The sequence below is a fragment of the Taudactylus pleione genome, unplaced genomic scaffold (genome assembly GCF_031769625.1).
Source record: "Taudactylus pleione unplaced genomic scaffold, aTauple2 ptg000457l, whole genome shotgun sequence".
In the NCBI taxonomy this organism is placed as follows: domain Eukaryota; kingdom Metazoa; phylum Chordata; class Amphibia; order Anura; family Myobatrachidae; genus Taudactylus; species Taudactylus pleione.
The window spans coordinates 3,491,360-3,612,442 of NW_028284859.1; the positions used below are offsets into that span (position 1 = coordinate 3,491,360).

General features: G+C 46.2%; 1 protein-coding gene across 5 annotated transcripts; it reads right to left on the reverse strand.

Moving 5' to 3' along the window:
- Nucleotides 1–20,840: 20,840 nt before the first annotated feature.
- TEX12 (testis expressed 12) lies at nucleotides 20,841–77,269 on the reverse strand. 5 transcript variants are annotated; one of them, XM_088448536.1, is made up of 6 exons: nucleotides 77,097–77,269; nucleotides 72,533–72,630; nucleotides 59,035–59,100; nucleotides 56,354–56,453; nucleotides 56,224–56,275; nucleotides 20,841–21,164 (listed from the first exon to the last, which is right to left on the reverse strand). In XM_088448536.1, the coding sequence occupies exons 2-6, from the start codon at nucleotides 72,587–72,589 to the stop codon at nucleotides 21,020–21,022; spliced, it is 420 nt and encodes a 139-aa protein (XP_088304662.1). In that variant the 5' UTR covers nucleotides 72,590–72,630; nucleotides 77,097–77,269; the 3' UTR covers nucleotides 20,841–21,019. The 5 variants fall into 5 exon arrangements, with proteins under 5 accessions (XP_088304662.1, XP_088304660.1, XP_088304661.1 ...); XM_088448534.1 differs by having other exon boundaries at nucleotides 77,030–77,099; XM_088448535.1 differs by lacking the exon at nucleotides 77,097–77,269 and adding an exon at nucleotides 76,963–77,024.
- Nucleotides 77,270–121,083: the final 43,814 nt, after the last annotated feature.

Sequence of the window (121,083 nt, forward strand, 5' to 3'; positions counted from 1 at the left end):
GCGCAGTGTCCCGCGGGTGGACAAACATGCGGTGACCCGGTCACCGCCGGAGAATAGATGCCGGGCGCATGCGCCTGGCATCTATTCTCCCTTTCTGCAGCTCTTGGGGGCTGCCCGGCATGTCCGTAAGCGCCGGGCACGCCCCCAAGAATGACGAAAAGGGGATGCGTCTTATAGACATGCCCCCTTTTCATGACCACGCCCTTTTCGGGCGCACGCACAAGGTTTCCCTCTCTAGCTCCAGCGCCCTGCCTGCCGCCGGAGCTAGAGTGAACACTAAAATCCTACACGATAGGTCGAAATCTTACTGCTCAGTTCAGTTGATCTGCGATGCCGATATACAACCATGCCGGGGACGCGCATCGCCATCGTAATCATACTGGAATACACCACTTTTTATACATGATTGGTCGTTACGAATGTTCAAAAATTGCCAAATCATGTAAATATCACACCGTATATGGGCACTTTAAGAATGTTTTCATAAATAGAAGTGTTACTAGTTTCTATTTATCAATTTACAAAATGCAAAGTGAATGAACAGAAGAGACATCTAAATCAAATCAATATTTGGTGTGACCACCCTTTGCCTTCAAAACAGCATCAATATTTTCAGGACTGGTACACAAAGTCAGGAATTTTGTAGGATTATAGTCAGGTGTATGATTAACCAATCATACCAAACAGGTGATAATTATCATCATTTTCATATGTAGGTTGAAACACAGTCATAAACTGAAACAGAAACAGCTGTGTAGGAGGCTTAAAACTGGATGAGGAACAGCCAAACTTTTTGTCTTTATGTTAGGCTGCATATGGCATAGCGAACGCAAACATTAGCATATCTGCGCAGTGAGACTGCATGCGTAATCACTATTGTGATCGCAGTTACGATCTGTACTGAATCAGGCCCTTAGTGCATCAGATGAAAGATATATCATGCTTACTTCCCTTCTAAATCGGAAGATGTCCAGCAGTAACATCAGCTCAGAAATGGCAGGAACCAGGGAGACCCAGGTACACCCATCTACTGTTAGGCACCACTAAGGGAGAAATCTGGCCAGAAATGGTCTTCACTGAAGAATTGCGGCCAAAAAGCCATACCTTTGACATGGAAACAAGGTCAAACGACTCAACTATGCACAAAAACATAGAAATTGGGGTGCAGAAAAATGGCAGCAGGTGCTCTTGACTGATGAGTCTAAATTTTAAATATTTGGCTGTAACAGGCAGTTTGTTCGCTGAGGGGCTGGAGAGTGGTACAGTGAGTGTCTGCAGGCAACAGTGAAGCATGGTGGAGGTTCCTTGCAAGTTTGGCTTGAAATTTATCCTGCAGCAGGACAACGACCCCAAACATACAGCCAATTTAATTAAGAACTATCTTCAGTGTAAAGAAGAACAAGGTGTCCTGAAAGTGATGATATGGCCCCCACAGAGCCCTGATCTCAAGATCATCAAGTCTGTCTGGAATTACATGAAGAGACAAGGATTTGAGCAAACCCACATCCACAGAAGATCTTGTGGTTAGTTCTCCAAGATGTTTGAAACAACCTCCCTGCTGAGTTCCTACAAAAACTGTGTACAAGTGTACCTAGAAGAATTTATGCTGTTTTGAAGGCAAAGGGTGGCCACAGCAAATATTGATTTGATTTAGATTTCTCTTCAGCCGTCGGTATTGCAACCGCCGGCATTGTGTGCACCGGGATTGCATACCCAACCCTCAATAAATGGGTGAATGAACAGCTTTGGGTTCACCCAAAAGAGGCGCTACCAGCACTAAGGTAATAGGGTGGGCTGGAGAACTATAACAGGGAAACTTACACAATGTGATAACGTCAGCAAGCCCTAGCCAGTCCAGCATGTGGCTGAATTCCCTGTGGGAACCAGGCCATTACAAAAAATCAGTAGTGCAAATGTGTGCAATTTACATTGTGCAAAGTGCTAACATTTGATCAGGCCAATACTATGCTATCCTAATAGGTAAGAACGTCTAGTCTTTCAGGAAAATCTAAGGGGTTAATTCAATTCCAAGTAATGTGAGCTATGTGCTGTTGGAATGCTTGTAAAGGCAGCACATCACACCCGCAACACCGCTCCTGTTCCCTCGCACCCTTGTAGGGTGCACAAAAAGATGAGCGATGCTGCTCTGCTGCAATTTTGGGGCGATGTGCGTAGCTGAACATCGCAACTGCACAGGGCTTAGATTTAAATCTGCACATAAGAGTATATAAATTAAAAGTACCCCACCCATTAAAAATTTCCAAACCGTGACTTCACTGAACAGTGGCAATATAGTTTAATTTAATTCATATAGACAGGAAGAGCTTCTAATTAGTGACATGAGTAACAAACTGGTATTTCTTCACGTGTCATGAAAAATACACCCTACAGCAAAAAATATATATGAAGATGTGAAAGAAACTCATTTGTTTATTTATATCAATAATAATAGACAGGAAATATTCGAAATAAGTACAGGAAGAAAATGTCAAAGTAATGGTTATAATGTGCTAATCATTACTTAGAGGCAAGAAATGGGAGGGAAGGCACCAAGCCTATTTACTAAGCCTTGGAGAGAGATAAAGTACCAACCAATAAGCTCTGTCATTATTTTTTTAAATTGTATGTTTATTAAAGATCCACACAGAACACAGCATCAAACAACAAAAATAAGTGCAAAACCACAGAATATGAAAGTAAAGGCGAACAGTAAAAGCATACATTGATATAAGTGAAACTGTGGGATCCAATTTGGGGGTAAACAGATAAAGAATTAGAAAATAGAATAGAGGGGAAAAATAGGGGAAAAGGGACAGTGTGGCTAGACCCGTCAAAGAAAAAGAGGGGTGGGTGGGCAAGAGAGAAAGAAGAGGGAAAAAAAGTGAATGAGGTACGAGCATTGAAGAAAGACAGGCAGGGGCCCAAGACCTTGTCAATGGGCTTAAAAGAGTGTTTAAGAATACTCATCATAAATTCCATGCGCTGGACTATCCAGACCCTATTAATGATTGATTGAAGGGTAGGGGGGGATGACTGCTTCCAGTCAGCTGCCAGGTGGCCACTGAGAGAATATCCCTGATTAATTTATTTTGATAAGTGGCAGTCGGGGCCAAGGTTAAAAGAAAAAATTTAGGATCTGGAGGGATCGAGAGTTGAAGAATCGAAGAAATCAACATCCTAATATCCGTCCAGGAACCAGTAAGCTTTGGACAGCCCCACCAGATGTGGAAAAAAGTTCTCTCCAACATGCAGCCATTCCAGCATCTATCGGATGCATTGGGGAGCATCTTTTTCAACCGGGAGGGGACCAAGTACCATCAATAGAGGATTTTGTATATGTTCTCTTTTATCCTCACGCAGATTGAGCTAGAGGCAGCCCTCTCTATAATCTCAGCCCAGTCATCAGGGTCAAGGGACTCGTCCAGGTCCCGTTCCCAGGCCAGTTCATGCGGGCCATGCCTCTATGGAGAAATGTTTATATGCCTTTATATCTACAATCTATTGTAAGTGTGTTGATGTATTAAATCTTTGTTTTTAAAGGATTACTGCACTATCTTCTGTTATTTTGTGTATTCCCCAAATTGAGTTTTTACAAGAGAGGGAAGAAATTTATATTTACAGATCTATATAAAGAGAAAGATAACAGCGGAAATTATCTGCACATCATACACAATCAAGTAGGAACTTCTCTATCCTCTGAGATACTTTTATGGTGATTATTTTGTTTGCCTATGTGTTTAAGCACTGAGGTGTTTTTTTTACTGGTTTAAAAATGTGGTGTTTTAGAAAATGTGGTAATCAGTGAGTGCCCATTATTTGTGAAACACCTTCTTTGTATCACTGTTATAGTACCTACAGTATTGTCTCAAATGAATTAGCAGGTACCTCATACAGGCTACAAATGGTGCCAAGATCAGCAAATTCGCAATCCATCATTATTACAAAAACAAATTAGTGCGACCCTTGAAAAATACTCTACTAAACTGATACTGTATCTAACAAACCAACCTGTACAAATTCCCATTTAGCACTAAGCTCACATATAATGTGTCACTGAGACAGCAGCATCATTTAAAGCTTCAATAATTTACGTTACCTGGAATGTAGTATAACGCAGATAAAACATAATCCATGGAAGATTCTGAGAATGTATTATTTGCAGAGGGAAGTTATGATGGTTGTTGGATAAAACATAAAGGGATGCAGTGCACCGAGAGGTGATTCAATTGTACATCATCATCAGCAGGATCCTCTATCTGTTGTTGCCTTGAGGCTGGCAAGCCCTGTGTTCTGAATAAGCTGCAGTCCACTTCAGAATAAAAGCCTAGTGCAGTAACACGTGACCTCATTATCCTGTGTATTAAATGACAGGTCCTTCTGTATTAAAGTTTAAATAGTGGCTATCCAAATTACTGACAGGTTAATTTACTTCTGATTAAACTGGACCCTAGTTTGCATATTTATTTGTTTGTTAGAGAATGTAGACTGTAAGGTGGGTACACACCTGGCCGACCCTGCCGACTTATCTAATGAGTGGTAAGCTAAACACACTTACCAAACCTTCGGCCGACGTGTCATCACTGACATCACAACTGCGTCCCTGCAGCAAGTATATGGGCGGACAGCAGGTCGCCCGTACACGCAGCCAGACATGTCAAATTATCTGCAAGATTTATCTGCATCAGCTGTGCAGCAGGACAGATGCGATATGTCTGTGAACTACATCATTCACAGACATATAGTCTGTACACACCAGCTGATGCACTACAGATATATTACATGTTCAAAGGAACGGGCGATATATCTGTCAGTGTGTTACCAGCTAAAGCTTCAATGCATCAGAGGCTGATGTGAATTACATTCCTGGTACTTCACTGCATAAATGATAATAAATATTGCTATTGTACAGGACATAAATCAAGAGGAATAAAAACGATCAGGGGGATCCTCCTTGGAGTTGCAGTTAGTGGTGGGAGCTCACTTCCAGAACCAGATGCAATGGACCTGCTGATAAATCATACTCTAAGGACATCAGATAAATGTTCAAATTGTGTTTATCTCTCTCTCTCTCACACTGGAATAGGTGGTATTGAAGGCCGGGCTGGAACCAGAGGTGCTGGAAACCAGACTGGAACCGAAGGTGCTGGAGATTGAATTGGGACCAGTGATACTGGAGGCTTGACATGAACCGGTGTTGCTGGAGAATGGACTGAAACTGGTGTTGCTGGAGACCGGTATAGGACCGGTGATACAGGAGACTGGTGACGTTGGAATGTCGAATGCACAGTAGAGTCAGAGTACTGGGAACTATCCTGCTGAGCCACAAGATGCTGGTCAAGAACGACTTTGCACTGGCCACCAGCCAGCCCTCCAAGAAGCACTTTTATAGAGGATGCGGACTGCTGTTTGGGAGGCTGCTCTGAAGTTAACACTTGATTGGTGGTGCAGGGGTCACATGACCTCAATGAAGATGGCGACGCCAAGGAGACATAGATGGCAAGAACTGCATGGAGAAGGACGCCGAAACAGTCTGCAGCTTCACAGTGCAGTTGCCGGTGATCAGTGCTGGAATGACGTGCAGCAGCCGGGCGACAGCGGACTCCATGATACCCCCGCAGAAATCGTGAGAGGCACATGAGAGGTAAGTGTCAGACAGGAAGACGTGACAGGTACTGTTTAAAATACAAGCATAGACTGCAGAACAATAACTGTTTTGTACAAGAAATGCAAATAGGTACATGCTGGTATTAAGTAAGAATGGGGTCATTCCAGGTGATTCACATTACATTTCATGTTAATTTTTAGAAGTTTATATGCACCATACACAAAAATGAAGCTGAAATTCAACATTTAAAAAAATATAACAATAATATATGGGGTAGGTAGTTATAATTAACTTAGAACCAGAAAAAAATTACACTCTTAGTAGTTAAATGTTATTATTATTATCCTTTATTTATATGACGCCACAAGTGTTCCACAGTGCCTTAAAAAGTACATAAACAAATAATTTCACTAATGACTTACAGTACAATACAATATAGGACAATATACATTACTACGTTAGTGACCATAACACCTAGATATGCAACAGAGCGTAAGAAACCAAGTGTTAGGTGCTCTAGTGGGGGCCAAGAAGTAGATGAAAGTAAGGAGAAGCACAAGAGGGTAGAGATACCTACTCATAAGAGCTTACATTCTAAAGGGGAGGGGAAGACAAACAGGTGTGACACAGATGGGGAGGAAGGAGCATGTTGCAGCAAGTTAGGATGGAAGCTGGAAGGCTTTGATGAAGTAGTGGATCTTGAGAGCTCGTTTGAAGGATTATAAAGAGGTGGAGAGTCAGATGGGGAGAGAGAGAGAGTCCCAAAGGTGGGGAGCAGCACGGGCAAAATCTTGGTGGTCGGAGAAAGTAATCAGTTGGCAAGAGAGGCGGCGTGCATTTGTTGAACGAAGTGGGTGGACAGAAGAGTGAAGGGAGATGAGGTCAGAGATGTAAATGGGAGAGGAATGGGTAAGGGCTTTGTAAGCAAGTGTGAGAACCTTGAATTGGGTTCTAAAAGGGAAGGGCTTGTAGGAGAGGAAAGGCAGATGTAGAGCATTTGGAGAGGAAGAGATGGGAGTTGGGGAGGACAGATAGGAGGAGGTTACAGTAGTCCAATCTGGAGATGACCAGGGAGTGTATGAGTGTTTTAGTAGCATCCTGGATGAGAAAGGGTCTAACCTTGAAATAATTTTGAGATGGAAATGACAAGACTGTGAGAGGCTCTTTACATGTGGTTTGAAGAAGGGAGGAGCTCAGGATGACTCCAAGACAGCGCACTTTATGGTTACAGGAGTTAGTTGTGCCATCAATTGTTAAAGAAACAGTGGGAACTGAAGTTATGTTGGAGGGTGGGGAAAATTATTAGCTTAGTCTTAGACATATTAAGTTTAAGAAATCGCTGGGACATCCAGGAAGAGATAGCAGAGAGACAGTTGGAGATACGAGATTGAGAGAGGGGGAGAGGTCAGGGGAGGAAAGCTAGATCTGAGTAGCATAGAGATGATAATGGAGGTCAAAAGAGCTGATGACTTCACTTAGAGAGGATATATAGAGAGAGAATAGTAGAGGTCCAAGAACAGAACCTTGGGGAGCACCTACTGTAAGAGGCTGTGGTGGGGAAGAGGCATTATGAGATGAGACAGAGAAGGACCGGTCAGAGAGGTAGGAGAACAGCCAGGAGAGGGCAATGTCACATAGACCAAGGGAGTGAGGGATTTGCAACAGGAGAGGGTGGTCCACAGTGTCAGAGGCAGCAGAGAGGTCAAGGAGAATGAGCAGAGTACTGGCCCTTGGATTTAGCAGCAAGGAGGTCATTGCTGACTGTTGTGATGGCAGTTTCAGTGGAGTGAAGAGAACGGACGCCAGACTGAAAAGGGTCAAGGAGGGTGTGAGAGGATAGAAAGATAGTAAGTCGGTTGTAGACAATATGCTTTAGGTGCTTGGAGGCAAAAGGGAGGAGAGAGATGGGACGTTAGTTGGAAATCTGTTAGGATCAAGGGTAGGTTTTTTAAGACTGAGGGAGACAAGGGCATGTTTGAATGCAGAAGGGACAGTGCCAGATGAGAGGGAGATTGAGGTGGTGGGCAAGAAGGGGAACAGGCACAAAGAGAGAGGTAGAAGAGGAGACGTGAAGGGATAGAGTCAAGGGAGGAGGTGGAAGGGGGAGGACCGGATGAGGGCCATGAATTCCTCTCTAGATAAAGGGGAGAAGGATGTCAGAGTCTGTAAAATGGATGGGGATTGGTGATCCAGGAAAGGAGGTGTAGAGCTGGGGGACTAGTGGGATATGATGTCCTGACATATGGAATCAATTTTAGTTGTAAAGTAGGTAGCAAAGTCAAGGGCAGTCAGTGAGGAGGGGAGGAGGTGGACAGAGGAGGGGGTTGAAGGTGGTGAAGAGACGCTGGGGATTTCAGGACTGGGAGGAGATGAGGTTCTTGAAATAGGACTGTTTAGAGAGGGAAAGGGCAGCATAAATTTGAAGTCAACAAAATCTGCCTTAGAGCATGATCTTTTCCACTGTCGCTTGCTGGTTTGTGAACACTTTTGCATATATCTGGTGTATTTGGAATGCCAGGGTTGAGGTGTGGATCTGCGAGGGTGAGTAGTGATTGCTGGAGCAACAGAGTCCAGAGCAGAAGTAAGGGAAGCATTGTATAATGAAGCAGTTTGTTCAGGGCAGGATAGAGGATAGGGGAGAGAAGTTAGACAAGCAGGGAAGGAAAAGAAACAGCGTTGATAGCCTCAATGTTATGCTTAGTGATGGTGGCCTTAGGAGGTAGAGGAGAGGAAGGAGAGAGGGATAGGTTAAAAGAGAGAAAGTGATATCAGAGAGGGGGAATGGGGAGTTGGAATAATCAGAAATATTACAATGATGAGTGAAGACTAGATCAAGTGAATGCCCACTCACATGGGAGGGTGAGGAGGTCCATCAGGAGAGACCAAATAAAGATGTGAGGGTAAGGATTTGGAGGCAGAGGATTCTGTGGGGATATCAATTGGAATATTGAAGTCACCTAGGATAATGGTGGGAAGGTCAGAGGAGAGAAAGTGAGGGAGCCAGGAAGCAAAGTTGTCAAGGAACTTAGAGGGAGGGCCAGGGGGATGGTAAATGACAGTTACTCGCAGGTGAACTGGTTGGAAGAGGCATATAGCATGAACCTCAAATGTAGAGAATGTAAGGGATGGTTCAGAGGGTTAGGAGTAAGCTGGGGATAGAAGGACCCCCACAAAATCACCATGGCAACCCCCAGGTTGGGGGATGTGAGAAAAAGGTGAGGCTCCCAGAAGAGAGAGCTACAGAGGAAGCTATAGAGGGTGAAATCCAGGTTTCAGTAATGGCTAGGAGATGCAAGATTTTGGAAATGAAAAGGTCATGTGTAGGAACCAGTTTATTACAGACTGATCTGGCATTCCAGAGGGCACAAGATGGAGGGACAGTGTTTATGGGAGAGATGTGGATAAGATTATTAGGGTTGCTGTAACGAGAAGCTGAGATTAATTTTGGTGACCGAGATGAATGTAGTGGAGAGATTGTGTGGGCACCAGTGCTGGGAAGGGAGCCTGTAGGTGGTGGAGAGGGAGTTTAATTAAATGTGGATAGGGTGGGGTGGCATGGAGAAGAGGCTTGGAGGAGGGATTAGCAGTGGGGTAGTAGGACCAAGGTGGGGCAGAAGAGAACAAAAGTGAAGTAATGGGAGAGGAAAGGGAGAAATGCAGACAGAACAGGGGAGATGATGGAAGGAGGATGTGGAGGAGACACGGGGAAATGATAAAGGTGGAAGGGGGCAAAGCAGAGGATTAGGTAGACATTGACTGGAGGGGGAAGTGGAAGAAAACATGGTCATGGTGTGGCTGGGTTGAGTTTGGAGACGAAATTTAGATGAAAGAATAAAGTATTAATGTGAGAGAAAGTGCAGGAGGCTGGCAGAGAAACAAGAAAAAGTACAGTGGAAGAAAATGTGTCTGTGCAATAACAAAAGTTTATAATTGAGTGGAGGAAAAGTGGAGATTTAATGGGGAAAAAAATGGAATACTAAAGTAAACTGTATTAGAAGACAGATGACAGGCTTGGCAAAGAACTAATCTAGAAAGACAATATTTCTAAGAGATAAACTGAAATTGGCACAGATACATTATGCTTTGAGGTATTTGTGAAACCAGAAAGCCAGTGCAAATATTAGCAAGTAAAGTGTTAAGTTCTTACAGTGAGAATAGTCCAGTGATGAATGTAGTGAAGAGATTGTGAATTTACATTTCTTGTTTAAACTTTAAACTTTGTTCAAATATTCTGGTTTTTGGATGCTTTGAAGTTAAAGTGTCCTCTTTCTGTTTGACTTCAGTTTAAAGCCAAAATTTGGTTAGAAATGTAAAGTGCACTTATAAATATTATGCACCAGCAGCCAAAGGCCCACAGCCTATCAATGCAACTTAAATAGTGAATGTGCAGATAGTTTAGATTGAGATATTCTGCAGCAATGATGGAATTTAGATTGATTTACCTAATAATGAGTAGATTATTGCAAACATCAGAATAAACTTGCAGCAACGGATGGTTTTGATTTACCTAATAATCAGTAGATTATTGCAAACATCAGAATAAACTTGCAGCAATGCTTGGTTTTGATGTTATTGTTTATATGTGTGACTCATGTTACAACAGAATAGACATAGTAAATATAATTTATTTAACAACAAATATATGAAAGAGGGCGCTATTATTATTTTAGTCTTTAGGTAATATTTGATCTCAAGTAGATTATCTTTTTTCAATCCAATGTGATGGGAAAGACAAAGGGCCTGATTCAGAGCTGAACGCTCTGACCAGAGCGCTCGCTCTGAATCAGGGCCCTCCTCCATGAAAATGGAGCGGCCTCCTGGCCGCTCGTATAGCTGTGGGTGACCACCCACAGCATATGCGAGCGGCCAAAAAGATCGTCGCGATGGTCAAGACCATCGCGACCATCGGGCTTGCAACGGAGACCCTGCGGTAGGGTTTCCCTGCCACAAGCCCTGGAGTGATTTTGGCTCTATCAGAGCCAAAATCACTCCCACTGACATCACTAGTGATGTCAGTGGGGCCGGCTTCAGACGGTAGGCGTTCCCATGGGAACACCTCCGTCTGGCAGGCACGCCCACCAAAGGGGACGTGCTGTCAATCAACATCGACAGCACGCCCCCTTTGGTGCGAGACCAGGAGCGATGGAAAGCCCGTCGCTCCCCAGGTCTCGCGCATGCGCACGACGGAGCTCCCTCCGTCATGTGCATGTGCAGTGGGGAACATCGACCCGCTTGCGAGCGTCCTGACGCTCACGAGCGGGTCTGAATGACCCCCAAAGTCTTGTGGAGAATCCAGTGAAGACAGACAGATCACGTAGTTTATCTTCAAGCTATATGTTCCTCATTAGATTCTATAGTTTGAAAGAGTAAATGTTCAAATGGAGACTTGTTCTCAAAATGCTTAGAAGTAAACAAAGCTTTTTTTATCCAGCGCGTTCCTCCTTTTGGAGTATTATCCTTCTCTAGAGAAATAAACCCTCACACCAAGGGAAGACACCCAAAGAATAATAAATAAAAATTCTGATGCGCATATATATATTTATTTAAGATAACAAGCTTTAAGACACTTGACAGTAAAAAACATGCAGCAAGGCTTAACACAATTCAGATTGGGGGTATAGTGAGAAAAATTCTCCCACCTTAGAATTCTATACTCCACATCTGTGGGACCCCAAACAGGTGTGCCCAATCTTTACCCAACGCGTTTCGTCCTATACCGACTTCTTCAGGGGTAACAATGTACTACATCATAACAATAAAACAAGGATGTCAAAATAGCAGTGCGAGTGGGTTAACTTTGTACAGATATATAGCTGATACTGGAAACAAGTTTAGTTTTCATTTAAATCATTTTTCTCAAACAGATCATTCTTATGGATTACAAAATATATCTGTGATTTCTATATATTCGATAGATGAAACTTTTTTTTTTATATAAAAAAGTACATACCATAATGTAGTAGTATCGCCATATGAACTTAATTGTGAGTTTATCAAAAATGGCGCTTGGGCGGCCATTCGCAAAATGGCGTCTTGCGATCTCATTTCCAAGATGGCGTCTTGCGGCCATTCGCAAGATGGCGTTGCTGCGATTCAATTTTAAACTGATCTTGTCTCAGCCAATTATCCAGCTTCGACAGTCCACCCTTTGATAGCGAACAAAATGCTATCGCAATCTGCTTTTAGAATTTAATTTAGGCTTACATTTATATATTATTTAGTGTTATTATGGGATGGCACAAGGTGGTTCTTAATCAATCAATAACGTGTCTCTGAGTGGGGACATAAAACTACTCTTCCCTCTCCTTTAAACCACACATTCAGAACCTCTCACAGTCCTGTCGTTTCCATATCAAGAATATTTCCAAGATCAGACCCTTTCTCACCCAGGATGCTACCAAAACCCTTGTACATTCACTGGTCATGTCCAGACTGGACTACTGTAACCTTCTCCTAGCTGGCCTCCCCAAATCCCATCTCTCTCCTCTCCAGTCTGTGCTCAATGCTGCTGCTCGGCTCATCTTCCTCTCCAAACGCTCTACATCTGCCTCCCCTCTTTTGCAAGCCCTCCACTGGCTCCCATTCCCTTACAAAACCCTCACCCATTCCTCTCCCATTTACATCTCTGATCTCATCTCCCTTCACTCTTCTGTCCGCTCTCTTCGTTCACTTAATACACGCCGCCTTTCATGCCAGTTGATTACTTCCTCCCACTCCCGCCTCCAAGACTTTGCTCGTGCTGCTCACCTTTGGAACTCCCTCCCTCTCCCTATCAGACTCTGCACCTCTCTACCATCTTTCAAACGAGCTCTTAAGACCCACTAACTTCATTAAAGCCTTCCAGCTCTCATCCTAACTTGCTGCTACATCTTCCTTTCTCCCGGCCCACCCCATTCTGTCACTCCTGTTTGTCTTCCCCTCCCTTAAAGAATGTAAGCTCTTTCGAGCAGGGCCCTCTACCCTCTTGTGCTTCTCCCTACTGTAATTTAATTTATCTCTTACTAGCCACTAGGGCAACTAACACTTGGCTACTTATGCAGGCGTTAATGTCACTAATATAGCAATGTTTATCCATGTCCTGTATTGTATTGTATTGTAAGTCAATGGTTACTTTTTAGTCTATGTACTTTGTAAGGCGCTGCGGAACACTTGTGGCGCCATATAAATAAATGATAATAATAATAATATAAAGTTCTTTTGTTAAATATACTTTAAGTATATTTATGTTACATAACTCTATATTGATGTTTAGTCTTATTTTAATCAGCATTTCATTTGTATTGTATTATAGGTAAACAATGCATTTCTGTTGTAAACATAAATGTAATATTATTGGTATGTTTTAGATCCCTTTTATTTGCAGTTAAGCAATGTAATGTGCTTCCCCTGAAACTCACACATTTCCCCCTCTCCCATGATACTGTAAGACAAAGGAATTCCAGAATGGGATAGTCTTCGGCGGGGCCCTCTGGCTAATGAAGATCCGGCTGCACACACAAAGAAGAAGGAACTGATCTATCCAACGTCGAGTATATACAGATCCCTGCCTGTACCCAATGATTTCATTTCCTAAGGACTATTTGAATGTGAACTTATAAATTGTACTGCAGTGACCGTTGGAAGTCAGTGCATTCAATATTGAAGCCTTGTGCTGTGCCAACCGCGCATGCGCAGTGTAAGGGGCGATATTCTTTGTATTTCTTTATGCAAATACATTTTTGAGACTTTGGAACTCCAAGAAGCTGAGCGGACTTCACAATTATTTAACTCGATAATTTCATGTCCTGTAACAAATGTTTAGTCTTCTACATTTCTAAGTCACCCTGAATTATAAAGTTAAGTTCTGTCGTAGCTAAAATCAACCCTTACCATCCTTGCTGGTACTTCAGCTCGTATACACGTAAATATACCTTTCTGTTTATTACACTGTTGTATTTGACATATGTTGATTTGGGATGAATTGGGAAGCTCCTCTTTCCTTCCTGGTTAATATTGAATACTTTGTTCTAAGTTTTCTATATGATGTTTCATATATACGGAAGTTCTGTCACCACATTCATGTGTTGCCTGACAATTTGACTACAGTATCTCAGCTCATTCTATCTGTGTGTTTCCCTTATTTTTTTTGTTTTATGTTATCACTCTTTCCTCTTGTGTGTCCCCTCCCTTTCCTCATCTCCACAGCTCAGAAACCACCACTAGAATATTTTTTGTACCTCAATTCTGGGTTTCTAGATATATATTGTGTATTTCCTATGATAATGTATAAGATATGACTGATATTACAGTTGGCTCATGGAATATCTGAGGAATAAATTATCCGACCAAAACACGAAAATTTTTATTGTACCTACAAAAATAAAGAGTAGATATTTTCCTGCAGGAGACACACCTTGTTCCCTCCGAATTTGTTAAACTTCAGAGAATGCAATGGTCTCTCATAGCAGCTGCCTCCTATAACTCGAAGGCTAGAGGTGTGGCAATCTTAGCAAAAAGATCCTTAAATATTGAAGTTAAATCACTGATGGCAGATCCTCATGGTCGATTTGTGATAGTAGTGGTATCTTTATTTGGTCGTTCCAATCTTTTGTGTAATGCATATGCCCCCAACATTTATTCTAAACCCTTTTTCCAAAAAATCATTGCAGATCTTACCCCTCACATGGATATTCCAATTGTTTTAGGTGCTGACCTCAATTTGGTTTCTTCCTTATTATTGGACAGGTCCAATACATCTACTAAAACAACACTTTACAAACTAGGTATCCCAACACTATCTCAGCGACTTCAAATAGTTGATGTTTGGAGTTCCTTACACCCCACAAAAAAATACTATACTTGCCTATCAGCAGTTCATAATGCACTATCCAGGATAGACTATATCTTAATTTCTCATTCTATATTTCCACAGGCATCTTCTGCAAATATTGCAGCAATAAGTATATCTGATCACGCACTCATAACTGTCACCCTGCGTCTGTACTCAGATAAAGGTACATATAAACAGTGGAGATTCCGCTCCCATCTTGCTCATTCTGTTAAATTTCGGAATAGATTAGAGGCTTGGCAAGAATATAAAAATAACAATGGTACTTATTTAGACACTGATCTGGCAGGCAGCAAAATCAGTCCTCAAAGGAGAAATAATCTCTTATATAGCTAACACTAATAAACTACATGCACAGTCTTACACTCAACTCTAAACCACTCTAACAGATGCATACCAAAATTTTAAAACCCTCCCAAATTCTATAATGAGACAAAACTATTTGTTAGCAAAAACTCACTTTGACGAACTTTTTCAAACAATGGGCGACCGATACTTATTCCCAATTAATTATCTTTTTCACAAATTCGGTAACAAAACAGGACGATTATTGACCAATCTCCTTAACGGTTCCAACCCACCAATGGTGGTACATCCACTTAAATGACCTAATAGCTCCCTTACAACTTCTAATGCCCAAATTGCAGATGTCATGTGTACATTTTATACATCCTTATACTCCTCCCCCCTAAGCCTCCTGAGATATCTGTAAACTCACCCACAGACCCACTGTGGAGCTCCTTGCCATATCCAACTGTTCCCCCAGACTTACTTTCAATACTGACAAATCCCACAACAATAGAAGAAGTTAACTTGGCAATTTGTAATCTCAAAACAAATAAAGCTCCCGGTCCAGATGGACTGAGCAGTGACTTATCAAATATTATCACCCAAAATTGTGGAAGTCCTAGTTCTGGTCTATAACACCATAATTTCCACTAAGACCCTTCCTCTATATTTTAATTCGGCTCTGCTCAAAGTTCTCCCAAAACCGGGTAAAGACTTAACCCTACCGAGCTCATATAGACCAATATCCTTACTCAACTTGGATTATAAATTATTGACGAACATTCTAGCCGATAGATTGAAAATAATTCTCCCTCATATTATTCATGAGGACCAGACTGTCTTCATATGGGGCCGCCACTCGGTGGTAAATGTGAGGCATGTATTGGCTCCAATCCACTCGGTGACGGTTGCTGGGGATCCTAGGACAGGCATGGTTTTCACTCGATGCAGAGAAAGCATTTGTTCTCATCTCTTGGCAACACTTATTCTCTTCCATGTCTGCCTTCGAATTTCCAAAGCAGTTCATCGAGATACTTAAAACTCTTTATTCGACTCCCCAAAGTCAAGTAGCCTGTAATGGTTTTCTTTCTTCTCCATTTATAATTCAAAAATGCACAAGACAGGGCTGTCCCCTTTCGCCCCTTCTCTTTGCAATAGTTCTAGAGCCCTTAGCAATAGCTCTTCGTGCATCTTCCGCTTTCCATGGTATACATATTGGCAATGTAGACCTCAAATTAGCGCTATTCGCGGACGATATGTTGCTATTCCTGACTAACCCAACATCCTCATTACCTGAATTGTTCAACTAATATCATCATTTGGCTTATTATCTGGCTATAAAATAAACTTAGATAAGTTAGGATTTATGTGGTTGGGAATGCAAACAGATACCCCTCGGTCATGCCCGGCAGTAAACATGTTCAAAAAAACTAAATCACATTTCAAATATTTGGGTATACAAATCCCCTCTGACCTATCTAGAATATATTCTTTAAATTTTAAAATAACTCTCAAGGTTATTTCCATGCTGGACAATTGGAAACTTCTCCCTCTATCTATAACGGGTCGCGCAGCGGTTATAAATAATATTATATTCCCTAAATTATTCTATTTCATGCAAATGATTCCTTTAAAACATCATAGATCAGACTTAAACACTCTCTCTAGTGCAACATCCTGGTTTTTATGTCAGGGCAAGAAACCAAAAATTGCATTATCTAAACTTACTTCCACTCGTAAATTAGGTGGAATAGGCATACCTGATTTTCATTCTTTTTCTGTCATTCTTCTATAGATACATTAACAATTGACTTAAGACAACGAGTGTATATACAGATTATAGTCTTGATTTAGCATTATTCTCACCCTACTCTCCTAGTGCCTTACTCCATGCAAAACACTCTGAAATTCCCCATTCTATTCTAAACAATATATTTTTTAAAGATGCATACCATTCATGGATAATTAATAATATAAACTAGGTAGATCACCATGTAACTCCCCTTTTATTCCCATATGGGGCAATTCCTCTTTTTCACCATCTCTATCAAATTCGAATTTCATACTGTGGCGTGACAAGGGTCTCCAATTGACCTCAAAGGTCTTTGACCCTGGAGGCACTATCCTCTAATTTTCGTCGCTACAAAATCAATATCAATTACCCAACACTCACTTCTATATGTACCTACAAGTTCATCATTATATAAACTCATTACCCCCAGTGGTACCTTCTTTGAATTCCCCAGACCCCTTACAAACCCTCTTCACCATCACATCACAAAGCCATATTAAAACTCGGTTTCTTTATCCCACCCTCATCACCACCTTACCAAATACAAGATGGGATAAATTTGGCAAATCCTAGAATAGGGACATTACTGCTATCACCAATATCTCAATCTTGACCAAATATTATGATCAGACTATGAGAATCTTACAGTCTGCATATATGCAAGAGGTACATGTACGTACCTTCCACAGAGCATATATCTCTCCTAGCCGACGCAAACATATGATACCAACAGAGTCAGGATCTTGCCCTAAATGTCATCATCATAATGCCACTTTCATGCATTGTTTTAGGGAATGCGGCAAAATTAAGAAATATTGGAATAAAATATTACTATACATTAGAGAATTATTCTCACTTTGCCTACCCCCAGATCCATTAGCTTGTATATGTGCTGTTTATAAACTGGGATCTAGGTCCTGATAAATGAAAGATAATCCCCTTATTAACAATATTAGTTACTATGGCTAAGAACTAGTAAGAATCAAATTTTACAACATTGGATATCTCCCTCAACACCTACTCTTTGTGTATTAAAACAGAAAATGCCACAAATGTATTTTGATAAGTGGGCTATCCTTCCCGACATGGAAAAAGGAGCCATACTCTTTCACAAGAAATGGGGTTTATTTATTATACGGCAGTTCAAACACAAGTCTTCAAGCTCTTCGAGAACACAGAATGGTACTTGCACCGACGTCTTTTAATGGATGAAAGCTAGAGATACTTTGTAAAACGGAATAATGGTATTCTGGTCACCCAAATAGAGAGAAAAAAAAAAAATGCAGCCACTGGTTCCTATCCCCCCCCCCTTCATCCTTTACCTTCCTAATGTGTATGCCTTCTATGTTTCTATCTTAATTTGTCTGTCAGTCCATTAGTATGTCTTCTATGATTTATACTATATATATATATATATATATATATATATATATATATATAAAAATATATATATATATATATGAAAAAAGTGGTTCAGTGAAGAACAACAGCTAGGCTCTTTTATTTATTGTGGGTGGTGGTGGAATATAGCCCCGGATTTTTGGAATATCCAATTGGTTTAGATTATGTTTTACTATGTCTATTTTTTTGAAAATTTCTATGGAATAGGATTGATATTAGATTCAGGATGTTTTTTAGACTCTGTGAGGGATTACAGATGGCAATGTGAAGTCCAACAATGAGGTTATCTAAAGTATTTTTGCGTATTAGGGATTATTAGGTCTTTTTACCATCGTTAGGGGAGGGGTATATTAAGCCCTTCCTGGTTCTAAACTCCACATCCTGAGGAAGGACAACAGGTCCGAAACGCGTAGATGGTGGAGTAAGGAGCAGGAATTGCATTACATTAGGCGGTATTGTGTCATCTTTTTGGAGTGTTCCCTTATGGTTTTTCTCCTCTATTTTCATCTTGTTGGAGGACTATCTCTGAGCATTCCCGGGTACACAGAGATGTGTTCATAAACCATATTGTGTATATTCCATTGCCACCTGCAGTTCCAATACTGCTTCATGTTCTTTTATATATATGTGATTTGGTCATTTGTTTTTTATGGTTCCGAATGGGAATAAAAAGGTTTTTTTTAGAAAAAGAAAGGAAATTTTTTGGTACCAGCTTTACATGAAAAGGAAATCCCAAAAAGAAACCTTTACATGCAAGAACCAAAGGGGGAAAAAAGGTGAGTGCCTGTCAATAGAGCCTAATTAGTCTGATCTATTTAAGGAGAAAGGAGGTGTTAAAGAATCCTTTTAGTGAATGGTATTTGAGTATACGTGGTGAGTTCTATCCATTATATGCAAAACAGAAAAAGATCCAAAATTTTGGAGTGAAGTATTGGCAGAGACATACCTCAAGACGGAGGTGGATGCCCCATAGATCCTTTCATACAGACTGCGCCAGTGATACTATCTTGTTGTTTTATTAAATTGTATATTGGGGTTTTTGGGTGAACCTGAGATAGGACACGGCAGCGGTCTATGGTCGCGAGTTACTATTTTTCTCTTTTTTTAAACATTGTAACAAAGCAATGAGGAAGGCAAGTCAGATGCTTGATTGCATAGGGAGAGGAATCAGTAGCAGAAAGAAAGAAGTGATAATACGACTGTATAGGTCATCGGTACGTCCTTATCTCAAATACTGTGTTCAGTTCTGGAGGCCATATCTCCAGAAGGATATTAATAGATTAGAGACTTTACAAAGAAGCGCAACTAAAATGGTGCAAGGTCTACACCACAAAACGTACCAGGAAAGACTAAAAGATCTTAATATGTATAGTTTGGAGCAGAGAAGGGAAAGGGGGGACATGATAGAAACGTTCAAATATGTAAAGGGTTTTAACAAGGTAAAGGAAGGAGACATTCTTCAAAGAAAGAGAAGTATTAGGACAAGATGACATGTTCTGAAACTGGAGGGTGGTAGGTTCAGGGGAAATTTGATGAAAAGGGTAGTGGACAAGTGGAATAGCCTCCCATCAGAGGTGGTAGAGGCTAAGACAGTAGAACAATTTAAACATGCATGGGATAAACATAAGGATATCCTTCAGAAGAAGTAAGGATCAATAAGGGTTGAGGTAATAATTTGTTTAAAAATGGGGCAGACTAGATGGGCCAACTGGTTCTTATCTGCCGTCAAATTCTATGTTTCTATGTTACTACTCTGAGCAGTAAGTCCAGGCGGCCGCCTAAGTACCGGTGAGCTATTCAACTCTAAGGGAACAACCGGCGGTTGTTAGTGGCGGAAGACCTCCCAGCATGAGTTCTAGAAGGCTTACTAGGAGTGGTCACTGAAGATCGTAACATTTGGGGGTTGTCAATTTTGTATATTTACTGTATTCAATGGGCAAAAGGAGAGCCATGGAAGTGGCAAATGGAGAGACATGGAGGGGGCAAAGGCAGAGCCATGGATGGGGCAAAGGCAGAGCCATGGATGGGGCAAAGGCAGAGCCATGGATGGGGCAAAGGCAAAGCCATGGATGGGGCAAAGGCAGAGCCATGGATGGGGCAAAGGGAGGGACATGGAGGGTGCAAAGGGAGGGACATGGAGGGGGCAAAGGGAGGGACATGGAAAGGGCAAAGGGAGGGACATGGAAAGGGCAAATGGAAATACATGGAGGGGGAAAATGGAAATACAAGGAGAGGGCAAATGGAAATACATGGAGGGGGCAAAAGGAAATACATGGAGGGGGCAAATGGAGAAACAAGGAGGGGGCAAATGGAGAAACACGGAGGGGGCAAAGGGAGAAACATGGAGGTGTCAAAGAGAGAGATTGAGAAGAGACAAAGTTAGAGACATGGAGGGTGCAGTAGGAGAGAGAAAGAGGGGGGCAATGGAGAGAGACGGAGGGAGCAGTGGGAGAGAGACGGAGGGAGCAGTGGGAGACGGAGGGAGCAGTGGGAGAGAGACGTGGGGGCAATGGTAGAGACTTTGAGGTGGCAAATGGAGAGACAAAGGAGGGGGCAAAGGTAATAACATGGAGGGGGCAAAGCGAGAGACGTGGAGGGGTTGCCCCTCTCTGCCCCCTGCACTGCACCTGTTGACTATGTGTGATCAATGAAAGTATTTATAAGCACTACAGATATCTGTACTGAAACTATGAGTGTGACTTCCATAGTGCACAGTATGTGTAGGGCATGTGGGGTTGTCTCATGGCATATGGGGAGCTCAAAAGCATAAATTGTGAGGTGACCCAAAAATCGTGGAGTAGGACCTTGATTTTTTAAAAGTGAGAGGACCCTGGGACCCACATTTTTTTTCACCCTAATCACTGAAATAGGGTTTCTTCTTTAATGAAAATAAACAATATACACATTTTCACTTTTGATACCTTGGGAATTGATTTATTTCAGAATGTTTCTTAAATACACAACTATGTTCTAGGCAGCTTCTATTTAACATTTGCCTTACAACTGTAAGTTATAAACCTGTAACATTTAAGCAGCATAAACTTATAAACAGTACATAATCAAGCAGTTTTTACTAATCTAACTTATTTTAAAATGTTAAGTTACTTTAGAAAGATAAATTATTTGCAATCATAGAGAAACTGTTCTTAAGGCTTTCCATTTTCTGTTTTAACTGAATTTCCACTGATCTGGCATCCTTAAGTATTTCATCAAATTCGTGCACATACAGAACATCCACAGCTGCTCGTTCACTTTAAAAAAAAATATATATACATATTTTAGTGCAAGCAGTTTCCCACATGTCCGCCATTTGAGTAAGCAATGAAAAGATTTAAACTTAGCCCTAGATTTACTTCATTTGAACCTACATTTGCGAACACAGGGGATGAATCAGCATTGCACGTATTATCGGGAATCTGTGCATGTGCAGGACCTGTTCTGCGAATGTGCAGAACGGGTCCAGCGGGATCGCAAGCAGCCCCTTCTATGCCTCTGCCTGATTGACAGGCATTTGAGGAGCGGTGCGGGGGGCAGCCGATGTTCCCAGAAACGGGGGAGGGGGGGTGTCCGCCCTGTTTTCCAGTAGCAAGGCCAGGAGCTGCATCCACTGATGTAGTTTCATGGCCTCGCAAACTGGCCAGCCTGAGTAACCGATGGTTGCGATGGTGATCCTAGCCTGCTGTTATCGCAAATGCAGCAGAGGGTGTCATACACCTCCTGCTGCATTTGCATATTAGCAAGGATGGAATTGCAAAGCTGCCTGCGTGCAGTTTTGCAATTCCGTCCTAAGCTCAATCACCCCCACAGTGCAATAATGCGCCATGGATGGATGCAAATATCCCCATGAGCTGTTTTCCATGACATTTAGAGGGCGACTCAATTGGCTGCAAGGTTCCATTGGAACCACAGACGTGGACAAATTTGTTTGTACCTTTACAGCTCAATGAAACCATGCCTCATTCCTTCTGAAAAGTGATGACATTAAAAGCTATTGTCTTATGTATACCTTCATGCCTTTGCTATTTCAGGGAATAAAGCAAATAAACTGTGAAAATATATAAATTATTGCTTATTCTCAGAAGATATTCTAAAATGGCCTAAAGAGATTTGTTGGTACCCGTTAGAAAAGATAATAAATAAGTGGATTATAGTTATATTTCAAACTAATTTCTTTCTTGAATTAGCATCACACTAACTAGTCATTCAGCCTGTTTAAAATGAGAAGAGTAGTCACTCTGCTGTTTGGTATCATCGTGTGCACCACGCTGAACATGGACCAGGAAGAAGAGAGTTGTGTAAGGAGATCAGTAACAAAAGTATAGACAAGCATTGTAAAGGTAAAGGCTAAAAGACCATCTCCAAGCAGCTTGATGTTCCTGTGACTTCAGTTGCAAATTTATTAAGAAGTTTAAAGTTCATGGGACTGTAGCCAACCTCCCATGACACTGCTGGAAGAGAAAATCAACCCCAGATTAAACAGAATGCTAGTTGCATGATCGAAAAAGAGCCAAGGCAAACCTTCAAAGAAATACAAGCACCATCCGATGCTTTTTGATCAACAGTGGGCTCTGGACCGTCAACCTCTCATAAGTGTGGACTTTGCTCAATGGCACTTGATACCTTTTAAGATAAGCCCTTTTTTCTATTATTAACTCTCCTGTGTTCTCTATACCATTATGTTATCTGTATCCTTAATAAATTCTGTGAAAATCGCTGATGGGGGATCATTTCTTTTTGATTTGAAGCCTTTTTACCCATCCATTCATACACAACTGTTGAGATACTAGAGGATGTTGGAGTAGCCTCCAGGAGTATATGACTACAGGTTGAGTCTCCCATATCTAAAATGCTTGGGACCAGGGGTATTTTGGATAACGGAATATTAAAGAATTTAAAGAAACTAATCTCATGCCCTGCTACAGTAGAGGCAGAAATATTAAAGATTATGTGGTACATGCTGATATTACAGGTTTTGAGAAAGATACACATTTGGAGAGAACCTTTTTGAGTCGTAAGAAGGGGTGTCATAAATGTTTGGACTGCACCACATGTTCGTACATGAGTACTGGGGAGTTTATTGCTCATCCCTATTCTGGGAAGAAATTCCTAATTAAGTGGTCGCTTTCCTGTCATTCTATGTTTGTAAGTTATGTGATCTTTTGTCCATGTGGTTTGTACTACATCGGCAAAACCGAATGTCAGTTCAAAATCCGCGTGGCCCAGCATTGGTCTGCCATTCGATCAGTTTTACAAACTGGGGTTAGCGAACAGCCAGTTGCCCGCCATTTTCTAGCTTGTCGACATACTCTGGCGGCTTTAAGATACAGGGTCATTGATCATCTTCCAGTAGCATTAAGGGGAGGTGACAGGGCTATTAAACTGTTACAGTTAGAATCTAGATGGATTTATCGACTGGATTCTTTATCCCCCCGTGGTTTAAAGAATCTTTGGGACTCATTAATTTTTTATAAAAATTAATATTGTTTAGGCCCTTTATTATAGATTTTAGTTTATCTTGTCCTTTCCCCAAGTTGACAGTTGTTCTATTCTAGTTGGTGATGTGATTTTACTTTTTGAACACAAGATGGTGCTCTAGAATCACTATTGAATATTTTGTCTTGTTTATTTTGTCTTCTGATATTATGTTTAATAATATGTTAATAGTTTCTCTTTTCATGATAATTAAGTTCACTCTATTATGTTAATTTGAAGGTCAGCATTTTATATCTTAGTAATACTGCGTTTTTATTGCATTCTCTAAATTTATTATATTTCACACACTGTATGTTATATTTATGATGTATTTGCACTTTTCGCACTTTTAGCATTGTTTTTTGCACTTTTTATCGCTGTTCAGCGTCTTAATACTGCTTCACTATGTCCGCATCTTTGCTCTTCTTGGTTACAGTAACCAGGGTCCCGGGGCTGTGTCCGATAATGTCACAGAGGGCAGCTGTCAGCCGATGGGACCGCAGTTTAGTGGTTTACATTGGGAGATGGGGGTGTCACTTATTTTGTCTATATAACACCTTTGTTGCACTTGTGTTGTTATTGATGTTGTCCTGAGGAAGGGGATACGATCCCCGAAACTTGACCCAATAAATACCCCATGATGGGGTTCACTGTTTGATCAAGAAGACTGAGTGTCGCCTTTTGTTATACATCGATACATTGTGAGGGTGCCGACCCTCTAGGAGGGCACCAGAGCAAGGTACTGAACTTGTGTACCAGGAGCGCCGGGGCCTGGCTAGTGTGTGTGTGTGTGTATATATATATATATTAGGGGTGAGCGGGTTCGGATTTCTGAAATCCGAACCCCCCCGAGCCCCCCCGATCCGAGTCCGATCCGAGTCAGGCTCGACTTTTCCCGCCTGACTCGGATCTGAAATCGAGGCAAAACGTCATCTTCCCGCCTTCCGAGTCTCGCGGGTTTTGGATCCTATATAAGGTACACACGTCGGCGCCATTTTCTCACTCGGCTGTGGACAGTGAAGAGGGAGGGTGGGAGTTAGGGCTGTGTAGTGTAGTGTAGTGCTGCTGTTGTCCACTACTTCAAAGTCCATAGGGGCTGGCTGTGTTGTGCTGTGCTGCTGTTGTTAATAGGGGCTGTGTCCACTACTTCAAAGTCCATAGGGGCTGGCTGGACTGTGTTGTGCAGTCAGTTCTCCATAGGGGCTGTGTCCACTCCAAAGTCCTGTGCAGTGTCCCAGTCCTAAAGGAGTGCTGTAGTGTTGTCCAGGGGGTGCTCTGTCCATCAGGGGTGCTCCCCCCAAGTGCTAAAAAAATAATATTATTTTCTGTGTTTGTGAATTGTGTGCGCAGTAGTCGCACGTGCATCAACAAAGTAGTGCCAAGCGTGCGCCTGTGTCATAAGTAAAGGGCCGGCTGGCTTGACCGTTAAGGGTGCTGTAACCCCCGAAAGTACACTCCAGTCCAAACCTAAAAAAAAATTATTTTCTGTGTTTGTGAATTGTGTGCGCAGTAGCCGCACGTGCATCAACAAAGTAGTGCCAAGCGTGCGCCTGTGTCATAAGTAAAGGGCCGGCTGGCTTGACCGTTAAAGGGTGCTGTAACCCCCGAAAGTACACTCCAGTCCAAACCAAAAAAAAATTATTTTCTGTGTTTGTGAATTGTGTGCGCAGTAGCCGCACGTGCATCAACAAAGTAGTGCCAAGCGTGCGCCTGTGTCATAAGTAAAGGGCCGGCTGGCTTGACCGTTAAAGGGTGCTGTAACCCCTGAAAGTACACTCCAGTCCAAACCAAAAAAAAATTATTTTCTGTGTTTGTGAATTGTGTGCGCAGTAGCCGCACGTGCATCAACAAAGTAGTGTCAAGCGTTCGCCTGTGTCATAAGTAAAGGGCCGGCTGGCTTGACCGTTAAGGGTGCTGTAACCCCCGAAAGTACACTCCAGTCCAAACCTAAAAAAAAATTATTTTCTGTGTTTGTGAATTGTGTGCGCAGTAGCCGCACGTGCATCAACAAAGTAGTGCCAAGCGTGCGCCTGTGTCATAAGTAAAGGGCCGGCTGGCTTGACCGTTAAAGGGTGCTGTAACCCCCGAAAGTACACTCCAGTCCAAACCAAAAAAAAATTATTTTCTGTGTTTGTGAATTGTGTGCGCAGTAGCCGCACGTGCATCAACAAAGTAGTGCCAAGCGTGCGCCTGTGTCATAAGTAAAGGGCCGGCTGGCTTGACCGTTAAAGGGTGCTGTAACCCCTGAAAGTACACTCCAGTCCAAACCAAAAAAAAATTATTTTCTGTGTTTGTGAATTGTGTGCGCAGTAGCCGCACGTGCATCAACAAAGTAGTGTCAAGCGTTCGCCTGTGTCATAAGTAAAGGGCCGGCTGGCTTGACCGTTAAGGGTGCTGTAACCCCCGAAAGTACACTCCAGTCCAAACCTAAAAAAAAATTATTTTCTGTGTTTGTGAATTGTGTGCGCAGTAGCCGCACGTGCATCAACAAAGTAGTGCCAAGCGTGCGCCTGTGTCATAAGTAAAGGGCCGGCTGGCTTGACCGTTAAAGGGTGCTGTAACCCCCGAAAGTACACTCCAGTCCAAACCAAAAAAAAATTATTTTCTGTGTTTGTGAATTGTGTGCGCAGTAGCCGCACGTGCATCAACAAAGTAGTGCCAAGCGTGCGCCTGTGTCATAAGTAAAGGGCCGGCTGGCTTGACCGTTAAAGGGTGCTGTAACCCCCGAAAGTACACTCCAGTCCAAACCAAAAAAAAATTATTTTCTGTGTTTGTGAATTGTGTGCGCAGTAGCCGCACGTGCATCAACAAAGTAGTGCCAAGCGTGCGCCTGTGTCATAAGTAAAGGGCCGGCTGGCTTGACCGTTAAGGGTGCTGTAACCCCCGAAAGTACACTCCAGTCCAAACCTAAAAAAAAATTATTTTCTGTGTTTGTGAATTGTGTGCGCAGTAGCCGCACGTGTATCAACAAAGTAGTGCCAAGAGTGCGCCTGTGTCATAAGTAAAGGGCCGGCTGGCTTGACCGTTAAAGGGTGCTGTAACCCCCGAAAGTACACTCCAGTCCAAAGCCAAACCAAAAAAAAATTATTTTCTGTGTTTGTGAATTGTGTGCGCAGTAGCCGCACGTGCATCAACAAAGTAGTGCCAAGAGTGCGCCTGTGTCATAAGTAAAGGGCCGGCTGGCTTGACCGTTAAAGGGTGCTGTAACCCACAAAGTACACTCCAGTCCGAACCAAAAAAAAATTTATTTTCTGTGTTTAGCCGCACGTATATATCAAATCGATATAACATAAATGGAGGACCAAACTTTCTCCGATAAAAATAAAATAGAGAAAGATCAAGAACCACTTCCTCCTAGTGCTGAAGCTGCTGCCACTAGTCATGACATAGACGATAACATGCCATCAACGTCGTCTGCCAAGGCCGATGCCCAATGTCATAGTAGAGGGCACATACAATCCCAAATGGCAAAGTTCAGGAAAATGACCTTGAAAAAGACATTTAAATCAGCTGAAGAGAAACGTAAACTTGCCAATATGCCATTTACGACACGGAGTGGCAAGGAACGGCTAAGGTCGATCCCTAGTATGTTCATGACTAGTGGTTCAGCTTCACATGACGATGGAAGCCCTCCTCCCACTAAAAAAATCAAAAGAGTTAAGCTGGCAAAAGCACAGCGAAGAACTGTGCTTTCTAAGAAGATATCACAAATCCCCAAAGAGAGTCCAAGTGTGGTGGTGGTTGCGATGCCTGACCTTCCCAGCACTGGACGGGAAGAGGTGGCTCTTTCCACCATTTGCACGCCCCCTGCAAGTGCTGAAAGGAGCACCCACAGTCCACTTGCTGATATGCAAATTGAAGATGTCACTGTTGAAGTACAACAGGATGAGGATACTGGTGTAGCTGGCGCTGAGGAGGAAGTTGGCGAGGAGGATTCTGATGGTGATGTGGTTTGTTTAAATCAGGCTCCGGGGGAGACAGTTGTTGTCCGTGGGATGAAAAAGCCCATCACGGTCATGCCTGGGCAGAAGACCAAACATTCCACCTCTTTGGTCTGGCAATATTTCTATCCAAATCCGGACAACAACTGTCTTGCCATATGTACCATATGTAAAGGTGAAATAAGTAGGGGTAGGGACGTCAACCACCTAGGAACATCCTCCCTTATACGGCACCTGCAGCGCGTTCATAAAAAGTTACTGTCAAGTTCAGAAACTTTGGCTCAGACCGTAAGCAGTCCAGGGACACCTAAATCCCGTTGTCCTGTTGTATCCAAGCGCCTGCAAACCACACCGTCAACTCCCTCCTCGTCAATTTCCTCCTTAGTCAGGATCGGAAGTAGTCCTGCAGGCCATATCACTGGCATGACTGACTCTCCTATCCGGGATTCCTCCGGAGGATCCTGCATTGCTACGCCTACTGCTGCCGCTGCTGCTGTTGCTGCTGCTGCTGGGAGTCGTTCATCATCCCAGAGAGGAAGTAGGAACACCACTACTTTTACTAAACAATTGACCCTCCAACAGTCCTTAGCGAGGAGGATGAAGTACGACAGCAGTCATCCTGAAGCAAAACGTATAACTGAGGCCTTGACTGCTATGTTGGTGTTAGACGTGCGTCCGGTATCCGCCATTAGTGCAGTGGGATTTAGACAATTGATGGAGGTAGTGTGTCCCCGGTTCCAAATCCCGTCTAGATTCCACTTCACTAGGCAGGCGATACCGAGACTGTACAGAAACGTCAGAAAAAGTGTCCTCAGTGTCCTGAAAAATGCCGTTGTACACAATGTCCACTTAACCACGGACATGTGGACAAGTGGAACAGGGCAGACTAAGGACTATATGACTGTGACAGCCCACTGGGTAGATGTATCACCTTACGCAGCAACAGCAGCAGCGTCACCAGTAGCAGCATCTCAGAAACGCCAGCTCGTTACAAGGCAGGCTACGCTGTGTATCACCGGTTTCAGTAAGAGGCACACCGCCGACAACCTCTTAGAGAAACTGAGGGAAATCATCGCCCAGTGGCTTACCCCACTTAGACTCTCCTGGGGATTTGTGATATCTGACAACGCCACCAATATTGTGCGGGCATTACATCTGGGCAAATTCCAGCACGTCCCATGTTTTGCTCACACAATAAACTTGGTGGTGCAGAATTTTCTGAAAAGCGACAGGGGCGTGCAGGAGACGCTTTGGGTGGCCCGAAAAATTTCTGGCCACTTTCGCCATTCAGCGACTGCGTGCCGAAGACTGGAGCGCCAGCAAACACTCTTGAACCTGCCCCGCCATCACCTGAAGCAAGAGGTTGTGACGCGGTGGAACTCAACCCTCTATATGCTTCAGAGGATGGAGGAGCAGCAAAAGGCCATACAAGCCTATACATCCACCTATGACATAGGCAAAGGAGGGGGTATGCACCTGACTCAAGCGCAGTGGAGAATGATTTCCGTGTTGTGCAAGGTTCTTCAGCCCTTCGAACTTGCCACACGTGAAGTCAGTTCAGACACTGCCAGCTTGAGTCAGGTCATTCCCCTCATCAGGCTTTTGCAGAAGCAGCTGGAGAAAGTGAAGGAGGAGCTAAGACGGAGCGATTCCGCTCGGCATGTGGGACTTGTGGATGAAGCCCTTCATTCGCTTTGCCAGGATTCCAGGGTGGTCAATCTGTTGAAATCAGACCACTACATTTTGGCCACCGTGCTCGATCCTAGGTTTAAAGCCTATGTGGTGTCTCTCTTTCCGGCCGACACAAGCCTGCAGAGGTGCAAAGACCTGCTGGTGAACACACTGTCAGCTGAAGCGGAACGTGACACGTCAACGGCTCCTTCTTCATTTTCTCCCGCAACTGGGGCTGCCAGGAAAAAACTTAGGTATCCTAAGCAACCCGCTGGCGGTGATGCAGGGCAGGCAGGACCAAGTTTGGACATCTGGTCCGGACTGAAGGACCTGGCAACAATTTCTGACATGTCTACTGTCACTGCATATGATACTGTCACCATTGACAGAATGGTGGAGGATTACATCGGTGACAGCATCCAAGTAGGCATGTCAGACAGTCCATACCTGTACTGGCAGGAAAAAGAGGCAATTTGGAGGCCCCTGTACAAACTGGCTCTATTTTACCTGAGTTGCCCCCCCTCCAGTGTGTACTCCGAAAGAGTGTTTAGTGCAGCCGGGAACCTTGTCAGCGAAAGGCGTAGGAGGTTGCTTCCACAGAATGTGGAGAAGATGATGTTCATCAAAATGAATTATCAGCTCTTCCAGGGAGACCAGCCTCCAGAAGGTACAGAGGGACCTGTGGTGGTGGATTCAAGTGGGGACGAGTTAATACTTTGTGAGGATGAGGATGTACACACTGAAGAGGGTGAGGAATCGGTGGATGAGGAGGATGAGGATGACATCTTGCCTCCGTAGAGCCAGTTTGTGCAGGGACACATTAATTGCCAGCTTGTTTTGTGGGGGCCCAAACGAACCAATCATTTCAGCCACAGTTGTGTGGCAGACCCTGGCGCTGAAATGATTGATTTGTTAAAGTGTGCATGTCCTGTTTATACAACATAAGGGTGGGTGGGAGGGCCCAAGGACAATTCCATCTTGCACCTCTTTTTTTCTTTGCATTATGTACAGTTTGGGGCCTAGTTTTTCTAACTGCCATCCTGCCTGCCACTACAGTGTCACTCCTAGATGGGTCACGTGTTTGTGCCGCCCACTCGTGTCGCTTAGCATAGTCATCCAGCTACCTCGGTGCAACCTTTTGGACATAAAAACACTATTGTGAGGTGTGAGGTGTTCAGAATAGACTGGAAATGAGTGGAAATTAAGGTTATTGAGGTTAATAATAGCATAGGAGCAGAAAAACCTACAAATTCTGTGATTTTAGCTGTTTTTATGCTTTTTTTCAAAAAAATACAGATCCAAAACACAAAACCCAGAACCCAAAACACGGAAGGGTGGTTTTGGCAAAACCAATCCAGATCCAAAACACGAAGAAAGATCCAGATCCAAAACCAAAACACAAAACACGAAAAGTGGCCGGTGCACACCCCTAATATATATATATCCCTTGATAGGGGCGGCAAGCTTAAATGCATAGATCAGTTCAAGAACCAAAACCCCACTGTTTATTATTATTGTTAGTTTTTATGGTGAGTGCAGAGCCCCTGTGATATCTATTTACACAAAGTGATCACATACCATGTTGCACCCCAAATCTAGGAATGGTGTGGAATAGTGATATATATATATATATATTAGGGGTGAGCGGGTTCGGATTTCTGAAATCCGAACCCCCCCGAGCCCCCCCGATCCGAGTCCGATCCGAGTCAGGCTCGACTTTTCCCGCCTGACTCGGATCTGAAATCGAGGCAAAACGTCATCATCCCGCCTTCCGAGTCTCGCGGGTTTTGGATCCTATATAAGGTACCCGCGTCGGCGCCATTTTCTCACTCGGCTGTGGACAGTGAAGAGGGAGGGTGGGAGTTAGGGCTGTGTAGTGTAGTGTAGTGTAGTGCTGCTGTTGTCCACTACTTCAAAGTCCATAGGGGCTGGCTGTGTTGTGCTGTGCTGCTGTTGTTAATAGGGGCTGTGTCCACTACTTCAAAGTCCATAGGGGCTGGCTGGACTGTGTTGTGCAGTCAGTTCTCCATAGGGGCTGTGTCCACTCCAAAGTCCTGTGCAGTGTCCCAGTCCTAAAGGAGTGCTGTAGTGTTGTCCAGGGGGTGCTCTGTCCATCAGGGGTGCTCCCCCCAAGTGCTAAAAAAATAATATATTTTCTGTGTTTGTGAATTGTGTGCGCAGTAGCCGCACGTGCATCAACAAAGTAGTGCCAAGCGTGCGCCTGTGTCATAAGTAAAGGGCCGGCTGGCTTGACCGTTAAAGGGTGCTGTAACCCCCGAAAGTACACTCCAGTCCAAACCAAAAAAAAATTATTTTCTGTGTTTGTGAATTGTGTGCGCAGTAGCCGCACGTGCATCAACAAAGTAGTGCCAAGCGTGCACCTGTGTCATAAGTAAAGGGCCGGCTGGCTTGACCGTTAAGGGTGCTGTAACCCCCGAAAGTACACTCCAGTCCAAACCAAAAAAAAAATTATTTTCTTTGTTTGTGAATTGTGTGCGCAGTAGCCGCACGTGCATCAACAAAGTAGTGCCAAGCGTGCGCCTGTGTCATAAGTAAAGGGCTGGCTGGCTTGACCATTAAAGGGTGCTGTAACCCCCAAAGTACACTCCAGTCCAAACCAAAAAAAAAATTATTTTCTGTGTTTGTGAATTGTGTGCGCAGTAGCCGCACGTGCATCAACAAAGTAGTGCCAAGCGTGCGCCTGTGTCATAAGTAAAGGGCCGGCTGGCTTGACCGTTAAAGGGTGCTGTAACCCCCGAAAGTACACTCCAGTCCAAACCAAAAAAAAATTATTTTCTGTGTTTGTGAATTGTGTGCGCAGTAGCCGCACGTGCATCAACAAAGTAGTGCCAAGCGTGCGCCTGTGTCATAAGTAAAGGGCCGGCTGGCTTGACCGTTAAAGGGTGCGGTAACCCCCGAAAGTACACTCCAGTCCAAACCAAAAAAAAATTATTTTCTGTGTTTGTGAATTGTGTGCGCAGTAGCCGCACGTGCATCAACAAAGTAGTGCCAAGCGTGCGCCTGTGTCATAAGTAAAGGGCCGGCTGGCTTGACTGTTAAAGGGTGCTGTAACCCCCAAAGTACACTCCAGTCCAAACCAAAAAAAAAATTATTTTCTGTGTTTGTGAATTGTGTGCGCAGCAGCCGCACGTGCATCAACAAAGTAGTGCCAAGCGTGCGCCTGTGTCATAAGTAAAGGGCCGGCTGGCTTGACCGTTAAAGGGTGCTGTAACCCCCGAAAGTACACTCCAGTCCAAACCAAAAAAAAATTATTTTCTGTGTTTGTGAATTGTGTGCGCAGTAGCCGCACATGCATCAACAAAGTAGTGCCAAGCGTGCGCCTGTGTCATAAGTAAAGGGCCGGCTGGCTTGACCGTTAAAGGGTGCTATAACCCCCGAAAGTACACTCCAGTCCAAACCAAAAAAAAATTATTTTCTGTGTTTGTGAATTGTGTGCGCAGTAGCCGCACGTGCATCAACAAAGTAGTGCCAAGCGTGCGCCTGTGTCATAAGTAAAGGGCCGGCTGGCTTGACCGTTAAAGGGTGCTGTAACCCCCGAAAGTACACTCCAGTCCAAACCAAAAAAAAATTATTTTCTGTGTTTGTGAATTGTGTGCGCAGTAGCCGCACGTGCATCAACAAAGTAGTGCCAAGCGTGCGCCTGTGTCATAAGTAAAGGGCCGGCTGGCTTGACCGTTAAAGGGTGCTGTAACCCCCAAAGTACACTCCAGTCCAAACCAAAAAAAAAATTATTTTCTACTTCAGGGTCCATAGGGTATCCACAGGATACCTTGGGGTATAGGTGTGACGTCAGTCGCAGGGCACCAAAGAGTTAAGCTTTCAGCCTCCCAGGATGCACTAGGTCCCCCTCCTATACCCCGCCCCCGGGCCAAGGCACCTCAGTTTAGTTTGGTGCCCGGCCGGAGTCGGGTGCACCTGTTGGAGTGGGGGCTAGAAGAGCCCCTGAAGCTTATTCTTCATGCAGCTGTGGCTGCACATCTGGATGAACAGCATGGACAGTCAGTCCTGACGTCCATGCTGTCTTCCCTACACTCTGCCGGTACCAGAACGCCGGTACTGATCCGGGGATGCTGGTGGGCGTCTGGGGTCACAGCTAGCGGTGACCCCAGATGCTCCGGACCATGGCCGGATTCAAGGGGGACAGAGGTAAGCAGCGGGGTCCCGCGGTGGGTCCCCGCTGATCACATGGTCCTAAGTCCCCAGGCAGGGGGCTCCCTGGGGACTGGCTGCAGCGTGGAGCCAGGCGACCAACCTGCGCTTCCACTACCCCCTGGGACAGCGGACCGCAGCAGAGCGGTAGCGCTGCGGCGTCCCAGGGGTTAAATGCATGCCAGGGGAGCGCGCCTTCCCTGTCTCACAGCCGGCGCCTCCCCCGCTGCACACAGCCCTCTCTGCATGCTGCCGACTGGTCCTGTGGCAGCGCTCCTCCCCCAGGCCAGCCTCCTCTCTGCTCCTCGGCGGCCATCTTCTCCAGAACGCATGGTGAACGCTGCTGGAAGCGCTGGACGGAAGCATCGTGGTCTGGGTCCCCCCGCATACCTCTCCTCCGCTGTGGTCAGGTCTGTGTATGCAGCGCTGTGTCCTACCAGGCCCTGTGTCTGTGTAGTTGAGTGATCAGCGCTGTTAGTGCAGGAATTGTTATTTCTCTGCATTGTATGTGACTGTGCTAGCGCTGCTGCCTGTAACTTTTCTTCTCTAAACTGTCAGCTTTATTACTGTCCCTGTTCTTCTGCTAAAGCCCTTGCGGTGCGGTGCTGCAGGGTGGTCTCTCGCCTATTTAATACTTAATTGGTGAGAGAGGTCACATACGTTGTGCCATCATGTCTGAAAGTGATTTTCCCCTCCGGCTACAGTGTACCACGTGCAAAGTACCATTAGCGGAGGGGGAGGGTAGCGCGGAGGGACTTTGCCGGCAGTGTTTGTCCATGGCGCGGCCTATTACGGTTACAGCACCGGTACAGGAGCCGCCCTGGGCTTGTTTCGCTCAGGCGTTAACAGCTTTAGTGGGCCAGTTAGCTCCGCAGCCCGCGTTTACTCCGAGGGGTTTGTCCCAGCAGTCTGTGGTGTCGTCACCCATGCAGGGGTTCCCACGACAATTGGTGGTACCCCACAGTCTCCCTATTTCCCCGCTCCCGGGTTCTCAGGAGCCAGCGTGGGTTAACTCCCTGACGAGTTCTGTACAGCACTTGTCGGATGTGTTGCAAGGGGAGTCTGTGATGCGGCCTCATAAAAGGCCGGTGGCGTCTCTGTCCGCTCCTTATGAGGATGACGAAGGGACGTCTGATGATGGGGAGATTCTTGATCCTTACGATCAGGAACCTCTCCATACTAAGGACGCTGATGCTAAGTCCAAAGTATATATTCCTGGACTTATTCGGGCGGTCCGCACAGCCTTGGTGATTGAGGACGAAGTTCCCCCAGCGGCTAAATCTAAGTATGCCTTTTTCAAAGATGTGAAGGGCGATGCCACAGTCTTTCCTCTTTCGGGTCAGTTGGTGGACCATTTAGAGGAGGCGTGGAAACAACCTGGCAAAAGATACCAGCCGCAGAGACGCCTGGCGGTGGCTTATCCGTTCGCGGATAATTATTTTGCTAAGTGGGAATCCCCTCCACAGGTGGATTCTCACGTGACCCGTCTTGTCCGTAGTGCCACATTGCCGATGCCATCCATGTCCTCCCTTAAGGATGCTACGGACTGCAAGGTAGAAATCTGCCTGAAGTCCGCTTATTCCCTTGCAGGGGGGGCAGCACGGCCGGCTATGGCCATTTGCTGGGTTGCCAGAGCGATGGAGCGCTGGGCGGATTCATTAGAGGCTTCTTTTGAATCCGACTGTCCGGCCGAACAGGCGGAGTTGATTGGCAATCTCCGTGATTCGGCCACCTACATCAACGAGGCGGCTCTAGACATTAGTACTCTGGTGTCTAGAATTTCTTCAGCAGCGGTAGCTGCTCGTCGCACCTTGTGGCTGCGATCCTGGAAGGCGGACGCAGATTCCAAGAAAGGTCTGGAAGCGTTGCCGTTTACCGGAGAAGTTCTCTTCGGTCCGGATCTGGATAAGATTGTGGCCACGCTGGCGGCAGCCAAATCTGCTTGTCTCCCGTCGGCCGCTGCTCCTTCTGGTTCGGGACCATCGTCCTTTCGGTCATCTAGGGCCCAGGGCAGGCCCAAACCACAGTCGTTTCCTCGACAGGCTGGCCCTAAGAAATCGGTCAAGCCCCGGAAGCAGGCATGGAGTACCAGACGTCCGGCCCCCAAGCCAGATGACAAGCCTGCGGCCTGACGGTCCGGGCCTCCCTTTGGGGGATCCCAGGGTGGGAGGCCGCCTGCTACAGTTCGCCCAGTGTTGGTCGACCACTACGACAGACACTTGGGTTCTGGAGGTGGTTTCCCACGGATACGCCCTCTCCTTCCGGCACAGACCCCCGGCTCGCTTCTTCACCACGGGTCTCCCATCAGACCGGAACAAGGCTACGGAGCTGCGGAAGGTATTGCACACTATGCTCCAGGCTGGAGTTATAGTGGCGGTTCCATTCTCCCAGAGGGGCCAGGGTTTCTATTCAAATCTATTTTTGGTACAGAAACCCAATGGGTCATATCGTCCGATTCTCAACCTCAAAGCACTCAACAAGTCTTTGCGGGTCCCGAAGTTTCGGATGGAGACCCTACGGTCCATCATTCTGGCGCTGGAACCTGGGGACTACTTGGTGTCATTGGACATACAGGACGCTTACCTGCATGTCCCTATTCTTTGGCGCCATCAACAGTTCCTCAGGTTTGCAATCCGCAGCGACCACTTCCAGTTTCGGGCGTTACCTTTTGGCCTGGCAACAGCACCACGTGTTTTCACCAAGGTGATGGCGGTCATGGCGGCTTCTCTGCGGCTGCAGGGAGTCCGCATGTTGCCGTATTTGGACGACCTGTTATTGGTGGCAGGATCTCCAGAGCTCCTGTTACGCCACTTGGACCTGACCATTGCACTGCTGCAACGGCACGGCTGGCTAATCAACTGGCAGAAGTCCACTCTAATCCCGTCTCGGAGGATTCTGCATCTTGGAGCCTTATTGGACTCGGGACAGCAAAGGATCTTCGTGACGGAGGACAAGATCTCTGCTTTACAGTCAAGGGTGCGCAGTTGCCTGCACAGCCGCCGGGTGTCCTTACACTCGGCGATGAGGTTACTGGGCTCCATGGTGTCGGTGTTCGATATGGTGGAATACGCCCAGTTTCACTCCAGACCTCTGCAGCACCTGATCCTGTCCAAGTGGAACGGGCTGACTCAGTCTTTGAAGTCCCAGACGATTGTGCTCACCCAGGAGGTTCGCCTGTCCCTTGCGTGGTGGTTACAGACGGCCCACCTCAACAAGGGACGTCCGTTCTGGGTTCCAAATTGGGTCCTGTTGACAACGGACGCCAGTCTTCGGGGCTGGGGAGCAGTTTCGGGTCCACACTTGTTCCAGGGCAGGTGGACGCCGACAGAAGCGGAGCTTCCAATAAATATCTTGGAACTCCGTGCGGTCTTCAATGCTCTCCAGCAGGCACAGCGGTTTCTCCAGGGTCGCCCGGTGCAGGTCCAGTCGGACAACGCTACCACCGTGGCCTACATAAACAGGCAAGGAGGAACTCGCAGTCGGGCGGCTCTCGTAGAGGTCTCTCGGATCCTGGTTTGGGCGGAGCGCAATCTTCCGGCCATATCAGCGGTCTTCATCCCGGGAGTTCTAAATTGGGAGGCGGACTTTCTAAGTCGCCAGGACGTTCATCCGGGGGAATGGTCCCTGCACCCGGACGTTTTTCAACTACTGGTGGACAGGTGGGGTCTTCCAGAAATCGACCTCATGGCGTCCCGGCACAACAACAAGTTGCCGGTGTATGGGTTTCGCACAAGAGACGAAGGGGCGTCTCTGGTGGATGCTCTGTCCGTCCGGTGGACGTTCCGGTTCGCATACCTGTTCCCTCCGGTCTCCCTTCTTCCACGGGTAATCCGGAAATTCAAACAGGAAGGAGGGACGCTCCTGTTGATAGCTCCCGCGTGGCCCAGACGGCACTGGTTCTCAGACCTTCAGGGTCTGTCCGTGGACATTCCTCTGCGGTTGCCGCTACGACCGGACCTTCTGTCTCAGGGTCCTTGCCTTCACCCGGACCTGACTCGGCTGTCTTTGACGGCGTGGCTGTTGAGACGGCCATGCTGAGGTCCCGGGGGTTTTCCAGCTCTGTGGTGCGTACCATGTTACGAGCTCGGAAACCGTCTTCCGCGAGGGTATACCATCGCATGTGGCATACGTTCTTCCAGTGGTGTCGACCAAGAGGTTATGCACCGCGGGAGTTTCGTCTGTCTCGGATTCTCGCCTTCCTGCAAGCGGGACTAGATCATGGGCTTCGCCTTGCTTCTTTGAAGGTACAGGTTTCGGCCCTATCTGTCTGGTTTCACCGTAGGATTGCTACAATCCCGGATGTGCGCACCTTTATGCAGGGTGTTCTCCGCATTCAGCCGCCCTTTGTTCCACCTGTGGCGCCTTGGGATTTGGCTGTGGTCCTGAGGGCTCTCCAAGGACCGCCGTTTAAACCACTGGGCTCAGTGGATCTTAAATGGCTAACAGCTAAGACTGTTTTCCTTCTGGCCATTGCTTCGGCCAGACGTGTTTCTGAGTTAGGGGCTCTTTCTTGTAGACCCCCTTTCTTGGTTTTTTATGGGAACAGGGCAGTGCTCCGCACTCGGCCCGAGTTTCTTCCCAAAGTTGTTTCCCAGTTTCATGTTAACGAGGAAATAGTTGTTCCGGCCTTTAACTCACCGGGTCTTTCCGTGGGTGAGGCCTCTTTGGATGTTGTGCGGGCCTTAAGGACTTATGTTGACCGCACTTCTTCGTTTAGGAAGTCGGACGCTTTGTTTGTCCTCTATGGCTTCCGTAAAAAGGGTTGGCCTGCTTCAAAGCAAACTTTGGCAGCCTGGATCCGTATGGCTATTTCTGAAGCTTATCTTCATGAAGGCCTACCGGTCCCTCCTTCTCTGAAGGCTCATTCCACTAGGTCTGTGGGTCCTTCGTGGGCAGCTCGACGTGGTGCCTCGGCAGTTCAGATCTGCAAGGCTGCTACGTGGTCTTCTGTCCATACCTTCGTGAGGTATTACAGGTTTGACACCTTCGCCTCTCAGGATGCTTCCTTCGGGCGGCGGATTCTCCTTTCTGCACAGGAGCGTCCCCACCCTTAAAGGATACTGCTTTGGGACATCCCCAAGGTATCCTGTGGATACCCTATGGACCCTGAAGTAGAAAATATGAGATATGGTAAGAACTTACCCTTGTTATCTCTTTTTCTACGAAGTCCATAGGGTTCCACAGGACTCCCGCCCTGTCGCACCTGTGCTGCAGATGGGCTTTGCTCTGGTCACCAGTTTTCCGTCTCCCTCTGGTGAGAATGTGATTCTTGTATGTGTCCAGATCTTTGTTCTCTCTCTTCCTTCTCCTCCTCCGGCCTATGGCTTGGTAACTAACTGAGGTGCCTTGGACCGGGGGCGGGGTATAGGAGGGGGACCTAGTGCATCCTGGGAGGCTGAAAGCTTAACTCTTTGGTGCCCTGCGACTGACGTCACACCTATACCCCAAGGTATCCTGTGGAACCCTATGGACTTCGTAGAAATAGAGATAACAAGGGTAAGTTCTTACCATATCTCATATTTTCTGTGTTTGTGAATTGTGTGCGCAGTAGCCGCACGTGCATCAACAAAGTAGTGCCAAGCTTGCGCCTGTGTCATAAGTAAAGGGCCGGCTGGCTTGACCGTTAAAGGGTGCTGTAACCCCCGAAAGTACACTCCAGTCCAAACCAAAAAAAAATTATTTTCTGTGTTTGTGAATTGTGTGCGCAGTAGCCGCACGTGCATCAACAAAGTAGTGCCAAGCGTGCGCCTGTGTCATAAGTAAAGGGCCGGCTGGCTTGACCGTTAAAGGGTGCTGTAACCCCCGAAAGTACACTCCAGTCCAAACCAAAAAAAAATTATTTTCTGTGTTTGTGAATTGTGTGCGCAGTAGCCGCACGTGCATCAACAAAGTAGTGCCAAGCGTGCGCCTGTGTCATAAGTAAAGGGCCGGCTGGCTTGACCGTTAAGGGTGCTGTAACCCCCGAAAGTACACTCCAGTCCAAACCAAAAAAAAATTATTTTCTGTGTTTGTGAATTGTGTGCGCAGTAGCCGCACGTGCATCAACAAAGTAGTGCCAAGAGTGCGCCTGTGTCATAAGTAAAGGGCCGGCTGGCTTGACCGTTAAAGGGTGCTGTAACCCACAAAGTACACTCCAGTCCAAACCAAAAAAAAAATTATTTTCTGTGTTTAGCCGCACGTATATATCAAATCGATATAACATAAATGGAGGACCAAACTTTCTCCGATAAAAATAAAATAGAGAAAGATCAAGAACCACTTCCTCCTAGTGCTGAAGCTGCTGCCACTAGTCATGACATAGACGATAACATGCCATCAACGTCGTCTGCCAAGGCCGATGCCCAATGTCATAGTAGAGGGCACATACAATCCCAAATGGCAAAGTTCAGGAAAATGACCTTGAAAAAGACATTTAAATCAGCTGAAGAGAAACGTAAACTTGCCAATATGCCATTTACGACACGGAGTGGCAAGGAACGGCTAAGGTCGATCCCTAGTATGTTCATGACTAGTGGTTCAGCTTCACATGACGATGGAAGCCCTCCTCCCACTAAAAAAATCAAAAGAGTTAAGCTGGCAAAAGCACAGCGAAGAACTGTGCTTTCTAAGAAGATATCACAAATCCCCAAGGAGAGTCCAAGTGTGGTGGTGGTTGCGATGCCTGACCTTCCCAGCACTGGACGGGAAGAGGTGGCTCTTTCCACCATTTGCACGCCCCCTGCAAGTGCTGAAAGGAGCACCCACAGTCCACTTGCTGATATGCAAATTGAAGATGTCACTGTTGAAGTACAACAGGATGAGGATACTGGTGTAGCTGGCGCTGAGGAGGAAGTTGGCGAGGAGGATTCTGATGGTGATGTGGTTTGTTTAAATCAGGCTCCGGGGGAGACAGTTGTTGTCCGTGGGATGAAAAAGCCCATCACGGTCATGCCTGGGCAGAAGACCAAACATTCCACCTCTTTGGTCTGGCAATATTTCTATCCAAATCCGGACAACAACTGTCTTGCCATATGTACCATATGTAAAGGTGAAATAAGTAGGGGTAGGGACGTCAACCACCTAGGAACATCCTCCCTTATACGGCACCTGCAGCGCGTTCATAAAAAGTTACTGTCAAGTTCAGAAACTTTGGCTAAGACCGTAAGCAGTCCAGGGACACCTAAATCCCGTTGTCCTGTTGTATCCAAGCGCCTGCAAACCACACCGTCAACTCCCTCCTCGTCAATTTCCTCCTTAGTCAGGATCGGAAGTAGTCCTGCAGGCCATGTCACTGGCATGACTGACTCTCCTATCCGGGATTCCTCTGGAGGATCCTGCATTGCTACGCCTACTGCTGCCGCTGCTGCTGTTGCTGGGAGTCGTTCATCATCCCAGAGAGGAAGTAGGAACACCACTACTTTTACTAAACAATTGACCCTCCAACAGTCCTTAGCGAGGAGGATGAAGTACGACAGCAGTCATCCTGAAGCAAAACGTATAACTGAGGCCTTGACTGCTATGTTGGTGTTAGACGTGCGTCCGGTATCCGCCATTAGTGCAGTGGGATTTAGACAATTGATGGAGGTAGTGTGTCCCCGGTTCCAAATCCCGTCTAGATTCCACTTCACTAGGCAGGCGATACCGAGACTGTACAGAAACGTCAGAAAAAGTGTCCTCAGTGTCCTGAAAAATGCCGTTGTACACAATGTCCACTTAACCACGGACATGTGGACAAGTGGAACAGGGCAGACTAAGGACTATATGACTGTGACAGCCCACTGGGTAGATGTATCACCTTACGCAGCAACAGCAGCAGCGTCACCAGTAGCAGCATCTCAGAAACGCCAGCTCGTTACAAGGCAGGCTACGCTGTGTATCACCGGTTTCAGTAAGAGGCACACCGCCGACAACCTCTTAGAGAAACTGAGGGAAATCATCGCCCAGTGGCTTACCCCACTTAGACTCTCCTGGGGATTTGTGATATCTGACAACGCCACCAATATTGTGCGGGAATTACATCTGGGCAAATTCCAGCACGTTCCATGTTTTGCTCACACAATAAACTTGGTGGTGCAGAATTTTCTGAAAAGCGACAGGGGCGTGCAGGAGACGCTTTGGGTGGCCCGAAAAATTTCTGGCCACTTTCGCCATTCAGCGACTGCGTGCCGAAGACTGGAGCGCCAGCAAACACTCTTGAACCTGCCCCGCCATCACCTGAAGCAAGAGGTTGTGACGCGGTGGAACTCAACCCTCTATATGCTTCAGAGGATGGAGGAGCAGCAAAAGGCCATACAAGCCTATACATCCACCTATGACATAGGCAAAGGAGGGGGTATGCACCTGACTCAAGCGCAGTGGAGAATGATTTCCGTGTTGTGCAAGGTTCTCCAGCCCTTCGAACTTGCCACACGTGAAGTCAGTTCAGACACAGCCAGCTTGAGTCAGGTCATTCCCCTCATCAGGCTTTTGCAGAAGCAGCTGGAGAAAGTGAAGGAGGAGCTAAGACGGAGCGATTCCGCTCGGCATGTGGGACTTGTGGATGAAGCCCTTCATTCGTTTTGCCAGGATTCCAGGGTGGTCAATCTGTTGAAATCAGACCACTACATTTTGGCCACCGTGCTTGATCCTAGGTTTAAAGCCTATGTGGTGTCTCTCTTTCCGGCCGACACAAGCCTGCAGAGGTGCAAAGACCTGCTGGTGAACACACTGTCAGCTGAAGCGGAACGTGACACGTCAACGGCTCCTTCTTCATTTTCTCCCGCAACTGGGGCTGCCAGGAAAAAACTTAGGTATCCTAAGCAACCCGCTGGCGGTGATGCAGGGCAGGCAGGACCAAGTTTGGACATCTGGTCCGGACTGAAGGACCTGGCAACAATTTCTGACATGTCTACTGTCACTGCATATGATACTGTCACCATTGACAGAATGGTGGAGGATTACATCGGTGACAGCATCCAAGTAGGCATGTCAGACAGTCCATACCTGTACTGGCAGGAAAAAGAGGCAATTTGGAGGCCCCTGTACAAGCTGGCTCTATTTTACCTGAGTTGCCCCCCCTCCAGTGTGTACTCCGAAAGAGTGTTTAGTGCAGCCGGGAACCTTGTCAGCGAAAGGCGTAGGAGGTTGCTTCCACAGAATGTGGAGAAGATGATGTTCATCAAAATGAATTATCAGCTCTTCCAGGGAGACCAGCCTCCAGAAGGTACAGAGGGACCTGTGGTGGTGGATTCAAGTGGGGACGAGTTAATACTTTGTGAGGATGAGGATGTACACACTGAAGAGGGTGAGGAATCGGTGGATGAGGAGGATGAGGATGACATCTTGCCTCCGTAGAGCCAGTTTGTGCAGGGACACATTAATTGCCAGCTTGTTTTGTGGGGGCCCAAACGAACCAATCATTTCAGCCACAGTTGTGTGGCAGACCCTGGCGCTGAAATGATTGATTTGTGCATGTCCTGTTTATACAACATAAGGGTGGGTGGGAGGGCCCAAGGACAATTCCATCTTGCACTTCTTTTTTTTCTTTGCATTATGTACAGTTTGGGGCCTAGTTTTTCTAACTGCCATCCTGTCTGCCACTGCAGTGTCACTCCTAGATGGGTCACGTGTTTGTGCCGCCCACTCGTGTCGCTTAGCATAGTCATCCAGCTACCTCGGTGCAACCTTTTGGACATGAAAACACTATTGTGAGGTGTGAGGTGTTCAGAATAGACTGGAAATGAGTGGAAATTAAGGTTATTGAGGTTAATAATAGCATAGGAGCAGAGAAACCAACAAATTCTGTGATTTTAGCTGTTTTTATGCTTTTTTAAAAAAAAATACAGATCCAAAACACAAAACCCAGAACCCAAAACACGGAAGGGTGGTTTTGGCAAAACCAATCCAGATCCAAAACACGAAGAAAGATCCAGATCCAAAACACAAAACACGAAAAGTGGCCGGTGCACACCCCTAATATATATATCACTAATCCACACCATTCCTAGAGCTTTGTGCGCCACTTATAGAAGTGGCGCACAAAGCTTATAGAAAATGTGAAGGTGATATAAAACAAATTAAATATATATAAAAATAAACAGTGTAATACTAAGGTAAACACTCCCTATTTAAGGTGGCTGCCAATCCTTCCAAAGACTGATCTATGCGGAAAAATCAGATGACAATTTATTAGAAAAAGTGAAGGAATGGTGCCTTCAGTGTAACCAGTCTAATTTACAATCATCAACTTTACAACAAATGTTCCAAAAAAGGTCAATGAAGTCTTGAAGTAAATTCCTGCGGTGTCTTCATACAGCACCCCCGCAATATGTGTCTCAGAAATAAATGAGAAAAAAAGCAAACATAGTGTAACCTGATAACAAAATAGTTTTTATATTTATATACACACACACATACTGTGTATATATATATATATATATATAGTCAGGTGCATAAATATTGGGACATTGAAAGAATTTTCCTATTTTGGCCTCTATTCACCACCACAATGGCTTTGAAATGAAACAAACAAGATGTGCTTTAACTGCAGACTTTCAGATTTAATTTGAGGGTACTTACATCCAAATCAGGTGAACGGTGTAGGAATTACAACAGCTTCTATATGTGCCTCCCACTTTTTAAGGAGCCAAAAGTAATGGGTCAAACTAAACAATCCTAAATCTAACTTTCACTTTTTAATACTTTGTTGCAAATCCTTTGCAGGCAATTACAGTCTGAAGTCTGGAACGCACAGACATCACCAGACGCTGGGTTTCATCCCTGTTGATGCTCTGCCAGGCCTCTACTGCAAATGTTCTGAAGCATTTGACTGAATATGAGCATATAATATTGCCCGAAACACTTCAGAATTCATTCTGCTGCTTTTGTCAGCAGTCACATCATCAATAAATACAAGGGAACCAGTTCCATTGGCAGCCATACATGCCCACGCCATGACACTACCACCACCATGCTTCACTTATGAGGTGGTATGTTTTGGATCATGAGCAGTTCCTTTCCGTCTCCATACTCTTCTCTTCCCATCACTCTGGTACAAGTTGATATTTGTCTCATCTGTCCATAGGATGTTGTTCCAGAACTGTAATGGCTTTTTTAGATGTTGTTTGGCAAACTCTAATCTGGTCTTCCTGTTTTTGAGACTCAAGAAATGGTTTACATCTTGTGGTGAACACTCTATATTCACTCTTGTGAAGTCTTCTCTTGATTGTTGACTTTGACACATATACACCTACCTCCTGGAGAGTGTTCTTGATTTGGCCAACTGTTGTGAAGGGGTTTTTCTTCACCAGGGAAATAATTCTTCTGTCATCCACCATAGTTGTTTTCCGTGGTCTTAAGGGTCTTTTGGTGTTGCTGAGCTCTCCGGTGCGTTCTTTCTTTTTAAGAATGTTCCAAACAGTTGATTTGGCCACACCTAATGTTTTTGCTATCTCTCTGATGGGTTTGTTTTAATTTTTCAGCCTAATGATGGATTGCTTCACTGATAGTGACAGCTCTTTGGATCTCATATTGAGAGTCGACAGCAACTGATTCCAAATGCAAATGTCACACCTAGAATCAACTCCAGACTGTCACGACCAGGGGTGACAGGCTGCTGAGATCGCGGCGCTTACCGCTGCGGGCGCTGTGGCATGGTGTTTCCAGCAGAGGTGCAGGTTCCTGGAGAATAGCGCTGGGTGCTGTGAGTCTCCGCAGACCAAGGGCTTCCATCTGGAGGCAGGTGAGAGGGGCTGAGACTGGCAGAGCTTCCATGCTGTGACCACTGGGCGCGGCCATCTTGGATTTGGGTCACATGTCTTTTCTGGCCAATCAGGTTCAGTCTGGGCTGGGGAGGCTAGCAACCAATCCTGCACTACCTGAGGGTACTAAAGGGCTGTCCAGAGGCTCTTTAGTTGCCAGTGCAACGTCTATCACAGCGTATGCTGTGAGCTAGTTCTCTGTGCTCCTTTGCTCATTTAAAGTGTCAGTACCAGTGTGTTTCTGCAGACTCCCCTCTCAGCCTTGGTGCAGTTTGCTCCTGTTACTACCTGTCTCCTGATCCCGTCTACCTGCTATACCCAGCCTACCCCGGGTCTCTAAGTTCCGCCAGTGTCTCGCAGCCTGGTTCTGATCCCGTCGCATGCCACTGCTTCATGAGTCATACTCCCCTAAGGCTGGCTGCCTTCAAGTACCAGCAAACAAGTCCTCATTCCTCATCCGACTCCACTCCGGGTCCAAGCGCACGCCAAGCCGTGACAGTTTGCACTGGCCAGATGGATTCGGCCAGTGGACAGGATCTGAGGGCCGACTTGCTCCAGGGTATCGCCAGTCGCCTAGAGGGACTAGAGGCGTCTCTGCGCCAAATGGCTCAGTTCCTGCAGGAAATGTCTCTTCGTCAGGATAAGCTGCAAGCTTCCCTGGTTACTGTTAATTTGCCTGCCGCCACCAACCAGCCAGCAGCTCCAGCTGTCCCTGTTCCACCTGCACCATCTCATTTGCACCTTCCGACTCCCAATAAGTTTGACGGGAACCCCAAGTTGTGCCGAGGGTTTCTCAACCAGTGTGACGTCCACTTCACACTACAGCCTGCGAACTTTCCATCTCCAAAATCCAAAAGTGGCATATATAGTGTCTCTACTGACCGGTTCTGCCCTGGACTGGGTTTCGCCTCTCTGGGAGAGGTCCGACCCGTTACTAGACAACTACTCTGGATTCCTCACGTCCTTCCGGAGGATTTTCGACGAGCCCGGCAGAACAACCTCCGCGGCGACGGAAATCCTGCGACTCCGCCAAGGGAGCCGACCAGTCAGTCAGTATATCATTCAATTTCAAACGCTGGCTTCGGAACTAAAATGGAATGAAGAAGCCCTGACTTCCACCTTTTGGAATGGATTGACAGATCGCATAAAAGATGACCTCGCCACTCGTGATCCGCCGGCTACCCTCAATGAGCTTATCTCCCTTTGCAATAAAGTGGATTTGCGGTACAGAGAACGCCAGAGTGAAAAAACTAGGGGAGATCGCTTTAGGTTCCGGCCGACCACTACTCCAACCCTCCCTCCGTCTGAACCTGCGGGTGACGAACCCATGCAGATTAACCGGGCCCGCCTCACGGTAGAAGAACGGCAAAGACGCCGACGAGAAAATCTATGCATGTACTGCGGGGAGACCGGTCATATGGTTGCAGCCTGCCCACGTCGTCCGGGAAACTCCCGATCCTAATCTGTGCCGGAGACACCAGGTTAGGAGTGATGTCTCCGTCTCCGTCAAAAAATGAATCTACCCTCTCCATTACTTTTGAGATCACCACTGGTTCTAAAACTGTTCTTTCTCTCCTCGATTCAGGGGCCGCTGAAAATTTTATCACCGCTGAACTTGTCCAGAGGCTCCGGCTTCCTGTCTCCTCTCTCGACCACACCATCACTCTATCTGCTGTAGATGGCACTCAGATTACCAACGGAATCGTCTCTCAACGTACCCTTCCTGTGCCAGTTCGTATCGGAGCTCTCCACACTGAAACTATCCGATTCCTAGTAATTCCCAAAGCCTCCCATGAGGTCATCCTTGGATACCCCTGGTTACGCAAGCACTCCCCCAATATTGATTGGGGCACCATGCAGATCTTGTCCTGGGGAGAAACTTGTCAAGTATCCTGCCTTCCTCAAATCAAACCCGTCAAAGGTAGTTACATTGCAACCACTACTCCAATTCCCTACCAGTATCGCTCCTTCTCCGATGTCTTCTGTAAGAGCCGATATTCTGCCTCCTCATCGGGAGTGGGACTGTCCTATTGAGTGGATTCCTGGCAAAACTCCTCCGCGAGGTCGTACTTACCCACTCTCCCTACCCGAGACTGAAGCCATGTCAGCATACATCCAGGAGAACCTGCAAAAGGGGTTCATTCGATCATCCTCCTCACCGGCAGGGGCAGGATTCTTTTTTGGTGTCTAAGAAGGATGGAGGCCTGCGTCCTTGCATCGATTACAGGGGCTTAAACGATATAACCATCAAAAATCGCTACCCGATACCCCTCATTACCGAACTTTTCGATCGAGTAAAAGGTGCTACTATTTTTACCAAGCTGGATTTAAGAGGGGCCTACAATCTCATTAGGATACGAGCCGGGGACGAATGGAAAACAGCATTCAATACTCGAGACGGGCATTTTGAATACCTGGTAATGCCTTTTGGTCTCTGTAACGCTCCTGCTGTGTTCCAAAACTTTGTGAATGAGATCTTTCGGGACTTATTATATATCTCTGTGGTAGTATACCTCGACGATATTCTGATATTCTCCTCCAACATTGTCAGACATCAATCCCAAGTCAAGGAGGTGTTAACTCGCCTACGAAAGAACCACCTGTACTGCAAAGCTGAAAAATGCGTATTTGAAGTTCCCTCAGTTCCCTTTTTAGGTTACATCGTTTCAGGTGCCGGCCTTGAAATGGATCCCCAGAAAGTTCAGGCAATATTGGATTGGTCTCGTCCGAATTCTTTGAAGGCAGTACAAAGATTTTTGGGCTTCGCAAATTATCGAAGGTTTACCAAAGGGTTTTCCACTCTCATGGCACCCATTTCCGCCCTAACTTGCAAGGGGCAAATCCATCCCGATGGCCTCCAGAGGCTGAAACTGCCTTTCAACTCTTAAAGCAAGCCTTCATTTCCGCCCCCGTGCTGAGACAACCCAACATTAACTACCCATTCTTTCTTGAGGTAGACGCCTCTTCTGAAGCGGTAGGGGCAGTACTATCCCAGAAACTCGAGGATAGCAAGTTTCATCCCTGTGGCTTCTTCTCAAAGAAATTTTCCCAAGCAGAAAAGAATTATCCCATTGGAGAGCAGGAATTATTGGCTGTGAAACTAGCTTTTGAAGAGTGGCGTTATCTTCTTGAGGGCGCGATGTATCCCATCACCGTTTATACAGATCATCGGAATCTCCTATACCTAAAAAATATTCAGTGCCTGAGTTCCCGCCTGGCTCGATGGTCAATATTTTTTTCTCGTTTCAATTTTACTTTAACTTTTCGTCCAGGCTCACTAAATCAAAAAGCAGATGCCCTCTCTCGATCACTCTCCTCCGACGCATCTTCCGAAAGTCATAAGGAAACTCCAGTTCTAGACTCCAGAGTATTCACTACCACTTGCATTCAACCTCCTCCCGGGAAGACATTTGTGGCCTCAGATATGCGCAAGCAGCTTTTGAAGTGGGCTCATACCTCTCGTTTTGCCGGACACCCGGGCATACGCAAGACCTTGGAATTCCTGCAACGATCATACTGGTGGCCTGCTATGAAGTCGGAAATTGAAGCTTTTATCGCCTCCTGTCCACAGTGTGCTCAACATAAAACATCCAGACAGGTTCCTGCCGGCACACTCCTACCTCTGTCAGTACCAACCCATCCTTGGACACACCTTTCCATGGACTTTGTAATGGATCTACCTGTTTCTAATGGGTTTACCACCATCTGGGTAGTAGTGGATCGTTTCTCCAAAATGGTTCATTTCGTTCCCCTCAAGAAGTTGCCGTCTGCTCCAGAGTTGGCTCAGTTATTCGTCGACATCTTCCGTCTCCATGGACTTCCAACTGAGATTGTTTATGATAGAGGGGTACAGTTCGTAGCCAGATTTTGGAGAGCTATATGTTCTATCTTTCAAATCAAACTGAATTTTTCAACAGCTTACCATCCTCAGTCTAACGGGTCTACAGAGAGGGTCAATCAAGACCTTGAGACTTTCTTAAGAATTCACATGTCTTCATCACAAGACAACTGGGCGGACACCTTACCGTGGGCTGAATTTGCCCATAACAGCTCCTATCATTCATCTACAGGGCAAACCCCATTCTTTGTAGTTTTTGGACTGTATCCCAGAGTACCAGAGTTTCAAGAATTGCCAGTCTTCGATGTACCAGCAGTGACCTCCACCCTACAGAAATTCTCTCAGATTTGGACTCAGGTCCATTCCTCCTTACAAAAAGCCTCTCTTCGATATAAATTAACAGCGGACAAAAAAAGGAGAGCGGTGCCCAACCTAAAAACAGGTGACTTAGTATGGCTATCCACTCGGAATCTTCGCCTTAAAGTGCAGTCTATGAAATTTGCTCCTCGTTTCATCGGTCCTTTTCCCATCATTCAAGTGATCAATCCAGTAGCCTATAAATTAAAACTTCCGTCCTACCTCAAAATACCAAATTCCTTTCATATTTCCCTGCTGAAACCTCTCATCCTGAATCGCTTTCGCAAGACTCTGCCACGCTCCCCCAAAGTCTTGACTGAGAGGGGTGTAGAGTTCGAGATCAAACAGGTCCTGGACTCTCGTTTTCGTTATGGGCAACTCCAATATCTACTGGATTGGAAAGGTTACGGTCCCGAAGAACGTTGCTGGGTGAAAGCTGAGGATGTCTACGCTCCTCGCCTAGTGCTTAAGTTTCACTCTGAGAATCCTGGTAAACCCAAGAACTCCTAAAGGAGGGGGTACTGTCACGACCAGGGGTGACAGGCTGCTGAGATCGCGGCACTTACCGCTCCGGGCGCTGTGGCATGGTGTTTCCAGCAGAGGTGCAGGTTCCTGGAGAATAGCGCTGGGTGCTGTGAGTCTCCGCAGACCAAGGGCTTCCATCTGGAGGCAGGTGAGAGGGGCTGAGACTGGCAGAGCTTCCATGCTGTGACCACTGGGTGCGACCATCTTGGATTTGGGTCACATGTCTTTTCTGGCCAATCAGGTTCAGTCTGGGCTGGGGAGGCTAGCAACCAATCCTGCACTACCTGAGGGTACTAAAGGGCTGTCCAGAGGCTCTTTAGTTGCCAGTGCAACGTCTATCACAGCGTATGCTGTGAGCTAGTTCTCTGTGCTCCTTTGCTCATTTAAAGTGTCAGTACAAGTGTGTTTCTGCAGACTCCCCTCTCAGTCTTGGTGCAGTTTGCTCCTGTTACTACCTGTCTCCTGATCCCGTCTACCTGCTATACCCAGCCTACCCCGGGTCTCTAAGTTCCGCCAGTGTCTCGCAGCCTGGTTCTGATCCCGTCACATGCCACTGCTTCATGAGTCATACTCCCCTAAGGCCGGCTGCCTTCAAGTACCAGCAAACAAGTCCTCATTCCTCATCCGACTCCACTCCGGGTCCAAGCGCACGCCAAGCCGTGACACAAACCTTTTACCTGCTTAATTGATAATGAAATAACGAGGGAATAGCCCACACCTGTCCATGAAATAGCTTTTGAGTTGATAGTCCCATTACTTTTGGCCCCTTAAAAAGTGGGAGACACATATAGAAACCGTTGTAATTCCTACACCGTTCACCTGATTTGGATGTAAGTACCCTCAAATTAAATCTGAAAGTCTGCAGTTAAAGCACATCTTGTTTGTTTCATTTCAAAGCCATTGTGGTGGTGAATAGAGGCCAAAATATGAAAATTCTGTCAATGTCCCAATATTTATGCACCTGGCTGTGTGTGTGTGTGTGTGTGTGTATATATATATATAGCGTTCCCGCTAGGCTGTTTTAGCGGGGCGCGGCGCCCTGCCCTCCTTCTGGAGGGCAAAAAGCTCCCTGCCCTCACAGCCTGCGGGAGCTGTTCTCACCCGCGGGACGCAGTGTCCCGCGGGTGGAGAAACATGCGGTGACCCGGTCGCCGCCGGAGAATAGACGCCGGGCGCATGCGCCCGGCATCTATTCTCCCTCTCTGCAGGGCTTGGGGGCTGCCTGGCGTGTCCGTAAGTGCCGGGCACGCCCCCTTTTACGATGACCACGCCCCCTTCTCGGTCGCGCGCGCCTTTGGCGCTCGCACGGGCATGCCCTCTCTAGCTCCGGCGCCCTGCCTCCCGCCGGAGCTAGAGGGAACACATATATATATATATATATATATATATATATACACACATACATACACACACACATATATATATATATATATATTTATATGTGTGTGACTGTGCTCACATGCAAAGGAAATATGTGATCACATAGAAACTGAACAGTGTTTAAAACACTGCACATGTGTTGAAAACCAAAACTCCAGCACCCAAGATATGAAAGCCTTGTACTATGATTATTCACAAGTCAAATACGAGTAAAATCTTTCCACAATAGGTTCCCTCCATTGCATAGGAACTCCAAGTATATGCGGAAATATAAACGAGAGCCTCCATTCGTGTAATAGGTTTAAATACACACTTTAATAGAGGATACAATAAAGACTCATACAATGTAAAATTAAAAAATACAGCTTATCTGTCCAATAGTATGGAGGTGACCACAGGAGGTCCAGCTCAATGCGTTTCATCCCTCTGTAGTTTCTGGGGACTTCTTCAGGAGTAAAATTAGCAGTGGGGGTGATCCAGCACAAGCACACATATTTATACCAATACCTATTGACTTGATAACGAGCACCAGGTGCCGATCGGCGTCCTGTACTGAAACGTGCGTATGCGCGAGAATTCAGAGATATCGCATGCTGACAGCCGCAGGGCTAGTATCTTCTGCGGTGGGGTCCGTGTCTCAGTAGTCACGGTCACGTGCAGTGTCTGCAATATCACGTCCCTGTATCTGTGTGTTACACATTTACTAGGGGGATTGCATTCTCACCTCTAGTTAGAATGTCTTCTTCGAATCACGTGTCTCTAATTATGCATGAATGGCGGCCATGTTTGTGTAGTATATATATGCAGCACAGATGGTGCTTGCGTGGGTGTCTGGTTTCCTCCCACGCTCCAAAAATATACTGGTAGGTTAATTGGCTCCCAACAAGTAATTAACCGTAGTGTGTATGTGTGTGAGTAGGGACTGATGTGAATGGCCAAATATTCTCTGTAAAGCACTGCGGAATATGTGTGCGCTATATAAATAACTGGTAGTAATAATAATAAAATAAAATAATATAATTATATACATAGGTAAGATAAAGCACACATAAAACAAATAAGGCCTGATTCAGGAGTGTATGCCCTGCCGATATCAGATGTAATGGAGTCATTTGTTGCTACTGTGCGTGCATCTAAGTAGGTGTGAACCGACTGTTGCCCTCATTCAGAGCCGTACGCTCTGAGCAGAGCGCACGCTCTGAGCAGAGCGCACGCTCTGAATGAGGGCCGCCCTCCATAATTATGGAGCGTCCTCCTGGACGCTCGTATAGCTGTGGGTCACCACCCACAGCCTATACGAGTGTGCAGTTTGATGGCCGCGATGGTCTTGACCATCGCGACCATTGCCACTGCGAGCCGGAGCCTGCGGTTGAGGTTTTCAACCGCAAGGCCTGGAGTGATTTTGGCTCTATCAGAGCCAAAATCACTCCCACTGACATCACGGGCCGGCTTCTGACGGTAGGCGTTCCCTTGGGAACGCCCCCGTCAGGGAGGCACGCCCCCGGCGCGCAAACCAAAGGGGGCGTGCTGTCAATCAACATCGACAACACGCCCCCTTTGATCAAACACAACGAGCGAAGGAAAGTCCTTCGCTCGTCGCGTCTGGCGCATGCGCACGACGGAGCTCCCGCCGTCGTGCGCATGCGCAGTGCACAACATCGACCCACTTGCGAGCGGACAGCCGCTCGCGAGTGGGTCTGAATCAGGCCCTGTGTCCGCACAGTCGCAGTTGTAATTTTATTGGAATTGGAATTGTATTGGAAATTAAATGGGCATTCCTGAGCAGTGACAGAGACATGTCTTTGAGCACTCATGGAGATGATCCGTCTTATGGGCGTGTTATGAAAACGTTGCGGGCATGTCTGTGAAAGTGGTTGCATACACTGACACTTTACTAATCACATAGGAGGCCATACATGGATGGAAAAACTTCATCTGCCATAGGATTGGTGCAAGTTTTGATGGTGGTGTCTAAGGATGCACCAATCAGTATTACTGCGTAAATGGACGCTAACAGTGGGACAGGTTTTGAACTAGTTCAAAGCTAGTGAAGACTGGATTTCTTTCTAAAGTGCCACTTTCACATGGATTCAACTCACAGTTTCAAGCAATCACTTAATAAATATTAAATCAATCCAGTATGTTAACAAGTAAGGGCAAACATTCCCTACAATCATTTAAAACACCTTTATAAACAGAATGTAAATTTCAAAAGTATAACTGAATTGATAAGGGAATTGGTAGTTACCCTTGTGAGCAGCCACTCCACTATTCTTTTGAGGTGGCGCACTATATAAAATATATTAATATTCATTTTGCAAGAGAAAATATCAAACTGATTAAATTGTGTATACCACAGTGAAACACGTTAAGAACATTTCTATCTCTCAGAAGCTAAAGGGGATCCAGTGTTCCAAAACCGTATGCTAAAAGGATATGGTGCCATCAGCGGCATCGAGTTTTCCGTGTGACCGGAAGTCATTAAAGGATTGATTACCAACTGATTATTTTCAAGAATCCATTTACGGCTCAGTTAGTTTGTGATCTTTTAGTATCGCCAATGTGAGGGAATGTTTGTTCTCCCAGTATCCAGATTGCAGTACCAGTTTAATCTCTGTATGTCCGTATGCTGAAATATCCTGATCCAAAGTTACTTTAGGATTCATATTATTACAGATGCATATACAGTATATAGTTTACATTTTTTAATGTTCTGTTTTGAGAAATATTTTTTATTATGGGTATTAGCTTTTATATACCATTGTTAGGTTTAGGCACCCCTGGGGGGAGGTTAGGGTTAGGTACAAGGAGGAGAGGTTAGGATAAGGGGTGGGAGAAGGTTAGGGACAGTATAGTTACTTACCTTGTCGGGATCTTCACTCTTCTGTGTAATTACATCCGCCGGGCTCACGTCCGGCAGTATGTCATACAGATTCCCTCTGGATTGTGCTTTCACTTACTGTAGTGTTTTTTCAAATGGTAATTGTCAGGTGTTTTGTCTCACACAACACTGGTCACCCTATAGCCAAACCAGGGGCAGATTGGGCCGCCGGGATGCCGGGCTGGTTCCCGACGGGCCGGTCCCTACTATGGCCGGCCACCCTCCTACCCACCCGCTGCCACGATCAGAGCTCAGCTCCGATCGGGCAGCTTTACAGTAGTCTAGCTTCTGCGTATGTGCAGAAGCTTACTGATGAAAAAACAAATGGCCGATGGGGGAGCTGCTGCGCATGCCCGGCAGCAGCTCCTCCCATAAGCCTTTGCGGAGCTTGTCAGTCACAGCTGACAGCTCCGCCACCAGCCCCTCCGCCCAGCCCCGCCCCACTCTGTGCATGCTGCAACAAGCAGTGACGCCGTCGGAAGGCAAAGACACAAGCAGCAGGCAGCCAGAGGAGCAGCTGGTGACGCCGGTGGCTGGACACAGGGACAAGCAGCGAACAGCCAGAACATCACCAGGTAAGTGTTGACTGCGGGCGGAGATGGGAGGGGAGGGGGAGCTGACAACGCGGGGGGGAGGGAGGGTTGAGCTAAAGATGCAGGGCTGGGGGGGGAGGGGGGGGGAGCTAAAGATGCAGGGCTGGGGGGCAGGGTTGGTTCTGACACAGGGGTTGGGGAATAATGCTGAGACATACAGGGGCTCTGGGAATGAGGATGAGATACACAAGGGCTGGGGGGGGGAAATGAGGCTGAGAGACAAACTAGTGCTGGAGAATAAGGCTGAGATAGACACTGAGGCTTGGGGAATGAGGCTGACACACACTGGGGCTGGGTGAATGGGGCCAAGAGATACACACTGGGGAATGGGGCTGAGAGACACACTTGGACTGGGGAAATGGTTAGATCTATAATACAGTGCTCCAAGGGACCTGTGATGTCACACATACGTGACCCGTCATCAAAGGGGGAGGGGCCAGGATGATAAAGGGGGGCCAAGTGTCCCATCGCTGCGCTCGCCATGTTTCGGGCACGGTGGCTCGCCCTCTATGCCCGTGTGGATGGTAACATAGGAGCATTCTGGCACTCCTGCAACGTCACAGAGGTCCTTTCTCACACACTGGGGCTGGGGGAATAGGACTGAGAGGCACACTGGGGCTGGGGGAATAGGACTGAGAGACACACTGGGGCTGGGGGAATGGGACTGAGAGACACACTGGGGCTGGGGGAATGGGACTGAGAGACACACTGGTGCTGGGGGAATGAGGATGAGAGCCACAGGTGGGCCTGGGGATGGAGAGACATGGGGGTCCTGGGGATGGAGAAACACATGGGGTCCTGAAGAGACATAGGGGATTCTGGAGAGAGACAATGGGTCCAGGAAATGGAGAGACAGAGGGAGCCTGGAGAACCACAGGGGAGCCTGGGGATGGAGAGACATACGGGCATCTGGAGACACAGAAATTGTTTGATCAGGGAAATTAATTTTGCCCTGCACAAAAACTTCTGCTACTGTAGGTTATGATGATGACATTAGTTATATTTCTACATAAACAGGCATCTTCCAGACAATGTGATCTTCTACATGAACAGTGAATACCGGCTGAAGACGCTGCCCAGTGAGGCTGAAATTCTTCAGAGATTCCCTGTTGCAGAGAAACCACCATATAGGTAAGAAAAGACTGTCAAACTGACTGGCCTGTACCTAGTGCAGAGGGATGTGGGGCCCCAAATAAAAGGGTATCATCCAGATTTCTGTTGCTGGCCCTGCTCCCCTCAGTGGCTTGCAAAAGCAGCTCAAGGCCCTAAGACGAGGGGGTATCCTGCCCTCCTCCACAGACTCCACCCTTTCAACAGACCCACCTTCTCAACACACCCGCCCCCTTTAGGGCTGCTTCCAGAAATTTCCCGGGCTGGTTTTCCATCCCAATCCGCCCCTGAGCCATACAGCCACCTTGGCTGTTAGCATGCTTTGCCATGTCTTTGAGTATTTTTTACTTGTACATCTGTGAACTAACTTTAGATTGCTATAACAAGATGTATTTTCAATCTATTTTCAAATTCAGAGATCATATTATTTGCCAATTTATTGAATTTTGTTTTCAATACCATTCAATTATCCTTTTTTGTAACTTTATCTCTTTGCAAAAGCATGCATCACATAAGTAAAACTGTTTTATACGATTAATGATGTGAAAAATAATATAAAACTGAGATTTACTGATATTTATGATTCAGAAAAGCAATAATAATACAACAACTTGTCCAAATGATATGGGATTGGAATGATAGCAATGCTGCTTACCTCAGTGTCTTTGCGTAATTACAAAAAAGAAGGTTTAGCTCTTTGCTTAGATCTGTTAACAGGAAAATAAGACTTGTGTGACATAGTGTTATAAATTCAAGCACTATGCAAGGAATCTTTTAATACCAACCTTTCATTAAAGCTTCGATGTCTTCAACCGGTGAGCTGTCAGTAGGAGCTGAAGACTGGCTTGTTGGTGAAGAACATTGTATAATTTCAGAATCTAGGATCTGTCATTGTATGAAAGACAGAATACAAACACATATTCAAACTGTACAAGACAAATGTTTTTATGTGCATACCTGCTGTTTTGCATTGAACATTATCATTTAAGTCATAATTATCTGTTTTATCTACTATGGGACAGGCTTCTATTAAAAGAGATGCATTCATCTAATGGTAACAGGAGACAGAAAAATTAGCAAATCAATCAGATACAAAAGATACATTTATATAAAGCAATATAACCCACACAATCTGGTTCTAAATGTTTCAGCGTAACAGCAACATGATTCAGCTGAATGCAAGTCGGAATTGCGGACGTATATTGTGTGATTTTGCATTGTGTATGCTACAGAGTTGTGCAAACGCAGGTACAGTATGAGCAATGCAAAGTTGTACGCTAGTCAGCCGCATCTCCAGAGGAGTAACTGTATGGTAATGGGGAGAGCATATGTAGGCAAAGTTTAGTGAGGGTCTGCGGATGGAATTGCAGGTTATACTGAGTTGTGCGCACACATAATGACACCTATTTTCAGATATAGCTAGAATCTATAAGCCACAAAGCACAAGGTGCCTGGCGCATCTAAGCTACTCCAAGAGGTGCAGCTTTAAGTTTTGCATCTTATTCACATCGCAGACGCATTGAACCACCACTCACCATGCACTAGAGATGCTGAGTTGCAACTTTGACTGCACAGGAATGAGTTTTAAACACGTAGAAAGTCGCAGATGAAGCAGAACGGAGCTGGCTGTGAGAAATAGCTGCGGCCGCTGCATCATGTCCCTTCCACATTCACACACAGAAGTACATATGACGCACATCAAACTGATCAGTGCAATCTAGCAAAGTAGTTTTATCGCTTCCAGTTGCTTTATTTATGCACATATTTGTAGAAAAAAACCGCTAGGCCAGGCGAGCTGAGAGGGACTATTAGGCGCAACTTAAGCCACATCTTTATATGACTGGAGCGATGATGACAGCTAAACCATGCATAGCAGTCCAGTTGCAGAGATGTGTACAACTCTGTAATTCTGAGAATTTAGGGCCTGATTCAGACTTGGGAATAGAGTGAGAATTAGCACTTAACTGTGTACCTGGACAAACCACGTTGCAATGCAAGATGTGTAAATACAGAAATTTTTTTGTATGTAGGGTAAGTACTGGCTGCTTTTGTATGTAGCCCACAAATACTGCACAGCTTTATTATTACACTGCAATTTAGATGTCAGTTTGGGCACCCCCCTCCCAAATCTAAATCTCTCTGCACATTTTAAATCTGCCCATCTGCAGTGCAGCATGGTTTCACCAAGATGACCAGTTAAGTGCTAAATCTCACTCTATTTCCAAAGCTGAATCAGGCCCTTAGTTCTATGCACACAATTTGGGAGCAATTACAGCTGACTTGTGTTCACCCCTGCATCTGCCCCTCTGTACCCTCGGCTGCTATATGACCATATTAACACACAGTAAAACTAACTTTTGATAGAAATGACCTAAATCCACGAGGTGGAGCCATTGCAACTTTTTTATTTTCATTTTCATTAATAATGCGCCTCATGTATTAAATTATTATTATTTTTATTTCCGGAATTTCAAACCCTCTCAGCAATATAAACAAACCGGTAGATTTTAACAAAATTTTAAGCCAAAAATTGTGCACTCTGAGGTACTAAATAGTTAGTAGGGGAAAATATAAACCATCCCTGAGCAATGAGATATCAGGATCAGCATCTGGAATCTCATCTTCTATTTGCACTGAAATGACCTCACTTAGGGCCTCATTCAGAGATGGACGCTAATGCTATTTTCACGCAGATCGAGCAATTGTTTGCCATTGCGCACGGGCCCTGCAATTGCATTGCAATTATGCATGCACAGAGGAATCCATCGCTAAGTGAGTAACAGACTGCCAGCGTTTGGGGGTGGTAACGGGGTCATTTAACGGGGTGCCTGTCCATTTAAACGCCGTTACATGGGCGTGCATCAATTAGCCACTGCGATTGCCTACGCAGCTCTGCATGTCAGAAGAGAACCAAAGGCTGCGGAAGGTCACGCCTGCTGCAAGAGTAAGATGGCCGCCGATGTACTTCGATGTTAAAGATGTTTATGTAGCTATGCGTCATCGCACGCAGGTAAGAAGGCAGCAGTGGGCGTCCCTATGCTCGGGTGATCTTTGCTGACATTAGCATATTTTCACAGCTGCGTTACGTACGGAAACGCAGTTGCGAGCTCATTAGCGTCCGTCTTTGAATCAGGCCCTAAATGGCTTGAATAGAATTGTTTATTATGTTAAAAAAGTAATCATACAATAAAATCTGCTTTGAAAAGTCATCAAAGTGTTGTCATTTTATCAGCCATAGCTACTTACTACCATCTGCAATGAGGAATGGCAGAAATCATGCACATTATTACACAAAGCCAAGGCAATAAGTTAGTATGCATTTTTTTTATTAGACGTTTATTACCAAATCTTTCGTGTCTATTAAACAAAAGGCTTTCGGTGATCGTATTCTAAACAATCATTAATCTGTTCTCCTAACCAGACCATAGAAACTTACAGTAAATAACAAATAGAGAAAGATACTCACCTCAATGTCTTTCTTGCGTTTTAAACCTTTGCTTTCATATTTTAGTGCAACGTTTGCCATTATCACCTAAAAGAAAAAAAAGAAAACCGGAAAATCAGGCACCTTCTGTAAGCATCCGAGACAAATGCCCTCATTCAGAGGCGGTCGCAAGAAGTGAGCACTCGTTCTGAATGATGGCGGCCGCTTCTATTTTTTAGTGCGGCCTCCTGGTCGCTAGCTAAGCTGTGGGTTACCACCCACAGCTTAGTGACCAACCAGGTTGATGGTCAAGACCATCGGGGCTTGCGACGAGACCCTAAGGTTGGGTCTCGGCAACCGCAAGCCCCAGGGAGCTTCCTGCTCTGATCGAGCAGGAAGCTCCCCACTGACATCACTGCTGTCAGTGCGGCCGCCCAAAAAAAGGCAGGCGTTCGCTTGGGAACGCCTCCGTTTGTGTAGCCACCCCCCGCCCCGCCTACAAAACGGGCCGAGCTGTCGATCAACATCGACAGCCGGCCCTTTTATAGTGAGCTCCGGAGCAAGAGAGTTTCTCTCTCGCTCCGGGGCTTGCGCACGCACAGTGCAGCCGCTGCGCGTGCGCAGGACCAAAACATCGACCCAGTTGCGAGCACGCAGCGCTTGCGACCGGGTCTGAATGAGGTCCTAAGTCTTATTATGGACAAAATACATTATTGCACAAACACACGGATGTCTGCATCACTCCACCTATTCCTCTGTCCGATCACCAGCACAAGAGTATAGTACACCTGATGCTCACAATTCTAGCAGCAAGCAACACTGAGCATCTGGGGGCTGAACCTGTGGAACTTACATTGCTGCGGTAAGGTAGAATCAGAGAGCAGCTACAGTGCCGGTCACAGCATGAGCAAACTATAAAACTGCATTTATACGAGCAAGCTACAGATGTGTCCTCATACACTATTGCTGCAGTCATACCAAACAGTCCCTCTCGGAACACCAGGTCCTGTGCAACTCTGCATGTGCCGAGCATCTTTTAGGCTGAAAATGTGTCTTACTCGCAATGTGACACATCTGTACAAATATTTTAAACATTACTATTCCATCTGCAGAACAACTTGATATGTAATAAAAGCAGGAGCGTATTAAGAGAGGAGAGGGTACATATGCTGTCTCCGTCCATGGTCCCCTCCTTTCTAACTGGTGGCCGGCAGTGCAGCAATAAACTCGGGGCACTAGTAGACACTAACGCTGTGCCAGAGTCTACTGTGCAATGGCAGTTCACTGGGGAAATAGCACGGCAGCCATTATCCTGGTAATTTTCCCTACTGCGCATGCACAAAACATGTACACCACACGCCCTGCACCCATTATAGATACGCCATGGAATAAAAGGCACAGAAATAAAAGATCCGCTTTTGCTCTTATAAGAGCAAAAGACTGTCACAAACTCTCAGACGGATTGTGGATCCTACCCGTATTCAGGGAATTGGCTAGACCTATTCCTGAGGCGCGGAGTCTAATGTGCCGGCGGTTTTCACCAGGGACCCTCGCAAGAAGGTATGGACTTGGCTGCGTCCGACACACAGGTCGCGGCCCTCAGGTTAGGATTTCCTATACAGGAGCTGGCGAACTTGGTTGCAATGCAGGAGACTTTAGCGTAGTCGACAAGCCGGATCAGAACCAAACAGATGAGAAGGTACCAGGGAGCAGATGTAAACAGGTCACAGGGAATAGCCGAGGTCAGAACAAGATATCAACGCAGAACCAGGGGTCAGGCAAAATCAGAGTCACGAACAAGTCAAGGTCAGAACCAATAGTCAGGATATGCACAGGAACGCTGGAGTATGGTAATGGAGCCTATACTCTGGCATTGGAGTGCTCCTAGGAACTTCCTTTTATAGGACACAGTTCAAACCCAGCCCTAATCAATATTCCCTATTCTTGCGCCTGCCCCTTTAAATCTTATGCAGAGCGGCGCGCGCACTCCTATGAAAGCAGCGGCCGCCTGCACACAGTCACCGGGAGAGGAGGAGAACAGCTAACAGTGGACGCCGGGGATCTCCCGCCCGCTGTCCCATGCCAGCCCGGACCCCAACATCGCCGGACCAGGTAAGAGAGACCTGGATTCGGCAGCGCTGTGACATTACCCTCCCTTCTAGGGGTGGGCACCGAACACCCCACAAATGGCCTGTTAGGAAACTTCTGATGGAACCTTCGAAGGAGTTGAAGTGCATTAATATCCGAGGCCTTAACCCAACAACGTTCCTCCTATCCACCAGAAATTTAACTGAACCTCGAGACATTCTGGAATCTAAAATCTGTTTAATCTCATACTCCTCTTGATGGTCCACTGGAATTGCAGTAGGGGGTTGCATTGTCTCGAATATCGATTAAGCACCAATGGTTTTAGAAGAGAATACGTTGGGAACCCTAAGAGTACCTGGAAGTTTTAAGCGAACAGCCACCATATTGATGACCTAAAGAATCTGGAATGGGCCAATGAATCTGGGAGCAAACTTTATGGTGGGAACCTTTGCTTAGTGGATAACCAGACTTTATCACCGGGGTTCAGCACAGGACCCTTCCTTCTTTTCCTGTCCGCCACCCGCTTATACCTGGAAGAGGCTTTACACAAGTTCTTTTTCACCTCCCACCAAATCCTGAAGAACCGACTCGCTGTGCCACCAACAGCTGGGAGAGAAACTGACTGAAGAGCTGGTACTTCTGGTATCACAGGATGTAGCCCATACTGAATGAAGTATGGAGAGTACCCCAATGACTCATGGTACAAATTATTGTGAGCAAATTCAGCCCATGGCAACAAGAAAACCCAATCGTCTTGATTAGCTGAGACATATATCCAAATGAACTTCTATAAATCTTTATTTACGCGCTCCGTTTGACCATTACCCTGAGGATGGTATGCAGATGAAAAACTTAATATTAAAAGCATTTACATAACGCCCTCCAGAACCTGGAAGTAAATTGTACACCACGGTCTGAAACTATGTCTTTGGGAAACCCATGTAGCTTGAAGATTTCCTTTATAAATGCCTCAGCCAACCTTGGAGCCGACGGTAACCCTTTTAATGGGACAAAGTGAACGAACTTGGAGAACCTGTACACCACTACCCAGATTCCCTGGCAGGAAGGTAGGTCTGTTATAAATTCCATGGATACATGAGACCAAGGACGATCAGGTAGTGAAAGTGGACATAAAGGCCCCGCAGGAAGTTGAGGAGGCAGTTTATGCTGAGCACAGATGGTACAAGCTGCCACAAAGTCCTTGACATCACGACGTACATTTACCACCAATAACTCCTGAGGATCAGTTCCGAATTTCTCCCCACTTCCGCATGACCTGAAAAACGTAAAGAATGGCCCATTGAAGTAACTTAAATCGGAGTTCGGGGGCTACAAATGTTTTCCCTGGTGGGATCTTGACCTTAGTAACTGCAACAAAGCATCCAAGATTTAAAATTGGTTTGTGTCACACGCCGCTCTGGAGACCCCAGAATCAGACCCCGTCGCTTACTTTTGCGGACGCTGACCCGCGCTGTCTTCCGGCTCCCGAGCCGTACGCTGCTTCCTCCTCTCTCAGGGCGGCCTCTGCTGTTGTCCTCTGGAGGGTCCCGCTGCTGTGCTGCTTCCACGTCGGTTCCTGCTGATCGCTGGTCCCCGCTGGCTACTTCCAAGAAGCGCTGTCCTCCGGTCCATGGGCACGGCCATCTTGGATTGACCATGTGACTCCACTTCCACCAATGAGGAATCTTCTCCTTCTCTCTCAGCCTGTCAGCTCTCAGCGTCCACTATAAAAGGATCCCCAATGCTGACACAAGTTGCCAGTGCAACTAGTTTCTTAGTCTACTAAGTGAGCCTTCCCACTGTGCTCCAAAGGTGTTTTCTGCTATCTAGTTCAGTGTTCACCTTCCGGCTTCCCAAGCCGCTCCACGTAGCTTCCCAGCTACCAACGTCTCCACACGGCTACCCAGCCGCTCCACGTAGCTTCCCAGCTACCAACGTCTCCACACGGCTACCCAGCCGCTCCACGTAGCTTCCCAGCTACCAACGTCTCCACACGGCTACCCAGCCGCTCCACATAGCCACCCAGCTACCAACGTCTACCCACGGCTATCCAGCCGCTCCACGTAGCCACCCAGCTACCAACGTCTTCACATGGCTATCCAGCCACTCCACGTAGCCACCCAGCTACCAACGTCTTCACACAGCTATCCAGCCACTCTACGTAGCCACCCAGTTACCAACGTCTTCACACGGCTATCCAGCCGCTCTACGTAGCCACCCAGTTAGCAACGTCTTCACACGGCTATCCAGCCACTCCACGTAGCCACCCAGCTACTAACATCTACCCACGGCTATCCAGCCGCTCCACGTAGTCACCCAGCTACCAACGTCCACTCAAGGCTATCCAGTCGTTTCAAGTGGCTTCCAAGCAACCACGCTACTTCTGCATTACTCAAACTCCTTATCAGTTCGCTGCACCCTCTCATGCGGAAGAACTTTATCAAGCCAAGTCTCCTCCAGTGAGCATCTGCGCCAAGTAATACAGGTCCAAGGCCCAGTCCGGAAACACAGCCTCTAAATCCCGTGATTGTGACAGTTTGTCTTCCTTTACTTTATCTTCCTGGGCAAAATTGAATGCTCGAGACAGGAAGTCAGCTTTTACATTCTTGCAACCTGGACGATACGTAATAACCAGGTTAAAAACGGTAAAAAAAACAGCGACCACCTGGACTGGAGATAATTCAGGCAATGAGCAGTTTTGAGATAAGCGAGGTTCTTATGATCCGTGTAAAATTTCACCGGAAATTTTGCCCCCTCCAGCAGATATCTCCACTCTTGCAATGTCAACTTAATGGCTAGTAACTCCTTATCCCCAACTGAATATTTATTTTCTGGAGCAAAAAACTTACGGGAAAGAACCCAGAGGAGTACCACTTGCTCCACTCATCCTTCTGCGACAGTACCGCCCCAACTCCCACCTTCAAGAAGGCAGATCGCAGTCAGGTTGTCTTAGAATAGGAGCTGACATAAAGCACTGTATTAAAAGATCAAAGACCTCTTCAGCTGCAGGAGACCATCTCCGAGTATCTTGTCCTTTTTTGGTGAGCGCAGTGATTGGAGCTGCTATGATGGAGTAGTTCTTGATGAACTGGCGATAAAAATTGCAGAATCCCATTAAGTGTTGTATTGCTTTCAACCCATTAAGTGTTGTATTGCTTTCAACCCAACAGGGCGAGGCCAATTAGTACTGGCAGCTAGTTTTTGCCGGATCCATCTGCAGACAGGAACCAGAAATAATGTATCCCAGAAACGTTAGCTTTTTGCTCAAAGGAACATTTTTCAAGCTTGCAAAATAGCTGGTTGGCCCGAAGTCGTGTCAGCACTTCGCACACATGCAAGCGATGACTTGTTACATCCTCTGAGAATATTAGGATGTCATCTAAATATACCACCACGTATTTATAGAGCAAGTCCCTGAAGATGTGATTCATATATTTTTGGAAGACAGCTGGAGCGTTGCTTAACCCAAAAGACATGACTAGGTACTCGAAGTGACCATCATGAGTATTGAAGGCTGTCTTCCACTCATCTCCAGCCCAAATCCTGATGAAATTATAGGCCCCGCGTAGCTCTAGCTTGGAAAAATCTTGGCTGCCTTAATTCGGACGAAAAGTTCAGATATCAGAGGTAATGGAAACCGGTCTTTGATGGTAATAGCATTCAGGCCCCGGTAATCAATGCATGGTCTCAGACCTCCATCCTTCTTTTTGACAAAGAACAGACCGGCACCCCCGGGTGATTTGGACTCCCTGATGAACCCGCGTTCCAGGTTCTCCTGAATATACTCAGACACTGATTTGGAATCGAGAAGTGAAAGAGGAAAAGTTCTCCCCCGAGGTGGCTCTTTTCCAGGTAATAGATCAATAGCGCAATCCCAATCTCTATGAGCAGGAAGTGTCTCAGCTGCTTTCTTACTAAAGACATCTCGGAAAGACCGGTATAAAGCTGGAAGCTGAACTTCCGGAGAGATGACTGAACTCCGAATGGCTCGCTGGGGAGGTATGACGGATGACAAACAGGAACCATGGCATCGAGGACCCCACAACAGAATTTGACAGGAAGGCGAGATTTCCCAACCTGCATGGGCTCTTCTGGAGGTTCCTCTGGTGCCGTGAAACGTGGAGCAAGCTTAAAGGTGAACCGACAAGACTGTTCCTTTTCTCTTGCTCTCTCTCTATGGCGAAGATCCACCCGGATACGAGCACATCTTTGATCTGTTCGGACAGGCCCGGCATGAATGCGGCAACTAAGGCTTCGTTGTTCCATCCCAATTCTGAAGCAAAGGTTTGGAACTACACCGCATACTGTCATGCAGATTGATTGCCTTGTCTCAGCTGTAGAATAGCCGATCCCTCCGGAAAACCTTCAGGAACTCTGCGCTATTATTAATCAGAGGATCATTTCTCTCCCATAATGGAGAGGCCCAAGCCAAAGCCTGACCGGACAGCAGCGAGATCACCTAAGCCACTTTCTGACAGGAAATTTGCTGCTTGAACCTCAAATTGAATTGAGCACTGGTTCAGGAAACCTCCACAGTCCTTTGGGTCCCTATCATACTTCGTGGGATTCGGAATGCGTAATGGTGCAGAAGCACTTGCAGCTTGTACAGTCACCGTAGGAGGTGGGGCTCATTATACAGGTGCCGGCTGAGCGGTACTGACTTGTTGCATTAAGGTCTGCAGACACTGCATAATCTGAGCTTGATCTTGTTTTTGTTTCTCGACTTTAGCAAGTAGGTTCTCGAGCAAGTGTTTTTGGGTCCCATCATATTTCAGACCTATTCAAATGCCGTCAGATCTCCGCACATAGGGCCTGATTCAGCAAGGATCACTATTGTGATCGCAGCTGCAATTATGCATGCAGTTCACCTGCTATACTATGCTATGTCATTGCGATCTCTATGGTCTTGACCATCGCGACCATCGGGCTTGCGACGGAGACCCTGCGGTAGGGTCTCGCTGCCGCAAGCCCAGGAGTGATTTTGGCTCAATCAGAGCAAAAATCACTCCCACTGACATCACTAGTGATGTCAGTGGAGCCGGCTTCAGACGGTAGGCGTTCCCATGGGAACGCCTCCGTCTGGCAGGCACGCCCCCGGCATGCCCACCAAAGGGGGCGTGCTGTCAATCAACATCGACAGCACTCCCCCTTTGGTGCGAGACCCGGAGCGATGGAGAGCCCGTCGCTCGCCGGGTCTCGCGCATGCGCACGACGGAGCTCCCTCCGTCGTACGCATGCGCAATGGGGGAACATCGACCCACTTGCGAGCGTACTGCCGCTCATGAGCAGGTCTGAATGACCCCCATAGAGTGATTGCACTGATGGGTCACAATCAATTCAAAAATATGGGGTCCTGCCCTACTTCTGTTTCTGGGTCCCATCATATTTCAGACCTATTCAAATGCCGTCAGATCTCCGCACATAGGGCCTGATTCAGCAAGGATCACTATTGTGATCGCAGCTGCAATTACGCATGCAGTTCACCTGCGATACTATGCTATGTCATTGCGATCTCTATGCCGCCGCACTACATAAGGATGCCCACTTTACCGTACACAACCGTAATGTTTAGCAAGACAGCTATCCAAGTTGAATCAGGCCCATACTCCTTAAAGCTTACTACAGCCTGGCCGGGTCCTGGCAGCTTGCAAGGCCAGGAGGTTTGTGTGCACCCACGCAGACCCTGGCCTCACCCCTCCCAGGAAATGGGGGCGACACGGGAACATTTTCAGGGAATGCCCCCGCATGGCCTCCCAAACGCCGCAGCCTGTCAATCACACTGCGAGCGAACACGTAGACGGAGGGCTGCACATGCGCAGTACACCTTAATCTGGCTATGCCTCATGGATGATCTGTCTTAGGGATGGTTATGGCAAGTGCAGAGAAGGGAAACTCTTACACAGGAGGAGGTACAAAAAAAAAGGTATAAAATACACGGTAGGTAGAAAATAAGAACAGGAACAGTATCACTTGGGAAGGATCTTCTAAACAAAAGAGAACAAAGGAGAGTGTTATTCCATCTGATGAAACCGGAAGCCATTTAACCCGAAGAAACGCGTCAAGGTTAAGGATCTCAACACCTGTTACCTGCTTGACACTCAGCTGTACTTATTCTTCTGGGCTTTCTACATGCACCATCATTTGAAGTCCAGGACAACCGCACATTGGCTGCAGCTCACTAGCGATGAACAAGCCACCTGAGAAGTGCCGTCTGCTAACCTCTATTAGCGGCATATTAAAGGCAGTCCCGCCTTTAAACTGCATAAGATTTGGTTTGACTGTGTATTGAGCGCAGTGCTCCACAGCTCCATAGTGGCGGTGAGTAGTTACCAACCTACCGGAACTTGTTGTTTTATCGCGGCTAATGGGTTCAGCACCGACTGACATACTGTATATATTCTGGTCTGAACTCTGCTCAGCAAGTATAGTGAGTCTGCATTTATCTGCAATGCAGATCTTATATATGACTACCTAATTAAGGACAGCTTGGAGCAGTCCATATAACATTTCAAAACATCAAGCGTCATCCTACTTTTACCTAAGAGTTTAATATTTGGTACCTTATTGTGGACACTGGGCCTGATTCAGAGCCGCTCGCAAAAAGCGAGCGCTCGCTCTGAATCAGGGTGGGCGCTTTTTTTTTAAGTTGCGGCCTCCTGGCGGCTCGCATAGCTGTGGATGTCCACCCACAGCTTATGCAAGCGGCCAGGTGATGGTCGCAATGGTCAAGACCATCGCGACCATCTGGCTTGCGATGAGACCCTTACGGTAGGGTCCCGTGGCCGCAAGCCCCAGTGAACTTCCTGCTCTAACAGAGCAGGAAGTCGACCTACTGACATCACGAGTGATGTCAGTAGGGCGGCCCACAAACGGCAGGCGCTCCTGCAGGAACGCCTCCGTTTGCCCAGCCACCTCCCTTCCCCGCCTTCCAAACGGGTCGAGCTGTCAATCAACATCGACAGCCGCCCCTTTTGATGGCGAGCGCCGGAGTGAGTGCTTTTTGTGCTCGCTCCGGGGCTCACGCGTGCACACTGGCCCACCATCAACCCGCTTGTGAGCGGGTCTGAATCAGGCCCACTATTCCTTGGAGGGGTTTCTATGTCCCAGAATATACTTTAGAACATGTCTGTCATGACAAGCTGTATGGAATTCCCCACTGAAGGGTGCAAGCTAGGATCTGGGCAAAGGAGGAAATCTGAGATGTGGGGCCTGCAAACTAGGTCTCCTCGTCCACGAATACCAGTTGTTGGCGAGACCTGACCAAATGTCCAGAGTCTAACCAGCCGGGAGGTGTTCACCAGTGACCCTTCCAAGCAGGATATGGGTTTAGCTGCACCCAGCTGGCAGGTCATGGTCCTTTGATCAGGTAACTGGTACTCATGGGAATAGAGAACCTTGCTAACGTGGCCCTAGAGGATATTATTTACAAGGCTTATGCTATACCCCAGTAAAGCCTCTAATGTATACACCTGAGGATCTCAGAAACACAATGGCACTGAGGATTGGTACGTGCAAAGTACACTAAAGAGTGTTTCCGGATGCACGGTGGCACAATGAGGGTGCAAGTGTTCGTCACACAGATGATATGTCAGAGGGCGCGCTTTAACATCGGGGAATGGCAATTGCTCCAAGCACAGGAGAGATATTCTGAACACACTGTAGCACAATGCTTTGGTAATCGCTGCAAGCACAGGAGAGATATTCTGAACACACTGTAGCACAATGATTTGGTAATTGTAGCAAGCACAGGAGAGATATTCTGAACACACTGGAGCACAGAGTTGGCACTGGTAATCACAGGAGTAACACAAGGACAGACCTGGAACAAAGTAGCATCAACAAACACTGGAAAACGACAACATTGCTCAGGCAACTTCCTTCTGTCTGGAGACTACCTTTATACCCTAAGGTAACAGGTCATTGGTGGCCAGCGTCAGCTGACCCACACCATGCTACCATTGGGTCAAGGGTACTTGTCACATGCGAGGAACAGTCATGGCGGCACCCATGATGGGTACTTCGATCCCCACCACACACACCCGACAGATGGCTGTTCCTAGGCTGAACCCTGACAGAGTCCTAATTACCAATAACTTAGGTCCAAATTAACCACATTACAGATGTTACACTGAATATTATGAGTGACAGGTGTTGCTATAATTTTTGTTCTATATTTGTTTTAACATTGTGACTTTTTGATTTATATTTTATCTTGATATATCTGCTACACACGTGTGTGTGTGTGTATATATATATATATATATATATATATATATATTCGATAGATATCGCAGAGCCTCTAATTTGGAATGGCAGCCGATCATCGATGGTTTGTAAACCATTGATGGTCTGACGTAAAACAAGTGGTCTGCCATTGCTGGTGGCCATCAATGTTACACCGTCGATGGCAACCCTCAATCGATGTTTCTGAAACATCGGCAGTTGTGGTCTACACAGATTTCCTCGACCAATCGTTAAACAATCGATGGCTTCTAACGATGGTTGAACCATCGATGGTACAGCTGTCAATGGCCATCACTGCAGTTTAACATACAAATTGCTATTTTTATGGTATACCGTCTTTTAAAAAAATATTTTTTTAATATAAAATAGTGATGGATAAGTTTAAAATTATGTTCTTGACCTAATTCAATCATAAAAGAAACCGACAATTTTGGAGCGTTTTTTGGAAAAAGAATTAGTCAGTTAAGTGGTTAAAGTAAGCAGTCCAGGAGAGTGGTAATGCGGTTTAGAGTGTAAATTTCATCATAACACAGGCAGAATAACCGTCTCTGACTTTATTCCTTTATACCAGTGGTCGGGGAACAGGGGTAAAATACCCCACATGGGGTAAATATGAAATTCCTGGGGGTAATGGACGGACAGCCAGGCATGCATATGAATCATTCTGTGCATGCCCGGCTGTCCGTCCATTACCCCCCGGCTGTGCCGCAGGGAGGCTCTAAGCCGGACGCCCGCTGAGATGTTATTACCAAAGGGCGCCCAGCTCCTTCCCTGCAGCACCGCATTAGCCGAAGGCTGGAGTTCTCTTCTGAACAGAACATATAAACTGGGGCATGTAAATCCCCCCTTGACAACATTTTCAGTGTTTTGTCACAAAATGTTCTCATCAAAGGCCCATCTTTTCTTGAGAGAAGAGCTTGAAAAATGTAATCATTCTATATCTAATTAATCGAATTAAGTTTATGTAGCAATCCTAGTCCCACTTCTTCAGCAGGTTGAGATATACCCAGTACTGACAAGCCTGTTTGTACCACACACATACATCTCAGTGAGGCAGGGTGTCTGCACATTACACAGTCTAATACAGAAAGTAGATGTATCTAGGGATGGCCATCGACCATCGATACTTAGCAATCATCAATGATTAACTGTTGATGGCCGATGGTTTTGCCATCGATGGCAGAGAGCCAATGGTTCTCCGCCATCGATGGTCAAGTGGGTGCCGATGGTTTTTTTTTTCTCTTGACGGGATATAGCTTAGCCCCGTCCCTGGCGGCCACTAAAGGTGCTTGACCCCCATCTTTGATTGGCCGTGCTCTCAGCAGCGGTGGCCATCGAGGGGTGCAAACCATTGATGGTTCGCCATAGATGATTTTTGTACCATCGTCACCGATGGACATATCAATGGTAACCATTGATGGAAAACCTTAGCTTTATCTATATCATAGGCACTGTTAAGCTCCGATCACCATTACCATCCCAGTTTGCAGCTCACACATGAAGCAACTGCCAATGACTGTTTTATGTCAACACAGTTGATGAAGCCTCAGCGCAGTATTTGCAGCAAGGACTATGCTATAAATAGATAGCGGTCAGAGAGGTGGCGTCCGTGTATTTGGGCTGAGCAGGTGGCCCCTAATTGCTGGAACCCCAGACATGCACCCCCGCACCCCCCCCCCCCCCCATGGGCAGCCCATATACAATGCCTATAGATCTGCTGAGTTTCATGGAGTACTGTATTGTACAAAGTGAAGTGCATCTTGCATGATGTCTTAAACCTATTGGTCTTTGATAGAATGTGGCCATATACCTGCATACTGCGCCATTGTGCTCTCTACTGGTATTAAAGGAGATTAACCCGGACAAGTTTTTTGATTCTGCCTATAACTCTTTATCCTATAGGTTAAAAAATTATGTCTATAGGCAGATTAAACATTCTATCTATTGCATGAGAAATTCCTTTCTGTATGAGAAAATCTATCTTCTATATCCATACTTAAAAGAGATCTGGTTCTTTTAGCACTATGGGCCTGATTCCGAGATTTACGCTGATGCAATCGCAACTGTGATCTATTAAGAATCGCAATTGCGAAAATATACTAAGGTCTTTCAAAGCTTACCCGAGCATAGAGACGCCCACTGCTGCCTTCTCATTTCCACCCAACGACATGCATCAGCGTACACCTCGGGAACATCGCAGATTGGGCAGCAACGCAGCTTCTGAGCGAAGACTTACCTGTCTCAAAAACTGCATCGCTCCTGACACACTGAGAGCTCTAATGCTGCGAAGGAGAACGCAATGGCTAATTTATGCACGCCCCTGAAACAGCGTTTTAATGGCCAGACACGCCTGTGGTTTCTTAGCCACCCCCCCGTTACCATTCCCAAATGCTTACTACATGTCACTCATGTTGCGAGTGAATCCTCTGTGCGAGCGTATATATATGCAATTATGTAAAATGTTTTCATAATTAAATTTATTTTTTTTTGTTTACTAATTGTAGATTTCTGCCAGTCTTATACAGCGCTGATTCATTATTGCATTATTTTTAGAAGATAAGACACGAGAAAATAGCAATTACATCAGAAAACACAAAGCAGAGTATAACTCATTCTTTCCATGAGGATATGTGATGGGAAAAAAGAGACGGTGGGAAATTAATAGTTGGGACAAGTAAAGGGTAAGGAGGAAGTCGACATACAGTAGGATGGGGCAGGGTAGGTAAATGTAAAACAGTGCAGGCAGTCTTGCAAGGCGGGAGTGTGAGGTGGTGGCAAGAGGGAAGTAAAGATGATGGTCTTTGGCAGAATAGAGTAGGAGACTATTTCTTGACAAGGTCAGGGGAACGAGGGAAGACCTTGTAGAGGGCTTAAATAGGTTATGGTAAGCGATTTGAATTGTATTCTGCACAGAATTAACAGACAGTGGAGATTGCAATGGACCAGACAGGCAAGAAAAAAGATTGCAGTAATTAGGGTGGAAGGTGTTTGTCTGGTGGCATCCAAGGAAAGAAAGGGTGTATATTGGCAATGTTGCAAAAGTGGAAATGGCAGGATTGAACAAGGGACTATTAGGTAGATGTATGTCATGTGGCTAAAGATCTTTAAATGCATAGCCCTGTTTTGCCCATTATCGAGGTGAAGCAGAGCCAAATACCACCTGGATGTATGAAAGAATATATGTCTAAGAGGGAGAGTGATAACTCACCTCTCCGGCGAAATGTACTCTGCCACTTTCAGCTGCTTTGACCGACAGTCTACGCATGCGTCCTTTAACTCCTGAGATGTTGTAGATGTATGCTGTAACTATAACAAACAAAAAAACTTTATTCAAATGCAACATGAGCACTGCACAGACATACAGGCAGGGACCAATGGACGGAGCTGCTGCAGCACCAGCCTGAGCAGGTAAAATCAAAAGGTACCATATATTAACTAAACTTTGGCACACGGTGCCTCTTTATTATCACTTCCCTGGTAAATATTCTCCCTGTTAGACAAACACATAACTTGAGCAGTTACTGAAAAAATAACTAACACTTCTTCAACATCTCCCTCTAGATGTGGGAAAGAAGTTGTGTCACTGATGATCCCTAAGCTGGGTGCACACTAGGACGATGGATCGGCCGTCGGGGCGATCTGCCATCCTACCAATCGTTGGCCCGAAGTGTCGTGGTTAACGTCACAACTAAGCAGGCATTTACATGCCCGCTCAGTTGTGATGTCAGTCACCAGCAGCCTCTGCAGCAAGTGTACGGGCGGTCGGCTGACCGCCTGTACACACAGCACGATGCCGTTCACAGACATATCGCTGGTACACACCCGCCAATGCACCCATGATATACTGGACATTCAATTGAACGGCCAATATATCGGAAAGTATGTACCCAATATTAGGCAGTGGGCAGCATGCATAGGGAATAGGGTGAAGTTTAAACTGTGTGAGAAAAGGGAAAAGGTGATGTGACATTGGTTATGAAGCTTTAGGTAGTTTTTAACCATCCAAGTGGAGATGACAGAGAAGCAGTTCGACATGCAGAAGAGGATATGGATGGAGTTCAGGAAACAAAAAGTAGATTACGGTGTTATGAACTCTATGCCTACTTGCACATTCTCTTAGAATGTCCAAAATATTCTTTACATTTGGGGAGTTCTCCTGGACCCCCAGGAGAGGACGAATTGGAAAGGGCTGTGATGACGCGATTTGCTTTCAATCATGTTATCATGGCCCCTTCTCTCCCTCCCTAATGGTGTGAATCACAGCACTGCGCAGTGGGGGTGTGGCCATAATGATACAAATTATCACGCACTGCTGTACAATCCTCTAATAGTTTCTATTATGAAACGCCTTTATTTTGCTAGATATGGGGCCTGATTCAGCAATGCACACAAGTGCACTGCTGATCGCAGATTCCCGACTATCAGGAATCTGTGCATGCGCAGAACCCATTCTGCGAGTGTGTAGTCGCACGCAGACCCTTCTACGTCTCTGCCTAATTCACAGGCATTTGAGGGGCATGCGGGCATGGCCTGCTATCCTGGAAACGGGGGCGTTTCCACTCCGTTTTCCAGGAGTGGCAAACCTAGGGACTGTGTCGACCGACACCGTGTCTTGGGCGGGATGCTGTCAGGATACCGGCGATATCCTGACACTGACATCCCGACATGGGAATAAAGGCCCTCATTCAGAGCCGCTCGTTAGCGGCAGTACGCTCGTTCCGAGCGATGTTTGCACATCTGCGCATGCGTACGCTTTTTAGTACGCATGCGCGAACCAGTCAGTGCGGCCGAAAATCCTTTGTACGCTATATAGCGAGTGCTTGCTATTTTGAGTGACAGAATGAGGCGTATGTGGGTGGTAACAGGGGAAGGTGCTTGAAAATGGGGAGTGGAGATCCGAACGCAGGCGTGCTTAAAGGTCAAAACGGGCGTTTTATGGGTGTGTATATTTAAAACAGCAGCGTCATTGACCACGTCACTGGGTTATTTTATAGCCAGAACTGCACGCAAATTTGTGGTAACAAACACCAACCACAAGAATAGCGAGCAGTTCATACGCTGGTCGATGTACTCGATTAATCTAATAAATAGCGGACATGACGTAGGATGCGTGCGGCCAGGGGGCGTTTTTAACAAATAAACGAGCGTATGTTTTGCTCGTTCGTTCAGACTTAGAGGTGTGAACAGACTGCAATGTGCGTACGGATCATTTGAATAGCCACCCCTTGTTTTTAAACGAACGACCGCAAATAGCGTCCGGCTCTGAATGAGGGCCAAAGATAGGTGTCGAAATCCCGACGCCTATCACTAGCCCCACTACGGAATCCGACACCCAGCACACCGAACGAAGGTAAGCCTGGTGTCTTATCGTCTAGCCGCGGGAGGGTTAGGTTTAAGGACCCCCAGGGGGACTTAGGGTTATGCACTCCCCCGGCAGGGTTAGGTTTAGGGTGCGGGGGAGGTGGGGTTAGGTTTAGGCACTAATGGGGGGAGGTTAGGCACCCCTAAGGGAGGGTTAGGGGGGAGAGGGGAGGGTTAGGGTACATACCTCCTGTTGTCGGGATTCCGACCCGCCGCTATCGGTATTTGATCCGGCATTACATAACGATTCAGTCTTGGGCTCGCAAGCAGGCCAACCTGAGTAAGTTGAGGCTTACTCAGCTGTCTGCTGGCCCGGCGCCGTCCACTATCGTGACCATCGACCACTGATGGACGCAATGGTGATCCCAGCCTGCGACCTCCGTCGCAGTGTTGGGTTCACAGACGCAGCAGGGAGTGTCATACACCTCCTTCTGCATTTGAATAGCAAGGACGTAATTGCAAAGCTGCCTACAATTGCGATCCTTGCTGAATCACCCCCATAGTCTCTAGTAGTGAAATAAATGGGGTTTCTCCAGCAGTAAAATATCTCTACTGTTTAAAATTAAATGCCATATGGATTCCACCACTGGCTCATTTGTCTGACGTTTCATACCCCTAAGGCAAAAATCTGCCATTTAAAAAATAAGTTGGATATCCAGCGTATTTATGTATGTATTTTTGAGATTTTGTGCTTCTCATGTTGCAGAGATAGCAGCTGTCCTACTGAGTGAAGGGTTTAGGTAACTTTTTTGTTGAATGAGTCAGAGCTGGTATCTGGCAGGGTGAAAAGTTTTTCTGAAGACATAAGGCAGGTAAGTGTTGCATTACTGTTATAAGCAAGCAGCAATGTGTGCGTCCACGGCATTCACGCCCAATCGGAACAACAATGAATTGCTCCATCGGCGCCTGTTACTATCAGCCATGGACAAAAACTGAATACTCCATTTTAATTCAAAACGACAGGCCTATTGTGTCAGTAAATGTCACAACAGTAAATGGGCGATATCACTTTGCTTTAAATAGAATTTACCCCAATGGTACATACTGTAATACGAGCGTGACAATGGGCCATATTCAATTAGGCTGCGAAAACCCGTTATTGGCGATAATACATCATTTTCACTCTTCCCCATATTCAATTTCAAAGACTTTTCGCAGGTGCAAAAAGTCTGTTAAAAACCGGGGAAACTTTTCACCATACAATAGGTGGCGTTAAATAGTGCAGAATTGGAGTTTTGGGGTGCACTTAAAAAAGTACCCTGCACCCCTTGGAATGTCCCCTAAAAGTAATCTGTGTCAAAAAAATGTAAAAAGTGCAATAGGACACCCAAAAAAGAGTGGTTTTGTTTTGGTGGTGGAAAAAAAAGTTGAGGGAGGGGTTGGTCCCCAAGTATGCGGCAGGTGTTTTTTGGTTGCAGTTGGTTGCGGCAGGTGATTTTTGAAAGTTCATTTTAGGGACTTAAAAATATGTTTGCCCCAATTTTCATGTACCCCAAATTTTATGGGACTAGTTATTTTTTTTTTAAATTAAGCTAAATGCTATTCTTTGCCACTATTTCAAAGGCGCCAAAAAACACCTGTATAGACCATTTCGAAACCACAAATACCTTCAGCACGGCAATTCTGGGGTAACCATAGTGAATCCCCATGTCAGACCATCTTTTGGGGGGTGACAGGCTGATTTCCCCAAAAGTGACAGGACTTTTCGCTACTTACCTTTCCGCCGAGTCCTGTTTTCGCTGATTCCTAATTGAATACGGGGATACTCGGGCACGTGCCCAATACTTTATCCCCATCAAAGGCTTTGATGACGGCGACAGACTTTTCACCTGTAAACGAATATGGCCCACTTCTGAATGGAAGATCCTGTAACTGTCCAGGTCATGTGACAAATAATAGCCTAGCACAGTGGTTCCCAAACTGGGTGCCGTGGGTCATTAGCGGGGGTTCCACGGGTTGGTGGGCCAGAACCAAATCAAATTGTTTATGGTCAATATTTGCCAAGCATACAATATGTGGCCAGACAAAAGCACAACGCTGTCCTCCACCACACGACTGAACAGGTGAGCATAATTTATTTAATTTAATATATTTTGCTGAATTTCTCAACAAGAAACTTTTGTCATTGGAAAAATAAATAAAATAAAAAATAAAATAAATAAAAATGCTCATTCTCTAGGGTACCGTGATACAACAATGATTAGGAACCACTGGCCTAGCACTGTATCAGACTTTGGCAAAATCTTGACTTTCCAGTGATTGAGGAACTACAAATACCAGCATGCTGGGAGCTGTGATTTCACCACAGCTGGAGAGCCGCAGGCTGCTTATTTCTGCTGCTTACCAGACATGCATGAAACAGCTATGTATAAACATAATCAGCTCTGTATAACGCCCCGCATCCGGCTTACCGGATATAACGAGGAACGGACGTGGGGGAGGGGTGCGAAAGTGTAGCGGGACCTAGCGCACTAATGCCACAGCAGGCGGCAGCTGTGAGGGGAGACAGGTGCCCGGATGACGCGGGGGAGGAGACACGTGACCTCCCTGCCTTTGGCGGGCGAAAGGAGCACGGATTCCTGTGGTTGCTGCTGACTGAGCGGGAACAGCACCACGTGACTGCGCCTATGCTGCTGAGAGCTCCGGGCTCTACACTCACTTATTCTGTACACATGGCAATGTCATTTACAGAATTAATATTATGTGTGCTAGTCATGTACTGTGTTAATTATATAACAAAATGTCATTGTAAAAATGGTTTCTTCACTAACCTGGGGGATACCTGGTCAGCGTCTGATATGAGAGAGGTCCGAGGATGTTACAAGACAGGAAAAGAGCAAATTAGAAATCTGTATTTTAGGGGACTGAATTATGATATAGCTGAACAAATAGGAATGTAATGATGCACTGATTTGGTCGGCAAATTTACAGCAATTCTGTGCTCTAAATTGCTGGAGGGTGAAACCTCGAAAACTGGAAACTTAGCGCAAACCTGTGTTATTGTGGCGTATTCTTAATATAAAAAATAATAGTTTGTGTGCTCCCTGACCCCCCTTCCTTTACTATATGAATGGGTAGTAAAGGAAGCCTAGAGCCAACCTGCCCTCATTAGCATTGGGCCCTTCTTGGTACCCCTGGTTTGTTACCAGAATAATAATAAAGGAAATAGTGCCCACTTTATTCTTTTGATAATATTTATTGCCGTTACAGGTATAACCATTTTTTTTATAATAAACTAGTGCCTCATTTCAAAAATAAAAAGTGACTCCTATTTAAATAATAAAATAGTGCCGTGGTGCACTGCATGCTGGGAGCTTTAGTCAACTGGGAGTGCTGCACTACGAAGCATGACAGCCTCAGCAACTTCAAATTAATACATTAGAGACTGTACAAAGAAGGGCAATTAAAATGGTACAAGGTCTACACCACAAAACGTACCAGCATACCTCCCAACATGACCCTCTCCAGGAGGGACACAATGCTCTGGTCCTGGACTTCCCTGGTAAGAGATTGGGCTGCAGCGCAGTTCAAAAAGGGGAGTCACACCAACTGTCATCTCACACGCTGCCAAACATCACTGGCTGGGACTCACTGGCAGTTGGTGTGACTCCCCAATTTGAATTTTGGACTGTGCTGCAGCCCCACCTCTGGAGCCTCCACCAATCATAAATTACCAGGGAAGTCCAGGACCAGAGCATTGTGTCCCTCCTGGAGAGAGTCAGGTGGGAGGTATGTACCAGGAAAGACTAAAAGATTTTAATATGTATAGTTTGGAGCAGAGAAGGGAAAGGGGGGGCATGATAGAAATGTTCAAATATATAAAGGGCTTTAACAAGGTAAAGGAAGGAGACATTCTTCAAAGAAAGAGAAGTATTAGAACAAGATGATATGTTCTGAAACAGGAGGATGGTAGGTTCAGGGGAAATTTGAGGAAAAATTACTTAACAGAAAGGGTAGTGGACAAGTGGAATAGCCTCCCATCAGATGTGGTAGAGGCTAAGACAGGAGAGCAATTTAAACATGCATGGGATAGACATAAGGATATCCTTCAGAAGACGTAAGGATCAATAAGGGTTGAGGTAACAATATGTTTAAAAATGGGGTAGACTAGATGGGCCAAGTGGTTCTTATCTGTCGTCAAATTCTATGTTAAATCCTGAGGGGCCATGCTTGCTGATTATGCTGGATGGCTGTTCCTCTGTGGCTACAAAGGAGCCTGAAAATTATGTGGGGAGGAGCGATGTTGTGCTAGCGGTGCACCAGGTAATATAGTTTGTGGTAACATCAGCACTCAGTCTTGTAAATTCCTGATATGTTATGGGTTGTCAATCCACTGCTTCTATGGCCATTAGCCTAATCTTCAAACCTGGTGGTGGTTTCTTTTCACTGGTGAAATATAAATCTATGAAATTGCATACAGCTACAAAATCCTTTTCTACTATGTAGGCTTAAGCCGGGTACACACTAAACGATATGTCGTCCGATCAGACGACATATCGGGCACATCGTCTAGTTTGTACGCTATATCGCTGACGATGCGCGCTCCCAGCGACGGCTGGCGACATCGTTAGCGAGTGCCATGCTGCCAAATGCAGCATGGCCGTCGCTTTGTCGCTGCCGGCATCGCGCCGGGTCCAGTTGCTTACGAGGTCGGTACACACTAGACATCGTCTAGTGTGTACCGGCCTTTACATGAGAGGGTGATTGACAGATTACATTGCAGAAAAGCATGTGAAGGAAAAATGTCCCCAGTGCTCATAAGATTTACCTCCTATTGAAGTGATCAAAAGGCTTTTCCTAAAGGCTCTGATCACTCAGAGCACTCTTTATTCCAGTAGTTATATTGCTACAATAACTCAGTCTGTCGCTTGACGATAAGTTTTCACCCTCCAAAAAATAGCTGCAAATAGTCTCCTTGAAGAGCTCAGCAACATGGAATGGCTCATTCATGGCTGGTGAGCTAACAGGAGATGGTAAGTAGCCATTTCTGTCTGCTGATGCTCAAGGAGTATGGGTTTTGAGATAATTGCAGATGGTGATGAGTCACTCAAGGGATGTGGGATGCTCCTGGCATTGGAGCTTATCTTCAATGGAACCTGCCAATCAATTCTAAAAGAAGATGAGCAGTAACTCATTGTTCCACCTTTTCTCTGCAGCAAGAGTCCAAAATCACATACTGTGTAACTGAGTGACTAACCTGCTTTATCCAGGCCAGTCTTTGTCAAGTATTGGTAGTGTGACCTGGAGAGTCAGAAATCAGCTTCATTGTGGTCAAAAACTCCATGCTGTTACCCATCGGTGGATCATCCCTCTTTTGTAGTGTGGCCCTGGCCAAAACCTAACCAGTTAGCAGTGAGATCCTACTTAGGTCTGCTCTATGGAGAATAATGCTGCTTGTAGTTCAAACTACAAGTGATTCAGGGCCATGAACCCCCTGTACTCTTTGGGGCTAGAATCAAAGCTCAAATGTGCAGAGCTTTTAGGCTCCCAGATAAAATTGGTGCTCCTGGCAAATTAGCTGACAAATTTCATAGTGGAATGCTTGCTTCAGGATTCTAATCTTCAATTCATGCATCTCTGTGCAGTGTTGCAAAGCACTCTGCATCTGAAGTAGATGAACAGTAAAATAAAACAAGACTCTGGAGCACCACCAGAGAGATGCAAATCCAAACTTGCTTAAGCAAATCTAGTGCAAGTCTGTTGCAGTATCTCCAGACTCAGTGGAAGCAATAACAACATCAGGAGTGAGATGCACAGCTGCCAGTACATGTCCAGCCCGCCAGGAGATAAAGACTGTCAATTGGATCGCCAATACAGTTTGTTTCCTCTATGTACCCAGAAACCATGAATACAGAGTCAGGATAAAAGGCTATGCCTGGAGACCAGAAGAGAGTGTAACTGGATGTCAGGTTTATCTAGAGTTTACAGTCCTGCTGGGCCATTGTTCTTACTTCATCCTTGTTTCCTTCAAGTCTTGAGGATTTGGATGCCTTCCAAAAAATGGGTTGACATCATGGAACATCATGGCTGTCGGGCTGCCGGTGCCAGTATCCCGACGCCTATCATTATCCCTATGCCGGGAGCCCGACGCCCGGCATACCTAGCGAAGGTAAGCCGGCGGCGGGCGCGGACAGCCGCACTTTTAGTGGCTCCCGGGGGGGGTTAGGATGAGGCTAGGGGAAGGGGGGGTTAGGGTTAGGCACCCCCAGGGGGGGAGATTAGAGTTAGGCACCCCACGGGAGGGTTAGGTGTAACCTGCGGGGACGGGGGGTTAGGCACTAGGGGGGGAGGCTAGTTAGTTTACTTACCTGTCGGGATCTTCACTTCTGCCGGTCTTCCGGCATCGGGATTTGAACCGCCGGACATAGGTCCGGTGGTCATTCATACCGATCCCCTCTCAGCCAATGAACGCTCAGCCCCGGCACTTCTAAGACAAATGTTGCGGCTGGGCCCTTCATTTGGGAAGTACCGTCCTTAGAGGACGGTACTAAGTTTGTGGTTCAGGCTCCTCGTTTCTGTTTTAAGACGCTGGATGCCTACTTGGACAAGAAGACCTGCCCAGGTATTGTAGGAGTGTATGTGTGAATGTACAAAACTTATACTTTCACGTTGTGTGAGTGTTGTCTTTACTTTAACATGTCTTTTACAGGTGAACTAGAGGTACCAGCGGCCCTTAATGCTCCACATGCTGGTACTTGTGGTTCTCCAAGTACCAGCATGTGGGAGAGGCTTGCTGGGACCTGTAGTTCGACTGTAAAAGACAATGTTATTGTATAACTATGTCTTTTGCAAAAGCCTGTCGCTAGACGCCCACTTTCTCTTAGTAACTACACGTCATCTCCAGGAAATGTATGAAACAATCTAACATCGAGTAACATCGGACCCATACGCAGCACTTGTGGTTGACCATACCCGACTGCAAGCACTGCGAGTGCTGCGGTGTGTAATTCAGCTATTTCACGTGTATGCTGACGCTGCGTCCTAATTATGCACACCCCTGAAATGGCGTTAAGACGCACAGACACGCTTGCATTTGCACCACCACATCCCCGTTTCCATCAACCACCCCCTGTCACCACCCACAAACGGCTCGTCCTGTCACTCATTCTAGCGGAGCGTCTATGTACAGGGTTCGAACGCTTCACGATCGCATGGACTAGTTCGAGCACGAGCACTGCGTCTTATGCGCAGATTGCAAACATCGGCAGGCTACGTGGGAGCACAGCCTAGCGAACGGGTCTGAGTCAGGCCCTATGTTCCCATAACCACAATTTTCGGGGCAGTTGGTAAGATTTGAACTAGCTCAATAAAAGTATAGGTTTGGTACAAGAGTCTTTGCTGGTTAATTCCTTGTATTGTAACAGTATCAACATCATATAGATTCACTTGTAAAATATGTTAATGGTAAATGTGCAAGAATTGCATTAAGCCACAGAAAATAAACATTTTGATGTTATGTGTATAATATCCCTAGGCTCTGGTCCAAATTTATTTTCTTAATTGTAACAATTTTTTTTTACATGCCTAAACTGTTGCATGACCTCAAGCACATTACACCATATGCATAGCAGGAGAGTGGAACAACCCTAGCTATGCATTTGGTTAACAGACCTTGGAAATTGTGAGAAGGACACATCCTGAAAAACAATACTGAGCTTGCAAATCCGAGAATAATGTTTCATCACACAAATAATTTCATTCTTAAGGAAGTTCCTAAATATTGAACTTAGCTTTAAAATGCCTGTTAAGATATGGTGCAAGCATTTTACAGGTCTCAACATGACGTGATTAGAACAAAATGTGGAGTACAAATTGTATGCGTGACAGATTTCATCATTAATTTGACTGAAAAACAAATACATGTGACGTTAAGGGATTTTTAAGCATTTTGATGACTATGCCAGAACAATTGAAACCAAAACTCTATATCTGTATTTTAAAAATGCCTTGTGCACTATGGTAGTGACTTATAGATGAGGACAAAAGTTTTTTATATGTGTGGAATAGGTACGACATACGAAAAATGCTTTAATTTACATCTGTGCAAGGTATGAAAAATCTTGCCGTTGCGCCTGGCAGAGATCTGTCAGACCCACACAGTTCAAATGTATTTACGGCAGATGTATATTTTTGCAGCACAAATGCTTTTGCATCAAACTGTAAATTTCCCCCCCCATCGTATGTGTTGTGGTCAAAAAGAGTTCTTCCATGCTTTGTTCACCTTGCAGAAAAGGTGCCCACTATTTGCAAATGCCGTATGTTGCTTTCAGTCGAAGTCATGCTGGCAAATGGTTTGGCTTCCTCGTACAATATTTCAGCTCTTGCACAACAGAATGCCATGACAAAGAAGAACACTGTCTGGGAGCGAGAATGCAGTGTGGGAACCACTGCCCTAAGGTGCAGTTGCAAACGGTTATCCATTTAACTCATAAGTCCCACCATATAACAAATGTACACGCTCACTAAAGACGCAGAACTCGAATAATCTTATACCATTCTTTATGAACAAAAAATCCATATATTTATTATCAGTGTATTCATTACATATCAACTAGCCAGTAACATAAACACTACCTGTCAAATGATTTAGAACACCCCCAGTTTTTTTCCAGATTTTATTGCAATTTATACAGTTTAATGTCTTAATATACTGTGTAATTAAAGAATAGAACAAATAAAGAATTGGCGATAAAAAAGAAATCCCAAAATCATTTTGATTAACTAAATTTCATCAAAGAAGAGACACCTTTTGCAGACATAATCTCTGAACACCCTAATGACCTTCTTTCTACAGTGGAAATCAAATATTGTTTGGAAGGTTCTTCCCAACACTGTGGGGGTTGGTTCCTATGAATGTGTTGAACTTGTACAGTTGGTTGCTTTACTTTCACCCTTCTGTATAGTTCATCCCAAACCAGCTTCATGGAGGTAAAGTCTGGACTGTGCTAGCCATTACATGATTTAATTCTACCATCTTGTTATTTTCCTTGAAGGTACTTCTGATATAGCCTGGAGCCAGGGCCAGGCCGGCCCTGGCAAGCGGGAATAGATTTTTGCGCCCCTCAGTGGACCGTCATCCTAGCTCTCTCATCCCCCCCATGGAGCCCCTCACAGCCCAGCACCCCTCATCACAGCCCCTCACAGCACCCCTCACCACAGCCCCAGTCATCACAACCCCCTCATCATAGCCCCTCAGTCCCCTCATATCCCCTCATCAAAGCCCCCATATCCTCCTCTTCACAGCCACTCCATCACAGCCCCTCATATCCCCTCTTCACAGCTCCTTATCATAGCCCCTCTCACTCCCCTCATCACAGTCACCTCCATCACAGCCCCTCAACATAGCACCTCTCACTCCCCCCATCACAGTCACCTCCATCACAACCCCTCCATTACAGCACCCCTCCATCACAGCCCCTCCATTACAGTCCCCCTCCTTCACAGCCCCTCCATTACAGTCCCCCTCCATCACAGCCCCTCCATTACAGCCCCTCCATCACAACACCCAGGGCCTGCCCTAGGCATAGGCATAATATGCTAATGCCTAGGGTTGACTGCAATGCCTAGGGGCATTCAAGGCTCTGCTGCTGCCTCCCACATGCTGCTGCCGCGTTCGGAGCTCCACTCCGAGCTGGCAGCGCACCTGTCAGCCGGTCAGGTGACTATGCCGGTCAGAATGAGCTTCTGCACAGAAGCTCATTCTGGCTACAGGAGGAGAAAAGATGGCCGCGGGAGGGCATACCGCGCATGCCCAGCCGTGGCCACTCCTCCCATGGACCTTTGTGGAGCAGAGCCATAAGTGACGACTTACGACTCTGCCTCCGCCTCTGCATGATTAGCTAGCCGCCGCTACCCAAACCCAGCAATCGAACCGGGCATCCGCAGCATTTACGAAGGAGACAGCCAGGGCTTTCTCACTCTTGGTAAGTTTAGCTAGCTCAGGCTAGCTTAGAGAGTATGAGAGGGGCTATAGGGTTGGCATCCACTGGGCACTGAGTGGGCAGAGAGCGTTGCTGGCCCCTGCTGTTACCTACTCTGAGAGGGTCTGGAGTGTGTCATATATATATATATATATATATATATATACATGTGTATGTGTGTGTGTATATATATATATATTACCGTATATACTCGAGTATAAGCCGAGTTTTTCAGCACAAAAAATGTGCTGAAAAAGTACCCCCTCTGCTTATACTCGAGTCAAGTGTAGCGCGGCCCGGACGGAGTTCGTTCAGCGCTACACACTGCCAAACACACAGCCGCCGGAGCTGGCAGCTGCGTGTTTGGTGTAATCAGCAGCCGCTGAGAGTCTGTCAGACTCTCAACGGCTGCTGCTGCTCCCACAGTGGGTGATGGGAGACACGTCGTCATGACGACGTCTCTCCCATGCAAAGCGGCCGGAGGAGCGGACAGCGGCGGGACCAGGAGCAGGAGTTCAGGTAAGTGATTTTTTTTTTTAATCTTTTCACGTCTCTCTCTACTAGGTGGGGGGACTACAGGGGGCACTACCAGGGAGCGATGACTACAGGGGGCACTACCAGGGGGTGATTACTACAGGGGGCACTACCAAGGGGCATTATCAGGGGGCGATTACTACAGGGGGCACTAAAAGGGGGGATTACCACTGGGGGAACTACAAGGGAGGGATTACTACAGGGGGCACTACCAGGGGGGGATTACTACAGGGAGGGATTACTACAGGGAGCACTAAAAGGGGGGATTACTAAAGGGGGCACTAAAAGGGGGGATTACCACTGGGGGAACTACCAGGGGAGGATTACTACAGGGGGCACTACCAGTGGGGGATTACTACAGGGGGCACTAAAAGGGGGGATTACTACTGGGGGTACTACCAGGGGGGGATTACTACTGGAGGCACTGAAAGGGGGGATTACCACTGGGGGCACTACCAGGAGGGATTACTACTGGGGGCACAACCAGGGGGAATTACTACTGGGGGCACTACCAGCTGCTGCCATTTCTCACACTAGGCTTATACTCGAGTCAGTTTCCCAGTTTTTTTGGGTAAAAGTAGGTACCTCGGCTTATATTCGGGTCGACTTATACTCGAGTATATACGGTATATAAATATATATACAGTCAGGTGCATAAATATTGGGACATTGACAGAATTTTCCTATTTTGGCCTCTATTCACCACCACAATGGCTTTGAAATGAAACAAACAAGATGCGCTTTAACTGCAGACTTTCAGATTGAATTTGAGGGTAATTACATCCAAATCAGGTGAACGGTGTAGGAATTACAACGGTTTCTATATGTGCCTCCCACTTTTTAAGGGGCCAAAAGTAATGGGACAAACTAAACAATCCTAAATCTAACTTTCACTTTTAATACTTTGTTGCAAATCCTTTGCAGGCAATTATAGCCTGAAGTCTGGAACGCATAGAATTCACCAGACGCTTGGTTTCATCCATGGTGATGCTCTGCCAGGCCTCTACTGCAAATGTCTTTAGTTCCTGCTTGTTCTTGGGGCATTTTCCCTTCAGTTTTGTTTTCATCAAGTGAAATGCATGCTCAATCGGATTCATGTCAGCGGATTGACTTGGCCATTGCATAATATTCCACTTTTTAGCCTTAAAAAACTCTTTGGTTGCTTTTGCAGTATGCTTCGGGTCATTGTCCATCTGCACTGTGAAGCGCCGTCCAATGAGTTCTGAAGCATTTGACTGAATATGAGCATATAATATTGCCCGAAACACTTCAGAATTCATTCTGCTGCTTTTGTCAGCAGTCACATCATCAATAAATACAAGGGAACCAGTTCCATTGGCAGCCATACATGCCCACGCCATGACACTACCACCACCATGCTTCACTGATGAGGTGGTATGTTTTGGATCATGAGCAGTTCCTTTCCTTCTCCATACTCTTCTCTTCCCATCACTCTGGTACAAGTTGATCTTTGTCTCATCTGTCCATAGGATGTTGTTCCAGAACTGTAATGGCTTTTTTGATGTTGTTTGGCAAACTCTAATCTGGTCTTCCTGTTTTTGTGGCTCACCAATGGTTTACATCTTGTGGTGAACCCTCTATATTCACTCTTGTGAAGTCTTCTCTTGATTGTTGACTTTGACACATATACACCTACCTCCTGGAGAGTGTTCTTGATTTGGCCAACTGTTGTGAAGGGGTTTTTCTTCACCAGGGAAATAATTCTTCTGTCATCCACCACAGTTGTTTGCCGTGGTCTTCCGGGTCTTTTGGTGTTGCTGAGCTCTCCGGTGCGTTCTTTCTTTTTAAGAATGTTCCAATAGAGAGAGTCCACAGCAACTGATTCCAAATGCAAATGTCACACCTAGAATCAACTCCAGACCTTTTACCTGCTTAATTGATAATGAGGGAATAGCCCACACCTGTCCATGAAATAGCTTTTGAGTTGATAGTCCGATTACTTTGGTCCCTTAAAAAGTGGGAGGCACATATAGAAACCGTTGTAATTCCTACACCGTTCACCTGATTTGGATGTAATTACCCTCAAATTAAATCTGAAAGTCTGCAGTTAAAGCAGATCTTGTTTGTTTCATTTGAAAGCCATTGTGGTGGTGAATAGAGGCCAAAATAGGAAAATTCTGTCATGTCCCAATATTTATGCACCTGACTGTATATGTATGTGTGTATATATATATATATATATATATATATATATATGTGTATTTTATACATATGTGTGTATATGTATATATATATATATATATATATACATGACCTTCATCATATGCCTGGGGTGACCGCTCAATATGTTCAAAAAATGTAAATAAAAATTAAACGTTGGCTACCTAAGGATATGTTCCTGTAACTTGGTGGTTTGCACTGAGTAATACATTTTTTTGCAAGACCGAGTCCCACTAGCTTTTGCTGGTTATTGATGTTTTTTGATATTGATATATACATGACATTCATCATATGCCTGGGGTGAACACTCAATATGTAAAAAAAAATTAAATGAAAATGAAATGTTGACTACCTAAGGATATGTTCCTGTAACTTGGTGGTTTGCACCGAGTAATACATTTTTTGCAAGAACGAGTCCCACTAGCTTTTGCTGGTTATTGATGTTTTATCTAGCAGCCCATTGGCATGGTGGAACTGCAAGGTGGGGTGCCAGTCGTTTATACTGTGTGTGTATGTGTGTGTGTACATATATATATATATATATTATATATAATACATGCTAGGGCAGGGCTTGACAAATTTTTTCGAAAATCTAGGAGCCAGGATGAAAGTGTAGGAGCCAGACCACTGCCCCCCCAAAAAAAATAATTAGAGGAGTGAGTGAGGAGCACAGCTCTGTGTATTATACAATTGTTATACACATTATAATAGTCCATAAAATGGTCACAGTTGAATGGATATAGTAACATGGAGGCCCCCTCACTGCTCTGCATAGCTCCCCTGCTCCACCCCCCCACCCTCCAGTAATAACGGACCACATTTCACATAAAACAATGGTGCCAGAAAGTACAACAGTACCCCCCTCCCCTCGTGGTCACACCACTATCCCTCTGAAGCCGCTCAGCAATCCCTGGCCACGCATAGACCCTACTACCGGAGAGCTCTATGCAGCCGGAGATAGGAGACTACAGACAGCCGGGACATACAGGAGGATCAGCGTAGACTGAGACAGACAGCAGGGATCAGAGTAGGCCAGAATGGAGAGTAGTCATCAACACATGCTGGGATTGAGAGGGGGAGTCAGCCCAGGCCGGGATGGAGAGGAGGAGTCAGCGCAGGATAGGTCGGACAGGAGGAGTCAAGGCAGGCTAGGATGGACACAGGCACAGCAGTCACCACAGGCGACACTCAGCACTTGCACTCCTGTGCATGAAATGAACGCCGCAATACTATAGGCACAAATCTCCGCCGGGGCTGATGAGGATCTGCTTCCGCCCTCACTGCAAAATCTGGTAGCCATGGCGACCTGGCCCCTGGGATTTGTCAAGCCCTGTGCTAGGGGGCATCAGCCAAAATTTTTGCCTAGGGCACCGAATTGGCTATGGCCGGCTCTGACAGCACCCATCCACACAGACTTACCTGCTGGCTCAAACAGCGACAGCGGAGGTCTGAAGGCGGGGAACAGGTCTGGCTGGCAGTGACGTCGACGGGTGCCCTCCTGAGCACTGCAGCGCGCCTGCGCAGGCAGCTGTGTCACAGTTACACAGCCTGCCCAGAGGCACATAACCCGTCACCTGGCCGCTCCCCTACCCACATAGATCTCAGTGCAACCAGCACTGCTCAGATCGAATTACCAAAGTGATGATCCGCGGCCAGCTGCTGGCTGTGGATCATCACTTTGGTAATCCGATCACTTAATTGGTCTATAGATGAGAGGGGAGGAGAGTGGTCCCTCCTCCCCCTCCAGCAGGGACTCGAGCCTCCAGCCGAGTGACTGCCATGGCACCCTCCACAGTCTGGCGTTCTACTCGGCCGCATACCCGGCGTATAGTTCAGGCCGGCCCTGCCTGGAGATATAGTTGTGTCAACATACACCTATCCTCAAATCGCGCCAGATAGCTCCATTTGGCGCACCACAGACTTTTTGACATTTTGCTTAAAATATACATCATAATTTGCTACTTTATACCAATTCTTAGGGGGCATTTTAATTAGGTGTGGGTTGGGTCCTGCGAGCCTTTATCGCACCACTAATTGCATTTCCAATTCTTTTCCAAACTTGCTTGCTTTTTCTGAGAAATTTGTGATTTTTTTTTGTGCAGTGCGCAGGTGAAAAGTAGGGAAAATCTTTATCTTAAGGTAAAAATGCCAGGGAACAGTGCAGAGGAGTTTAAATAGCATCATTTCGCAAATACATGTCAGTTTTCCGTGAATTTGAAAAAAAACCTCAATAATGGGTTAAATGATGAGGACATGTCTGGTGTTCTATTGATTGGAGAATTCTTTTAGAACTTGCAGAAAAGAGCTAAAAAAAATTTTTTTCAAACTTTTTACAAGATGGTATTAAAACGCTGAAATATCACTTTACATCAGAGGTTCCCAAATGCGGTCCTCAAGGCTCGACAAAAGTTAAGGCCCCCATACATCAGAGATCGATTACCGCGATGTAGCGATCCTGCATCCTGGCATCGCAGGGTCGGTGAAATCCAACATGTTGGATTTCACAGATATGCCGATCACGATCAATCGTGATTGGCACATCGGTAAAATGTAACGTAGAATTTCACCGACTCTGCGACGGTTCGCGGAACATTGGTGGGGATGTTGCGATCGGATAGGAAATGCTGATCCGCTGGTCCGAAATGCCGACCAGCGGATCGCCGTTTCCAATCTGATCGCAATATCGCGGCGATCTGTCGCAGATGTATGGGGAACTTTATCCATGGTTGAACACAGGTGACTTAATTAGTACCTTAGTCAATTTGATTTAACTACCTGGGTGCAAGTATATTTTCGTAAAAAAGCACCTGCTGCAACCACGTGCGATGTTTAAAACGCTTGACATATCCATATTGCCCCGAAATACCAGACACAATACGTTAAACCCACTTTCAACAATTTTTTTCTCTAAAAATTTGACTGGTCGTTTTTTTTGCCAAATTACAAATTTTTTGCCAAATTACACAACTTTCATAATTTGTAAGGAATGATTTATTATTAAGGGGGGTGTCCAAAAAATAGGGATTTTGTATTTTTTTTTCTCCTGGTTTGAGATGGTGAAAACTTTTCGCCTGTCTTTTGGCGAAAATTGTCCGTTTTCACCGCTAATTGAATCTGGCCCTTAATTTGCTAATAGTGTACTAAGGGCCTGATTCAGAGCTGCTCGTAAGCGGCCGCTCGTTCGCTCCGAGCGATGTTCGCACATCTGCGCATGCGTTTGTGTCGTAATGCGCATGCGCCAACCTGTCATTGCGGTCGGAAATCGTGCGCTCGTAAAACAGCGAGGGCCTGCTAATTTGAGTGACAGACTGAGGCGTTTGTGGGTGGTAACAGGGGAAGGTGCTTGAAAACGGGGAGTGGAGATCCGAACGCAGGCGTGCCAAACGGTCAAAACGGGCGTTTAATGGGTGTGCATAATTAACAAAGCAGCACCATCGACCACGTCACTTGGTTGTCTTTTAGCCTGAACTGCTCGCAGTTCAGACGCCTTTCGATGTACTCGATTAATCTAATAAATAGCGGAGATGACGTATGATGCGAACGGCCAAGGGGCGTCTTAACAAAATAGCGAGCGCATGTTTCGGACACTCGCTCAGACATAGAGGCGTCAACAGACCGCAAAGAGCGAGCTCTCAATTTAAATATCGAGCTCTCAATTTAAATATCCGGCCCCTTTTTCTGAACGAGCGTCCGCAAATAGCGTCCGACTCTGAATCAGGCCCTAAGTGCCTCATTTATCAACAAGTTTTATCATTCACAACGAGTGATAAAACTTGTTGTGTATGAGAAATGGTGCTCCAGCCAATCAGCTCCCAACTGTTTTTCAAACAAATGACAGTTGGGAGCTGATTGGCTGGAGCACCATTATCATATGCAATGAGTTTTATCACTCGTTGTGAATGATAGGGCCTCACTTATCAATGAGTTTTAAGTACTAAAGTTTTGTATTTTTGTCTCAAATTAATTAAGATGCAACATTTGTGAAAAAGTACTCAGGCACAGATATTGTGACCCATGGCAGAGCGTCTAAGTTAAGCCAGGCGTCTTGGGCTATATGGCTTTAAAAGGGTAGTTGTATAAGGACACATGTATGTTTTAGGTCATTATCTGGCTGTAGACCAGAGGGTATTGCATGTTGCTGCAAAATGCAGTGGTAGCCCTTTGGCTTAGGATACCAGTCACTCTGTGCAAGTTGCCAACACAGGATCCATCATAAGAACCCCAGACTACCACACTTCCTCCATGTTTGACAGTTGGTGTCACACACTAAGGAACCATCCAAAAGAAAAGCGCATTTTTGCATACACATATAGTTCTTCTATGTCCGCTAAGATTGGGTTAGTGGTTTTTTATTTTTTCACATCCCCCCGGGATGCTACTGGAGAAGAGGACCGACTGGTGAAAGGTAAGCATGTAGTATGAGTGGCGGTGAGTGTGAGTGAATGAGTGAGTGCATACCTAATAAAAGACTCCAACATTCGGTGTGTGTTTACTGTCATTATTTTAATCATTTTTCCACAGTGGGGGTACCAGTGCAAGCGGCCTTCTGGCACTTGTAGTTCTACAAGTGCTGAAGGTACACTGTAAAAAACAATATCAACCTTTTATTTAACCCATTTCCCCTGAACCTACTGCTGCTAGGGATACAGGGACGAGCTCTGGGCTTTTAGCCCTGGGCATGTTAATGCTCGGGGGGAGGGACCCCAATTTTTTGGAGGGGGGGTTCCCACTTTCCAAGGATTGTCAGCCCTGGGCTGACCAGTTTGGGGCTAGTTAATAGTTTGACAGGGGGAGCCAATGCTGTGTGCCCCCTGCTGTGCCATTAACACCCTGACTGTTTCAGCCCGGTGCTGCTTAGAGGAAGATAGGTGGAACCTTACATAATTTTTCCCCCCGATTTTCATGTCATTTTTTTAAAGTTAACCCTTTAAAGCTTGTTTTACACTCAGAAGCACGCACAGATCACACTGATCTGTGTATGCTTCTGTTAACACTCTGCTGACAGGAAGGGCTATTGTGTTCAGGCCAAATACAGCTGAACGCACACATTTGCAAACACGATTGCATACACCATCCAAAAACACGATTCTTGAAACAAACTCACTCCTGTCCTTGTCAATCGTGTTTAATACTCAGACAGATACGATTCTGAATATACCACAGTGTATCCATCATTCAAAGCAAAAAACAATATGGTTTCTATGCATTTTTATTATTTGCAGATGTTAGGGTGTACATATCCTAAAGGAGGACTCTATATAAATTAATGAAACTTGGACAGTAAGCCAAAACACAGTTATAATAATTATAATAGTTTTAATTCTGCTACAGAATAGTTTCACCAGCTTTTGTGTGGCCATTTTTTTTTTTACATTATTTAGATTTGCAGAAATGAACGCACATCTCTTTCCTTGTTATCAACAACCAGAACACAAAATGGAAAAAAATACAGCTTAAACCAGCAAAATAACACATAAGTTAACCTTATTTATTGCTGGGGCAATGAAGCTATAGAGAGATTGGTGGCCCTGGAGACTGCCACGAAGCTGGTACACTTCTGCACCTTGCTGGCAGTTTTTAAAGAAAACTTTTGAAAAGGTCAGTGTAACAAAATTAATAATATTCCTTTACACTAGTACCCCCTAATTTCTTCAGACAATATTAGGGGTACAACAGCGGAATAAGGGCCTGATTCTGATGCGGACACACTGCTATCAGATGCAGTTGTGCGGTTTTATTTTTCTGCACGTGCATGTAAGTCGCACTGCGTATGTGTCCAGAATCCATGTACACAGAGTTGCAATTGAGAGACACAGGGCCTGATTCCGAGGTGGACAATAATGCCTGCATGACTATGACATTTTATGCTAATGCCACAGCATATGGAATTTTAAAAAAGACGGTCGCAGAGATAATCTGCCACTTTGCGTAAAATGTCGCACCATCGGACACACATCGGTCATATCATCGGACATTACACCAGCCCTATACAGACACAGAATGCCGCCAAAATCAGTACAACATGCCTGTGTCTAGCTAGCTGCTCTCCTTTTACCACCCAGAACTGCCCATTGAAATTCCACTTCCCTCCATCCAAATTTGCTCTGTGTATCCCCGGCAGTAGCCACCGGTATGCCTGTACAGTGCGGCTCGGATGCACGCACAGATTGAAATATCAGCCTCAACAGCGTCCACCTCTGAATCATGCCCGCAGTCTCAGAAATGTCTTGAAAATGTATTGGGTGTTCGTGGGTGGTGACAAGGAGGGAAGTGGATGCACACAAGATGGCCCGTCTTATGGGCGTGTTATGGACATGTCGGTGTAGTGGTTACAAACTCAGATTTATAATCGCTCACATTGGAGGCCAAACTCTTAAGGACAATCTGCACCTAGTATGGGTCTAGTGGGACCGATTGTTGCGCCTAAAGACTCACCAAGCAGTATTTGTGCATCTGAAGACACTCAAATTGGGCATCTCAGTCCTTGCACATCCAGACACATGGATGTACACCAGGCAAGGGGTTGTAGTGGTATTAGCATAAATTCACAGATGTGCGACCGGCTAAAGACACAGACCGGACGCCTTTGCGAGGAACTCAGAATCAGTCCCTATGAGTTTATTAGTAAGAAAATACAGCTCACATTACATTTATGTTGTATGCACCAAAATAAACTGTTGTAGTTATGGTTTTATGGGGGTACACCGGGACATACGCCAACCTTGTTTCTGACAGATAGCCAAAGGCGTCTTATGGGCCTGATTCAGAGTTGTATGCTATGCCGATATTTACAGAGTTTAGCGATTATTGGATCGATGATCCTGTAAGCAACAGTAACTGCCTCTCACCTCTCCTCTCCTTCCACAGATATGCTGGACCTGTTTTCCAGTTGAGAAATCGGATGAGGTCTTTGAGGAATCCAGGTGCTGGCCCTCAGCCGGACAATCGAGAGCTCCGGGGCTGCAGCAGTGGCTGGCCCTGCAGTCCCAGCCTGCCTATGGTCAGTGTGAAAAAGGAAGAGAAGAGGAAGCTGCCCTGCTACCTGCAACGATGTGGAAGACGCCCGGGAGGAGAAGAGACCTTCAGCATGTCTGGGCGGCGGAGGAGGACAGGGCTGCCGGAAGGTGTGGTAATTATGAACTAATTAAGCTAATAGGAAGCCTCCAATTGCTTAATAAGTGATTAGATGGGGTGCCCAGGGGATCTGAAGCAAGCCCCAACAGTTTAAGGGACTTTTCCCATTTCTATAGAAATTAATGCGACTGATTTTCTTAGCTTCAATTGAATATGAAAAATCCTTGTGACTGCGGGATAAGATATCACCTGCAGTTGAATAGGCCCCTGTGCATGACCCCCCAGATCACAATATGGACTCACTAGATGCGGCCGCTCGCTCCTAGCCTATGGAAATTCAGTTAAGTGACGTCACGGCAGTCGCTCGCACGGCAAGGCATACGCACGCCCACTATGTCTTGTTGAGCGATCACTTTGCGCTTACAGGCGCCCACCAGCCTGTCTTTAGCCGCCCACTAGTGTACGTCATCTCCAGGAAGTATATACAACCAACGGTACATCGTGTTACATCGGATCTGACCGCAGCACTTGCGGTTGACTGTACCCTACCGCAAGCACTGCGATCACTTCAGTGTATTATTCAACCAGGTGACGTGTACTATGACGCTGCCTGTTAATTATGTACGCCCCAGAAACAGCGTGGAAACACTCAGGCACGCCTGCGTCCGCAACTCCGCTCCCCCGTTACTACTGGCCTGCCCCTGTTACCACCCACAAATGGCCTCTCCTGTCACTCATTCCACTGGGCTGTCTATGCAGAGCGAGCTAGGACATTCCGATCGCTCGTACTAGTTTGCGCACGCACACTGCGAACTTCACGCATGTGCACTTTAGCGAACATCATCTGCAACAAGCGGCCGCTTGCTAGCGAGCAAGTCTGAATCAGGTCGAATATGCCACATTATTTTCCCAATTTGAATTATATGCTACACTGTCCCCAATATTATCGTTTACTAACTTGCTGATCTCTGCTTCTTTGCTTTTGTGAAAATTAAGTGATGATGAATAGGCCCCTTTATGAGATGTCAGTGATTCTGCACTGAAATCCTATAACAGGTACTGTAGTTCTTAGCCTGTATACTGTAGTTGTTTAGTGTAGCTGCTCTGCAGGCATATAATTTAACATATAATATAATTTAACAAGGATCTTTCTTCTAAAGTAGAGATCACTTCCAGTATCTTATCTGTGTTCAAAACATGTTAGCATTTGTTAAACATGTTAAACTTTATAGCAGCAACTTGCAATTTTTTTTAATTTTGCCTCTAGTAATCACTGCATCCTAATGGTATCAGTGCTATCCGCATATGTTCCACCTGGAAGGATCACAGCACTAAAGGCAAGTATCTGAATTGTGATTCTGCAGTCAATCATTGAGAACATGTTGAGATAAGTGAAATGTATTATAAGCACAGACAATTACTGCCTGTGGCTTTAATGTTTATTCAAGAGCCGCTAATTGACTCCACATACCAGTAATGCATCTACAGAATGCTGCGGGCATACAGTCAGCCCAGTGTCAAACATGCAGCAATAGATGGATCAAATGTTTTAAGCACAGGCAATTAGATAGTATAGGGGCAGCGTGTGTGATATACAAGCGTCTATAGTATATAAGTCAGCCGCTAACTGTCTCTACACACTAATAATCCTCTTATGTTGTGGGCATACAGTCCTCGGCCTAACCCACTTCCTGTAATCGTAGCATTATATCATCTTCGGTGTCACATGGCACACCCACGTTTCATCGCCTGTAGCAATACACTGCTGGAACTGCACTCCCTCCTCTTGGAACTGAGTTAAGTGCACGAGAGACAATCCCATCCTATTGCTTCAGTACACAGCGTGAAGCACTTTTTCCTGTACCCCAGTTGCTCATGAACGATGTTGTGCACAGCAGTGGCAAATGCACGATTTCTAAAGGGGGGTTTCCAAAAGCGTGATTTTAGAGTGATTGTGGCCAGTCCATGAAGAGGGCATAATTACCACTTATCCAGCTTTAATATGCATCATAAAAAGTGTATTGTGTCATAATTCCAGCATATACAGGACCAGTGATCACAGTTAGCCATTAAATGCGGCAGTAGGGCCTTCCTTTTTTATTTTAGATGTGAGCACGATTCCAGGGCATGGGAGCAAGTCCGGGAGTCTGCGGGAGCAGCAGAATAACCTAGCACTGCCCTGCACATATATGTACATATTGGGCTCTATAGCAGTGCATCCCTAACAGTGCACGTTTTCCAAATCCCCTAATTGGTGCACAGGTTATTTATCACTGGCTGATACATGTTAAAAGATCCACAGGTGGTGCTATTTATTTCATTTATGATACTGAGAAGAACATGCAGCGCTAGTAGCATTCCATTATATTACTATTTCTATTGTGGTCATGGTGTGGGCTGGGGAGGGGGTTTCCAGGCAGACGGAAACCCCCCCTGCATTTGCCTATGCACAGTACCCACTGAGATGTTCACTCTGTCAGCAGTATCACTATCTCAAATGCATCTGTCCTCCTGAATCAGACCTTCAATGCAGCACAAATTGTCACCTGTGGTGGACGTTGTTGTCTGGCCGGATCAATGCTCATCTTGAACGTCTGTCCTGCCGTTATCAAAAGCAGTGCACCAAACCTGCTTACGTGACATGATGTTATCACTGTACACCTCCACAAGTTGGCGTTGAAATTCAGCTGCTGATGTGCCCTTTAGACGCAGAAATCTGCTCACACTACGCACATCAAACTTTATCCATGTTTCCACCAGCCCCACCATCTTACACCTGATGTTGGGACAGTATGACTGATATGAGGTGCAGTCTAATGGCCATGAGGGGAAGCAGTGGTCTACCTGCTTTGGCCTGGCGGAAAATCAGAATGAAATAGAGAACATTACACACATGAGAGGTTTTGTTACCTTACTTATACCCCTTTTACACCAAAATCCCGGGTCCGACCCTGGAATTTGAACACTGGTCAATCCTGGGTCGAACTCGGCTTCAGACCCCGTTTACACTGCAATTCGACCCTGGTTATTCCCGGGTTTGCCCCGTTCACACTGAACCCGGGTAATCCCTGCTTTTCCCTATAGATGTCATTAAAAATGGACTTTTTTAAGGGCTGACAAAGATGAGATCACAAAAGGCAACAAAAAAGAGGGGCGGGGTCTGCTTACAGCATTGCAGCAATGATGGCAGACGGAGCACATGTGGGTATTCCCGATGTCCTCACTGTTTTCAGCTTTCTGTTGATTTCAGCAACAGAGAATTGGATGCAGCTTTTTATGATGTGGCACCTTGTGCAGGGTTCGAGGAGGAGAGCGCAATTCTTGGCTGAGAGGGCCAGATTTCGACGCCAATATTTGCGCAGGAGGAGAGCACTGATATCAGCCAGGACATGTGTGGAACGTGCAGGACACTGAGGTGGGGGGCATTGCAAGTGATGCAGTAAGCTACGTGGGGGAGCATGAGAACAGCGCCGAGCTCATCCGGGTGCCACCATTTCTAAAAACCTTCCCTTATTGATTTAAAATAAAAAGGTCAAAATTTCATATTTCAAACATTTTTTTGGTTTATTTGGTTTGAAAGTTTTTATTTTTTTTACTTTAACCATGTGCATATACTCTAGGGGTGAGCGGGTTCGGATTTCTGAAATCCGAACCCCCCCGAGCCCCCCCGATCCGAGTCCGATCCGATTCAGGCTCGACTTTTCCCGCCTGACTCGGATCTGAAATCGAGGCAAAACGTCATCATCCCGCCTTCCGAGTCTCGCGGGTTTTAGATCCTATATAAGGTACCCGCGTCGGCGCCATTTTCTCACTCGGCTGTGGACAGTGAAGAGGGAGGGTGGGAGTTAGGGCTGGCTGGGCTGTGTAGTGTAGTGTAGTGTAGTGCTGCTGTTGTCCACTACTTCAAAGTCCATAGGGGCTGGCTGTGTTGTGCTGTGCTGCTGTTGTTAATAGGGGCTGTGTCCACTACTTCAAAGTCCATAGGGGCTGGCTGGACTGTGTTGTGCAGTCAGTTCTCCATAGGGGCTGTGTCCACTCCAAAGTCCTGTGCAGTGTCCCAGTCCTAAAGGGGTGCTGTAGTGTTGTCCAGGGGGTGCTCTGTCCATCAGGGGTGCTCCCCCCAAGTGCTAAAAAAATAATATATTTTCTGTGTTTGTGAATTGTGTGCGCAGTAGCCGCACGTGCATCAACAAAGTAGTGCCAAGCGTGCGCCTGTGTCATAAGTAAAGGGCCGGCTGGCTTGACCGTTAAAGGGTGCTGTAACCCCCAAAGTACACTCCAGTCCAAACCAAAAAAAGATAGATTTTCTGTGTTTGTGAATTGTGTGCGCAGTAGCCGCACGTGCATCAACAAAGTAGTGCCAAGCGTGCGCCTGTGTCATAAGTAAAGGGCCGGCTGGCTTGACCGTTAAAGGGTGCTGTAACCCCCAAAGTACACTACAGTCCAAACCAAAAAAATATATATTTTCTGTGTTTGTGAATTGTGTGCGCAGTAGCCGCACGTGCATCAACAAAGTAGTGCCAAGCGTGTGCCTGTGTCATAAGTAAAGGGCCGACTGGCTTGACCGTTAAAGGGTGCTGTAACCCCCAAAGTACACTCCAGTCCAAACCAAAAAAAATATTATTTTCTGTGTTTGTGAATTGTGTGCGCAGTAGCCGCACGTGCATCAACAAAGTAGTGCCAAGCGTGCGCCTGTGTCATAAGTAAAGGGCCGGCTGGCTTCACCGTTAAAGGGTGCTGTAACCCCCAAAGTACACTCCAAACCAAAAAAATATATATTTTCTGTGTTTGTGAATTGTGTGCGCAGTAGCCGCACGTGCATCAACAAAGTAGTGCCAAGCGTGCGCCTGTGTCATAAGTAAAGGGCCGGCTGGCTTGACCGTTAAAGGGTGCTGTAACCCCCAAAGTACACTCCAGTCCAAACCAAAAAAATATATATTTTCTGTGTTTGTGACTTGTGTGCACTGTGGCTGCACGTGCATCAACAAGGGAGCAGCGCGAAGCGTGCGCCTGTGTCCCATAAGTAAAGAGCCGGCTGGCTCATTTCTTAAAGGGTGGTGTAACCCACAAAGTGCACTACTCTCCAGCAAAAATGAAAAAATATTTTCTGTGTTTGTGTGCGCTTTAGCCGCACGTATATATCAATATAACATAAATGGAGGACCAAACTTTCTCCGATAAAAATAAAATAGGGAAAGATCAAGAACCACTTCCTCCTAGTGCTGTTGCTGCTGCTGGGAGTTGTTCATCATCCCAGAGAGGAAGTAGGAACATCACTACTTTTACTAAACAATTGACCCTCCAACAGTCCCTAGCGATGAGGATGAAGTACGACAGCAGTCATCCTGAAGCAAAACGTATAACTGAGGCCTTGACTGCTATGTTGGTGTTAGACGTGCGTCCGGTATCCGCCATTAGTGCAGTGGGATTTAGACAATTGATGGAGGTAGTGTGTCCCCGGTTCCAAATCCTGTCTAGATTCCACCTGCATCCTCAAAGCAGCAGCGACAAGCGTGCGTCTGTCTGTTAAAGGGTGGTGACACCCTCAAAGTGTGCTACACAAACAATAAAAATATTGTTCTTTTTTTTTCGGTCTTTGTGAAATGTGTGGGCTGTAGCCGCACCTGCATCCTTAAAGCAGCAGCGACAAGCGTGCGTCTGTCTGTTAAAGGGTGGTGACACCATCAAAGTGTGCTACACAAACAATAAAAATATTGTTCTTTTTTTTTCTGTCTTTGTGAAATGTGTGGGCTGTAGCTGCACCTGCATCCTTAAAGCAGCAGCGACAAGCGTGCGTCTGTCTGTTAAAGGGTGGTGACATCCTCAAAGTGTGCTACACAAACAATTAAAATATTGTTCTTTTTTCTTCTGTCTTTGTGAATTGTGTGGGCTGTAGCCGCACTTGCATTCTCAAAGCAGCAGCGACAAACGTGCGTCTGTCTGTTAAAGGGTGGTGTAACCCTCAAAGTGCTCCAAAAAATAAAAAACTATTTTTTTAATGTGTTTGTGACTTGTGTGCGATGTAGCCGCACGTGCATCAACATAGTAGCAGCGCCAAGCGTGCGCCTGTGTCATAAGTCAAGGGCTGGTTTGGACATCTGGTCCGGACTGAAGGACGTGCCAACAATTTCTGACAAGTCTACTGTCACTGCATATGATACTGTCCTCAAAGCAGCAGCGACAAGCGTGCGTCTGTCTGTTAAAGGGTGGTGACACCCTCAAAGTGTGCTACACAAACAATAAAAATATTGTTCTTTTTTTTCTGTCTTTGTGAATTGTGTGGGCTGTAGCCGCACTTGCATCCTCAAAGCAGCAGCGACAAGCGTGCGTCTGTCTGTTAAAGGGTGGTGTAACTCTCAAAGTGCTCCAAAAAATAAAAAACTATTTTTTTAATGTGTTTGTGACTTGTGTGCGATGTAGCCGCACGTGCATCAACATAGTAGCAGCGCCAAGCGTGCTCCTGTGTCATAAGTCAAGGGCTGGTTTGGACATCTGGTCCGGACTGAAGGACGTGCCAGCAATTTCTGACAAGTCTACTGTCACTGCATATGATACTGTCCCCAAAGCAGCAGCGACAAGCGTGCGTCTGTCTGTTAAAGGGTGGTGACACCCTCAAAGTGTGCTACACAAACAATAAAAATATTGTTCTTTTTTTTCTGTCTTTGTGAATTGTGTGGGCTGTAGCCACACTTGCATCCTCAAAGCAGCAGCGACAAGCGTGCGTCTGTCTGTTAAAGGGTGGTGTAACTCTCAAAGTGCTCCAAAAAATAAAAAACTATTTTTTTAATGTGTTTGTGACTTGTGTGCGATGTAGCCGCACTTGCATCTTCAAAGCAGCAGCGACAAGCGTGCGTCTGTCTGTTAAAGGGTGGTGACACTCTCAAAGTGTGCTACACAAACAATAAAAATATTCTTCTTATTTTTTCTGTCTTTGTGAATTGTGTGGGCTGTAGCCGCACTTGCATCCTCAAAGCAGCAGCGACAAGCGTGCGTCTGTCTGTTAAAGGGTGGTGTAACCCTCAAAGTGCGCTCCACAAACAATAAAAATATTCTTCTTTTTTTTTCTGTCTTTGTGAATTGTGTGGGCTGTAGCCGCACTTGCATCCTCAAAGCAGCAGCGACAAGCGTGCGTCTGTCTGTTAAAGGATTACATCGGTGACAGCATCCAAGTAGGTATGTCAGACAGTCCGTACCTGTACTGGCAGGAAAAGGAAGCAATTTGGAGGTCCCTGTACAAACTGGCTCTATTTTACCTGAGTTGCCCCCCCTCTAGTGTGTACTCCGAAAGAGTGTTTAGTGCAGCCGGGAACTTTGTCAGCGAAAAGGCGTAGGAGGTTGCTTCCACAAAATGTGGAGAAGATGATGTTCATAAAATGAATTATCAACTCTTCCAGGGAGACCAGCCTCCAGAACGTACAGAGGGACCTGTGGTTGTGGATTCCAGCGGGGACGAATTAATACTCTGTGAGGATGAGGATGTACACACTGAAGAGGGTGAGGAATCGGTGGATGAGGAGGATGAGGATGACATCTTGCCTCCGTAGAGCCAGTTTGTGCAGGGACAGATTAATTGCCAGCTTGTTTTGTGGGGGCCCAAACGAACCAATCATTTCAGCCACAGTTGTGTGGCAGACCCTGGCGCTGAAATGATTGGTTTGTTAAAGTGTGCATGTCCTGTTTATACAACATAAGGGTGGGTGGGAGGGTCCAAGGACAATTCCATCTTGCACCTCTTTTTTTTCTTTGCATTATGTACAGTTTGGGGCCTAGTTTTTCAAACTGCCATCCTGTCTGCCACTGCAGTTTCACGCCTAGATGGGTCACGTGTTTGTGCCGCCCACTCGTGTCGCTTAGCATAGTCATCCAGCTACCTCAGTGCAACCTTTTGGACATAAAAACACTATTGTGAGGTGTGAGGTGTTCAGAATAGACTGGAAATGAGTGGAAATTAAGGTCATTGAGGTTAATAATAGCATAGGAGCAGAAAAACCTACAAATTCTGTGATTTTAGCTGTTTTTATGCTTTTTTAAAAAAAAATACAGATCCAAAACACAAAACCCAGAACCCAAAACACGGAAGGGTGGTTTTGGCAAAACCAATCCAGATCCAAAACACGAAGAAAGATCCAGATCCAAAACCAAAACACAAAACACGAAAAGTGTCCGGTGCACACCCCTAATATACTCTGTTTTTTAATAGAACAGTTTTAACACATTCTTAGATTGTAGAAAAAGTATAAAAACAGTATAAAACAAATGTCAAACATCGTATGCCCAATATAAAAGATAAGTGCCTTATACATCCCTGCGGGCAAAACAATATACTATAAAAGTAATAAAAAAATGAAAAGTGCCATCACACAATAAACATGATACTTTTAGCCACACAATAGAAAAAAAAAACTAAAATAGAACATGTACCGGTTGGTACAACAGTAAAATATTTAAAATGGCCATGTTTACGGCAATTGCCTATACACTGTATACTGTGGTGACTCTTGGTTTGTTTGTGTTGTGTTAGGGTTAGTGCTAGGGTTGTAATAATTGGGCCCCATATTGCACTGCCCAAATCTGTGTTCTGGGTACACTGGGGCCTGTGGTAATGCCTGTGTTCGGTTTGGATAGCCACGACCAAATGTGCGCTCAAAAAACAACATATGTCCCTCATGCATATCCATTAATTGCCTCACAAATGACTGCTGCATTTGCCTTTCGGACTCTAGAAACCGATCCAATCTAGCATCCTCCTGCCTCTGAATATCGGCATCCAATTCACGTAGATGCTCCACGATCACAGAAGTCATTGCTCTAGCCGCTTGCTCCGACCTGTTGAGCTTCTTCTTTCTGGGTGGCACATTGTCGACTGCAAAGGGAGAAACAAAAAATATATATATAATACGCATTGAGCCGACATAAAGATAGCAGTGGTGTTTGCGTACATGTGCTTGTGGCCTTCTATCTACCTGCACGCTAGCAGCACTCTACAACAGTTACCATTTGGATTTAAGTGAATGTAGTGTGTGTGTGTGTGTGTGTGTGCGCGTAATGTGGGTGTTTTTCTTTTTAAAAATACTTACTAATAGCGCGTAGCGGAGGGGTATTTTTAGGGGGCGCAGTTTCTGAGCTTGTCTCAACTACCTCATCTATGGTGGAAGCGATACTGTCAGCATTCACAATCATCTGGATTCATATCTGGATTCATATCCATCCCACTACTTTCTCCAGGCTCATCGGTCAGTAGGAGCTGTGATGTTGGTCTGCTTTGCGAGGACGGCAGGGTAGCCTGTGTAGCCGATACCTCTTGACTATCCTCCTGCTGGCTGGAGCAGGATGGCGCAATTGAGGAGGACAGTGCTATGGGGTTTGAAAGCGCTGTATTTCCAAAAGCGCTGTAGCACAATTGGTAATGCACCCATTCCTTGCGGCCTGCACCACTTTTGTTGCGGTTATGATCGTGCACTTTAGTGAACTGCTTACGCAAGGCCTTCAATTTATTGACCACTTGCTGCTGCGTGCGTTTTATCCCTCAGGACTCCAGCATCTTGTCTATATTGTGGTACACTACTGCATCTTTCACTGTGCCGGTCATCTGGCGTCTAATTTCTTCCTCCGCCCTGATGAGCAGTAGCTCTCGGATATCGGCATCGGTCCAGTTCGATGCAGCACACATGCTGCTGTAGTAACAGGGTGTGGGTCAGGCTGCTGTTATGGCTGTGTATCAGCCTGCGTTTGGAGCTGCTTGTCAGGCTGTGGTGCAGGCTTCAGTTCTGACTGTGGCAGCCTGTGTATCAGCCTGCGTTTTGTGGGAGTTGGTCAGGCTGTGGTGCAGGCTGTATGCAGGAGGCTAGGCAGGCAAGTAGTGGCTGCGTGTGCGTCTCTCTGCAGGGCCCTGACAAATGACATAATCTGCCAATTCCCCAGAAGCTCCAATCAGCTAATAGCAGAATGTAGCCGGGTAAATAATCCGGGTAGCACCCGTTCACACTGCCGCATGACACGGGAACAACCCGTGTTCAACCCTGCTCTCAACCCGAGTAAGATTCCCGGGTAAATCAACCCGGGAAATTTTTCTGGAAGCCGTTCACACAGAGCATCGACCCGGATTGACCCGGCAATAACCCGGGTTATTCGCTTGGTGTAAAAGGGGTATTATTGAACCACCCTTGTATATGTATAAGCAATGAATAAATCATCAGCTGCACTTGTTAAACCAAAGTCAGTCATCCAGACACAGGGCCTGATTCAGCAAGGAACGCAACTGCGAATGCAATAGCCATTATGCACCCAGTTCAACTGTGATAGTATGCTAATCCATTGCAATCGCAATGCCACCGCTGCACTACACAAGGACGCCCACTTTACTTAGCACACATTCGTAATGTTTAGCAGGATTGCAAAACCATTTGTACAATCGATTACCATCGCAGCCTCACGCACACTTGCACAAACCCTGACCTTACTCAGAAATTGCTACCTTCCACGCACGCTATCAGGCCTCAGGCTGCATACGGCATCGCAGTGGATAATTTATGCACGCCCCTGCACCGCCGTTGAAACGCACTGGCACGCCTGCATTCGCCCGACCACCCCCCCATTACCACCCACAAACGGCACTTCCTGTCAATTACTGCAATGGGTCTGCGTAGTCACTGCGATCGCAGTGGCAAGTTCGTGCACTGCATACGCAGTACGCGACAATCGGCTGATTGTGTGCGCATTAGCAACTGCGTTCCTTGCTGAATCAGGCCCACAGTTTGCTATTGCTGGTGACCAGGGACCTCATCAGTGTGCCTATCCGGGCCTGGACAGCCAAAGGGACCTGCCGGCAGAGTTAATTGTTAATACAGTGCACTCACACAGGACAACGCTGGCCGGAGAATTATATTAATGACTCATCACACAGCTAAGCTGTGTGTGATGAGTCATTCATCAATAATCTCTTCAGCCAGGGCAAGCAGCACACAAGCTAGCAATTTCAGTTGCTGGTTTCCCTGCAAACCTGTGATCATCGATGCTGGAGCCTGGAAGTCAGGATTTTTGTCGGGCACACTGCCCAGGAGGAATGATGCAGATGCAGATGCAGCACAGTAAGTATAGTAGTATAAGGTTCTTCCCCCTTCCTGTGCAGACCCTCCAACGTGACCCGTTCCATCAGGTACAAAATGCTCTGCTCCAGGACTTCCCACCTAATGTATGATTGCAGTCACCTGACTTGAACTAGGTCATTGGGTGTTTCACCACAGGTGGCTGCAATCATACATTAGGTGGGAAGTCCACGAGCAGAGGATTTTGTACCTGATGGACCGGGTTATGTTGGAGGGTCTGCCTGTGCCTGCAACTTTATGTTCCCTCCCTACCACATTGAATGTCTGTCCCTGTCCCCCCTGGATTTATTTGTCTCTACACCGTGAAGCTTAGTAAGTGTGCTCCAATACTCTTCCACATTGGTGATTCTGCCTCACACATCCAGGTGTGCCGCTACCTCTTCACTCCCCATGAGTGCTTCTGCCTGCCACTCTGTCACACCCCATGTGTGCCTCTGTCCCTCCTACACTTTCCATGTGTGCCTCCAGGGCTGCCTTCAGAAATGGTGGGGCCTGGTACTGACAAATTAGGCAGGGCCCCCCTCGCCCCGGGGTATGGGGCAGAAGTGGGCGGAGCTGTGGATGTGGGTGGAGCTGCTTTGGGGGTGAGAGACAGGGAAAGCTGGACCTATTGGGGACACAGATTACACGTTCGCAAGTCCTGTTACATTACTTGCTGTGCTGACATTTTTATTTGCATGTTTTTAATTTAATATATCTAAGCACAAGATGTTTTGTGTATATATATATATATATATTTATATATATATATAACATAGAGTGAGGTGCATAAATATTGGGACATTGACAGAATTTTCATATTTTGGCCTCTATTCACCACCACAATGGCTTTGAAATGAAACAAACAAGATGCGCTTTAACTGCAGACTTTCAGATTTAATTTGAGGGTAATTACATCCAAATCAGGTGAACGGTGTAGGAATTACAACGGTTTCTATATGTGCCTCCCACTTTTTAAGGGGCCAAAAGTAATGGGATAAACTAAACAATCCTAAATTTAACTTTCACTTTTTAATACTTTGTTGCAAATCCTTTACAGGCAATTACAGCCTGAAGTCTGGAATGCATAGACATCACCAGACGCTGGGTTTCATCCCTGGTGATGCTCTGCCAGGCCCATACTCCAAATGTCTTCAGTTCCTGCTTGTTCTTGGGGCATTTTCCCTTCAGTTTTGTCTTCATCAAGTGAAATGCATGCTCAATCGGATTCAGGTCAGGGGATTGACTTGGCCATTGCATAACATTCCACTTTTTAGCCTTAAAAAATGATTTGGTTGCTTTTGCAGTATGCTTCGGGTCATTGTCCATCTGCACTGTGAAGCGCCGTCCAATGAGTTCTGAAGCATTTGACTGAATATGAGCATATAATATTGCCCGAAACACTTCAGAATTCATTCTGCTGCTTTTGTCAGCAGTCACATCATCAATAAATACAAGGGAACCAGTTCCATTGGCAGCCATACATGCCCACGCCATGACACTACCACCACCATGCTTCACTGATGAGGTGGTATGTTTTGCATCATAAGCAGTTCCTTTCCTTCTCCATACTCTTCTCTTCCCATCACTCTGGTACAAGTTGATCTTTGTCTCATCTGTCCATAGGATGTTGTTCCAGAACTGTAATGGCTTTTTTAGATGTTGTTTGGCAAACTCTAATCTGGTCTTCCTGTTTTTGAGGTTCACCAATGGTTTACATCTTGTGGTGAACCCTCTATATTCACTCTTGTGAAGTCTTCTCTTGATTGTTGACTTTGACACATATACACCTACCTCCTGGAGAGTGTTCTTGGTTTGGCCAACTGTTGTGAAGGGGTTTTTCTTCACCAGGGAATTAATTCTTCTGTCATCCACCACAGTTGTTTTCCGTGGTCTTCTGGGTCTTTTGGTGTTGCTGAGCTCTCCGGTGCGTTCTTTCTTCTTAAGAATGTTCCAAACAGTTGATTTGGCCACACCTATGACCTCATTCAGAGTCGGTCGAAGCGGCCGCACGGTCGTACGCCACCGATGTTCGCTGTACTGCGCATGCGTAAAGTTCGCAATGCGCGTGCGCAAACTAGCCGCTACGATCAGAAATTTCTCTCTCCTTGAACACAGCCAGGTCGGTAGTTTGAGTGACAGATTGAGGCGTTTGTGGGTGGTAACAGGGGAAGGTGCTTGAAAACGGGGGAGTGGAGATCCGAACGCAGGCGTGCCTCATTATGCAAACGGCGTTTTATGGAAGTGCATACGGTTTATGGGAGTGCATAATTAACAAAGTAGCGCCATGGCACATGTGACATGGGAGGTTTTTACACTGACATGATTGTAGAGCTTAAGAGAGGGTATGGTCAACCTTAAGCTCTACGACCAGTTCCGATGGTTCTCGATGGTCTCGATTAATCCCTATATGCCCGGAGATTACGTGTAATGCGTACGAGAAGGGGGCGTATTTTTTTGTCTTCCGACCGCTTCCTCCCCTTGGTCGGCCAGCTAAGGATCCGAACTTAGGGACGCAACTTGCGAGGGAATCATTTGCATATCCGGCCCCTTTTCCCGTACGACCGTGCGGCCGCTTCGACCGACTCTGAATGAAGTCCCTAATGTTTTTGCTATCTCTCTGATAGCAAAAACATCTGATTGTTTTGATTTTTCAGCCTAATGATGGCTTGCTTCACTGATAGTGACAGCTCTTTGGATCTCATATTGAGAGTCGACAGCAACTGATTCCAAATGCAAATGTCACACCTAGAATCAACTCCAGACCTTTTACCTGCTTAATTGATAATGAAATAACGAGGGAATAGCCCACACCTGTCCATGAAATAGCTTTTGAGTTGATAGTCCCATTACTGTTGGCCCCTTAAAAAGTGGGAGGCACATATAGAAACCGTTGTAATTCCTACACCGTTCACCTGATTTGGTTGTAATTACCCTCAAATTAAATCTAAAAGTCTGCAGTTAAAGCACATCTTGTTTGTTTCATTTCAAAGCCATTGTGCTGGTGAATAGAGGCCAAAATATGAAAATTCTGTCAATGTCCCAAAATTTATGCACCTGACTGTACATACACAAACAAAAGCCTCTGGTGCTTAGCTATATTAAAAGCATGCAAATGTAAGTGTCAGCACAGCAAGTAATATAACAGCCCCTTCCCACATGTATGTGTATGATTATATATATATATATATATATATATATACACACTCTATATATACTGTGTGTATATATATATATATATATATACACTGTATATATACTGTGTGTATATATATATATATATATGTATGTATATATACAGTATATATATATATATATAATACTGTATATAATACATAAATTAGGCACTCCCTCCCTACAACAGAGCCCCAAACTTACCTAGACACTCGGCCATCTCCGTGACTCTGGGAGCTCCTTCGGCGTAGAGCGATGTGAGGTACCGCCTGTCACTGGTGGAATGCACTGGCAGCTGCCAAAGAAGAGGAGAAGTGTCTCGGTGGCATTTGATACATGGAGCCGTCGCAAGCCAATCACAGCTCGCGGAACGGCAGCCAGCCAATCAGCAATGGCCGCTAATGATTGGCTGGATGCTGTTCCACGAGCTGTGATTGGCTCGCGGAACTGCAGCCAATCAGCAGCGGCCGCTGCTGATTGGCTTGTGGCCGGCTCCATGTATTAAATGCCACCAAGTGTTTACTTTACATCTTTGGCTGCCCCCGGTGCATTCCAGCAGTCATGTGCGGTACCGCACATCACTGCATTTCACAATTTCACACCTCCGCTACCCGGGCCCCTCTCTCTCCGGGCCTGGGACTGGAGTCCCCACAGTCCCCCCCCCTGATGGCGGCCCTGTGTGCCTCTAATCTCTCTTCCACTTCCTCTGTGTGCTTGTGCCGCCCTCCTCTCCATGATTGCATCTGTCCCTCTCCCCTCACCATGAGTGCATCTGGTTCCTTCCCTCCCAATGAGTGCCTCTTCCCCTTACCCCATGCACTCTGCTCTAGGGATGGACATCGGAAGCCCACCATATGATGGCAGTGCTTCCACCATTGAATCTTTCGATGCGATGGTAACTAACCATCACATCAAAAGAATTTGATGGTAAAAACAATTTTATGACTAGTCAAGGTGAGGAATTGTGAGCGGGGCTTAGGGGAGGGGCTCTTAGTTGGATAAAAAAAAAACAAATAAAGCCAGACAGGTAGAGCTGAGTGAGGAGGAGAAACACTGTCACTGCTGTTGCTGTGTCACAGCCAGGGCCGGCACTTCCACTAGGCAAGCTTAGGCAGCTACCTAAGGGCGCCGACCACTAGAGGGCGCTTCACAGTCTGCCCGGTTGCTGGGGTCCCCAACAATCTCACCCCCTATTTCCCGGGTACCCGCAGAGATTGTGTTCCCAGCGGGCGCCCGGCTCCTTTCCGCTCCCCCCCCTCCCCCACCCGGTGCCAGTGGCAGCCGGAGGACGGCGCTCACTCCTGAGTGCACTACGGGAGCCCTTACTATTGGGGGCACTTCAAGGGGCATTTCTACTGGGGCATTGCAGGGAGCATTACTACTGGGGCATCGCAGGGAGCATTACTACTGGGGGCACTACTACAAGGGGCATTATTACTAGGGGTGTGCACTGGCCACTTTTCGTGTTTTGTGTTTTAGTTTTGGATCTGGATCTTTCTTCGTGTTTTGGATCTGGATTGGTTTTGCCAAAACCACCCTTCCGTGTTTTGGGTTCTGGGTTTTGTGTTTTGGATCTGTATTTTTTTAAAAAAAGCATAAAAACAGCTAAAATCACAGAATTTGTAGGTTTTTCTGCTCCTATGCTATTATTAACCTCAATAACATTAATTTCCACTCATTTCCAGTCTATTCTGAACACCTCACACCTCACAATAGTGTTTTTATGTCCAAAAGGTTGCACCGAGGTAGCTGGATGACTATGCTAAGTGACACGAGTGGGCGGCACAAACACGTGACCCATCTAGGCGTGAAACTGCAGTGGCAGACAGGATGGCAGTTTGAAAAATTAGGCCCCAAACTGTACATAATGCAAAGAAAAAAAAGAGGTGCAATATGGAATTGTCCTTGGGCCCTCCCACCCACCCTTATGTTGTATAAACAGGACATGCACACTTTAACAAACCAATCATTTCAGCGCCAGGGTCTGCCACACAACTGTGGCTGAAATGATTGGTTCGTTTGGGCCCCCACAAAACAAGCTGGCAATTAATCTGTCCCTGCACAAACTGGCTCTACGGAGGCAAGATGTCATCCTCATCCTCCTCATCCACCGATTCCTCACCCTCTTCAGTGTGTACATCCTCATCCTCACAGAGTATTAATTCGTCCCCGCTGGAACCACAGGTCCCTCTGTACATTCTGGAGGCTGGTCTCCCTGGAAGAGTTGATAATTCATTTTATGAACATCATCTTCTCCACATTTTGTGGAAGCAACAGGAGGTTGCTTCCACAAAATGTGGAGAAGATGATGCCTTTCGCTGACAAGGTTCCCGGCTGCACTAAACACTCTTTCGGAGTACACACTGGAGGGGGGGAAACTCAGGTAAAATAGAGCCAGTTTGTACAGGGACCTCCAAATTGCTTCTTTTTCCTGCCAGTACAGGTATGGACTGTCTGACATGCCTACTTGGATGCTGTCACCGATGTAATCCTTTAACAGACAGACGCACGCTTGTCGCTGCTGCTTTGAGGATGCAAGTGCGGCTACAGCCCACACAATTCACAAAGACCGAAAAAAAAAGAATATTTTTATTGTTTGTGGAGCGCACTTTGAGGGTTACACCACCCTTTAACAGACAGACGCACGCTTGTCGCTGCTGCTTTGAGGATGCAAGTGCGGCTACAGCCCACACAATTCACAAAGACAGAAAAAAGAAGAAGAATATTTTTATTGTTTGTGTAGCACACTTTGAGGGTGTCACCACCCTTTAACAGACAGATGCACGCTTGTCGCTGCTGCTTTGAGGACAGTATCATATGCAGTGACAGTAGACTTGTCAGAAATTGTTGGCACGTCCTTCAGTCCGGACCAGATGTCCAAACCAGCCCTTGACTTATGACACAGGCGCACGCTTGGCGCTGCTACTATGTTGATGCACGTGCTGCTACATCCCACACAAGTCACAAACACATTAAAAAATAGTTTTTTATTTTTTGGAGCACTTTGAGGGTTACACCACCCTTTAACAGACAGACGCACGCTTGTCGCTGCTGCTTTGAGGATGCAAGTGCGGCTACAGCCCACACAATTCACAAAGACAGAAAAAAAAAGAACAATATTTTAATTGTTTGTGTAGCACACTTTGAGGGTGTCACCACCCTTTAACAGACAGACGCACGCTTGTCGCTGCTGCTTTAAGGATGCAGGTGCGGCTACAGCCCACACATTTCACAAAGACCGAAAAAAAAAGAACAATATTTTAATTGTTTGTGTAGCACACTTTGAGGGTGTCACCACCCTTTAACAGACAGACGCACGCTTGTCGCTGCTGCTTTGAGGATGCAGGTGGAATCTAGACGGGATTTGGAACCGGGGACACACTACCTCCATCAATTGTCTAAATCCCACTGCACTAATGGCGGATACCGGACGCACGTCTAACACCAACATAGCAGTCAAGGCCTCAGTTATACGTTTTGCTTCAGGATGACTGCTGTCGTACTTCATCCTCATCGCTAGGGACTGTTGGAGGGTCAATTGTTTAGTAAAAGTAGTGATGTTCCTACTTCCTCTCTGGGATGATGAACAACTCCCAGCAGCAGCAATAGCACTAGGAGGAAGTGGTTCTTGATCTTTCCCTATTTTATTTTTATCGGAGAAAGTTTGGTCCTCCATTTATGTTATATTGATATATACGTGCGGCTAAAGCGCACACAAACACAGAAAATATTTTTTTATTTTTGCTGGAGAGTAGTGCACTTTGTGGGTTACACCACCCTTTAAGAAATGAGCCAGCTGGCTCTTTACTTATGGGACACAGGCGCACGCTTGGCGCTGCTCCTTTGTTGATGCACGTGCAGCCACAGTGCACACAAGTCACAAACACAGAAAATATTTTTTTTTTTGGTTTGGACTGGAGTGTACTTTGGGGGTTACAGCACCCTTTAACGGTCAAGCCAGCCGGCCCTTTACTTATGACACAGGCGCACGCTGGGCACTACTTTGTTGATGCACGTGCGGCTACTGCGCACACAATTCACAAACACAGAAAATATATTATTTTTTTAGCACTTGGGGGGAGCACCCCTGATGGACAGAGCACCCCCTGGACAACACTACAGCACCCCTTTAGGACTGGGACACTGCACAGGACTTTGGAGTGGACACAGCCCCTATGGAGAACTGACTGCACAACACAGTCCAGCCAGCCCCTATGGACTTTGAAGTAGTGGACACAGCCCCTATTAACAACAGCAGCACAGCACAACACAGCCAGCCCCTATGGACTTTGAAGTAGTGGACAACAGCAGCACAGCACAGCACAACACTACTCTGCAGTACACTACACTACACAGCCCAGCCAGCCCTAACTCCCACCCTCCCTCTTCACTGTCCACAGACGAGTGAGAAAATGGCGCCGACGCGGGTACCTTATATAGGATCCAAAACCCGCGAGACTCGGAAGGCGGGATGATGACGTTTTGCCTCGATTTCAGATCCGAGTCAGGCGGGAAAAGTCGAGCCTGACTCGGATCGGACTCGGATCGGGGGGGCTCGGGGGGGTTCGGATTTCAGAAATCCGAACCCGCTCACCCCTAATTATTACCAGGGGGCATTGTTACCAGGGGCATTACTACAGGGGGCATTATTACTACAGTGGGCATTTAGTGTTTTAGGGAAACTACTACTGCGGGCATTGTGTAAGACCTAAGTTAGGGGGGGATGCCTTAAAAATGTTGCTATGGGGTCCAAATAGTTCTAGTTGTGCCCCTGATAATGTGTATATATATATATATTTATATATATATTGTGTGTGTATATATACATGCTTCTGCCTGCACCCCCCTCTTCGTACTCATTTAGCCCCTCAGGTGAAAATTACTTTGCACAGATATATATATATATATATTTCTATATATATATATATATATATATATATATATATTAGAGGTGAGCGGGTTCGGATTTCCAAAATCCGAACCTCCCCCCCCCCGATCTGAGCCGGGATCCGAGTCAGGCTCGGGTTTTCCCACCTGGCTCGGATCTGAAGTTGAGGCAAAACGTCATCATCCCACTGTCGGATTTTTACGGGTTTTGGATTCTATAAAAGGTCCCGCGATCGCTGCCATTTTTCATTCTGGCTATGGAGTATGCACAGAGAGGGAGCTGGGATTTGTGTGTTGGTTGCTGCTGATGCTGACCATAGGGGCTGGCTGGCTACTGTTGTCCAGTGCTGTGCTGCTGTCTGTCAAGGGCTGCTGCCCTGAAAAAAAAAAAAAACACCTGTCATCGGCCTAGCTGTCACTGTCATCGGCATAGCTGTCACTGTCATTGGCGTAGCTGCGCAGAAGAAAAACACCTGTCACTGTCATCGGCGGAGCTGTCACTATCATCGGTGTCGCTGTCACTGTCATCGGCGTAGCCGTCACTGTCATCGACGTGGCTGCGCAGAAAAAAAACACCTGTCACTGTCATCAGTGTAGCTGTCACTGTCATCGGTGTAGCTGTCACTACACACCTGTCACTGTCATCGGTGTCGCTGTCACTGTAAAATAAAAAACACCCGTCACTGTCATCGGTGTCGCTGTCACTGTCATAAAAACACCTGTCACTGTCATCGGTGTAGCTGTCACTGTCATCGGTGTAGCTGTCGCTGTCACTGTCATTGGTGTAGCTGTCACTGTCATCAGTGTAGCTGTCACTGTCATCGGTGTAGCTTTCACTGTCCTCAGTGTAGCTGTCGCTGTCGCTGTCATAAAAAAACACCTGTCACTGTCATCGGTGTAGCTGTCACTGTCATCAGTGTAGCTGTCAATGTCATCGGTGTAGCTGTCACTGTCATCAGTGTAGCTGTCACTGTCATCGGTGTAGCTCTCGCTGTCACTGTCATAAAAAAAACACATGTCACTGTCATCGGTGTAGCTGTCACTGTCATAAAAAAACACCTGTCACTGTCATCAGTGTAGCTGTCACTGTCATCAGTGTACCTGTCGCTGTCACTGTCATAAAAAAAAACCCTGTCACTGTCATCGGTGTAGCTGTCACTGTCCTCAGTGTAGCTGTCGCTGTCACTGTCATAAAAAAACACCTGTCACTGTCATCGGTGTAGCTGTCAGAGTCATCAGTGTAGCTGTCAATGTCATCGGTGTAGCTGTCACTGTCACTGTCATCAGTGTAGCTGTCACTGTCATCAGTGTACCTGTCGCTGTCACTGTCATAAAAAAAAACCCTCACTGTCATCGGTGTAGCTGTCACTGTCCTCAGTGTAGCTGTCGCTGTCACTGTCATAAAAAAACACCTGTCACAGTCATCAGTGTAGCTGTCAATGTCATCGGTGTAGCTGTCACTGTCACTGTCATCGGTGTAGCTGTCACTGTCATCGGTGTAGCTGTCGCTGTCACTGTCATGAAAAAAACACGTCACTGTCATCGGTGTAGCTGTCACTGTCACTGTCATAAAAAAACACCTGTCACTGTCATCGGTGTAGCTGTCACTGTCATCAGTGTAGCTGTCAATGTCATCGGTGGAGCTGTCACTGTCACTGTCATCGGTGTAGCTGTCACTGTCATCGGTGTAGCTGTCGCTGTCACTGTCATGAAAAAAACACGTCACTGTCATCGGTGTAGCTGTCACTGTCATAAAAAAACACCTGTCACTGTCATCGGTGTAGCTGTCACAGTCATCAGTGTACCTGTCGCTGTCACTGTCATAAAAAAACCACTGTCACTGTCATCAGTGTAGCTGTCACTGTCATCGGTGTAGCTGTCACTGTCATCGGTGTACCTGTCGCTGTCACTGTCATAAAAAAACCACTGTCACTGTCATCGGTGTAGCTGTCACTGTCATCGGTATAGCTGCCGCTGTCACTGTCATAAAAAAAAACACCTGTCACTGTCCTCAGTGTAGCTGTCGCTGTCACTGTCATAAAAAAACACCTGTCACTGTCATCGGTGTAGCTGTCGCTGTCACTGTCATAAAAAAACACCTGTCACTGTCATCGGTGTAGCTGTCACTGTCATCGGTATAGCTGGTATATCGGTCGCTGTCACTGTCATAAAAAAAAACACCTGTCACTGTCATCGGTGTAGCTGTCACTGTCATCAGTGTACCTGTCGCTGTCACTGTCATAAAAAAACCACTGTCACTGTCATCGGTGTAGCTGTCACTGTCATCAGTGTACCTGTCGCTGTCACTGTCATAAAAAAACCACTGTCACTGTCATCGGTGTAGCTGTCACTGTCATCGGTATAGCTGTCGCTGTCACTGTCATAAAAAAAAACACCTGTCACTGTCCTCAGTGTAGCTGTCGCTGTCACTGTCATAAAAAACACCTGTCACTGTCATCGGTGTAGCTGTCGCTGTCACTGTCATAAAAAAACACCTGTCACTGTCATCGGTGTAGCTGTCACTGTCATCGGTATAGCTGGTATATCGGTCGCTGTCACTGTCATAAAAAAAAACACCTGTCACTGTCATCGGTGTCGCTGTCACTGTCATAAAAACAACACCTGTCACTGTCATCGGTGTGGCTGTCGCTGTCACTGTCATAAAAAAACAGCTGTCACTGTCATCGGTGTAGCTGTCACTGTCATCGGTATAGCTGGTATATCGGTCGCTGTCACTGTCATAAAAAAAAACACCTGTCACTGTCATCGGTGTAGCTGTCACAGTCATCAGTGTAGCTGTCAATGTCATCGGTGTAGCTGTCACTGTCACTGTCATCGGTGTAGCTGTCACTGTCATCGGTGTAGCTGTCGCTGTCACTGTCATGAAAAAAACACGTCACTGTCATCGGTGTAGCTGTCACTGTCACTGTCATAAAAAAACACCTGTCACTGTCATCGGTGTAGCTGTCACTGTCATCAGTGTAGCTGTCAATGTCATCGGTGTAGCTGTCACTGTCACTGTCATCGGTGTAGCTGTCACTGTCATCGGTGTAGCTGTCGCTGTCACTGTCATGAAAAAAACACGTCACTGTCATCGGTGTAGCTGTCACTGTCATAAAAAAACACCTGTCACTGTCATCGGTGTAGCTGTCACTGTCATCGGTGTAGCTGTCACTGTCATAAAAAAACACCTGTCACTGTCATCGGTGTAGCTGTCACTGTCATCAGTGTACCTGTCGCTGTCACTGTCATAAAAAAACCACTGTCACTGTCATCGGTGTAGCTGTCACTGTCATCAGTGTACCTGTCGCTGTCACTGTCATAAAAAAACCACTGTCACTGTCATCGGTGTAGCTGTCACTGTCATCGGTATAGCTGTCGCTGTCACTGTCATAAAAAAAAACACCTGTCACTGTCATCGGTGTGGCTGTCGCTGTCACTGTCATAAAAAAACACCTGTCACTGTCATCGGTGTAGCTGTCACTGTCATCGGTATAGCTGGTATATCGGTCGCTGTCACTGTCATAAAAAAAAACACCTGTCACTGTCATCGGTGTCGCTGTCACTGTCATAAAAACAGCACCTGTCACTGTCTGAACCCCCCCGATCCAAGTCACGCTCGGGTTTTCCCACCTGGCTCGGATCTGAAATTGGGGCAAAACGTCATCATCCCGCTGTCGAATCTTCACGGGTTTTGGATTCTATAAAAGGTCCCGCAATCGCTGCCATTTGTGTGTTGGTTGCTGCTGATGCTGACTATAGGGACTGGCTGGCTACTGTTGTCCAGTGCTGTGCTGCTGTCTGTCAAGGGCTGCTGCCCCGAAAAAAAAAAATTCACCTGTCATCGGCCTAGCTGTCACTGTCATTGGCGTAGCTGCGCAGAAAACAAAAATACACCTGTCACTGTCATCAGCGTAGCTGTCGCTGTCATTGGTGTAGCTGACGCTGTCACTATCATCGGCGTAGCTGTCGCTGTCACTGTCATCGGCGTAGCCGTCACTGTCACTGTCATCTGCATAGCTGCGCAGAAAAAAAAAACACGTGTCACTGTCATCAGCGTAGCTGTTACTGTCATTGGCCTAGCTGTCACTGTCATAAAAAAACACCTGTCACTATCAACGGAGTAGTTGTCGCTGTCACTGTCATCAGTGTAGCTGTCACTGTCATAAAAAAAACACCCGTCACTGTCATCGGTGTACCTGTCGCTGTCACTGTCATCGGTGTACCTGTCGCTGTCACTGTCATAAAAACACCCGTCACTGTCATCAGTTTACCTGTCACTGTCATAAAATAAAACACCTGTCACTGTCATCGGTGTAGCTGTCACTGTCATCGGTGTAGCTGTCACTGTCACTGTCATTGGTGTCACTGTGCAGAAAAAAAAACACCTGTCACTGTCATTGGTGTAGCTGTCACTGTCATAAAAAAACACACCTGTCATCGGCATAGCTGCGCAGGGGTCCTGTGCTGCTGTCTGTCAAGGAGGGCTGCTGCCCCCTCCAAAAAAATATTTTTAAAGGGATGATTCACTCCATAAAAATAATGGAGGACAAACATTTGGAGGATAAAATAGGGAAAGGTCAAGAATCACTTCCTCCTAGTGCTGAAGCCAGTGGCAAACGCAGGATTTCTAGAGGGGTTTTCTATATGCTTGACTTTAGAGTGTGTGTGGCCTGTCCATAAGTAGGGTAAAATTAGCACTTAACCAGCTTTAATATGCATCATACAAAGTATATTGTGCGTCATAATTCCAGCATATAGAGGACCAGGGATCACAGTAAGCCATTAGTAGGGACATCCTGCCTGAGCTGAATGTTTTTATTTTAGATGTAGGCACCATTCCAGAGTATTAGAGCAATTCTGGGAGTCTAGGGGAGCAGCAGAATAACCTAGCATTGCCATGGACATATATGTACATATTGTGCTCTATAGCAGTACATCCCTAACAGTGAATGTTTTCCAGATCTCCTAGTTGGTGCACAGGTTATATATTACTGGATGATACATGTTAAAAGATCCACACGTGGTGCTAATTATTTCATTTGTGATACTGAGAAGAACATGCAGCACTAGTAAAATTCTATTATATTACTATTTCTATTGTGGTCATGGTGTGAGCTGAGGAGGGGGGTTTCCAGGCAGATGGAAACCCCCCCTGCGTTTGCCTATGCTGAAGCTGCTGCCACTAGTCATGACATAGACAACGTCGTCTGCCAAGGCCGATGCCCAATGTCATAGTAGAGGGCATGTAAAATCCAAAAAGCCAAAGTTCAGGAAAATAACCTTAAAAAATAAATTTAAATCGTCTGAGGAGAAACGTAAACTTGCCAATATGCCACTTATGACACGGAGTGGCAAGGAACGGCTAAGGTCCTTCCCTATGTTCATGACTAGCGGTTCAGCTTCACATGACGATGGAAGCCCTCCTGCTAGAAAAATTCAATGTGTTAAGCTGGCAAAAGCACAGCAAAGAACTGTGCATTCTAATTCTAAAAAGATATCACAAATCCCCAAGGAGAGTCCAAGTGTGGTGGCGGTTGCGATGCCTGACCTTCCCAATACTAGACGGGAAGAGGTGGCTCCTTCCACCATTTGCACGTCCTCTGCAAGTGCTGAAAGGAGCACCCACAGTCTACTTTGCTGATATTCAAATTGAAGATGTCACTGCTGAAGTACAACAGGATGAGGATATTGGTGTAGCTGGCACTGAGGAGGAAGTTGACGAGGAGGATTCTGATGGTGAGGTGGTTTGTTTAAATCAGGCACCGGGGGAGACAGTTGTTGTCCGTGGGATGAAAAAGCCCATCACGGTCATGCCTGGGCAGAATACCAAATATTCCGCCTCTTTGGTCTGAAATATTTCTATCCAAATCCGGACAACAACTGTCTTGTAAAGGTGGATTAAGTAGGGGTAGGGACGTTAACCACCTAGGAACATCCTCCCTTATACGTCACCTGCAGCACGTTCATAAAAAGTTACTGTCAAGTTCAGAAACTGTGGCTAAGACCGTAAGCAGTCCAGGGACACCTAAATCCCTTTTTCCTGTTGCATCCAAGCGCCTGCAAACCACACCATCAACTCCTTCCTCAACAATTTCCTCCTCAATCAGGATCGGAAGTAGTCCTGCAGGCCATGTCACTGGCATGACTGGCTCTCCTATCCGTGATTCCTCTGGAGGATCCTGCTTTGCTACGACAACTGCTGCCACTGCTGCTGTTGCTGCTGGGAGTCGTTCATCATCCCAGAGAGGAAGTAGGAACACCACTACTTCTTTTACTAAGCAATTGACCCTCCAACAGTCCTTAGCGAGGAGGATGAAGTACGACAGCAGTCATCCTGAAGCAAAGTGGATAACTGAGGCCTTGACCGCTATTTTGGTGTTAGACGTGCGTCCGGTATCCGCCATTAGTGCAGTGGGATTTAGACAATTGATGGAGGTAGTGTGTCCCCGGTACCAAATCCCATCTAGATTCCACTTCACTAGGCAGGCGATACCGAGAATGTACAGAGACGTCAGAAAAAGTGTCATCAGTGTCCTAAAAAATGCGGTTGTACCCAATGTCCACTTAACCACGGACATAAGGACTATATGACTGTGACAGCCCAGTGGGTAGATGTATGGCCGAATGCAGCAACAACAGCAGCGTCACCAGTTGCAGCAACACAGAAACGCCAGCTCGTTCCAAGGCAGGCTACGCTGTGTATCACCGGTTTCAGTAAGAGGCACACCGCCGACAACCTCTTAGAGAAACTGAGGGAAATCATCGCCCAATGGCTTACCCCACTTAGACTCTCCTGGGGATTTGTGATATCTGACAATGCCACCAATATTGTGCGGGCATTACTTCTGGGCAAATTCCAGCACGTCCCATGTTTTGCTCACATAATAAATTTGGTGGTGCAGAATTTTCTGAAAAACGACAGGAGCGTGCAGGAGATGCTTTGGGTGGCCCGAAAAAGTTCTGGCCACTTTCGCCATTCAGCAACTGCGTGCCAAAGACTGGAGCACCAGCAAACACTCTTGAACCTGCCCCGCCATCACCTGAAGCAAGAGGTTGTGACGCGGTGAAACTCAACCCTCTATATGCTTCGATATTTAGAAGTATAGGCAGGTTTATATAGAGGTTCATTTTAAAATCAACATGCTTCAGAGGATGGAGGAGCAGCAAAAGGCCATTCAAGCCTATACATCCACCTATGACATAGGCAAAGAAGGGGGTATGCACCTGACTCAAGCGAAGTGGAGAATGATTTCCGTGTTGTGCAAGGTTCTCCAGCCTTTCGAACTTGCCACACGTGAGGTCAGTTCAGACACGGCCAGCTTGAGTCAGGTCATTCCCCTCATCAGGCTTTTGCAGAAGCAGCTGGAGAAAGTGAAGGAGGAGCTAAGATGGAGCGATTCCGCTCGGCATGTGGGACTTTTGGATGAAGCCCTTCATTCGCTTTGCCAGGATTCGAGGGTGGTCAATCTGTTGAAGTCAGACCACTACATTTTGGCCACCTTGCTCGATCCTAGGTATAAATCCTACGTGGTTTCTCTCTT

What these genes read in the sequence shown, in the direction of transcription:
- TEX12 (XM_088448534.1), bottom strand. An exon ending in GAGTACATTTCGCCGGAGAG is followed by an intron (nt 59,101 to 72,532) that starts GTGAGTTATCAC and finishes TTTTTCTTTTAG; the next exon opens with GTGATAATGGCAAACGTTGC. An exon ending in AACGCAAGAAAGACATTGAG is followed by an intron (nt 56,454 to 59,034) that starts GTGAGTATCTTT and finishes ATACAATGACAG; the next exon opens with ATCCTAGATTCTGAAATTAT.